Source organism: Bombina bombina, chromosome 1 (genome assembly GCF_027579735.1).
Source record: "Bombina bombina isolate aBomBom1 chromosome 1, aBomBom1.pri, whole genome shotgun sequence".
In the NCBI taxonomy this organism is placed as follows: Eukaryota; Metazoa; Chordata; class Amphibia; order Anura; family Bombinatoridae; genus Bombina; species Bombina bombina.
In genome coordinates this window covers 77,134,128-77,278,306 of record NC_069499.1, presented here as the reverse complement: position 1 = coordinate 77,278,306, position 144,179 = coordinate 77,134,128, and positions in this window count along the sequence as shown.

Sequence of the window (144,179 nt, the reverse complement as noted above, 5' to 3'; positions counted from 1 at the left end):
CTTTAAGCAATGGTGTGAGATGCAATTATACATGGATTTTTTCTGGATCTTTTTGTTCCTAGAATTGTTTCTACACCTATTGGACTCACATTTATTAGTGGTGTAAACACAAGCTTAGTTATTTGCATTATTTTTGTAAGCACAAATTCTTATAGTAAACCAAGATATACCTGTAAGTGGTAATTGACTAACTGAAATAAGGGGAAGGGCCAAATGGTTACAGTATCGGGATAGGTGAAATCACTATTGATGTTATGGGGATTTACTCTGAATTTATGTAATAGGCTCTATTGTGTTTTTTTTTTTTTTTCAAAGGGTGTTGGAATACGTAGAATTTAAGCAATGGTGTTGTGATGCTCATTACATGGAATTCTTCTGAAACTGCTTGTTCCTAAAACTGTTTTTATAACTATCGGACTAATAATTGTTAGTGCTATAAACATAAGTTTAGATATTTGCACATGGGACAGGTTAAATTAGTTCTGATAATGCACTGGGTTTTACACAGAATTTATCTACAGGGTTTGTTTTGTTTTTTCTCAAGGTGTGGGATTTTGTAGAATTTAAGCAATGGGGTTGAGATGCAATTACATATGAATTTTCTTTGGAACTTCTTTTCCTAGAATCGTTTTCACACCTATTGGACTCACAATTATTAGTGGGGTAAACACAAGATTAGTTATTTGTACTATTCTGTAAGCACAAACACTTATGGTGACCCAAAATATAAGTGGTAATTTACTAACTGAAATAAGGGGAAGGGTCAAATGGATGCATTGATGGGACAGGTGAAATTAGTACTAATAATGTGTTGGGATTCACTCAGAATTTATTTACTGGGGAGGTTTTTTTTTTTTCTTGTTTGGGATTTACACAGAATCAATGTATTTGTCTTCTCTTAAGTGCCTGCTATCTATCTGGCACCAAGCTAAGCATAGTTGAACTACACCTTCCTATGGTATAGAGATTTAAGGGATAGAAGGTAATATGTATAGTTAAATTAAAGAACCTAGAATGTTGCTTGTACTTAATGGTGATCAGTGTAAACTGGATTAGGCATAAAAGGTCTATATATAAATATAATCAATGAAGGTAAAAACTCCCAAGAGGTGTGTTAATAGGTAAAAGTAATAATGATACTGGGCTGCACTACAGAACACTGTGTATATATAGAGAATTTAGTGAATTTGTATGGATTTGTTTCTGTAACTGTTTGTTACATAACTGGTACCATTTTTGCAAATATAATGTATTTATACTATAATGAAGGATTTAATTTATGCACAGTAACAATGTCTGAAGGAAGGTGTTGGGAATATAAAATATGAATGGGTTATTAAATTAGATATATAGATTCAAGAGTAGTGAAGCAATGTATTTTACATAAATCATTTATATGTGATCTTACACTTACTCTTTGTAATGTGAAAATTTGGAGAACAAGGTCAGGCTATCTTCTCTTCAGAACATGTAAATATAAGTAAACTCAGTATTAGTGAGAGTTGTGCAAAATCTACGCTTAAAATTTCTTTTCTTTTTTTCTTTTTTTCCTTCCTTGGAAGGGATGCCAATATTGAAAGTAAGATAGATAAATCAATGAAAGATGAAAATGAAGAATCTTAATAATAAAGAGGTGCATACTAGGGCAATAAGGATTTGTGAGTGTTGTCATTGGAGTGTGAATGGGGTCTGGATGATTTTCTTTTTTTTCATTTTTCTTCCTTTCTCCTCTCATCTCTCTCCGTCTTCTATCCTCCCACATCCTCCCTCAGTTTTTATGGTTAGTCCAAAGATAATTAATAATGGTTAAAATAATTTCCTGGAATGTGAGTTTAATTCAATCCCTGATTAAGCGTAAGGCGATCCGCAATTTTTTGAGTAAGAAAAAAGCAGATATTATAAGACTGCAAGAAACCCACCTCTCTGAAGTAGAACACTTAAAAATTAAATCAAATTGGTTGGGGGACGTTATCAGCGCTTCATATATAAAGCAGCAAGAGGGGTAGCGTTTATAATGAATAAAAAATTAGATTACGAAATAAAAAAGAAAATAATTGACAAGGAAGGGAGGCTTGTTTTTATATATATATTACGATAAATAAGGTTGAATACGTAATTGGGAATATATATGGGCCGAATAGAGGTTAATAATTTTATTTTAGTGTTTGTGATGCGGGAGGGCATCGGTTTAGGGGTTAATAGGTAGTTTATGATTGCTAGTGTACTTTTTAACACTTTAGTTATGAGTTTTATGCTACGGCATTGTAGTGTAAAACTCATAACTACTGACTTTACAATGCATTACGAATCTTGCGGGATAGGCTGTACCGCTCACTTTTTGGCCTAAAAAAAAAAAGCTTGTAATACCGGCGCTATGGAAGTCCCATTGAAAATAGACTATACACAAATTGCGTAAGTTGATTTGTGGTAAGGCCAAAAAAGTGTGCGGGACAGCTGTACCTACAAGACTCGTAATAGCAGCGGTAGTAAAAAAGCAGCGTTATGAGGCTTAACGCTGCTTTTTTATTCATAACGCAAGACTCATAATCTAGCCATTAGTTAGCAAGGAAGGGGGTAAGTCTGCTGCTGAGAGGTAGGTTTGGATGTCTTATTAAACATGGTACCTACCCTATGTGTACCCCAGCAATATCTGACACGTTTCACCATTACTGAATGTATCTGTTTGTAACAATGTTTTTTAGCAATGCTATAAATTGTTTAGCACTAAAGGGAATCTCTGTGTGCAACAATGTATAACCTTGTTACAAATATAGTTAAAAACACTGCTGCCATAGAGACATGTACACACTCCTAAACCAACCTAGGGAATCTCTTCAACAAAAGATACCAAAAGAACAAAGTAAATTTGATCACTGAAGAGAACTGGAAAGTTAATTAAAATTGCACACTCCATCTGAATCATGAAAACAGCCACTATGAATAAACATTAAGGGGCCTACTTATCAAGCCGTCAACTGTGCTGCATTCGCCGGCACCAATACGCTCGCCTGACATTGCCTAAGTTCGCTGCCGCGGACCTGAAAACGTTCTCCATATTTAACAAAAAAGCTGACAAAAAGCCGCGCACCAAGTACGGGGCGATGAGCAGCGGACTGTTGTTAACTAACAGTCATCGGTCTTGCTGCTCTTCGGCTATTTCCCAGCTTTATTTGTATACTGTCACTAAACACCCACACTATACTAAACCGATTAACCCCTATCCCGCCGCTCCTGGACCCCGCCACAACTAAATAAAGTTATTAACCCCTAAACCGCCGCTCCCGGAGCCCACCGCCACTCTAATGAATTTATTAACCCCTATTCCTCCACTCCCGGAGCCCACCGCCACCTACATTATACTTATTAACCCCTAATCTGCCGCCCCCTACACCACTGCCACCTACATAAAGTTATTAACCCCTATCCTGCCGCTCCCGGAGCCCACCACAAATAAATAAATGTATTAACCCCAAAAACCGCCAGCCCCCCACATTGCCATAAACTAAATTAACCTATTAACCCCTAAACCTAACAACCCGCTAACTTTATATTAAATATTAACTCATCAATATCTTATAATAAATTTAAACTAACCTTTAGATTTAAATTAAACTATATTAAACTATTAATTAACCTATTCTAACTATTATAATAAAATTACATTAAACTATATTAAATTAATAATTAACCTACCCTAACTATTATAATAAAATTACATTAAACTATATTAAATTAATAATTAATCCAACCTAACTTTTTAACTAGAATTACATTAAACTATGTTAAAAGAAAAATTAATCTAACCTAACTTTTATACTAAAATTACATAAAACTACAAATTAAATTAAATATATTATATATTTAAACACCTAACCCTACTCAAATAATTTAAATCTACACTAAAAAATTACAAAGCTACAAAAAACTAACTAAGTTACAAAAAATAACAAACACTAAATTACAAAAAAGAAAAAAGAAATTATCAAAGCTTTAAACTAATTACACCTAATCTAAGGGCCCTATGAAAATAAAAAAGCCCCCCCAAATAAAAAAACCCTAGCCTACAATAAACTACAAATAGCCCTTAAAAGGGCCTTTTGCGGGGCATTGCCCCAAAGTAATCAGCTCTTTTACCTGTAAAAAAAAAAATACAAATACCCCCAATAGTAAAACCCACCACCCACACAACCAATCCCCCAAATAAAAGCCAAATCTAAAAAAAACTAAGCTCTCTTAAAAGGGCATTTAGCTCTATTGCAGCCCAAGACCTAATCTAAAACTAAAATCCACCCAATAAACCCTTAAAAAAACCTAACACTAACCCCAGAAGATTTACTTACAGTTTTGAAGATCCGACATCCATCCTCCAAGAAGCCGGGAGAAGTCCTCAAGGAAGCGGCCGAAGTCTTCATCCAAGCCCGCAGAAGTCTTCACCCAGACAGCATCTTCTATCTTCATCCATCCGGCGCGGAGCATCCTCTTCTTTCCAATGACTACCGACGAATGAAGGTTCCTTTAAATGATGTCATCCAAGATGGCATCCCTTAGATTCCGATTGGCTGATAGAATTCTATCAGCCAATCGGAATTAAGGTTGAAAAAATCCTATTGGCTGTTGAAATCAGCCAATAGGATTGAGCTTTCATCCTATTGGCTGATCCCTATCAGCCAATAGAATGCGAGCTCAATCCTATTGGCTGATTGGATCAGCCAATAGGAATGAACTTCAATCCTATTGGCTGATATTTTTTCTACCTTAATTCCGATTGACTGATCTATCAGCCAATCGTAATCTAAGGGACGCCATCTTGGATGACGTCATTTAAAGGAACCTTCATTTGTTGGTAGTCGTCATCAGAAGTGGATGCTCCGCGTCGGATGTCTTGAAGATGTCTTGACGATGGAGCCGCTCCACAACGGATGGATGGGTGAAGACTTCTGCGGGCTTGGAGGAAGACTTCGGCCGCTTCGTTGAGGACTTCTCCCGGCTTCTTGGAGGATGGACGTCGGATCTTCAAAACTGTAAGTAAATCTTCAGGGGTTAGTGTTAGGATTTTTTAAGGGTTTATTGGGTGGGTTTTAGTTTTAGATTAGGTCTTGGGCTGCAATAGAGCTAAATGCCCTTTTATGGGCAATGCCCATCCAAATGCCCTTTTCAGAGCAATGGGGAGCTTAGGTTTTTTTAGATTAGCTTTTTATTTGGGGGGTTGGTTGTGTGGGTGGTAGGTTTTACTGTTGGGGGGGTATTTGCATTTTTTTTACAGGTAAAAGAGCTGATTACTTTGGGGCAATGCACCGCAAAAGGCCCTTTGTAGTTTATTGTAGGTTAGGTTTTTTTTATTTGGGGGGGCTTTTTTTTATTTTCATAGGGCCCTTAGATTAGGTGTAATTAGTTTAAAGCTTTGATAATTTCTTTTTTATTTTTTGTAACTTAGCGTTTATTTTTTTGTGTAACTTAGTGTTAGTTTTTTGTAACTTTGTAATTTTTTAGTGTAGATTTAAATTATTTGAGTAGGGTTAGGTGTTTAAAAATATAATATATTTAATTTAATTTGTAGTTTTATGTAATTTTAGTATAACAGTTAGGGTAGATTAAATTAATTAGTTTAATATAGTTTAATATAATTTTAGTATAACAGTTAGGGTAGATTAAATTAATTAGTTTAATATAGTTTAATGTAATTTTAGTATAACAGTTAGGGTAGATTAATTAATAGTTTAATATAGTTTAATTTAAATCTAAAGTTAAGTTTAAATGTATTATAAGATAGGGATGAGTTAATTTTTAATGTAAGGTTAGCGGGTTGTTAGGTTTAGGGGTTAATAGTTTAATTTAGTTTATGGTGATGTGGGAGGCTGACGGTTTAGGGGTTAATAGGTTTAGTAAGTGGTGGTGATGTGGGAGGCCAGGGGTTTAGGGGTTAATAACTTTATTTAGTTGCGGTGTCCTCCGGGAGGAGCTGGATAGGGGTTAATAACTTTATGTAGGTGGCGGCAGTGTTGGGCGGCAGATTAACGGTTAATAAGTATAATGTAGGTGGCGGCAGTGTAGGGGGTGGCAGATTAGGGGTTAATAGCATAATGTAGGTGGCGGCGGTGTAGGGGGCACAAGCATCCTTTCATTATGATTAAACCCTATTATCTAAACTTGAATCTGCCTGTCCACTCTTTAAAGATCAGATTATTGGTGGAAATGTTTCATTAGCATGTCATTACACACAGTGCCCTAGCATATGGGTTATCTCAGCACTATCTTTTAAGGACAAACATCTACATACTTACATGTCTTTTATGTTATTGATCAGAGAATTATGTGCACATAGTTTGTTGCTTTATTAGATTATCTGATCATTTTTCATTTCCTTATAAATACTAACATTGGTTTGGAGCAATATTTTTATATTTAATACAAAATATGCCAACATTTTATGTAACACTAACATATGACAAACAGTATTTGATACAGTACAGAAACCTGTTTACTTACTGATTAAGAAGACAATGACTAAGGTTTATGACATAGGTTTTCATTAAAACGACACAAAAGGAATATTTAAAATGCAAATCTACTTTTCTAATCTATAGCTATACAGAATGCCACACTATTTCAGATCTGGTCCAAAATAAGACTATTTTGTCTTTGTTTATTGTACACTTATATATAAGTTGCCAGATAACTATGGGCTAGATTAGAAGGGGACCGCTAATTTATCTTGCGCCCATTAACATGCCCATACGGGCACGTGATAAATAACCAGCCATTATAAGTGGCTGGTTATTGGTACCACAAGCTCGCGGTATCAATAAGCGCTCAGAAAAATAACCAAAGATCAGATCTCTGATAAATTTTCAAAATAACCCTCAATTGACCCTAAAATAAAGAATATTCTTTTTTTATATTAAAAAAAAAATGTAAAAAGCATTTATGAGGGTTTAAAGTTGTCGGGAGTGGGGTATTAGAAAAAAAACGGTGCTCAAAAGTGCCTTTACATAGCGGTTTCTATCTACACATATTAACACATAAATATATATGTATATATTCATATATATATATATATATATATTTACAATCTGCTGTCCATCGCTGCACGTCTTACCTTCTCTCTGCGCTAGGTTTTCTTTGGAGCCAATGGAAGTACGCTCTCATGAGCGCATTGTTTACGTCCTGTAAATATTTACCATCTGTTTGCTGGCGATGTAAGCAGTGCCAGACACCAATGCAGAAAAAAACACTACTATAATTACTAATACATAAGGCATAACTTATTGGTCAAATGAAATATTTCATTTTTTTTATGTCTCTAAGCACAAACAGGAGTTACATTACAAAAAATGTAAAAAATTAATACATCTAGAAAAAAAGGCTTGAAATAAAAAAACTAAAAAAAAAAAATGTGAAAGAAACCCACTTCAAGATAAAAACACCTTAATTTCCAATCACCATAGTCCCGGATTCCAAAAATAAGACTGATTGTTTTTTAAACGCGGCTTCAAAATTCTCTTTTTTTATATAAATGAAATAATGACACAGTTGAAAATAACACTCCTGTTTTTTTTCCAGTAAAGCCCTATCAGTGATAACTTTAAACAGAAGCATTTTGCATACATAGGTATGTTGTAATCAAGCTTGTAGCTGTATTTGAAACACACCACTTTGCATTTCAAATATTCCTTTTGTGTCTTTTAATGAAAACCTATGTCATAAACCTATGTCATTGTCTTCTTAATCAGTAAGTAAACAGGTTTCTGTTTAGTATCATATACTCTTTGTCATATGTTAGTGCTACATAAAATGTTGGCATATTATGAATAAAAAATGTATTAAATATAAAAATATAGCTCAGGACCAGTGTTAGTACCCCTTTAAGGTTTATAAGGAGATTAAAAATGATTAGAAAATATGGCCTAGTTTCAATTGAAGTGGTAAAGTGTGGAACCTGGTGGTAACTTAAAAAATCTCCATAGACTTTAATAGAGATAAATGTTTTTGATCACAACTTTCCATAATTTATCACCTCAATGGAAACTAGGCCTATGTGCACATAATTCTCTGATCAATAACATAAAAGCCATGAAAGGCCTAGTTTTCATTGAGGTGGTAAAGTGTGGAAACTGGTGGTAACATAAAAATTCTCCATAAACTTTAATGGAGATAAATGTTTTTACCACCAGTTTCCAGACTTTACCACCTGGGTGGAAACTAGGCCTAAGAGCTAGATTTATCAAAGCTGAGGCGTACAGGGGCACGTATACGCGCCCCTGTACGCCTCAGCTCGTCTGTGGCGGGGTGAAATTGCACACGAGCGCAATCCCGCCCCCTGCCCGCGCACAGCTAATCACGCGCGGGCAGGAGCTGTCAATCTCCTCAGTCGGACTCGACCGCGGAGATTGAATTTCGCCACCTTAGAGGTGGCTAAGAGCTTAGGGAAGCAGCAGTCTGGTGACCGCTGCTTGATAAATTACGGCGAGCAAGTTCTTGTGAGAACTTGCAGCCGTAGGGGCTTGATAAATTGAGCCCTAAGTATGTAGATGTTTGTCCTTAAAAGATAAGGCTGAGATAACCCATATGCTATGGCATTGTGTATAATGACATCCTAATGAAACATTTCCACAAATAATCTGATCTGTAAAGAGTGGACAGGCAGATTAGACGTTAGATAATAGGGTTTAATCATAATGAAAGGATGGATGTAAACTTAAAAGGAATAAAGTATCATTAATTATGTTCAGATAGAGATACGAGTGAGTGAATATGCCAATATGCTTTTTCTTCATTTTGTGCATATATTTTTTGGCAAATAACAAAATATGGAGCCAATTGTCCTTAGAAATATTAAAATGACATAAAAGTTCCAATTGAAAATGTTCTGTGTTAGATCATTAAACTATTTCTTGGATATCGCTGTATAATGTGTTTAACACCTGCAAGGGGTTAAAGACATACTTAAAAGTCACCTAAAGTGCAATAATGCACCACTGGGATCTAGCTGAACACATTAGATGAGCCAGTGACATGAAGCATATGTGTGTAGCTACCAATCACCAGCTAGCTCCCGGCAGTGCACTACTGCTTCTACCTATGCTTTTCAACAAATGATACAAAGAGAACAAACTACATTTTATAATAAAAGTAAATCTCTTAAAATTGCATTATTCTATCTGAACCATGAAAGTTTACTGTTTACTTCTATATCACTTTAACTATCCGTTAACTACTAACTAAGGCCTAGTTTTTATTGCGGTAGTAAAGTTTGGAAACTGGTGATAAAAACATTTATAAACCTGTTAGTCCTTTTCTAACATGTGTTTTTTTTATCTGGATGTTTACAATAAAGTAATTCATTTTATCTACCATACGGACTTGAACTCCTTCTTCTATTTAAAAACATTTATAGTCGTATGCAAAAGTTTAGGCACCCCTGACAATTTCCATGATTTTCATTTATAAATAAGTGGGTGTTTGGATCAGCAATTTCATTTTGATCTATCAAATAACTGAAGGACACAGTAATATTTCAGTAGTGAAATGAGGTGCTTGGATTAACAGAAAATGTGCAATATGCATCAAAACGAAATTAGACAAGTGCATAAATGTAGGCACCCTTATCATTTTGTTGATTTGAATACCTGTAACTACCTAGCACTGATTAATTGTAACACACAATTGGTTTGGTGAGCCCATTAAGCCTTGAACTTCATAGAAAGGTGCATCCAATCATGAGAAAAGGTATTTAAGATGGCCAATTGCAAGTTGTTGTTCTCTTTGACTCTCCTCTGAAGAGTGGCAACATGGGAGCCTCAAAACAACTCTCAAATGACCTGAAAACAAAGATTGTTCAACATTATGGTTTAGGGGAAGGCTACAAAAAGCTATTGCAGAGATTTAAGCTGTCAGTGCCCACTGAGAGGAACATAGTGAGGAAATGGAAGACCACAGGCACAGTTCTTGTTAAGGCCAGAAGTAAAATATCGGAGAGGCAAAGGCAAAGGATGGTGAGAACGGTAAAAAAAACAGCCCACAGACCACCTCCAAAGACCTACAACATCATCTTGCTGCAGATGGTGTCACTGTGCATCGTTCAACAATTTAGCGCACTTTGCACAAGGAGAAGCTGTATGGGAGAGGGATGTGGAAGAAGCCTTTTCTGCACACACGCCACAGAGTCGCTTGAGATATGCAAACGTACATTTGCACAAGCCAGCTTCATTTTGGAAGAAGGTGCTGTGGACTGATGAAACAAAGATTGAGTTATTTAGTCATAACAAGGGGCGTTATGCATGGCAGCAAAAGAACACAGCGTTCCAAGAAAAACACTTGCTACCCACAGTAAAATTTGGTGGATGTTCCATCATGCTGTGGGGCTGTGTGGCCAGTGCAGGTACTGGGAATCTTGTTAAAGTTGAGGGTCGTATGGATTCCACTCAATATCAGCAGATACTGAAGAATAATGTTGAGGGAATGAGTCACAAAGTTGAAGTTATGCCGGGGCTGGATATTTAAACAAAACAAAGACCCAAAACACTGCTCAAAATCTACCCTGGAATTTATGCAGAGGAACAAGTACAATGTTCTGGGATGGCCATCCCAGTCCCCAGACCTGAATATCATTGATAATCTGTGGGGTGATTTGAAGCGGGCTGTCCATGCTCGACAACCATCAAACCTAACTGAACTGGAGATGTTTTGCAAGGAGGAATGGTCCACAATACCTTCATCCAGAATCCAGACACTCATTAAAGGCTCTAGGAAGCGTCTAGAGGCTGTTTTTCTGCTAAAGGAGGCTCTACTAAATATTGATGTGATATTTCTGTTGGGGTGCCCAAATTTATGCACCTGTCTAATTTTGTTTGGATGCAAAATGCACATTTTCTGTTAATCCAATAAACCTCATTTCACTACTGAAATATTACTGTGTCCTTCAGTTATTTGATAGATCAAAATGAAATTACTGATCCAAACACCCAATTATTTATAAATGAAAATCATGGAAATTGTCAGGGGTGCCTAAACTTTTGCATACGACTATATCTCTATTAAAGGGACAGTTTACCCAAAAATGTTCTCCCCTTTAATTTGATTTGTTCCCAATGATCCACTGTACCTGCTGGAGTGTATTAAATTGTTTACAAGTATTTCCTTTACCATTATATTGGCATTTGAAATAGTTTATTTAGCCTGTGGTATTCCCACCTCTCCTGAAAGTTTTTGGCCTTGAGGCCAAGCTGTGTTAACACAGCCAGCAGAAGAAATTATACTCCCAGTGGGATATAGCAGAGATAAGGTAATAAAATGTTACTTTTCCATTGTTCTCTCCAAGTATTGGGGATTGGTTTATGGACAGATATAAGATAAATAAGCAGGTATATGTACACTATGTGATAAAGTAATGAGATCTAAATATATCTACAAGCTCAACTCATTTTATTAGGTTGTGGCTTCAAAACACAAAATTAGCTAATTCGTATACACAAATAAGCCTTAAAAAAGCAAATCTGATACATTTTATACTTTGCATCTGATAAAAAAAAGTTATTGAAAACACATTAGGGTAAAAACAATTGTATAGTATACTGTCCCTAGTCTAGTCAAAATGTAACTTTCTTGATTCAGATAGGCCAGGGCATTCAATTTTAAACAACATCACTTTGATCATCAAATTTGCTTCTGTTTTCTTGGTATTTTTTGTTTAAAGCTAAACCTAGGTAGGCTCATTTGCTAATTTCTAAGCCCTTGAAGGCCGCCTTTTATCTTGGTGCATTTTGACAGTTTTTACAGTTAGACACTGCTAGTTCATGTGTGTCAATTAGATAACATTGTGCTCACTCCCGTGGAGTTATTTATAAGTCAGCCCTGATTGGCTAAAATGCAAGTCTGTCAAAAGAACTGAAATAAGGGGGCAATCTGCAGAGGCTTAGATACAAGGTAATCACAGAGGTAAAAAGTGTATTAATATAACTGAGTTGGTTATGCAGAACTGGGGACTGGGTAATAAAGGGATTATCTATCTTTATAAACAAAAACAATTCTGGAGTAGACTGTCCCTTTAAAGTCAATGGAGGATTTTAATGTTACCACCAGTTTCCAAACTTTACCTTCTCAATGGAAACTATGCCTTAATCAGTGCTCCCTATCTGTTTAATCTCACTATGCTGTAAAGATAGGGACCCATAATTAGAGATACTGAGTTGTACAACAAAAAAAATCTCCCCTTACTATTGACACATAAGCTCAGGTTAATCTTATCAAACTACCAAGTGAAGATACGTAACACTATGCTGCATGTTAATGCTTCAGTTATTACAAATGTCTTTTTTTGTTAACACTCATTAAAGTGCAGCCGCACAAATCTGCTTATCTAGAATGTCACAGTTCATGTATTGTATTTGTTAGAATGGGGCAGAGATTTCTCAAGGGCTTTCCCACGTTCCCTGCAAGAAGATCCTACAATGCTTTAACAGACAAAAGAGTTCATTAGTACTTTCAACTTTTGATTTACAATATTAAAGGGACATTCCAATGTTAAAATGATATGGTCTTATCTGTTAGAACACAACCTATAGTGTGATAATTATCAGGCCAACAGCAGCATTTGAGCCCGTTTCTACACGTGATCACAATCAGCCATGTTCATTGTTTATCTGAAATATACATTGTTTCAGTGAAAAATGGCCCAGACCTGTTTTATTGATCACAATCCAAATTCTCAATACTTAAAGGGACATTAAGCCCAATTTTGTTCTTTCATGATTCAGATAGAGAATACCATTTTAAACAACTTTCTAATTTACTTCAATTATCTAATTTGCTTCATTTTCTTTTCTTTCTGAAAAGCATATCTAGATAGGCTCAGTAGCTTCTGATTGGTGACTGTACATAGATGCCTCATGTGATTGGCTCACCTGTGTGCATTGCTATTTCTTTAACTAAGGATATCTAAAGAATGAAGCAAATTAGATAACGGAAGTAAATTGAAATGTTTAAAATTGAATTCTATGTCTGAATTATGAAAGACATTTTTTAAGGGGATTTTTATGGGGTAATTTTTTACTTCAAACATCACAACTTAAAGGGACATTGTACACTAGATTTTTCTTTGCATTAATATTTTGTAGATGATCCATCTATTTAGCACATCTGGGAGTGTTTTTGTAACAATGTAAAGTTTCGCTTATTTTTTAATAAAATTGTGACGATTTTCAGACTACTAACCAAGCCCCACAGTGTCAGATGTAGACATGTGTTTACAGACTGCTGCTGGCTCCTGTTTGTGTAATCTGTCTATTCATATGCAGGGAAGAGGGGGAGTCATCAACAGTGCTAAATTGCCCAGCGTACTGTGTTTACCTAGTACCTCCATCCTGTGGTCCCCGCTGTCAGTTAAGATAGCAGACTGCAGCTGGGAGCAGAAGGCATCTGCCTTCATATAGTAAGGGAGCATTGATCATGCTCCCTTACTATATGAAGCCAGATCGCCAATCGGTACAGAGAGTGACAATGTTTTGTGCCAAGTGGAAGCGGTGAGAAGGAAAGAGGGAGGTGGGTGGTTGGCCCAGCAAGGAGGGGAGTGGGATTGGTGGGGTTCCCTACACTACAGTAACTATGGATGTAAGGGGAAAGGGGGGAGGTGCGACACTACATTACAGAAAATAAAGTTAGAGATCTTGGAGGGGGAGGAGTGTAACCTGTACTACAGAAAAAAAAGAATAAATAAATATAAAATATAAGAATATGACAGGAGAGTAGTGTGAGGGGAGGGTTATAGAGCTGTTTGGGGGGATCAGGGAGGTAGGTGAATGAGGAGGTATCCCTACACTACAGAAATATTAAAAAATAAATAAACAAATAATATCCCTAAAGTGTATACTGGCAGGCTGTCTGCCAGTACCTCAGAGGGTTGTGACCAGTAGGGGGAAGAGGGAAGAGAGCTGTTTGGGAGGGATAAGGTAGGGATCAGGGTATGGGAGGTACCAGGTGGGAAAGTAATCTCTACACTATAGCTACAATTAAACTTACAAGTTAACTGCTTAACCTCTTCACTGCCAGGAATATCAGTGAGTGTGCGCAGCTGCAATTAGCAGCCTTCTAACTGCCCAAAACTAATGGCAAAGCCATGTATGTCTCCTGTTTCTGAACAAAGGGAATGCCAGAGAAGCTCTTACAACCAATTTTCTTAGGACTGCAGTAATTGTGGGTAAGAAATTTCAGTGAGAAACCCAAAGTTTGTGAAAAAGTTAACAATTATTTTTATATAATCGTATTTGGCTGCCAAATATTTGCATCAACATAACAAAAATTGGCCTAGCTCAATACCTTGGGTTGTCTATGAAAAATATACACTGCTCAAAAAAATAAAGGGAACACTTAAACAACACAATGTATCTCCAAGTCAATCACACTTCTGTGAAATCAAACTGTCCACTTAGGAAGCAACACTGAGTGACAATCAATTTCACATGCTGTTGTGCAAATGGGATAGACAACAGGTGGAAATTATAGGCAATTAGCAAGACACCCCCAATAAAGGAGTGGTTCTGCAGGTGGTGACCACAGACCACTTCTCAGTTCCTATGCTTTCTGGCTGATGTTATGGTCACTTTTGAATGCTGGTGGTGCTTGCACTCTAGTGGTAGCATGAGACGGAGTCTACAACCCACACAAGTGGCTCAGGTAGTGCAGCTCATCCAGGATGGCACATCAGTGCGAGCTGTGGCAAGAAGGATTGCTGTGTCTGTCAGCGTAGTGTCCAGAGCATGGAGGCGCTACCAGGAGACAGGCCAGTACATCAGGAGACGTGGAGGAGGCCGTAGGAGGGCAACAACCCAGCAGCAGGACCGCTACCTCCGCCTTTGTGCAAGGAGGAACAGGAGGAGCACTGCCAGAGCCCTGCAAAATGACCTCCAGCAGGCCACAAATGTGCATGTGTCTGCTCAAACGGTCAGAAACAGACTCCATGAGGGTGGTATGAGGACCCAACGTCAACAGGTGGGGGTTGTGCTTACAGTCCAACACCGTGCAGGACGTTTGACATTTGCCAGAGAACACCAAGATTGGCAAATTCGCCACTGGTGCCCTGTGCTCTTCACAGATGAAAGCAGGGGCACACTGAGCACATTTGACAGACGTGACAGTCTGGAGACGCCGTGGAGAACGTTCTGCTGCCTGCAACATCCTCCAGCATGGCCAGTTTGGCAGTGGGTCAGTAATGGTGTGGGGTGGCATTTCTTTGAGGGGCCGAACAGCCCTCCATGTGCTCGCCAGAGGTAGCCTGACTGCCATTAGGTATCAAGATGAGATCCTCAGACCCCTTGTGAGACCATATGCTGGTGCGGTTGGCCCTGGGTTCCTCCTAATGCAAGACAATGCTAGACCTCATGTGGCTGGAGTGTGTCAGCAGTTCCTGCAAGATGAAGGCATTGATGCTATGGACTGGCCCTCCCGTTCCCCAGACCTGAATCCAATTGAGCACATCTGGGACATCATGTCTCGCTCCATCCACCAACTTCACTTTGCACCACAGACTGTCCAGGAGTTGGTGGATGCTTTAGTCCAGGTCTGGGAGGAGATCCCTCAGGAGACCATCCGCCACCTCATCAGGAGCATGCACAGGCGTTGTAGGGAGGTCATACAGGCACGTGGAGGCCACACACACTACTGAGCCTCATTTTGACTTGTTTTAAGGACATTACATCAAAGTTGGATCTGCCTGTAGTGTGTTTTTCCACTTTAATTTTGAGTGTGACTCCAAATCCAGACCTCCATGGGTTGAAAATTTTGATTTCCATTTTTTAATTTTTGTGTGATTTTGTTGTCAGCACATTCAACTATGTAAAGAACAAAGTATTTAATTAGAATATTTTATTCATTCAGATCTAGGATGTGTTATTTTAGTGTTCCCTTTATTTTTTTGAGCAGTGTATATAGTTTTCATAAGTAAATAAAAAAAACAAAGGCTCTGTTTCTGTTTAAACTGAGTGATAGAAAAATGGTAAAAATTGTCAAGTACTTTTTCCAGAAGTTTTTCTCTGAAATTCCTGGTAGCGAAGTGGAAAATGAGGCCATTTTTTTTACTTATCAAATAAAACAACTTAAAGGGACAGTCAACACCAGATTTTTTGTTGTTTAAAAAAGAAAGATAATCCCTTTATTACCCATTCCCCAGTTTTGCATAACCAACACTGTAATATAAATACACTTTTTACTGCTGTGATTACCTTGTATCTAAGCCTCTGCAAACTGCCCCCTTATTTTAGTTCTCACTCCAGGGTAACTTCACGTGCATGAGCTTAATGTTATCTATATGAAACACATGAACTAACACTCTCTCTAGTGGTCAAAATGCATTTAGATTAGAGGCAGTCTTCAAGGTCTAAGAAATTAGCATATGAACCTCCTAGAATTAGCTTTCTACTAAGAATACCAAGAGAACAAAGCAAAATTGGTGATAAAAGTAAATTGGAAAGTTGTTTAAAATTGCATTCCCTATTTAAATCATGAAAGTTGTTTTTGGACTTGACTGTCCCTTTAAAGGACTTGAACCAAGAGCAACACTTCAAATTATTACCAGGTACCCCAAAAAAAGGCAAAGCACACAGAAGTTACCCTCAACATTTTGGATGACATTAAAATGCAATGTCACCAAACAGATACAAACCCTACCTGCTCAATCAATCTAGGTTAAAACATTAATAATAATCACTTTTTCTCTAAAATAAATAAAACTATGCACTAATGAGTAGCTCCAGCATTTCTTTGTGCAGTGGTGGTCTAATATGCATTTTGTATGTATGGTTTGAGTATTTCTTTTGTAGAACCCTCTGCTTTATTATCAGCTGGATGTTTGTCGAAGGGAGCAGCATTCAGAAAACAGCCAGTTGCTGTATACTATATACAAGGAGCAATTCACTGGAGTGTCAGTCAGCTGGAGACTGAGAGTACCAGCCTGCACTTATTGCACCATTGTATTTGGTGCTATCACATAGTGTGAGTGCTTCTCTTCTTTGAATTTCACATATGTGAACTGTACAAGTTTACGCAATATGGCGCCCATTTGTTCTTTGTGTTTTCTGTAATGAAAATAGCTAAATCAATAACCCAACAAAAAGACATGGCCACTATATAGTGCCCCTGTTTAAGACATACACACATATCTATATGGTTCTGGAGCACAACAGTTTAATTACACACATTTCACCTATTAGCATCATCACTACTCACTATTAAAAGGCAATCGCTAAATCCCTGGAAACTGCCCCTTAGTGCCTAGCTGCTGCATTCCAGCTCCCAGTCACAACATGGCTGGTGGTGAGTCCTGTGACAGAACTGACAGAACTGACGGACCTGCAATGCTTACGCTCCTAAGTATGAGTTTAACTATAGGTTCAATGCCTTTTCTGGGGTTAAGCAGAGATAGCTATGGAAGAGCATTTAATTTTTTTTATTAGAATGTCCAATTTAAAGTAATTTTTAAAGTATCTAAAAGAGGACATTTTCGGTTTCTTGACAGTTTAAACAAAATAAAAAACAAAACAACAAAAAAAAAAAACACTTTCCATGCTCTGTTCAACAGTCAGATTGGGGGAGTTGTCCTTCTAAGCCATTGACTGAAATATATTTCCAGTAAATTTAGTTACCTCCAATGGGAATGTCAGCACAAACTCACTGTCTTTTGAAGTGCATTTGAAACATAAGTAATGGAAAAAGAAACATTGGTTGATTCATTTTTGGTATGCAGGTGTAAAAATTAGAAATTTAGTCATGCCTACAGCCTAAATGGCAGAACAATTTTACATGAATTTGGAAACAAGATATTTAAACGTGGCTTCTGTTGCTATTTTTAAGCAGGGGAATCCAGTATTTCCAGGGATATTTAGTTTGTGTCAAATAAATTATTTGTGGCAGTAGAATTTTAGTGCATAGCTATAGGTTTCATTCACCTATAATCACTTTTTGTATTTTTGTTTTTTTGGATTGTTTAAAAAAAAATAAAAAAATGCATATATGACAAATGACAGACCTAGCAATATTAAAAAAAATCAGCCTAGTTTGCTGATATGACCCATCAAAATGAATGTAATATTATAGGTAACCTAAACACATTTTCTTTAGATAATGAATACTTCTTGGGTTGAAATTGATAATAATAAGAATTATAAAAGAAATAAAAATGTCATAATTAACAGATCAACAACTTGGATAAATCATAAAGAAAATTTAAATGCAAATACATCTATTAAGTAATTGCACCTTTTTAGTAGTGGTAAATAATCCAAAACAAAGGTTATTTTCACAATTGCTCTCAGCTTTTGACTGGACCAAATTTAAAGTGAATGTCAACTTTCATGAATCAGTGCCCGTTTTTTTAAAAAAACTATTAAAAACAGGGGCACTTTCATTCATGAAAGTTTAAATTGCACCGGATTTTACAAATAATTACCTTCTCCTGAAACACCGGATCACCGATCGTCCCGCCTGCTTCTTCCTGCTGTACTAACACAGCAATGACGAAACCTGCTTCCTCCAATCACAGCGTGGCCTCACCAGATGAACGCTCCTAGGGGGAGCCGTGATTGGAGAGAGCCGATTTCGTCATTGCTGACGAAGTACAGAGGAGCTGCAGGCGTGGGATCGGCGATCCGGTGTTTCAGGAGAAGAAGGTAAGCATTTGTAAAATCCGGTGCAATGTAAACTTTCATGAATGAAAGTGCCCCTGTTTTTAATAGTTTTTTAAAAAAATGGGCACTGATTCATGAAAGTTGACATTCACTTTAAGTCTGCTTTTAAATTTATATAATCTCATTTAGAAATGTAATTGTGGCAATAAATATGAACTTTTAGTTGAACCTATTTAACATGCATTATTGGTGCTATAAAAACAGGGTACATTTGTTACTCGGTTCTTTAAAAAAAAAAAGTTTGAATAATAAAATAAACACATGAAACCATGACAACATGTTATATTGCAATAACACTCGCATTCCCACATTGTTGAGAGCATTTTCAAAAGTGCTTGGCTTAGGGGAAACTAATTTGATATGATGACAGGTTTATTGACACAGAGCTTAATTTGCTCCAATCCAAACAAACATGGATATCAGCACCACATAGTAATGTATAGGTATTGGCATTCCTCAGATAGCTGGCTTATGACATCATTACCAAAGTACATCAAATCTAAGAGAATATAATACGTTTAAACTGTTCACCTATTTAGCTGTCAGATACATTACAAACAAAGCCTAGCTCTGCTATAAATATGCCACTGTGACAAGGAGAGAAAATAACAAATAAATAATTACAGTGAGTTAAATGAATTGCAGGAAGTACCACCCATCTATCTATCTATCTATCTATCTATCTATCTATCTATCTATCTATCTATCTATCATCTATTTATCTATCTATCTATCTATCATCTATCTATCTATCTATCTATCTATCTATATGTCTGTCTGTCTATTGATCGATCTATCTGTCTATCTATCTATCTATCTATCTATCTATCTCTGTCTGTCTATCTCTCTATCTATCTATCTATCTATCTATCTATCTATCTATCTATCTATCTATCTATCTATCTCTCTGTCTGTCTATCTCTCTGTCTGTCTGTCTGTCTTATCTATCTATCTATCTATCTATCTATCTATTTTTCTATCTATCTATGAATTGCAGGAAGTACCACACATCTATCTGTCTGTCTGTCTATCTGTCTGTCTGCCTGTCTATTGATCGATCTAACTATCTATCTATCTGTCTGTCTGACTATCTATCTCTGTCTGTCTGTATGTCTGTCTGTCTTTCTTATCTATCTATCTATCTATCTATCTATCTATCTATGAATTGCAGGAAGTACCACACATCTATCTATCTATCTATCTATCTATCTATCTATCTATCTGTCTGTCTGTCTGTTTATTGATCGATCAATCTATCCAGCTATCTGTCTGTCTTTCTATCTATCTATCTCTGTATGCCTGTCTGTCTATCTATCTCTCTGTCTATCTATCTCTCTGTCTGTCTTTCTCTCTGTCTGTCTTTCTTATCTATCTATCTATCTATCTATCTATCTATCTATCTATGAATTGCAGGAAGTACCACACACCTATCCATCTATCTATCTATCTATCTATCTATCTATCTATCTATCATCTATCTATCTATCTATCTATCTATCTATCTATCTATCTATCTATCTGTCTGTCTGTCTATTGATCGATCAATCTATCCATCTATCTGTCTGTCTTTCTATCTATCTCTGTATGCCTGTCTGTCTATCTATCTATCTCTCTGTCTATCTATCTCTCTGTCTGTCTTTCTCTCTGTCTTTCTTTCTTTTTTATCTATCTATCTATCTATCTATCTATCTATCTATCTATCTATCTATGAATTGCAGGAAGTACCACACATCTATTTATCTATCTATCTGTCTGTCTGTCTATGTATGCATCTATCTATCTATCTATCTATCTATCTATCTATCTATCTACCTGTCTGTCTGTCTGCCAGCCTGCCTGCCTGTTTATCTCTCTCTCTCTCTGTTTGTCTGCCTGTCTGTCTGTCTGTCTATCTCTCTCTCTCTCTCTGTCTGTCTGTCCGTCCCTCTCTCTGTCTCTCTGTCTATTATCTATCTATCTATCTATCTATCTATCAATCTATCTATCTATCTATCTATTACAAACAAAGCCTAACTCTGCTATAAATATGCCACTGTGAGAAGGAGAGAAAATAACAAATACATAATTACAGTGAGTTAAATGAATTGCAGGAAATACCACCCACCTATCTATCTATCTATCTATCTATCTATCTATCCATCTATCATCTATCTACCAATCTATTTATATATCTATCTATCTATCTATCTATCTATCTATACACTACTTTGCAAAAGTTTTAGGAAGGTGTGAAAAAAATACTGTAAAGTAAGAATGCTTTCAAAAATAAAAAATGTTATTAGTATTTTTTTTTATCAATTAACAAAATGTACAGTGAGTGAATGGAAGACAATCTACATCAAATTAATATTTGGCGTGACCACACTCTTTACTTTGAAAACAGAATAATTTCTTCTTGTACACAGATTTGTAAGGAACTCAGCAGGTAAATTGTTCCAAACACGGAGAACTAACCAAAGTACATCTGTGGATTTAGGCAGCTTTTTCTGTTTCTACATGTAATCCCAGACAGACTCATTGATGCTGAGATCAGCTTTGGCTATATTTTTTTGGGTCATTGATATGCTGCAGAATAAAGTATGAGCCAATCAGATGCCTTCCTAATGGTATTGCACAATGGATAAATATCTGCCTGTACTTCTCAGTATTGAGGAGACCATTAATTCTGACTGCCTTCTACTACAGACAAATATTTAAAATTTTGACTCAATAATTCAGAGCACCTGCTGACATTTTTCTGCACCCCAGTTCCTGTGTTTCCATGCATACTTGAGTCTCTGGGCCTTGTTTCCACATCATATGTATGGCTTTTTGTCTGAAAGTCTTCCATGAAGACCACTTCTGACCAGACTTCTCCAGACAGTAGATGGGTGTACCAGGGTCCTACTGGTTTCTGCCAATTTTGAGCTGATGGCACAGCTGGACATCTTCTATTTGTGAAGGTAAGTGAGCATGATTTGTCAGTCATCTGCTGTGCTGAGTTTATTTTGCCTGCCACTACATCTAAGGTTCTCAATGTTACCCAATTCTTTGTGTTTCTTCAGAAGAGCTTGGACAGCTCATCTGGAAACCCCTGTCTGGCTTAAAATTTCAGCCTGGGAAAGGCCTTGCAGATTCAATATAACTACCTTATGACTTGTTGTTGTGCTCAGTCTTGCCATGGTGTATGACTTTTACCATTAATCTTCATCTCCCCTTGTTAGCATAGTTTGGCTTATGCCTCCTACACAGCTGTTTCTGTTTCAGTTAGTAATTGTTTTGTTTCTCTTGTTAAGTGTATCCAGTCCACGGATCATCCATTACTTGTGGGATATTCTCCTTCCCAACAGGAAGTTGCAAGAGGATCACCCACAGCAGAGCTGCTATTTAGCTCCTCCCCTAACTGCCATATCCAGTCATTCTCTTGCAAGTCTCAACAAAGATGGACGTAGTAAGAGGAGAGTGGTGTATTATAGTTAGTTTCTTAACTTCAATCAAAAGTTTGTTATTTTTAAATGGTACCGGAGTGTACTGTTTTATCAAAGGCAGCATTAGAAGAAGAATCTGCCTGTGATTTCTATGATCTTAGCAGAAGTAACTAAGATCCATTGCCGTTCTCACATATTCTGAGGAGTGAGGTAACTTCACAGAGGGAATGGCGTGCAGGTTTTCCTGCAATAAGGTATGTGCAGTAAACATATTTCTAGGGATGGAACTTGCTAGAAAAATGCTGCTGATACCGGATTAATGTAAGTTAAGCCTAAATGCAGTGATTTAATAGCGACTGGTATCAGGCTTATTAACAGAGATACATACTCTTATAAAAGTGTAATATAAAACGTTTGCTGGCATGTTTAATCGTTTTTATATATGCTTTGGTGATAAAACTTATTGGGGCCTAGTTTTTTTCCACATGGCTGGCTTTATTTTTGCCTAGAAACAGAGGCTTTCCACTGTTATAGTATAAAAGTTACAGTTGGTGCACTTAAAATTACAAACTGTGACATTCAGCTTCCCTCAGCAGTCCCCTGCATGCTATAGGACATCTCTGAAGGGCTCAAAAGGCTTCAAAAGTAGGAGCTGTGGCAGTTGTTATGACTGTTTAAAAAACATATTTTTCATTTTGTTAATCTGTTTTTTGTATTAAGGGGTTAATCATTCATTTGCAAGTGGGTGCAATGCTCTGCTAACTTGTTACATACACTGTAAAAACTTTGTTAGTGTAACTGCCTTTTTTCACTGTTATTTCAAATTTTGCCAAAATTTGTTTCTCTTAAAGGCACAGTAACGTTTTTTATATTGCTTGTTAACTTTGTTTAAAGTGTTTTCCAAGCTTGCTAGTCTCATTGCTAGTCTGTACAAACATGTCTGACACAGAGGAAACTACTTGTTCATTATGTTTAAAAGCCATTGTGGAGCCCCATAGGAGAATGTGTACTAAATGTATTGATTTCACCTTAAACAGTAAAAATCAATCTTTATCTATAAAAGAATTGTCACCAGAGGGGTCTGTCGAGGGGGAAGTTATGCCGACTAACTCTCCCCACGTGTCGGACCCTTCGCCTCCCGCTCGAGGGACGCACGCTAATATGGCGCCAAGTACATCAGGGATGCCCATAGCGATTACTTTGCAGGACATGGCTGCAATCATGAATAATACCCTGTCACAGGTATTAGCCAGATTGCCTGAATTGAGAGGCAAGCGCGATAGCTCTGGGGTTAGACGAGATACAGAGCGCGTAGATGCTGTAAGAGCCATGTCTGATACTGCGTCACAATATGCAGAACCTGAGGACGGAGAGCTTCAGTCTGTGGGTGACGTCTCTGAATCGGGGAGACCTGATTCAGAGATTTCTAATTTTAAATTTAAGCTTGAGAACCTCCGTGTGTTACTTGGGGAGGTATTAGCTGCTCTGAATGACTGTGACACAATTGCAGTGCCAGAGAAATTTTGTAGGCTGGATAAATACTATGCAGTGCCGGTGAGTACTGATGTTTTTCCAATACCTAAAAGGCTTACAGAAATTATTAGTAAGGAGTGGGATAGACCCGGTGTGCCCTTTTCCCCACCTCCTATATTTAGAAAAATGTTTACAATAGATGCCACTACACAGGACTTATGGCAGACAGTCCCTAAGGTGGAGGGAGCAGTTTCTACTTTAGCAAAGCGTACCACTATCCCGGTTGAGGACAGTTGTGCTTTTTCAGATCCAATGGATAAAAAAATTAGAGGGTTACCTTAAGAAAATGTTTATTCAACAAGGTTTTTATTTTACAGCCCCTTGCATGCATTGCGCCTGTCACTGCTGCGGCGGCATTCTGGTTTGAGGCCCTGGAAGAGGCCATCCATACAGCTCCATTGACTGAAATTATTGACAAGCTTAGAACACTTAAGCTAGCTAACTAATTTGTTTCTGATGCCATTGTTCATTTGACTAAACTAACGGCTAAGAATTCCGGATTCGCCATCCAGGCGCGTAGGGCGCTATGGCTTAATTCCTGGTCAGCTGATGTGACTTCAAAGTCTAAATTACTTAACATTCCTTTCAAGGGGCAGACCTTATTCGGGCCTGGTTTGAAAGAAATTATTGCTGACATTACTGGAGGTAAGGGTCATACCCTTCCTCAGGACAGGGCCAAATCAAGGGCCAAACAGTCTAATTTTCGTGCCTTTCGAAATTTCAAGGCAGGTGCAGGATCAGCTCCCTCTACTTCAAAACAAGAGGGAATTTTTCCTCAATCTAAGCAGGCCTGGAAACCTACCCAGTCCTGGAACAAGGGCAAGCAGGCCGAAAGCCTGCTGCTGCCTCCAAGACAGCATGAAGGAGCGGCCCCCTATCCAACAACGGATCTAGTAGGGGGCAGACTCTCTCTCTTCGCCCAGGCGTGGGCAAGAGATGTTCAGGATCCCTGGGCGTTGGAGATCATATCTCAGGGATATCTTCTGGACTTCAAAGCTTCTCCCCCACAAGGGAGATTTCACCTTTCAAGATTATCTGCAAACCAGATAAAGAAAGAGGCATTCCTAAGCTGCGTGCAAGACCTCCTTGTAATGGGAGTGATCCATCCAGTTCCGCGGACGGAACAAGGACAGGGGTTTTATTCAAATCTGTTTGTGGTTCCCAAAAAAGAGGGAACCTTCAGACCAATTTTGGATCTAAAGATCCTAAACAAATTCCTCAGACTTCCATCATTCAAGATGGAAACTATTCAAACCATTTTACCCATGATCCAAGAGGGTCAGTACATGACCACAGTGGACTTAAAGGATGCCTACCTTCACATTCCGATCCACAAGAATCATCATCGGTTCCTGAGGTTTGCCTTTCTAGACAGGCATTACCAGTTTGTAGCTCTTCCATTCGGGTTGGCTACAGCCCCAAGAATTTTTACAAAGGTTCTGGGCTCACTTCTGGCGGTTCTAAGACCGCAAGGCATAGCGGTGGCTCCTTACCTAGACGACATCCTGATACAGGCGTCAAGCTTTCAAATTGCCAAGTCTCATACAGAGATAGTTCTGGCATTTCTGAGGTCGCATGGGTGGAAAGTGAACGAAGAAAAGAGTTCTCTATCTCCTCTCACAAGGGTTTCCTTCCTAGGGACTCTGATAGATTCTATAGAAATGAAAATTTACCTGACAGAGTCCAGGTTATCAAAACTTCTAAATGCTTGCCGTGTTCTTCACTCCATTCCGCGCCCCAGGGTGGCTCAGTGCATGGAAGTAATCGGCTTAATGGTAGCGGCGATGGACATAGTGCCATGTGCGCGCCTGCATCTCAGACCGCTGCAATTATGCATGCTCAGTCAGTGGAATGGGGATTACACAGATTTGTCCCCTCTACTAAATCTGTATCAGGAAACCAGAGATACTCTTCTCTGGTGGTTATCTCGGGTCCATCTGTCCAAAGGTATGACCTTTCGCAGGCCATATTGGACCATTGTAACAACAGACGCCAGCCTTCTAGGTTGGGGTGCAGTCTGGAACTCCCTGAAGGCTCAGGGTTCATGGACTCAGGAGGAGAAACTCCTCCCAATAAATATTCTGGAGTTAAGAGCAATATTCAATGCTCTTCTAGCTTGGCCTCAGTTAGCAACACTGAGGTTCATCAGATTTCAGTCGGACAACATCACGACTGTGGCTTACATCATCCATCAAGGGGGGACCAGGAGTTCCCTAGCGATGTCAGAAGTCTCCAAGATAATTCGCTGGGCAGAGACTCACTCTTGCCACCTATCAGCGATTCATATCCCAGGGGTAGAGAACTGGGAGGCGGATTTTCTAAGTCATCAGACTTTTCATCCGGGGAAGTGGGAACTCCATCCAGAGGTGTTTGCTCAATTGGTTCTCCGTTGGGGCAAATCAGAACTGGATCTCATGGCGTCTCGCCAGAACGCCAAGCTTCCTTGTTACGGATCCAGGTCCAGGGACCCAGAAGCGGCACTGATAGATGCTCTAGCAGCGCCTTGGTTCTTCAACCTGGCCTATGTGTTTCCACCGTTTCCTCTGCTCCCTCGTCTGATTGCCAAAATCAAACAGGAGTGAGCATCAGTGATATTGATAGCGCCTGCGTGGCCACGCAGAACCTGGTATGCAGACCTAGTGGACATGTCATCCTTTCCACCAGGGACTCTGCCTCTGAGACAAGACCTTCTAATACAAGGTCCTTTCAATCATCCGAATCTACTTTCTCTGAGACTGACTGCATGGCTATTGAACGCTTGATCCTATCAAAGCGTGGCTTCTCCGAGTCAGTAATTGATACCTTAATACAGGCACGAAAGCCTGTCACCAGCAAAATGTACTACAAGATTTGGCGTAAATATCTTCATTGGTGTGAATCCAAGAATTACTCATGGAGTAGGGTTAGGATTCCTAGGATATTGTCCTTCCTCCAAGAGGGTTTGGACAAAGGACTATCAGCTAGTTCTTTAAAGGGACAGATTTCTGCTCTGTCTATTCTTTTACACAAGCGTCTGGCAGAAGTTCCAGACGTTCAGGCATTTTGTCAGGCTTCAGTTAGAATTAAGCCTGTGTTTAAACCTGTTGCTCCCCCATGGAGATTAAACTTGGTTCTTAAAGTTCTTCAAGGGGTTCCGTTTGAACCCCTTCATTCTATTGATATCAAACTTCTATCATGGAAAGTTCTTTTTCTGATGGCTATTTCCTCGGCTCGAAGAGTCTCGGAGTAATTTGCCTTACATTGTGATTCTCCTTATCTGATCTTTCATTCAGATAAAGTAGTTCTGCGTACAAAACCTGGGTTTTTACCTAAGGTGGTTTCAATCAAGAGATTGTTGTTCCATCATTATGCCCTAATCCTTCTTCAAAGAAGGAACGTCTTTTGCATAATCTAGACGTAGTCCGTGCATTGAAGTTTTACTTGCAGGCTACTAAAGATTTTCGCCAAACATCTCACCTGTTTGTTATTTACTCTAGACAGAGGAGAGGTCAAAAGGCCTCGGCAACCTCTCTTTCTTTTTGGCTTCGGAGTATAATCCGTTTAGCATATGAGACTGCTGGACAGCAGCCCCCTGAAAGAATTACAGCTCATTCTACTAGAGCTGTGGCTTCCACCTGGGCCTTTAAAAATGAGGCCTCTGTTGAACAGATTTGCAAGGCTGCGACTTGGTCTTCGCTTCATACCTTTTCAAAATTTTACAAATTTGATACTTTTGCTTCTTCGGAGGCTGTTTTTGGGAGAAAGGTTCTACAGGCAGTGGTTCCTTCCGTTTAAGTTCCTGCCTTGTCCCTCCCATCATCCGTGTACTTAAGCTTTGGTATTGGTATCCCACAAGTAATGGATGATCCGTGGACTGGATACACTTAACAAGAGAAAACATAATTTATGCTTACCTGATAAATTTATTTCTCTTGTAGTGTATCCAGTCCACGGCCCGCCCTGTCCTTTTAAGGCAGGTCTAAATTTTAATTAAACTTCAGTCACCACTGCACCCTATGGTTTCTCCTTTCTCGGCTTGTTTCGGTCGAATGACTGGATATGGCAGTTAGGGGAGGAGCTAAATAGCAGCTCTGCTGTGGGTGATCCTCTTGCAACTTCCTGTTGGGAAGGAGAATATCCCACAAGTAATGGATGATCCGTGGACTGGATACACTACAAGAGAAATAAATTTATCAGGTAAGCATAAATTATGTTTTTTTTAACCTACATATTACTTTGATGATTATTAGCACCTGTTTGGTATAATTGTTTAATCATAAACTTGACTATATGTCTACAAAATGCCTGACTTTCAGAGGCATAACTAGAAACCACAGGGCCCAGGTGCAAGAATCTATATATTACATTTACACATTTTCTCTACTATTGCAGAAAGTAATCTCTAATTTACTTTTTTATACAATTTGCTTATCCTTTGTTGAAAAGCACCTATGTAGGCCCAGGAGCTGCAATGCACATATATGCCTCTTGTCATTGGCTCACTTGATGTGTTTAGCTAGCTCCAGTTCCAATAATAAGTTAAAGAATGAGAAGACAGCGTAACCCTGCTACATTCTGCATATCTATTGCTTGATCAGTGAAGGGACTCAATTATATCTGTAGTAGATATATTAGTTGTACTTTTTTTAGTAGAAGAAAATTTGCTGCATATGATTTATAGCTCTGCCTCTGAATAATCTTATTAGTGATACATTGTAATTCTGAATTATAGATGATATATCTTTGAATATATACAGAACAGCTACATATATATATATATATATATATTTTTTTTTTCACACAATCACTAGAGTCTTATTTGTCACTCTGAAAAGTAATCAGCTGCCTATAGACACCCTCACTCAGTGGGGTACTCTTCCTGGTTTTCAGGTTTATAATACACTGCTTATTTACTAACCACTGCTTTTGAGACTTTCCACTGCCTTCAATAAGTGCATGTGTGTAATTTACTACGTTGTTGGCTTTAGAATGGATGCGAGCATGCCTGCAGCCAGTGGCGTATTTAAGTTTTGTGCTGCCCTAGGCACTCAAAATTCTGCTGCCCCTCCCCCCCTAGATTTTATGCTGTTTTTCGGCCACAATATTTTTTGGTCAGGGTATTGCAACTTTTTTATAGGAAATGTTCACCAGGGCTTAGCTTAAAATATATATATATATATATATATATATATATATATATATATATATATATATATATATATATATACAGGGAGTGCAGAATTATTAGGCAAATTAGTATTTTGACCACATCATCCTCTTTATGCATGTTGTCTTACTCCAAGCTGTATAGGCTCGAAAGCCTACTACCAATTAAGCATATTAGGTGATGTGCATCTCTGTAATGAGAAGGGGTGTGGTCTAATGACATCAACACCCTATATCAGATGTGCATAATTATTAGGCAACTTCCTTTCCTTTGGCAAAATGGGTCAAAAGAAGGACTTGACAGGCTCAGAAAAGTCAAAAATAGTGAGATATCTTGCAGAGGGATGCAGCACTCTTAAAATTGCAAAGCTTCTGAAGCGTGATCATCGAACAATCAAGCGTTTCATTCAAAATAGTCAACAGGGTCGCAAGAAGCGTGTGGAAAAACCAAGGCGCAAAATAACTGCCCATGAACTGAGAAAAGTCAAGCGTGCAGCTGCCAAGATGCCACTTGCCACCAGTTTGGCCATATTTCAGAGCTGCAACATCACTGGAGTGCCCAAAAGCACAAGGTGTGCAATACTCAGAGACATGGCCAAGGTAAGAAAGGCTGAAAGACGACCACCACTGAACAAGACACACAAGCTGAAACATCAAGACTGGGCCAAGAAATATCTCAAGACTGATTTTTCTAAGGTTTTATGGACTGATGAAATGAGAGTGAGTCTTGATGGGCCAAAGATGAGCTTGTGGGGCCTTTTCGGGTTGAGGATGGAGTCAAGCTCAACTCCCAGTCCTACTGCCAGTTTCTGGAAGACACCTTCTTCAAGCAGTGGTACAGGAAGAAGTCTGCATCCTTCAAGAAAAACATGATTTTCATGCAGGACAATGCTCCATCACACGCGTCCAAGTACTCCACAGCGTGGCTGGCAACAAAGGGTATAAAAGAAGAAAATCTAATGACATGGCCTCCTTGTTCACCTGATCTGAACCCCATTGAGAACCTGTGGTCCATCATCAAATGTGAGATTTACAAGGAGGGAAAACAGTACACCTCTCTGAACAGTGTCTGGGAGGCTGTGGTTGCTGCTGCACGCAATGTTGATGGTGAACAGATCAAAACACTGACAGAATCCATGGATGGCAGGCTTTTGAGTGTCCTTGCAAAGAAAGGTGGCTATATTGGTCACTGATTTGTTTTTGTTTTGATTTTGAATGTCAGAAAACAGAATTTATGTTTACCTGATAAATTACTTTCTCCAACGGTGTGTCCGGTCCACGGCGTCATCCTTACTTGTGGGATATTCTCTTCCCCAACAGGAAATGGCAAAGAGCCCAGCAAAGCTGGTCACATGATCCCTCCTAGGCTCCGCCTTCCCCAGTCATTCGACCGACGTAAAGGAGGAATATTTGCATAGGAGAAACCATATGATACCGTGGTGACTGTAGTTAAAGAAAATAAATTATCAGACCTGATTAAAAAACCAGGGCGGGCCGTGGACCCGACACACCCTTGGAGAAAGTAATTTATAAGGTAAACATAAATTCTGTTTTCTCCAACATAGGTGTGTCCGGTCCACGGCGTCATCCTTACTTGTGGGAACCAATACCAAAGCTTTAGGACACGGATGAAGGGAGGGAGCAAATCAGGTCACCTAGATGGAAGGCACCACGGCTTGCAAAACCTTTCTCCCAAAAATAGCCTCAGAAGAAGCAAAAGTATCAAACTTGTAAAATTTAGTAAAAGTGTGCAGTGAAGACCAAGTCGCTGCCTTACATATCTGATCAACAGAAGCCTCGTTCTTGAAGGCCCATGTGGAAGCCACAGCCCTAGTGGAATGAGCTGTGATTCTTTCAGGAGGCTGCCGTCCGGCAGTCTCATAAGCCAATCTGATGATGCTTTTAATCCAAAAAGAGAGAGAGGTAGAAGTTGCTTTTTGACCTCTCCTTTTACCAGAATAAACAACAAACAAGGAAGATGTTTGTCTAAAATCCTTTGTAGCATCTAAATAGAATTTTAGAGCACGAACAACATCCAAATTGTGCAACAAACGTTCCTTCTTTGAAACTGGATTCGGACACAAAGAAGGCACGACTATCTCCTGGTTAATGTTTTTGTTAGAAACAACTTTCGGAAGAAAACCAGGTTTAGTACGTAAAACCACCTTATCTGCATGGAACACCAGATAAGGAGGAGAACACTGCAGAGCAGATAATTCTGAAAGAACTAAATTGAGACTCCAAGGAGGAGTCAAAGGTTTGTAAACAGGCTTGATTCTAACCAGAGCCTGAACAAAGGCTTGAACATCTGGCACAGCTGCCAGCTTTTTGTGAAGTAACACAGACAAGGCAGAAATCTGTCCCTTCAAGGAACTTGCAGATAATCCTTTCTCCAAACCTTCTTGAAGAAAGGATAGAATCTTAGGAATTTTTACCTTGTCCCAAGGGAATCCTTTAGATTCACACCAACAGATATATTTTTTCCATATTTTGTGGTAAATTTTTCTAGTTACAGGCTTTCTGGCCTGAACAAGAGTATCAATGACAGAATCTGAGAACCCTCGCTTTGATAAGATCAAGCGTTCAATCTCCAAGCAGTCAGTTGGAGTGAGACCAGATTCGGATGTTCGAACGGACCTTGAACAAGAAGGTCTCGTCTCAAAGGTAGCTTCCATGGTGGAGCCGATGACATATTCACCAGGTCTGCATACCAAGTCCTGCGTGGCCACGCAGGAGCTATCAAGATCACCGATGCCCTCTCCTGATTGATCCTGGCTACCAGCCTGGGGATGAGAGGAAACGGCGGGAATACATAAGCTAGTTTGAAGGTCCAAGGTGCTACTAGTGCATCTACTAGAGTCGCCTTGGGATCCCTGGATCTGGACCCGTAGCAAGGAACCTTGAAGTTCTGACGAGAGGCCATCAGATCCATGTCTGGAATGCCCCACAATTGAGTAATTTGGGCAAAGATTTCCGGATGGAGTTCCCACTCCCCCGGATGAAATGTCTGACGACTCAGAAAATCCGCTTCCCAATTTTCCACTCCTGGGATGTGGATTGCCGACAAGTGGCAGGAGTGAGTCTCCGCCCATTGAATGATTTTGGTCACTTCTTCCATCGCCAGGGAACTCCTTGTTCCCCCCTGATGGTTGATGTACGCAACAGTCGTCATGTTGTCTTATTGAAACCGTATGAACTTGGCCTTTGCTAGCTGAGGCCAAGCCTTGAGAGCATTGAATATCGCTCTCAGTTCCAGAATATTTATCGGGAGAAGAGATTCTTCCCGAGACCAAAGACCCTGAGCTTTCAGGGGTCCCCAGACCGCGCCCCAGCCCACCAGACTGGCGTCGGTCGTGACCATGACCCACTCTGGTCTGCGGAAGCTCATCCCCTGTGACAGGTTGTCCAGGGACAGCCACCAACGGAGTGAATCTCTGGTCCTCTGATCTACTTGTATCATCGGAGACAAGTCTGTATAGTCCCCATTCCACTGACTGAGCATGCACAGTTGTAATGGTCTTAGATGAATTCGCGCAAAAGGAACTATGTCCATTGCCGCTACCATCAAACCTATTACTTCCATGCACTGCGCTATGGAAGGAAGAGGAACAGAATGAAGTATTTGACAAGAGTTTAGAAGTTTTGATTTTCTGGCCTCTGTCAGAAAAATCCTCATTTCTAAGGAGTCTATTATTGTTCCCAAGAAGGGAACCCTTGTTGACGGAGATAGAGAACTTTTTTCTACGTTCACTTTCCACCCGTGAGATCTGAGAAAGGCCAGGACAATGTCCGTGTGAACCTTTGCTTGAGGAAGGGACGACGCTTGAATCAGAATGTCGTCCAAGTAAGGTACTACTGCAATGCCCCTTGGTCTTAGCACCGCTAGAAGGGACCCTAGTACCTGTGTGAAAATCCTTGGAGCAGTGGCTAATCCGAACGGAAGTGCCACAAACTGGTAATGCTTGTCCAGGAATGCGAACCTTAGGAACCGATGATGTTCCTTGTGGATAGGAATATGTAGATACGCATCCTTTAAATCCACCGTGGTCATGAATTGACCTTCCTGGATGGAAGGAAGAATTGTTCGAATGGTTTCCATTTTGAACGATGGAACCTTGAGAAACTTGTTTAGGATCTTGAGATCTAAGATTGGTCTGAATACAATTGAGACCTGTGGAACCTCCCCCTTGGGGGAAGCCCCTTGAATTCCAGAAGATAACCTTGGGAGACTATTTCTAGTGCCCAAGGATCCAGAACATCTCTTGCCCAAGCCTGAGCGAAGAGAGAGAGTCTGCCCCCCACCAGATCCGGTCCCGGATCGGGGGCCAACATCTCATGCTGTCTTGGTAGCAGTGGCAGGTTTCTTGGCCTGCTTTCCTTTGTTCCAGCCTTCCATTGGTCTCCAGGCTGGCTTGGCTTGAGAAGTATTACCCTCTTGCTTAGAGGACGTAGCACTTGGGGCTGGTCCGTTTCTGCGAAAGGGACGAAAATTAGGTTTATTTTTGGCCTTGAAAGACCTATCCTGAGGAAGGGCGTGGCCCTTGCCCCCAGTGATATCAGAGATAATCTCTTTCAAGTCAGGGCCAAACAGCGTTTTCCCCTTGAAAGGAATGTTAAGCAATTTGTTCTTGGAAGACGCATCCGCTGACCAAGATTTTAACCAAAGCGCTCTGCGCGCCACAATAGCAAAACCAGAATTTTTCGCCGCTAACCTAGCCAATTGCAAAGTGGCGTCTAGGGTGAAAGAATTAGCCAATTTGAGAGCATGAATTCTGTCCATAATCTCCTCATAAGAAGAAGAATTATTATTGAGCGCCTTTTCTAGCTCATCGAACCAGAAACACGCTGCTGTAGTGACAGGAACAATGCATGAAATTGGTTGTAGAAGGTAACCTTGCTGAACAAACATCTTTTTAAGCAAACCTTCTAATTTTTTATCCATAGGATCTTTGAAAGCACAACTATCTTCTATGGGTATAGTGGTGCGTTTGCTTAGAGTAGAAACCGCCCCCTCGACCTTGGGGACTGTCTGCCATAAGTCCTTTCTGGGGTCGACCATAGGAAACAATTTTTTAAATATGGGGGGAGGGACGAAAGGTATACCGGGCCTTTCCCATTCTTTATTTACAATGTCCGCCACCCGCTTGGGTATAGGAAAAGCTTCGGGGGGCCCCGGGACCTCTAGGAACTTGTCCATTTTACATAGTTTCTCTGGAATGACCAAATTCTCACAATCATCCAGAGTGGATAACACCTCCTTAAGCAGAGCGCGGAGATGTTCCAATTTAAATTTAAATGTAATCACATCAGGTTCAGCTTGTTGAGAAATTTTCCCTGAATCTGAAATTTCTCCCTCAGACAAAACTTCCCTGGCCCCCTCAGACTGGTGTAGGGGCCCTTCAGAACCAATATCATCAGCGTCCTCATGCTCTTCAGTATTTTCTAAAACAGAGCAGTCGCGCTTTCGCTGATAAGTGGGCATTTTGGCTAAAATGTTTTTGATAGAATTATCCATTACAGCCGTTAATTGTTGCATAGTAAGGAGTATTGGCGCGCTAGATGTACTAGGGGCCTCCTGTGTGGGCAAGACTGGTGTAGACGAAGGAGGGGATGATGCAGTACCATGCTTACTCCCCTCACTTGAGGAATCATCTTGGGCATCATTTTCTCTAAATTTTGTGTCACATAAATCACATCTATTTAAATGAGAAGGAACCTTGGCTTCCCCACATTCAGAACACAGTCTATCTGGTAGTTCAGACATGTTAAACAGGCAAAAACTTGATAACAAAGTACAAAAAACGTTTTAAAATAAACCGTTACTGTCACTTTAAATTTTAAACTGAACACACTTTATTACTGCAATTGCGAAAAAGTATGAAGGAATTGTTCAAAATTCACCAAAATTTCACCACAGTGTCTTAAAGCCTTAAAAGTATTGCACACCAAATTTGGAAGCTTTAACCCTTAAAATAACGGAACCGGAGCCGTTTTAACCCCTTTACAGTCCCTGGTATCTGCTTTGCTGAGACCCAACCAAGCCCAAAGGGGAATACGATACCAAATGACGCCTTCAGAAAGTCTTTTCTATGTATCAGAGCTCCTCACACATGCATCTGCATGTCATGCTTCTCAAAAACAAGTGCGCAATAGAGGCGCGAAAATGAGACTCTGCCTATGATTAGGGAAAGCCCCTAGAGAATAAGGTGTCCAATACAGTGCCTGCCGGTTATTTTACATAATTCCCAAGATTAAAATAATTCCTCAAGGCTATGGAGTATAAAATATGTTTATATATAAATCGATTTAGCCCAGAAAATGTCTACAGTCTTAAAAAGCCCTTGTGAAGCCCTTTTTTTCTTTCTGTAATAAAAATGGCTTACCGGATCCCATAGGGAAAATGACAGCTTCCAGCATTACATCGTCTTGTTAGAATGTGTCATACCTCAAGCAGCAAAAGTCTGCTCACTGTTCCCCCAACTGAAGTTAATTCCTCTCAACAGTCCTGTGTGGAAACAGCCATCGATTTTAGTAACGGTTGCTAAAATCATTTTCCTCTTACAAACAGAAATCTTCATCTCTTTTCTGTTTCAGAGTAAATAGTACATACCAGCACTATTTTAAAATAACAAACTCTTGATTGAATAATAAAAACTACAGTTAAACACTAAAAAACTCTAAGCCATCTCCGTGGAGATGTTGCCTGTACAACGGCAAAGAGAATGACTGGGGAAGGCGGAGCCTAGGAGGGATCATGTGACCAGCTTTGCTGGGCTCTTTGCCATTTCCTGTTGGGGAAGAGAATATCCCACAAGTAAGGATGACGCCGTGGACCGGACACACCTATGTTGGAGAAATGTATATTTGTGAATGTTGAGATGTTATATTGGTTTCACTGGTAAAAATAAATAATTGAAATGGGTATATATTTGTTTTTTGTTAAGTTGCCTAATAATTATGCACAGTAATAGTCACCTGCACACACAGATATCCCCCTAAAATAGCTATAACTAAAAACAAACTAAAAACTACTTCCAAAACTATTCAGCTTTGATATTAATGAGTTTTTTGGGTTCATTGAGAACATGGTTGTTGTTCAATAATAAAATTAATCCTCAAAAATACAACTTGCCTAATAATTCTGCACTCCCTGTATATATATTAAGCTATGTATGTATACAAATGAGATTTTCCATACACCTTAAGTACATGAGATTGTAAATACAAGGCAGATCTAGAAATGCTTTAAAACAAACAAAAAAAACAGAACGTTGCTGGCCAATATACTGTGTTTTACATTTCACACTCACAGCAGTTTTGTTTTTAATCTGTTTTTTTGTGTGTGTTTGTTTTATTTATTAATAGGAGGACCATTCAGAACTAGAATAAGTGTTGAAAATGGACAGAACAGGGGTATTCTAGTACAATAATGCAATTCACAATTATTATATAAACATGGTTTTTACGTGCATAAAAACAAATATAATTGTTTGAATTTAAATACACAAACACCAGCATCTAATATTTATTTGAATAAGATTAGTAAAATCTGGAGACGATAAATAAAAAGGTCTTGTGATCAACTGACCCTTATTTAAATTGCTAGAGCATCTGAACACTGAAATCCTGCAGTTTCTGAAGGGTTAAAGGAAAGAAGATAGAATTGGATTTAGCAAGGAGTTATCCCAGCACTCGGCTGGCTTTCAGGTGTCTGACTCTCATTCTGTGTATTGGCATGCGCTGAATTTACTTTCTTGGCAGGAGGCCCTCTGAAAACCATTACAAAGAAAGACAGACAAAAAGGATCAAAATGAAATCTAGAAACCTATTCTTCTCTCATAGCAAACAGATTTCTGATGATTGGCTATTTATGGTTAAGAGTCAAAGTCGAGTATTTGAATAGGTCAAGATCTTCAGTAAAGTGAGAATGAGAGTCACAGAAAGACACTACTGCATTAAAAAAAAAAAAGTAGTGGGAAGAGGAGTAGACCTTATATGCTAATATATATTTTTATTGTTTCCCTACAAAAGTGCAGAAAATTGGAAATAAAGCAAAATATTGTTAGATTTTATTAAAAATGTAAATGCATTAACACAATTATACTGCGGTCTACAAAACTGCACTGCAAATTTGTTAGGACAGTAAATAAAAATAAACATTGTAGAAACTAAGAAATAGCAGATCACCTGTATATACGAATAATAGTGCGAGCACACACACATAATTAAAGTTATGCACTGGCTGGCAATTACAAGCAGGCAGAGGCTGGATAAGAAGAGGAATGCCGGGAGGGGAATTTAAAAAAAAAAAAACAACTGCACGGCAGGCTCCTTCAGTGCTGATTACTGTACTGCATTCAGAACTAAACAACCCCAGGCTGGATTGCTAAAGTACATGCCATGGCCACGTTATGTTGCCTACCTTCAATTAAGACAAGTTCTTCATTCCGTTCCACTTCATAGCTGACTCACGGTCCCAGACAGAGCACTCGCCGGTCATACCTCCAGCCCTCCACAGTACTGCACATTTGAGCGTGCACCTGCCCCGCCCCCCAGAAAAGTTCCTGGGCCAAAAAAACACCTTTTTTTTTAATATAAAATAATATGCCTTGCCTTGTCAAAATTTAAAAAAAAAGCCAGGCCCCACATATTCAGTGCAGCAGTGGCCAAGTGCCACCCCCCAAATCTGCCGCATAAGGCACCGGCCTTGTTGGCCTATGCGTTAATACTCCCCTGCCTGCAGCCTATCCAGATAATTGATTTTTGATGTAAAATATCTTTCATGGCCATCACTAAAGATATGTTACATGAAAATACATAACAAAAATGTGTTATTGTAACAGTGTTTTGTTTTCCAGATTACTGCAGGTGTTGCCAGGTTTTAGTTTTGTGCTGTGATTCCACAATTAGTCACATGTGTTGCTTAGTTCAGTCTTTTAAAGTGTCACTGTCTCACACACTGTTCTATGCATATATCTGGGCTCTGGGTTTAATTATAATTTCTGCTGACCTCAGTGTATGACCTCCTGCTTCCCCTTAACATGGTTTGGATCATAACTCTTCCTATGCCTGAATACCTGTGTATGACCATGATGTTTTGACCTGATTTTGGTTATTTCTTTATCCTCACTTGCACTGCACTGAGGACTGGGATTTCACCATTGCATGGCACCTCTGATAAGCTGAAATACTGAGGTGTAATGGACACTAACAGGAACTTGTGCTTCTCTATACACTGAGCCATTATGCCACCCTGTGTGACTCACAGGTAGACTTTAAACATATTGTTTTGCTTTTTTATTGTTATTGTTTCATAAAATAAATATATACAATTTGTCAACAACCTGGAGTCTTATCGATCAGCTGTAAGTGCCTGGAACAGCTGCATATGAGCCCTAAATCATATTGCTTCATAAAAAGTGCATATCTTTGGTTTATAGCATACATATGTGGACTCTGTAATTATTTACTAAAAATCAGATGGATTCTCCATCCCAGATATACATATATTAAGATACACAAAACAATGTGATGGTGCACAAAAGAATATATTATAAATACTGGGGAAATAAATCCCAAAATGAATTGCTTGCAGATTCAAATGATGGTTCCCCAAAAAAAGAAAGCTGCAAATAGTAAATTCCTGCAATGCACTATGGCGTAAGGAATAAATGATTAATGTTCTCACATACTCCAGAGCTTATCATCAATCTCTAGATATAAAGGATCTATAATGGATCTTGGGAACATAGAAGTGGAACTTGAATAGATCATATTAAAACAATTTTATTGATAAAAAGTGATATCACCAGTAGGGCCGGTGCTAGAATTTTTTTACGCCCAGGCGAGGATATATTTTGCCCCCCCCCAGCAATTACCTAACATTCAATTGCTAGTCTTTGACAAACTGTTACAGAGATGAGCTTATAAAACCTAGAATGTGTGTGTGTGTCAGTGTGTATGTAGTGTATGTAGTAGTGCATGTATGTGTGTGTATGAATGCTTGTATGTGTGTTTCTGTGTGTATGTGCATTTTTCTGTCTGTCTATCTGTGCATGTGTGTGAATATGTATGTGTATATGTGTTTGTATGTATATGTGTGTGTGTGTGTGTGTGTGTGTGGTAGCACTCTATAACAAAACAGTGGTAGTTCTGTATAACAAATCAAACAGTGATAGCACTGCACAAAAAATCAAACAGTTGTACATCTGCATAACAAATGAAACAGTGGTAGCGTCGGAATAACAAATGAAACAGTGGTAGCTCTGCATAAAACATTAACTAGTGGTAGCTCTGCATAACAAATCAAACAGCAGTAGCTCTGCATAACAAATCAACCAATTGGTTGCTCTGCATAGCAAATCAACCAGTGGTTGCTATGCATAACATATCAAGCAGTAGTTGCTCTGTATAGCAAATCAAACAGTGGTAGCTCTGTATAAAAAATCAAACAGTGGTAGCTCTGTATAACAAATCAAACAATGGTAGCTCTACATAACAAATGAACCAGTTGTACCCCTGCATAACAAATGAAACAGTGGTAGCTCTGCATAACAAATCAAACAGTGGTAACTCTGCATAACAAATGAGCTAGTGGTAGCTCTGCATAACAAATGAGCTAGTGGTAGCTCTGCAAAACAATTCAAACAACAGTAGCTCTGCATAACAAATCAAACAGCAGTAGCTCTGCATAACAAAACAACCAGTGGTTGCTCTGCATAACAAATCACCAGTGATTGCTTTACATAACATATCAAGACAACAAAAAAACAATTTATATAATTGTGCTTAAACCACAATATAAGAAAAAATTAAATACAAAGACAAATGTGATGGTGCACAAAAAAGGATAAAATTCCCAGTGGTAACTCTGCATAACAAATGAGCTAGTGGTAGCTCTGCATAACAAATTACACAGTGGTAGCTCTGCATAACAAATGAGCTAGTGGTAGCTCTGCATAACAAATTACACAGTGGTAGCTCTGCAAAACAATTCAAACAACAGTAGCTCTGCATAACAAATCAAACAGCAGTAGCTCTGCATAACAAAACAACCAGTGGTTTCTCTGCATAACAAATCACCAGTGATTGCTTTACATAACATATCAAGACAACAAAAAAACAATTTATATAATCGTGCTTAAACCACAATATAAGAAAAAATTAAATACAAAAACAAATGTGATGGTGCACAAAAAAGGATAAAATTCCCAGGTTATCACAGTGGTTATGATCAGCAGGTGAACCTCTGAGAAAAAAAAGAAGAAACACATATAGTGAAGTTCTGTGGTTATGTTAAATTTACAGCAGAACCTAGAAAAGGTACTCACATTGTCTAGAGGATCCTTGAAAAAGCCAAGCTGTAATTGGTGAAACATACATTGGAGTAGTAACGTCACAAAAGGAGCGGTGCCTTGTTCCTTACCGGACTAACAGAGCATTCATTGGACATTGTGAAACACACAGTCTTTTTCTTGTAGTAGTCTATGATTTGGACAGTCTCATTGTATATGCCTTGTGACTTGTTTTTAATAAATTTGTTATACTTTTTAACCATTTCTGATTTATCCTTTAGAGCTGGAACATCCTTATTTGCCTTGCCTCCTATTAGGAGCTTCTTGTGCCTATATATCTAGAGCTTGACTTTGAAGCTCTAGACAATGTGATTACCTTTTCTAGGTTCTACTGTAAATTTCACATAACCACAGAACTTCACTATATGTGTTTTCTTCTTTTTTTCACCTGAGGTTCACCTGCTGAGCATAACCACCATGATAACCTGGGACTTTTATCTTTTTTTGTGCATCATAACATATCAAGAAGTGGTTGCTCTGTATAGCAAATCAAACAGTGGTAGCACTGCATAACAAATCAAACAGCAGTAGCTCTGCATAACAAAGCAAACAGTGGTAGCTCTGCATAACAAATCAAACAGCAGTAGCTCTGCATAACAAATCAAGCAGTGGTTGCTCTGCATAACAAATCAAGCAGTAGTTGCTCTGCATAACAAATCAGCCAGTGGTAACTCTGCATAACAAATCAGCCAGTGGTTGCTCTGCATAACAAATCAAACAGTGGTAGCACTCCATAGCAAATCAGCTAGTGGTTGCTCTGCATAACAAATCAAACTGTGGTAGCTCTGTAAAACAAATCAAACAGTGGTAGCTCTGCATAACAAATCAGCCAGTGGTTGCTCTGCATAACAAAACAAACAGTGGTAGCTCTGTATAGCAAATCAAACAATGGATTGGTACTGCTGCATAACAAATCAAACAGTGGTAGCTCTGTATAACAACTCAAACAGTGATAGCTCTGCATAACAAATCAGCCAGTGGGTGCTCTGCATAAAAGCTCAAAAGTGGTAGCTCTGCATAACAAATCAAATAGTGGTAGCTCTGCATAACAAATAAGCCAGTGGTTGCTTTGCATAACAAATCAAAATGTTGTTGCGCTGTATAACAAATCAAACAGTGGTAGATCTGTATAGTAAATCAAACAGTGGTAGCTCTGCATAACATATCAGCCAGTGGTTGCTCTGCATAACAAATCAAACAGTGGTAGATCTGTATAGTAAATCAAACAGTGGTAGCTCTGCATAGCAAATCACATGGTAGCTCTACATAACAAATCAGCCAGTGGTTGCTCTGCATAACAAATCAAAGAGTGGTAGATTTGTATAGCAAATCAAACAGTGGTAGCTCTGCATAACAAAACAACCAGTGGTTGTTCTGCATAACAAATCCGCCCGTGGTTGCTCTGCATAACAAATCAAACAGTGGTATTTCTGCATAACAAATCAGCTAGTGGCTGCTCTGCATAACAAATCAAACAGGGGTAGCTCTCCATAACAAAACAGCCAGTGGCTGCTCTGCATAACAAATCAGACAGTGGTAGCTCTGTACAGTAAATCAAACAGTACAGCAAATCAAACAGTGGATTGGTACTACTGCATAACAAATCAAACAGTGGTAGCTGTGCATAACAAATCAAACAGTGGTTGCTCTGCATAACAATTCAAACAGTGGTAGTGCTATGTAACAAATCAGAATATATATATATATATATAAAATATTTTTTTTATATATATAAAAATATTTTTTTATATAGGAGACATTTTGCCACTCCTAGGGAAAGCCATTCTTTTTTTGATATTTTTTCTCCCTGTGAGGGTTTTCATGTTTTTGGTGGCAAACTTCTGATCATCAGGACCAGAGAGAGAGAGGCAGACAGACACAGACAGACAGATAGATAGATATAGATAAATAGATAAATAGATAAATAGACAGACAGACAAACAAATAGATAGACAGATATGACAGACAGACAAACAGAGTATTAATGGAATATTGGTGGAATACTGCTGTGAATTCTAAGAAATCTAAGAAATAAGAAAGAATGAACAATTCATATATTATTTTTACAGCTGCTTTGGAAAATGTACTTTTGATATAAGTTAAAGCAACAAATTAGGATATTGTAGCCAACTATTTGTGAATTTGAAACCAAGGTCTGCCTTAATTGTGAATGGCAGGTCTACAGAATGGTTTCAATTGGCGCGGGGTACCCGACAAGGGTGCCCACTCTCTCCACTACTTTTTAATCTGTGCATTGAACCCTTGGCTATAGTATTACGCAATTCCATTAAGGGGCTTAGACTTGGAGAGACAGACATCCAAATCTCCCTATATGCAGACGATTTGCTTGTATTTCTTTCTAATACTAAGGAGAATGTACCTATATTATTGAGTTTGCTGGAGGGATATGGATCATTCTCAGGTTATGCAATAAATGCTAATATATCATAGATTATGTGGTTAAACAGGACCAGAGAATCTCTGGGGGCATTGCCCTTTAAGGAGGTTAAAATGGTAAAATATCTCGGTATTAATGTCACAAACTGTCCGGAAGAGTGGTATTGAGTCAATATCGATGGCGTAATTAAGAAAATTTTAGAGGATATATCTAGATGGACATCATTTACATTAACACTAGCTGCCAAAATAAATCTCATAAAAATGATCGCACTCCCTAAACTTCTGTACATAATGCAGAACATCCCACTTTTCTTACGAAAAGGAGATATAAATATGCTAAATTCTGCATTTAGGAGATTTTTATGGGGAAAAGCCAAGCATAAGTTATCGCTAAAAAGACTATATCAACCAAAGGAAAAGGCAGGCTTTGCCCTCCCTTCAATCTATAATTATAATCTGGCTTGTTTGATGAAGATAGTATCAGATTGGCTATTAGATAAGGGTCAGCTAGCGCTTCAGGATGTTGAAAATACCCTTTTTAAACCTTATACCTTAAAAGCCCTAATACATATGAGGCAAAAAGATTGGCCTCCTTTACTTAAAGAGATGAACACTTTTAAAAACCCTATCATAGCCTGGCAAAAATTATGCCTGGCTGTGGGTGCCAATTTCCAGTGTTCTAGATATTTACCAATACAAAATAATCCACTCTTCCCCGCAGGCTCTGATACCGAAATTTTTAAGAGGTGGAAGGCAGAGGGTCTAGTCTATTTTGTACAATGTATTGATGAAGATAGACAAGTTATACATTCATTTGGCTCTCTAAAAGAAAAATATAATCTCCCTAACCGTGACATGTTTGGTTACTTCCAAATTAGGCATTTTCTTAACAATACAACACTTGAAGATTTCTATATAAACTGGGAAACTTTAATTAAAGCTCTGTCCCGCCGTCAGATAGGCAAAGCTTCCATATCACAATGGTATAGCCTATTATTGGTTAAAGAAGGTTCATATGGTATGGAACGGCTCTGCGAAAGATGGTCATTAGACATCCCGCAAATAGAGCTCAAGACAATCCAAGAAAGTGTTGATAGGGCTTGGTCAGCGACTCCTCTGTTATCTGGGCGTGAATCTCACCTCAGATTAATTAATAGGACTTACATCACCCCAGAGAAGCTAGGGAAGTGGAATAATACACAAAGGTATGAATGTGCACGTTGTCACTACCCAAATGCCAATTTGATTCACTGTATCTGGGCATGTCCCAAAGTCAAACAGTTCTGGGCAAAAGTGTCATTTTGGCTCTCAAAAATATTAAAGCTCAAAATCTCTCTGAATGTGGAGGAAATTATCTTTTTAAGGGAATATGCCGGAAGGGAGGAAAACATAAAATTTATTAATTTTGTAATCTTATCTGCTAGAAACATCATTTTTTTCCTCTTGGAAATCTAACAGAAGCCCTATGCTCACCTCCCTTCTGAACATGCTAGACTCCAAATTAATATACGAACAATATGAGACGCAGATATCTTCGGAAAAAGAAATTGACAACTTTTTCAGGAAATGGGGAGAATATATTCTCTCCAATACACTGGAAGTTCAAAGAAGTCTCATTGCACCCTTTAAGCATTCTGAATGGATTCAGAATGCTGTATTGAGAGGGGAAATTAGCAGTGGTGTAATTACTTAATCTCTGATGGTCCCGTTCTCTCGGGGAGCGGGGGGAAGAGAATTTTTTTTTCTTTTTTTCTTTTTTTTTCTTCTTTTTTCTCCTTTTCCCAGTCTTGTTTTTGTAAGCTTTGTTCTGAGTTAATATATGTAAAAAAAAAAAAAAGAGAAAATGTTCCGAGGTACAGGTCTCTTAATATTATTTACAATTTCTATTCCAAAAAGTATTACTGGATAAGGCTGATGAATTCGGTAAAAGTATTTTGTACAGTTTTTGTTTTATAAGTGGTTGTTTGTATTATCTATCAAGAAGTGTGTATGCCAATCAATTTATTACTTTATAGATGTATATGTGAAACTTGTTCCTCAATAAAATAAAAATTAAAAAAAAAAAAATGTACTGCAATATTAAACAAAAGTCTAATTACAAGTTAAAAAAAAACAAACTATTTGTGAATTTAATCCAAAGCATACAAATATATGCTTGATTGTGTCATAAAAATAATTTAATTAGACCTGTTGCTGCTCCATCTTCTGCCGGCACTGCTGCCTGCTGGCTCATGCTCCTCCCTCTTCCCTGCTAGACAAGTTCCTACTGTTCCTTATGCACATTGGAACCCATAAGAACCCCCGCTAATGTCTCTGAATTTGCAATATGTTTGGCTCAAAAAATAAGTCTCCTAGGAGAACGCTGTGACGAAGGGCAGAAGCTTACCTTCTGAGCCAAAGCAACTCATTTTGGAACTTATTTACCCAGTTCTTATAATATATTCTTTTGTGCACCAGCACATTGTTTTGTGTAATTTTTAAATTTGTTTGTGATTTAGACAAGTTTATATATTGTTTGTTTGATATATTAAGATACCTTGGACTCTTATTGGAGCATCCTGTTTTGTATTTCACCTATTGTGGTGGCAGTTCACTTGACTTTCTTCCCATTTTCTTTTACACATTATTGTTTTGTATTGTGATTTTTTTTAATCTTACTGTTTATTTACCAAGTGCAAAACGCGTCAGTTAAAAACCTAGGTTTCAAGCAGCTCTTTGTAACCTCTACCAATGCTTTGATTTGAGAGAATTCAACAATTGTAATCCAACCCAAAAGAATACTCCCAGGAAATGATTTTTCACAGTGATTTTGGACTTTATATTTCAAGACACACAACTTCTTGAAAAACCAAATGACCACTTAAAGGTTTCATAACATGGTTTACAGAGTAATCTTTGCAAGGTTAAAGGGACATTTTTCTTTCATAACTCAACAACTTTCCAATTTACTTTTGTTATCAAAATAATTTTGTTTTCATGTCATTCTTTGTTAAAGACCATACCTAGGTAGGTAGAGTGCATTTTTCAAAAAACAGAATTTATGTTTACCTGATAAATTTCTTTCTCCAACGGTGTGTCCGGTCCACGGCGTCATCCTTACTTGTGGGATATTCTCTTCCCCAACAGGAAATGGCAAAGAGCCCAGCAAAGCTGGTCACATGATCCCTCCTAGGCTCCGCCTTCCCCAGTCATTCGACCGACGTAAAGGAGGAATATTTGCATAGGAGAAACCATATGATACCGTGGTGACTGTAGTTAAAGAAAATAAATTATCAGACCTGATTAAAAAACCAGGGCGGGCCGTGGGCCGGACACACCGTTGGAGAAAGTAATTTATCAGGTAAACATAAATTCTGTTTTCTCCAACATAGGTGTGTCCGGTCCACGGCGTCATCCTTACTTGTGGGAACCAATACCAAAGCTTTAGGACACGGATGAAGGGAGGGAGCAAATCAGGTCACCTAAATGGAAGGCACCACGGCTTGCAAAACCTTTCTCCCAAAAATAGCCTCAGAAGAAGCAAAAGTATCAAACTTGTAAAATTTGGTAAAAGTGTGCAGTGAAGACCAAGTCGCTGCCCTACATATCTGATCAACAGAAGCCTCGTTCTTGAAAGCCCATGTGGAAGCCACAGCCCTAGTGGAATGAGCTGTGATTCTTTCGGGAGGCTGCCGTCCGGCAGTCTCGTAAGCCAATCTGATGATGCTTTTAATCCAAAAAGAGAGAGAGGTAGAAGTTGCTTTTTGACCTCTCCTTTTACCTGAATAAACAACAAACAAGGAAGATGTTTGTCTAAAATCCTTTGTAGCATCTAAATAGAATTTTAGAGCGCGAACAACATCCAAATTGTGCAACAAACGTTCCTTCTTTGAAACTGGTTTTGGACACAGAGAAGGTACGATAATCTCCTGGTTAATGTTTTTGTTAGAAACAACTTTTGGAAGAAAACCAGGTTTAGTACGTAAAACCACCTTATCTGCATGGAACACCAGATAAGGAGGAGAACACTGCAGAGCAGATAATTCTGAGACTCTTCTAGCAGAAGAAATCGCAACTAAAAACAAAACTTTCCAAGATAATAACTTAATATCAACGGAATGTAAGGGTTCAAACGGAACCCCCTGAAGAACTGAAAGAACTAAATTGAGACTCCAAGGAGGAGTCAAAGGTTTGTAAACAGGCTTGATTCTAACCAGAGCCTGAACAAAGGCTTGAACATCTGGCACAGCTGCCAGCTTTTTGTGAAGTAATACCGACAAGGCAGAAATCTGTCCCTTCAGGGAACTTGCAGATAATCCTTTTTCCAATCCTTCTTGAAGGAAGGATAGAATCCTAGGAATCTTAACCTTGTCCCAAGGGAATCCTTTAGATTCACACCAACAGATATATTTTTTCCAAATTTTGTGGTAAATCTTTCTAGTCACAGGCTTTCTGGCCTGAACAAGAGTATCGATCACAGAATCTGAGAATCCTCGCTTCGATAAAATCAAGCGTTCAATCTCCAAGCAGTCAGCTGGAGTGAAACCAGATTCGGATGTTCGAACGGACCCTGAACAAGAAGGTCTCGTCTCAAAGGTAGCTTCCAAGGTGGAGCCGATGACATATTCACCAGATCTGCATACCAAGTCCTGCGTGGCCACGCAGGAGCTATCAAGATCACCGACGCCCTCTCCTGCTTGATCCTGGCTATCAGCCTGGGGATGAGAGGAAATGGCGGGAACACATAAGCTAGTTTGAAGGTCCAAGGTGCTACTAGTGCATCCACTAGAGCCGCCTTGGGATCCCTGGATCTGGCCCCGTAGCAAGGAACTTTGAAGTTCTGACGAGAGGCCATCAGATCCATGTCTGGAATGCCCCACAGGTGAGTGACTTGGGCAAAGATTTCCGGATGGAGTTCCCACTCCCCCGGATGCAATGTCTGACGACTCAGAAAATCCGCTTCCCAATTTTCCACTCCTGGGATGTGGATAGCAGACAGGTGGCAGGAGTGAGACTCCGCCCAAAGAATAATTTTGGTTACTTCTTCCATCGCTAGGGAACTCCTTGTTCCCCCCTGATGGTTGATGTACGCAACAGTCGTCATGTTGTCTGATTGAAACCGTATGAACCTGGTCCTCGCAAGCTGAGGCCAGGCCTGGAGCGCATTGAATATCGCTCTCAGTTCCAGAATATTTATCGGTAGAAGAGATTCTTCCCGAGACCAAAGACCCTGAGCTTTCAGGGATCCCCAGACCGCGCCCCAGCCTATCAGACTGGCGTCGGTCGTGACAATGACCCACTCTGGTCTGTGGAACATCATCCCTTGAGACAGATTGTCCAGGGACAGCCACCAACGGAGTGAGTCTCTGGTCCTCTGATTTACTTGTATCTTCGGAGACAAGTCTGTATAGTCCCCATTCCACTGACTGAGCATGCACAGTTGTAATGGTCTTAGATGAATGCGCGCAAAAGGAACTATGTCCATCGCCGCCACCATCAACCCGATCACTTCCATGCACTGAGCTATGGAAGGAAGAGGAACGGAATGAAGTATCCGACAAGAGTCCAGAAGCTTTGTTTTTCTGGCCTCTGTTAGAAAGATCCTCATTTCTAAGGAGTCTATAATTGTTCCCAAGAAGGGAACCCTTGTTGACGGGGATAGAGAACTCTTTTCCACGTTCACTTTCCAGCCGTGAGATCTGAGAAAGGCCAGGACAATGTCCGTGTGAGCCTTTGCTAGAGGAAGGGACGACGCTTGAATCAGAATGTCGTCCAGGTAAGGTACTACTGCAATGCCCCTTGGTCTTAGCACCGCTAGAAGGGACCCTAGTACCTTTGTGAAAATCCTTGGAGCAGTGGCTAATCCGAAAGGAAGCGCCACGAACTGGTAATGTTTGTCCAGGAATGCAAACCTTAGGAACCGATGATGTTCCTTGTGGATAGGAATATGTAGATACGCATCCTTTAAATCCACCGTGGTCATAAATTGACCTTCCTGGATGGAAGGAAGGATAGTTCGAATGGTTTCCATCTTGAACGATGGGACCTTGAGAAATTTGTTTAAGATCTTGAGATCTAGGATTGGTCTGAACGTTCCCTCTTTTTTGGGAACTATGAACAGATTGGAGTAGAACCCCATCCCTAGTTCTCTTAATGGAACAGGATGAATCACTCCCATTTTTAACAGGTCTTCTACACAATGTAAGAACGCCTGTCTTTTTATGTGGTCTGAAGACAACTGCGACTTGTGGAACCTCCCCCTTGGGGGAAGTCCCTTGAATTCCAGAAGATAACCCTGGGAGACTATTTCTAGCGCCCAAGGATCCAGAACATCTCTTGCCCAAGCCTGAGCGAAGAGAGAGAGTCTGCCCCCCACCAGATCCGGTCCCGGATCGGGGGCCAATATTTCATGCTGTCTTGGTAACAGTGGCAGGTTTCTTGGCCTGCTTTCCCTTGTTCCAGCCTTGCATTGGTCTCCAAGCCGGCTTGGCCTGAGAAGTATTACCCTCTTGCTTAGAGGACGTAACACCTTGGGCTGGTCCTTTTTTACGAAAGGGACGAAAATTAGGTCTATTTTTTGCCTTGAAGGGCCGATCCTGAGGAAGGGCGTGGCCCTTACCCCCAGTGATATCAGAGATAATCTCTTTCAAGTCAGGACCAAACAGCGTTTTCCCCTTGAAAGGAATGTTTAGTAGCTTGTTCTTGGAAGACGCATCAGCCGACCAAGATTTCAACCAAAGCGCTCTGCGCGCCACAATAGCAAACCCAGAGTTCTTAGCCGCTAACTTAGCCAATTGCAAAGAGGCGTCTAGAGTGAAAGAATTAGCCAATTTGAGAGCATTGATTCTGTCCATAATCTCCTCATAAGGAGGAGAGTCACTATCGAGCACCTTAAGCAGTTCATCAAACCAGAAATATGCGGCTGTAGTGACAGGGACAATGCATGAAATGGGTTGTAGAAGGTAACCCTGCTGAACAAACATCTTTTTAAGCAAACCTTCTAATTTTTTATCCATAGGATCTTTGAAAGCACAACTATCCTCTATGGGAATAGTGGTGCGTTTGTTTAAAGTAGAAACCGCTCCCTCGACCTTGGGGACTGACTGCCATAAGTCCTTTCTGGGGTCGACCATAGGAAACAATTTTTTAAATATGGGGGGAGGGACGAAAGGAATACCGGGCCTTTCCCATTCTTTATTAACAATGTCCGCCACCCGCTTGGGTATAGGAAAAGCTTCTGGGAGCCCCGGCACCTCTAGGAACTTGTCCATTTTACATAGTTTCTCTGGGATGACTAAATTTTCACAATCATCCAGAGTGGATAATACCTCCTTAAGCAAAATGCGGAGATGTTCCAATTTAAATTTAAATGTAATCACATCAGATTCAGCCTGCTGAGAAATGTTCCCTAAATCAGTAATTTCTCCCTCAGACAAAACCTCCCTGGCCCCCTCAGATTGGGTTAGGGGCCCTTCAGAGATATTAATATCAGCGTCGTCATGCTCTTCAGTAACTAAAACAGAGCAGCCACGCTTACGCTGACAAGGGTTCATTTTGGCTAAAATGTTTTTGACAGAATTATCCATTACAGCCGTTAATTGTTGCATAGTAAGGAGAATTGGCGCGCTAGATGTACTAGGGGCCTCCTGAGTGGGCAAGACTCGTGTAGACGAAGGAGGGAATGATGCAGTACCATGCTTACTCCCCTCACTTGAGGAATCATCTTGGGCATCATTGTCATTATCACATAAATCACATTTATTTAAATGAATAGGAATTCTGGCTTCCCCACATTCAGAACACAGTCTATCTGGTAGTTCAGACATGTTAAACAGGCATAAACTTGATCAGAAAGTACAAAAAACGTTTTAAAATAAAACCGTTACTGTCACTTTAAATTTTAAACTGAACACACTTTATTACTGCAATTGCGAAAAAACATGAAGGAATTGTTCAAAATTCACCAAATTTTCACCACAGCGTCTTAAAGCCTTGAAAATATTGCACACCAATTTTGGAAGCTTTAACCCTTAAAATAACGGAACCGGAGCCGTTTTAAGCTTTAAACCCCTTTACAGTCCCTGGTATCTGCTTTGCTGAGACCCAACCAAACCCAAAGGGGAATACGATACCAAATGACGCCTTCAGAAGTCTTTTATAAGTATCAGAGCTCCTCTCACATGCGACTGCATGCCATGCCTCTCAAAAACAAGTGCGCAACACCGGCGCGAAAATGAGACTCTGCCTATGCTTTGGGAAAGCCCCTAAAGAATAAGGTGTCTAAAACAGTGCCTGCCGATATTATTAAATCAAAATACCCAGAATAAATGATTCCTCAAGGCTAAATAAGTGTTAATATCAATCAATTTAGCCCAAAAAAAGTCTACAGTTTAAATAAGCCCTTGTGAAGCCCCTATTTACAATCGTAATAAACATGGCTTACCGGATCCCATAGGGAAAATGACAGCTTCCAGCATTACATCGTCTTGTTAGAATGTGTCATACCTCAAGCAGCAAGAGACTGCAAACTGTTCCCCCAACTGAAGATAATTGCTCTCAACAGTCCTGTGTGGAACAGCCATGGATTTTAGTTACGGTTGCTAAAATCATTTTCCTCATACAAACAGAATTCTTCATCTCTTTTCTGTTTCTGAGTAAATAGTACGTACCAGCACTATTTGAAAATAACAAACTCTTGATTGAATAATGAAAAACTACAGTTAAACACTAAAAAACTCTAAGCCATCTCCGTGGAGATGTTGCCTGTACAACGGCAAAGAGAATGACTGGGGTAGGCGGAGCCTAGGAGGGATCATGTGACCAGCTTTGCTGGGCTCTTTGCCATTTCCTGTTGGGGAAGAGAATATCCCACAAGTAAGGATGACGCCGTGGACCGGACACACCTATGTTGGAGAAATGTTATATTTTTTGAGCACTAGATAACAGCAGGTTTGCATGATGAATGACTTTAAAGCATTCCTGCAAAACTGTTGTCATATAGTCCACCAGACACGTGCACACTATCTACCTAGGTTTGACCTTCAAGAAAGGATAGCAATAGAGCAAAGGGCTCAATCACAATCCTTTAGAAAAACAAGTGATGACTTATTGAGGCCTATCTATCAAGCTGTGAATGGAGCTTGATGCCCCGTGTTTCTGGTGAGTCTTCAGACTCACCAGAAACACAAGTTATGGAGCAGCGGTCACAAAGACCGCTGCTCCATAAGCCTGTCCGCCTGCTCTGATGAGGCGGACAGGAATCGCCAGAATTCAACCCAATCGAGTATGATCGGGTTGATTGACACCCCCCTGCGAGTCTGCAGGGGGTGGCATTGAACCAGCAGCTCTTGTGAGCTGCTGGTGCAATGCTGAATACGGAGAGCATATTGCTCTCCACATTCAGCGATGTCTGTCGGACCTGATCCGCACTGTCGGATCAGGTCCGACAGACATTTCATAAATAGGCCCCAATGTCATTTCTTCAGTGCGCCCCATAGAAGTCTATGGGGAGAAGGCGTTAGCGCAAGTCCTGAAATTAGCGCCCCTTTTGCTTTCAACTTGTAATATGCACGCTAATGTGGGCACACTCATTTTTTACTTTGAGTTCTGTTAGCGCTCGAATGAAAAAAAGATTTGCACGTTACTGGTAATCTGGCCCATTATGGGAATTTTATATTAATTTTGTTTCACTTTAAATTGGTTAAGCTCATTTATGTCCATTTAACAGTTCAGTTGCCAGGGAGACATAACAACCTTCTTCATCAAAGAAGTTTAAATAACCCATAACTGATTCAAGCTCTGAGTCAGCCATTCATAGGTTTTGCATCACTTTCTTCCCCCAGTACTCAGGAACACTATTTTTCTTGTAATGAATCAAAATCATTGACAAGAGCCTAAAAATAAACTTTCATTGCAGGATCACACTCGCTGCACGGCATGGGAGGCAGGTTGCCTAGCGATAACATCTTTTTAAATAAAGAACAAAAAAATTGAACTCAGAACTAAATAAGCAGTCAGTGTGACATTTCGAGATATTCTTGTCACAATACTGAAAACGTTCAATAGGTTGTACTTTGGCTATGCAAGATGAACCCTAGTATCTCTGACATATGTCTTTTTTGTAATTTGTATGTTGGAAAGTTGTACACGAATCTGAATATGAGTAAAAAATTCTTCATGCCTCAGATTCAAAGCTGCACATTATTAGACGTGATACATACTGTTCACCAGCAGCTAACATGTCACATTTCAAAACTATGACATATATATTTAAATCATACAGATTTATTATCTCTCATAGCTGAAAATCAAACACTCTATTCAGATCTTGTTCAGAATATTTTATTTACTACATTGCAGTTGATGCATTATTAATAGGCAAGACATTTATTGAGAAGAATCTAGAAAGGAAAACTTGGCACATTTCTGTAAGAGAGAGATAGAGAGAGAATGTTAAAAAAAAATTAAATGTAAAAATAATTCTAATTGCGGAAGCTTTTAAATAAATGATATTTTAATCTATATTTATCTATCTATCATCTATCTATCTTCTAAGATAAATAAATAATAATATATATCACCTCATCCACATACATCAGATCAGACCACTTAGATGTCACAAATGTTGCACCAAAAGTTCTAACATTAAAAATCATATATGGCTGCTAACTCCTCGTAGAATATCAAATGCACATCAGTTCACTTCAGAATGCACCAGAAGCATTCTTTGCAGTACAGTTTCATTTAGCGCTGCGGAATCTGTTGGCGCTCTAAAATACCTGATAGAAATAAATTGTAAAAATGATCATTACTTTTAGTGTCAGTTCCAGTAATAACGTTTTGGAGGGGGAAGTGCTTACTTAGTTAGGATCAGGGGTCAAGTCCTACAAAAAAATATGTGGGAACTCACCAAGACTTCCACCCCCTCACAATTAATATTGTTTTATACACACACACACACAAACACACACACACTGTATTTATATATATTTAATATATACAATCTGTTTAATGAAAGCAAATTAAACCCAATGAAGTGCTGAATGGTTGCCTTTGGTCTAAAGATGGACACCCATGGTTACATTTTTACATGGCAGGGGTGAAATGTTTATTTGTAATTTAGGATTCAACTGATACTGAATACTGAGAAGCCAGACACACACTTTTTAGAATACATGAAGGGTGATTTTATATAGATGATGTTGAATAATCCAAAAAGCAAAGAGCCTTAGTAAAATTTTAGGAGATGTTACTCCCTGGCTATCAGGATATGTAAGGCTCTGTAATGTAAATATCCGATATCATGATCTTGATAAGGTTTGTCTGTGTACTCACTCTGCAGTAAGAAACAATGATAATATGATTTCAAGCAAGATTATGGTCACAAGGTGTGTGAATGTCATTTTCTTTTACCATTAATAAGTATACCAAGTGAATGTGAAGCAAGTAACACTGGCAAAGGAAGCTGGAGGCATGAGGGCACAGTAACATTGAAAGCAAAGCAGGTCACCTTTTACTTTGGGATGAAACTGGTAAGGTTGAATCTGAAGCAAATACATTATCTTGTACAGGTCAGCATTCTGTAGAGAACCTGGTCTGCTGGCCATAAATTGATAGACATACAAATCCAACATAGATAAACAGACTGCACATACTATTGGAGTATAAAATAAAGCAATTGGGCTTATCCTACTACAAAAATTTACACAAACACCATTAATCGCAAGGACTATTTTACTCTGTGTGTACACATGTATTTACTTTGCAAACCTAAGCCCAGCTTTCTCAGAGAGAACTAAAATGAATTTCAATCAGAAATAAAGCAGGAAGCTGAAAGGACATAACTCTTCCCTGCTTGATAAACACAATTGTTTTTTAAAACAACTTTAAAATAACTAAACTAGACAACATGAACGCCTGTTTAATATTAAGATCCAGGGTGTCCATACTGTTTTTAACTCACATGGTGCATAGCCAGCTTAGCTTCAGTTCCTCACACCCTCTTTCCTCCCCCCCATCTTCTTTTCCAGGGTGGGCTGAGACCTTTGTGTCAGGCAGCAACTCCTGACTTCTCCTCTGTCACAAAGTCTCACCCACTTAAGGTGCAATAGTGCTATTTCTGCTGAGGGGAGCTAAATACCTCCAAAGCAAGCCACACAGAAATGTAAGCACCATGTGTTCCACACAGTGCGGGCCGATTACACAACAGGACCTCTGACAGGTTTATATTTAGTGTATTGTAGGAAATGTTACTATAGGATTTTACTATGCCTCTAACCAGACTGTGCTCCAGCCTCTCCCACCAGCAGCAGTGTTTACTGAAGCATTTCTGTTCTCTTTCCAGAGGGAACTTAGTTCCACCTGCAAAAATAGTGTAGGAAATCTGTTCCCTTGCATTCCCACTGGACTTGACTCCTGGTCAGGAAGGCATGTAGGCAGATTTGTGGGTGCACTTTGGGTATTCAGTAGGTTGGAACTCTGAGGGTTGGGTCAGAATTGAGAGTTCTGGGAAGAAGTTCAGTGGTCAAGGGGCAGGGTACATAGAGGAGTGGCTGTGAGATTTATGGGTGTGAGTAGTAAAATTCATGTTGGATATTACTTGAGCACTAAGCTGATGGTGCTTATATAGAGGACTTTTTCATGTAGTTCTGTGTTGTACTATTAATATTAATCATTTACTTCAGGTCTTAAAAAGCGCTAAATTCTGCAGTGGCATTTTGGATTGCTCTCAGGCGCAACACTCAACTCACCACTTGTAATACGAGTATAATACGTACTCTAATTGGGCTCCCTTTGCTATCCATTAAAAGCTATAGGGTGTGCTAAAAAAAGTTGGTTAATATATTTAACCATCCACATGTAATATCAGACTATGAGTTATTCTCTGCTCAAGGTTGCACAAAAGATAATGCACCTTGTGCTATCATATACGCTCCACTTATTTAATTTGGCCTATAGTGTATTATGAGTCTAGAGAGCAGGTATATTGCCAGGAAACCCCTGAAGTACTAGCCAGCAGTTACACTACTGATAGCATGTGTATCGCTAGTAAATCCACAGAGAGGGAAGATGACTATCCAGCAATCCTACATACTCTCTCTTTTACCTCTTATTCTCAGTGCCCTTAATCTCTCTCATTAAACCCTCTCCCTCTATCATTGCCCGCTCCTTTATTTTTCACCTATCGTCAATCTTTTTATGCAGAAACATATATCCGAATGAAAATATCTGAATTAAATAGCAAATTAATTGAAAGAAGAACAAGCGTGTGACCAAAAGGTTTGTTTATTAATTTCTTTTGGCATTAAAAAGGGCAGGAAACTGAGGAAAGGGGGATGGAGATGATATAGTTTGGCTAAGAAGCTACTTCATTTGCAATGATGTTAGGGTCTGACCATTCATGTGGCCACGTCTTCTATCCACACGTGCCTTAGTATTACAAATTGATTTTAGAGACAGCCAGCCAGACACTAAATATTTCGTCATCCAGACTGGTCCAATCAAGCCTCAACCTAGCATGGGGAGGTGGGAAACTATGGCAAGCGAAGCTCTTCACTTTGACTTGAACTTTTGAAAAGTGCCACCAGTGTTTGTCCCAGTGCCACAGTCAGTTCCACTACTGCCAGTTCTACCACTGTTCTGATTTCCTATATCATTTATGGCAGCAGCCGGTTGGGTATATCTGATTCTTAAAGATTGTCTTACAGCAGAAGGACAGACACTGCTGGAGCAGTAGATGATATTATTGTACTAAGAAGTCAGGGAGAAGAGGGAATTATTGAGTAAGATTCTACAGTTAATGAAGAAAAGTCCGGAGCCGCAGCAATAAACTTTAGAATGTTTATTTAACAATAAAACAGGTCTGGTAACAGATAAATACTGACATGCCCTTCAGTTATGACAAGCTTACGCGTTTCGGCATTATCGCCGTATTCATAGCTCTCAAAATTCCTTACAACTGTGAGGCCTAATAAAGGAATTAAAACCACCGGATTGGCTGTTGGGCATTAATTGTTTAACTCTTTCATGTCCCATAGATTTCAGGATTCCCTGTTAACATAAACAGTTACCATTTTAAATTACCTGTAGGTCAAATAAAGTACTTAACTACAATAGAGGAAAAGTATAGGGTGAAACCCCCTAGTACTAAACGTATATATGTATGCTATACATTACCACACTAATGCTAACTATATATCTAATTACATCAAAAGATTATTGAACTTACTTTGAACCTTAATACTCACTGAGTGCTTGCTTTTTATTCTAAATAGAATGAATAATTCATTTATTAAATATGTATATTCTATTAGAAAATATGTTCTATTTAAAGACATACCAGGCAAAAGTTACTCACAGATATCCCCGAATTTCTATGCTGAAGCATATAGAATACTATCTTGTTGGTATAAAACTTTATGAGAAAATATTATATCCATATTTCTCAAATTTCTCAAATAATTATAGAGCTAAAAGATTCTTAAAGCAAAACAGTTGGGTGCTTGTTATCTAAACTTAGTTTACTCAGATAATGTATAATAAACCATCAACAATAATAGGTTATAGGTGTTCTGTGAGTGTATTTCATAAAGGATATGATATCCTCGCCTGTTGCTCGCTTACTGCCAGTGGTTTATGAGGTCATAGGCTGAATTAAGCCCAGTAGGATGTCTTGTTTTCAGTTGGAAAATCCAAAAGATTTCTCTTCGTGCAAGTGCTGTCTTCCTATCCCCCCTCTTCAACCAGCCTTTACACTTTCTATTATGGTCCATCTAAAGCTTGAATTATTTTTATTGTGGACCAATTTGAAATGCTGGACGAGTGGGGTTGTCAGGGTACCAGCCTTGATATCGGAGAGATGTTCTCTAATACGTGCTCTAGTCTCCCTAGTGGTCATCCCTATGTACTGCAACCTACAGGTCACACAACTTGCCAGGTAGACTGTGAATGTATTTCTACAATTCAAGCACTCTCTGTGGTCGTAGTGTTTTTGAGTAGCACTACTTGTGAAGCCTTCACCTGTCTGCAAATGTTCACATGCTTTGCATGTGATGTTACTACACCTGTAGACTCCTTTGAATCTGAGCCAAGAGCTTGTCTCCTCTCTTGGTACCTCTTTGAGTTGTGTGGGGGCCAAAATATTTCCCACAGAGACCCCTCTTCTAAAAGAGCATCTACATCCCTTGTCAACAATTGCTGATAAAGTTTCATCAGCCGCTAACATTTTAAAGTGTTTTCTCACTATTTGGCAAATGTCGTTATACTGTGTGCTGTAGTCAGTAACAAAGTATATGTCTCCACTTGTTTTGGTCCTTGGTTCTCTTTTTTCCAATAGTATCTCTCTATTGGAGACCAAGACTTCTTTTCTGACTCTGTTGATGACATGTGGTTTATAACCTCTCTTTAGAAGTCGTTCAGACAATTGTTCTGCATGTTTTTCATATTGGTTATTATTACTACAGTTCCGTTTCAATCTGGTGAACTGGCCTTTAGCCACAGATCTAAACACCTGTTTGGGATGACTGCTCCTGGCATGGAGGAGCGTATTGCCCGAAATAGGCTTCCTATACACCTCAGTTTCAACACCGACATTGGGGATCCCAATCAAAGTGAGATCTAGGAAATTGATTCTTGTCCTATTGAGTTCAAAAGTGAACTATAGACCAATGTCATTGTTGTTAAGCCTTTCCACAAATGCCTTTGCATCTTGTTCAGTGCCCCTCCACACCAGGAGCAGATCATCTATGTATCGTTTGAAGAACTGTATATTGTCCCTTTGTGGGTTTTCATCTCCATAGATGCGGGACAGCTCCCACCAACCCATAAAAAGGTTGGCGAAAGAGGGCGCGAATTTCACGCCCATTGCTGTCCCGCACCTCTGGAGATAAAACACCCCCCCAAAAGAAAAATAGTTATGTGTTAACAGGTATCGCACGACCCTTAATACATACTGTATCAGGTCTTCTGAAAAACGTGTATCTCTTTGCAGGAAAAATTCTATAGCCATCAAACCCTTATCGTGCTGAATAGACGTGTAAAGTGCTTTCACATCTATAGTTAGCCACATATCCTCATCTACCCAATTCAGAGTTTTCATCAATTTTAAAACATGGGTAGTATCCTGTAGAAAACTTGGGAGGTTGCCTACCAACGGTTGTAGTACACTATCCACCCATTGTGAGAGTCTTTCAAGGAGTGATCCTATCCCACTAACAATGGGCCTCCCTGTGACTCCCTCCAGGGATTTGTGAACCTTAGGTAGATGGTTAAAAATGGGTAAGATTGGGTTGTCCACCAGGAGGAAGTCACAGGTGGGCCCATCCAGAATACCCAATTCACTGCCATCATCAATGATCTGTGTGAGTTCTATTTTGAACCTGCTCGTAGGATCACATCCTAAGACCATGTAATGGCGTGAATCTTGAAGCTGTCTTGTCGCTTCTGTCACAAATTGTTCCCTTGACATTACCACAACCGAGACCCCCTTGTCTGCACCCCTAATAACCAGACCCTCATTGGTCTGTAAACTCTTTAGGGCTTCTCTTTCCTTAAAACTTAGGTTATATTGTTTATTAAGGGGAGCTTGGTGTAGCAATGTCAGGTCCTTTTCTATTCTTTCCTGGAAAACCTCGAGTATATTACCCCTATGGTGAATTGGATAAAATTTGGAGGCTTCCTTGAATTTGGGTAATTGGTATGCCTCCCTGTGATCGTCAATTGCTCCTTCAGATAGGAGTGACTCCATGCTTACTAGATCACAATTTTCGTTGAAGGTAAATTCATTTCTAGTGCTCTGATTAGCCAAATTCCCAGTGATTCTCACATTTTCTACACTATCCTCAGTGTTATGGAAATACTTTTTTACTGTCAAACCTCTGATCAATTTATTCACGTCAACCAGTGTGTTGAATAAATTGAATTTTTGTGACGGCACGAATCCTAGGCCTAAACCTAAAACCCTTTCTTCCATGTCTGATAGTGTATAGTTAGATAAATTGATCACACTCATATCATTACTCACTGGTACTTGCTCCCTAGTTTGCCTCGTCTTGTTGACCTGCGGTTTTGTTTCCCTTGGTCTCCTTGGTCCCCTCTGCCTCTCCCCCCCTCCCTCCGGTTTCTTGGGGGGAAGGCGAAAAACCTGTTCTAAGTCCTGTCTGTCACTCTGGTCTATTCTCCCTACTCCTGCAGTGGGTATACCCACATCTAGAATGTACTTAGATCCTCCCTGATGTTTCTTTAAAATTGAAGGTATAGTTGGATTGGAATCTTTCGGTCTTGCCACTGGTTGGGCAACCACAGAAGGTATATCCTGATTTCCAATCACATTATCCTCACCTCCCGATGCTGAGCTATCGTCGTAAGACTCAGCTTCGCTTTCCGAAAATTGGACTCTCTTTTCCCTATTGCTCCCATTGTCTTCCTCATTTTGATTTGAACTATCCATGCCTCTATTCCACTTGTTATTGGAGGGGCCTCTGCCCCTTCCTCTACCTCGTGATCTATTGTATGCCCTACGTCCCTCTGATCTGTCCTTCCTGTTCCATACAAATACTCTATTATTATCATAGTCTGATTGATCCCTTAGGTATTTGTTATGTTTACTATTAATGAGTAATACTTTGGTCTCCAAAAGTGTTTTTTGTAATATTCCATCAAATTTTGGATATTCAATTGCACTTCTCCTGAGGTTTAGCTCTATTTGTAAGGTCTCGATCTGTTGACTTATCATGTTGAGGGACTTAGTTTTGAAATTAACTAAATGCAGCATCAAGCGTAGTGAGCATTCCGATAAAATTATATTCCATTCGTTAATAAAGTCCCGACCCTCCGTTTGGAAGGTAGGGAATTTATTAACCCTCAGTCCCCTTGGTATAATTTTTAACTCATAGTATTTGTTGAGGGTCATTATATCCCATCTTAATTTACTCTCTTTGAGAAGTAAAAACTCAATTTCTTCAAAAAGTTTTGCCAAAGTAAATTTAGACCTATCTGTACAAAACACCTCTTCCAACTCAAGGGTATTGTCATCTCTTTCCTGAAATGTCTTTAAAGAGAAAAACTCCCTACCTTCACTTGTGACTGCAACCTCCATTTTTAGTTTTGTATTTAAATAGATCCTTTCAACTGAGTCTTGGGGAATATTCTAAACCCATAGAGAGAAAGCCAATATTCTATTATACTTCCAATTAATGTACTTATTTTAAAACAGTAGGTCAGTAATGGATTTGATTAGAGACTGTAATCTACACAATTGCTTGTGTAAAGGTTGACCTATAGCATTAAAGCAGTGCAAAAAACTGCTGTTGTGGTTATGACTGATGAAGCTTAAGTTAATATGTGTTATATAGTGTGTATACATGGATCATGAGACTCATAGTGTGGGTAGGACATGTAACAATTTCAGTTATTTCCAAACAACCCGTACATTGCCATATTATTTAACAATTCTCAATTAATTTAAATTTAAATCAACTCAGTATACTGTACTATTTTTCAGTATACTATGGTGTTATTCAACAATTCCCACCACAACACTCATGATATACAATGTAATTTATGATTCTAAGCATTAATTACCACCTAATCTCCCTTCATAAACCTGCGGTCTACTGTAAAGAGAATATGAAGAGGAGAAATAAGAGAAAAAAAGAGAGAGCAGTGCACTAGTAATAATTGCTGATCATAACATATGTCAATTCATACAATCCATGTAATATGGAAGAGAGTCCCAAAACTGTAAGGAACAAAAACAATAGTTCATGCATAGACAATAACGTATGTTAGATCATGCAGTCCAGGCAATAAGATGGAAAATCCCAGTGATATATGTAACAACAGCAACAGTTCTTCTGTTGATAGCAACGGTTCATTTAGTTTGATTTATAAGTCCATCAATATCGATATTAAATTATGAGGACAGATGTTATTCCTTAAGATAGAGAGTCCAATTGCCACAATACATCCGACTCTTTAAATATATAATGGGATTCAGTTATGCAGTATATCCAAAAATAAAAAGTAAAAAGGGAGAAATAGTTGCTTCCAATATAGACATCCACGTTCAATTAATGATGTTATTTGTACTTTTCCAATGTAGTCAGTCCTAAATACTTAGACCCTTATGTAAGTATGGTGCTCGATGTGTTTCTTTGTAATACGAGCACCGTCCCAGATTATGCCCTGCAACTGCCCACAGTTACCAAATGATAAGAGAAAGTGATGCCGTACACTTATATGAGAAATTCAAGTTGTCCCCCCTTCCGGGGAACAAAAATCTTAAACAGTGGTAACTTGTGTGGATTGTGCAAGAAATGATGATGACAGCAGTACTTACCCCCAATCTTCACGGCTTACCAACCTGGCAATGGTGAACGTGATCAAGTATTGGTGCCCTGTGTGTTACTGGATTACCCCAGTGGCCGTGGGTCTATGCGCTTTAGCTTGGAGCCTCCTCGCTCGACAAGCCCGCTTCCCCGCACGCTGCCTGTTCCACACTCCTGACGGCACTCGGATATGACGTCACTACCAGGTGCCGACTTACGTTAGGGGGTAAGGGGATTCCCGGTCCTTCGATATAGGTCTCACTGACCTCCTCTCGATCACCTCATTCAATCCTGGCAGGTAAATCCACAGGGTCTGGGATACAAATTAGGCTGCAAGTCCAGAGAACGGCTCAATTGCAAATAATGAAGAAAAGTCCGGAGCCGCAGCAATAAACTTTAGAATGTTTATTTAACAATAAAAAAGGTCTGGTAACAGATAAACATGCCCTTCAGTTATGACAAGCTTACACGTTTCGGCATTATCGCCGTATTCATAGCTCTCAAAATTCCTTACAACTGTGAGGCCTAATAAAGGAATTAAAACCACCGGATTGGCTGTTGGGCATTAATTGTTTAACTCTTTCATGTCCCATAGATTTCAGGATTCCCTGTTAACATAAACAGTTACCATTTTAAATTACCTGTAGGTCAAATAAAGTACTTAACTACAATAGAGGAAAAGTATAGGGTGAAACCACCTAGTACTAAACGTATATATGTATGCTATACATTACCACACTAATGCTAACTATATATCTAACTACATCAAAAGATTATTGAACTTACTTTGAACCTTAATACTCACTGAGTGCTTGCTTTTTATTCTAAATAGAATGAATAATTCATTTATTAAATATGTATATTCTATTAGAAAATATGTTCTATTTAAAGACATACCAGGCAAAAGTTACTCACAGATATCCCCGAATTTCTATGCTGAAGCATATAGAATACTATCTTGTTGGTATAAAACTTTATGAGAAAATATTATATCCATATTTCTCAAATTTCTCAAATAATTATAGAGCTAGTGCGGGAGAGGTGCGGGACAGCAATGGGCGCGAAATTTGCGCCCTCTTTCGCCAACCTTTTTATGGGTTGGTGGGAGCTGTCCCGCATCTATGGAGATGAAAACCCACAAAGGGACAATATACAGTTCTTCAAACGATACATAGATGATCTGCTCCTGGTGTGGAGGGGCACTGAACAAGATGCAAAGGCATTTGTGGAAAGGCTTAACAACAATGACATTGGTCTAGAGTTCACTTTTGAACTCAATAGGACAAGAATCAATTTCCTAGATCTCACTTTGATTGGGATCCCCAATGTCGGTGTTGAAACTGAGGTGTATAGGAAGCCTATTTCGGGCAATACGCTCCTCCATGCCAGGAGCAGTCATCCCAAACAGGTGTTTAGATCTGTGGCTAAAGGCCAGTTCACCAGATTGAAACGGAACTGTAGTAATAATGACCAATATGAAAAACATGCAGAACAATTGTCTGAACGACTTCTAAAGAGAGGTTATAAACCACATGTCATCAACAGAGTCAGAAAAGAAGTCTTGGTCTCCAATAGAGAGATACTATTGGAAAAAAGAGAACCAAGGACCAAAACAAGTGGAGACATATACTTTGTTACTGACTACAGCACACAGTATAACGACATTTGCCAAATAGTGAGAAAACACTTTAAAATGTTAGCGGCTGATGAAACTTTATCAGCAATTGTAGACAAGGGATGTAGATGCTCTTTTAGAAGAGGGGTCTCTGTGGGAAATATTTTGGCCCCCACACAACTCAAAGAGGTACCAAGAGAGGAGACAAGCTCTTGGCTCAGATTCAAAGGAGTCTACAGGTGTAGTAACATCACATGCAAAGCATGTGAACATTTGCAGACAGGTGAAGGCTTCACAAGTAGTGCTACTCAAAAACACTACGACCACAGAGAGTGCTTGAATTGTAGAAATACATTCACAGTCTACCTGGCAAGTTGTGTGACCTGTAGGTTGCAGTACATAGGGATGACCACTAGGGAGACTAGAGCACGTATTAGAGAACATCTCTCCGATATCAAGGCTGGTACCCTGACAACCCCACTCGTCCAGCATTTCAAATTGGTCCACAATAAAAATAATTCAAGCTTTAGATGGACCATAATAGAAAGTGTAAAGGCTGGTCGAAGAGGGGGGGATAGGAAGACAGCACTTGCACGAAGAGAAATCTTTTGGATTTTCCAACTGAAAACAAGACATCCTACTGGGCTTAATTCAGCCTATGACCTCATAAACCACTGGCAGTAAGCGAGCAACAGGCGAGGATATCATATCCTTTATGAAATACACTCACAGAACACCTATAACCTATTATTGTTGATGGTTTATTATACATTTTCTAAGTAAACTAAGTTTAGATAACAAGCACCCAACTGTTTTGCTTTAAGAATCTTTTAGCTCTATAATTATTTGAGAAATTTGAGAAATATGGATATAATATTTTCTCATAAAGTTTTATACCAACAAGATAGTATTCTATATGCTTCAGCATAGAAATTCGGGAATATCTGTGAGTAACTTTTGCCTGGTATGTCTTTAAATAGAACATATTTTCTAATAGAATATACATATTTAATAAATGAATTATTCATTCTATTTAGAATAAAAAGCAAGCACTCAGTGAGTATTAAGGTTCAAAGTAAGTTCAATAATCTTTTGATGTAATTAGATATATAGTTAGCATTAGTGTGGTAATGTATAGCATACATATATACGTTTAGTACTAGGGGGTTTCACCCTATACTTTTCCTCTATTGTAGTTAAGTACTTTATTTGACCTACAGGTAATTTAAAATGGTAACTGTTTATGTTAACAGGGAATCCTGAAATCTATGGGACATGAAAGAGTTAAACAATTAATGCCCAACAGCCAATCCGGTGGTTTTAATTCCTTTATTAGGCCTCACAGTTGTAAGGAATTTTGAGAGCTATGAATACGGCGATAATGCCGAAACACGTAAGCTTGTCATAACTGAAGGGCATGTCAGTATTTATCTGTTACCAGACCTGTTTTATTGTTAAATAAACATTCTAAAGTTTATTGCTGCGGCTCCGGACTTTTCTTCATTATTTGCAATTGAGCCGTTCTCTGGACTTGCAGCCTAATTTGTATCCCAGACCCTGTGGATTTACCTGCCAGGATTGAATGAGGTGATCGAGAGGAGGTCAGTGAGACCTATATCGAAGGACCGGGAATCCCCTTACCCCCTAACGTAAGTCGGCACCTGGTAGTGATGTCATATCCGAGTGCCGTCAGGAGTGTGGAACAGGCGGCGTGCGGGGAAGCGGGCTTGTCGAGCGAGGAGGCTCCAAGCTAAAGCGCATGGACCCACGGCCACTGGGGTAATCCAGTAACACACAGGGCACCAATACTTGATCACGTTCACCATTGCCAGGTTGGTAAGCCGTGAAGATTGGGGGTAAGTACTGCTGTCATCATCATTTCTTGCACAATCCACACAAGTTACCACTGTTTAAGATTTTTGTTCCCCGGAAGGGGGGACAACCTGAATTTCTCATATAAGATTCTACAGTCTCTGGTTGGGCAATAAGGATATTATTCTGACTGCCAGCATGGTCGCTATAGACTTTACTCTAGAACAGGAAAAACTTGATTAGAAACTTGAGGAGATAGTGGAGGAGGAGAGTCCACTACAAACGCTGGGCACAGCGAGATGCAGCGTATGTTCCTCCCCAGATTTATACCAGTAGTCTCCCCTTGCATTCTCTCCATTTCTATTGCCACTATCTCAAGTTGTAGAGCAGCCAAATACCAGAACAGCATCACCCACTACCCATCTTGCCTCCTCTACTACTGGTGCAATCACTGTCAGTAATAGTAGCAATAGTAGTTGCACTGCCAACACAAGCAGTTCCACCAACAGCAGTAGGAGAGCAAAATGTTTTCCTGTTAGGCCAGAGACAGAAAGTAGTGCCACAGCTAAAACTCTCCCCTAACCACTGTACAAAGTGAACAAGTGTTTTCAGTAACTGGCAATATACTGTACCCAGTGCTCTAAAATTGCACCACAACTCAGGGAGCAAATTTCTGAAATTCAACCTAGGTTACCCTGTCCTGAGTTTTGATTGACCTTGAAATGTTTTGTAATATTGCTGCTGCTCCTCGTAGGCTACTCTGCTGCTGTAGCGAAATAAAATATATTTAAAATCCACCTCCAATACCAGTGCTATCTGCTGCTACCCTCCTAGACACCATTGATACTGCTGCAGTATATGTAAAATGTATTTAAAACCCACCTCCAATACCAGTGTTACCTGCTGTTACCCTCCTAGACACCATTGTGACTGCTGCAGTATATGTAAAATATATTTAAAATCCACCTCCAATACCAGTGCTATCTGCTGCTACCCTCCTAGACACCATTGTGACTGCTGCAGTATATGTAAAATGTATTTAAAACCCACCTCCAATACATCCAGAACAAAAATGCAGCACCCGGAAAAAATCCAGCAGACTCAGCAGATTCTCTCGGTGTTGAAAAGTGATGTTTAATCAGTACCCAAAATTTAACAGAGTACAAAAACAGAACCTGCTGCTACCCTCCTAGACACCATTGTTACTGCTGCAGTATATGTAAAATGTATTTAAAAGCCACCTCCAATACCAGTGTTACCTGCTGCTACCCTCCTAGACACCATTGTTACTACTGCAGTATATGTAAAAGTGTATTTCAGTACCTCTACTGCTGCTCCTGCATCTCCTGCTCTGTAGTTTTCAAACCATGCCATATCCTTAGGGAACAGCTAGTTGCTGTGTGCTGAAACATCTCTTTGATCTCCTTCCTTAGAGGTGTTGTTATAGTTTGTCCTTTATACAATCTGAAGGTCTCTGTCATGCAAAATGTATGATGTCTCCTACCAGCTTTGAAGGGGTTAATGCAGTTACTCGTAACTACAGAGCTAGCCAAATGTTTTAACTTTGATCATCAGTTTCACCACAAGATAGCTTAGATTTAAAGTAAAAATGTTGGACTCTGTGTCTCTGAATTTCATACTGGCCAATTACTTTTTATGGTAAAGCACATAGTAAGGGGCAGACTTGAAATGTGAGGAGCAAATCCAGCAAGTACCTTCCGTTCCTTCAGGATATGCTAAGCTTTGTCTACTAGCATACATTTTATTACTTTTAATATTTAAAAAAAAAAAAAAAAAAACATTCTCGGTGGCTTATTGCAAACACATACACATATACACATACACATACACATACATAGAGACACATACATACACACATAAACACACATACACACATATACAGACACATACACACACATACACACACACGTAGACACATATACGCACACATATACAAACATAGTTACACACATATACACACACATACACACACACATACACACACACACAGACACACACACATATATATGCGCACAAACACACATTTACACAAACACACACAGTGCATATACAGTAATTGAAACTTTTTTATTGCAGTTGAAAACTTTGGATATTACTGAGTGGCTCTTGCCTTGCCTTGCTCTAGGATAACCTAAGCACTCATTTCTACATTAGCAAACATCTTTTTTTTCCTTCACTTTAATAAGCGTAATTTGTATTTTGAAACAAACTTGCTAGCCTACATTTGCAAGATTAAACTGCAAGACCTGCAGGCAAAATACACTTAGATATCTGCTAAATCAATTCCAAGAAAACTTTATATAAACTCAAGAAACGTCCTTATTCAGCCCGCTCGCCAATACTACATGACTCATTTCCCTATAGAAAAACCTTCAGATTAAGATATTATGTTTACGATTTCAACGTTGTTTTAGTAAATCAATGTGTACCATAAATACAAGATTTAGAGTTTGTATTGAATACATTTTTTATGCTTAATTTAAGGATGAATTGTATGGCATAATGTAAAATCATATTTTCCTGTGCTTTTTAACACCTTTTTGCATGAGTATTGTTTAAATTATTTTTTTTGCATACCATTATTCAGTGCAATATTGATATTTTTAGTTTATTGAGTACTATCTATGTATATATCTCACCATCACATACAGAGACAGTGGTTGCGATCTAAAGGTCTCTGGGCTGGCTCGCCATTTCTTTTATTTCCCTGGTGGAATGATCTAAAGCCACTTTTTACACTGCAAAACAGGGTGTCTCGCTAAGTGGCATATACTGCATTTTCGGATGAAAAGTGCACAATAAAATTAGTATTTTAAACATCATACAAATTAAATAATTGAAGATTCACACAAAAATAAGAAAAAACACTTCTGAAATTGTGAGGTTTAGATCATCTGGCCCTAAGTGAGTATCTGAACTTTTCCTTTTACTGAATCCTATAAAAGGCCTAACAGATCTGAAGAGCATCTCATCCTCACAAGCTAAAGGGAGGAAAGCATAATTTTGTCACTATATAAATCCTTAGTAAGACCTTACCTTGAGTATGGAGTGCAGTTCTGGGGAACAATCTCAAAAAAATACATTATAGACTTAGAAAACGTTCAGAGAAGGCCACAAAACTAATAAGGGAAATGGAACATTGACTTCCGGTAAGCGTTGAAACACGCGGACGCTGTGCACTGACTCTCCCGTGGTGGAGAGACTGCACGCCACGATTCAGCCCTTGTCTCGAATTCCTTGAGCTGGGCACGCCAGCAACTATAATCCAACTTGCTCCCGAATCCCTCCACTGGTCCTGCGAAGGTAGGCGGCGGAGTGTGTCATCTAAGGGGGATCAGCAGTGGAATTACATCGCTGGGCTGTGGAGAGCCCATACTGTCCAGCAGCTTTACAGAGTAATCCATCTTCTCTGGCTTCCCGCTAACCACAGGTGCTTCCCCCAGCTGAGTGAAGTAAGCAAGTGGAAATTCCACGCCGAAGTCCTCATTTACTCAACTTATGCTGCTAGTGTTCGGCCACAGCCGGGATCTGGCTGTGTTCTTCTGCTCTTCTATTCCACAGACTGATTTGGGTGAGATTGACTTTTTGTTCCCTGTCTATTTATAAAAACTTGGCATATGTTTATAAGAGGCTATCTGGTTATCGAGTCTGGCGGGGGGATGGTTTGAACATTTTAAGCTGCAGTATTCCCTTTTACTTAAGATAAGGGCTCTTTCGGCATAGCTCAGTCCATATACCCCAGTGAAGAAACCAGCATCCTAGTACTCTGGCACTGTCTACTATTTCTGCCTCTACACCGGCTCTTACCTAAGTGGGATCTGAATAATATCAGAAATTGTTAAGTCTAGGAAGAAGGTAGGGTCACGAGAGCTAAGAAAGAGGAAAAAAAAAAAAAAAAAGGAGAATTAAAGGAAAGGACCATGTCTTAACCTGCATGTGATTTTTTTTTCTCTAAAAACCTGCAACCTCTTCAACTTTGGAGGTCTGTCTCTGAACCTTCTTGCTATGGGTACCTTTCAGAGGAACTTTTAAAGGTGGAAGACAAGACAAAGAGAAGAAGGGAGGAAGGGCAGGGGAGGAAGGCATGAGAGAGGGAAAAGGAATATATAAAGTTACAAAGGGGAAAAGGACGGAAGGGAAAGCATTCATATGCCTGCACTATAAAGCTTATTTTTTTCCCTATCCCCACTATTTTCACTGGTCCCTGAAGTGTGGAGCCTGATCTCTCCCCCTATCCTCTGGACTACCCTCTAGGACCATCTAATGTATACCTATCAAGCGGCAACCACTTGCATCTTGAGCACACACTCTTATTGTTTTTTTTTTTGTTTTTTTTTGTTTTTTTACTACTCAGCAAACATCTTGAATATTTGCAGAAGTTTTGGTTTTGTATTTCGTTGTCCTATTTGCTCTGACCTATACTAGTTAGGCAGTTTTGCCTGTCTGATCTTTTTAGGTTAAGTTTCCAGTTTTTTTTCACTTGTCTAATTTTGTGAATCTTCTTTCCTTCATAACGGGATTGAAGACCAACCTATAAGGGTCTTTATGGGTGTGGCCCTGGTGGGTGACTAATTAAGTGTCGCCATTGCTCAACTCTTTAAATTATAGATTGCTGTTATAATTTTAACTGGAGATACTGTCAGTGTCCATAGGGGTCTGCAAGTGTTTTTTTAAAGATGTTCTATCCATTTTTCTTTCTTTAAGAAGGTGGCCATTTTTTTTTTTTTTTTTTAGGTTTCTTATTGTTTATTAACTACTGCCAACAATTGTGTTGTTTTGCTAGCGCACTGGGGGGGATTGTTTACCCCCGTTTTCAAAAAAAAGGGGAAAGAATTTATATATACGTATTTTATAAAAAGTTCTCTTTATGTTTCTCTTAACCTCACTAGCGATTCACAGCGTCTTTCCTTTGGCTCAAGTCTTCCTAGGTCAATCTATCTCAGCCTGTCCGTACTCACAATTAATTTCACGAGATAAATTTGGATTTTTCCTGTTTTTTTTTTCTTTTTCACTTTACTGTCACCTCACTTTTTTTTCTCTCCTTCTCACCTGACATTTACTTTATTATCACCTTTTCTAACATTATTACTTAATTCACTATTAATTTCACGATATTATGGATATTTTTGGCACTTTGTTAGATTCAACTCTTCACTTATTTCACTTTTTCTGATGGAGAAATTGATTACAAACACTAAACCTAAATCACCTTCAATGGCTGCCAGGAACAGGGAAAGAAAAGCTAAGCAGGCTCAAGAGCCTTCTCAAGATAATACAGATGATGGCCCTTCATTTCCATACAAAGAGGACCAACATGACTTTATTAAAAAAAATTCAGAGTTAATTCTACCTCAATTTGAGCAAGTGAGGAAAGATCTGGCCTCCCTTTCGATCGATGTAAAGCAGTACGCAAATAGGCTCTCTGAGGCAGAGTCTCGTATCTCTGATCTCGAGGACCAGTTTCTCAACTTTGAATCGCTCCAAGGGGAGGACAATAAAGAACTCAAAAATTCAAGGGACAAACTTTCTGAACTTGAGGATAGATCTAGATGAAATAACATACGAATAATAGGTCTACCTGAAACACAAGAGTTTGATGACCTCATTTATTTTGTTACTATTTCTCTGCCAAAATTGCTAGACTTTCCTTCAGGTGACCCCCACTAGTAGTCGAAAGGGCCCACAGGATTCGGTCCCTTACAACTAGAAGAGACACCAGACAGGGCCCAAGACTGGTCATAGTGAAATTGCTTAGTTTTCAGGATAAAATCAAGACTATGAGCAATTTTAAAAGAAAAGAGATCTGCCTGTGACAGACAATAAAACGATCCTCATTTTTCATGATTTCTCTGCTGAAACCCAAAGTAAGAGAAAGGAACTGCAACCATTTTGTAAATATTTTATTGATAAAGGTATGCAAGCCTTTATAATTTACCCAGCTAAACTTAAATTGAACACAAAAGAGGGATGGAAGATTTTTTCTTCTATGAAAGAAGCCCAGGATTTTTCTAAACAACCATAATGATCCTATGGCTATATGTGGGTTTGTTTGTGGGTTTTTTTTGTTTTGTTTTTCTTTCCCCCTCTTCTCTTCTCTTTTCCCCCTGTTACCCTCCTCTCCTCGACATACTTGCTATGCTCAAGATGTTAATATTTCCCTTCTAATTTTTTAATGCATGGTTTTAATATGACTTCTTGGAATGTTGGGGGTATTTCTTCCCCCATGAAAAGAAAAGCTATCATTAAACATCTTAGAGAATTAAAAACCGATATTGCCTTTATACAGGAAACTAAGCTAAAATTAGCTGAAGTCAATAAATTGAAATGTAACTGGATAGGTGAGGTCACTGCAGCTGACAATATTGGCAGGAAGCGAGGGGTTGCAATTCTCCTAAACAAAAATCTGTCTTATGAATTGATTCATGTCGACAGAGACAGTAATGGCAGATTTGTTATTCTACAATTAAGTATATCAGGTATTCCATATGTATTCTGCAATATATATGGTCCTAACAACTACGATCCAGATTTTTGGAACTTAATTAAGATTAAGCTATTAAGATTCATAGACCATAACTTAATTGTAGCTGGTGACCTGAACTTGGTTGCAAAAATGTAGATAGATAGGAGCAAAATATATCTAAATGGATATCACAAATACAAGAAAGAAACTTTACTTTTTAAGTCTATTAGAGATACTCTTAAAATCAAAGATATATGGCGGAACCTTCACCCTGACACTAAAGCATATACCTGTGAATCTCGCACATATAAAGGGTTCTGCCGTTTAGACATGTTTTTGGTCTCGGAGAAAATGCTTTCCATGAAATTGATAGCGGATATAAAAGATTTTATTATCTTAGACCATGCCCCAGTTACCCTCTCCATAGGTAAAGCAGCTGATAAAAACCAGCTAACAGTTTTTTCCCCCTAAATTTATGATAAATAATGAGAAATTTGTTTGCTGGTTGAAAGAGAAATGGCGAGAGTACTCCATAAATAATCAAAGTTATATTGATAAATCCAAAATCTTCTGGGAAGCCACAAAGGTGGCATTAAAAGGTGAAATTAAAGCATTTATGATTAATTTTAAGAGGAATCTGATAGCTAGGAAGAACCAGCTATTTAATCAAGTTGCGAATGCATACAATGCCTATTAAACCTCTCCTGCTATGAGTAATTGGCTTAAATATGCAGCAGCTCGTAAAGAAAGGGATCTTTTTTTAATTCAAATGTCCTGTAGGGAAGAGTTAAGGAAACAGAGCTTTTTCTTCAAGTTCGGAAATAGATCTGGCAAGAATCTTGCTAACATGGCCAAAGCATATAAGAAATCCAATTGCATAGATTTTATCAAGATTGGCGCTGCATATTCAAGACTTATCTAATGAATTTTATAAATATTATCAGAAAGTATACAATAAGGATAGAGTTGATACTCAAAACAAAGCATACTTTTGGCATAAAATCTGCACTCCTCGAATAACTTTGCAGGAATGTTTAGAGCTTAACGAACCCATTACTGAGTCTGAGATACTGATGGCTATTAAGACTTTATCTTCAAATAAAGCAGCAGGCCCAGACCAAATTCCGAATGAATTCTATAAAATTCTATAAAATCTTAGCCCCCGAGATTACTCATACTTTACTTCATTTATTTAATGATTACTACTCTCAGGGAAAGACACCATCTCATTATTTCAATGAGAAATTACCTCCCTAATTCTGAAAAAACATAAAGATCCTTTCAATTTAAGTGCCTATCTGCCAATATCACTGTTGAACTCAGACTACAAGATTTTGGCCAGTATCCTTGCAAAGAGGCTCCAAGTAGTGTTACCCAATCTTATTCATTCCAATCAAACGGGTTTCATGTTGGGGCGCAATTCTTCCTTAAATATTCGCAAGACCCTCTTAATTTTGGATTATTTCTGGGCTAAAGCTAAAGATAAAAAATTTTCCCCACAGTTAGATGCTGCCATTCTTGTGCTAGACGCCGAAAAAGCATTTGATCGGGTAGACTGGGACCATTTGTTTACTTCTTTAGCTAATTTTGGATTTCAGGGCAATTTCCTTAATTATATCCAAAATATCTACAATCATCCCACTTCCGCTTAGTTAACTGTCTTATTTCCAGAGATGTAAAGCTCTTTAGAGGCACAAGACAGGGTTGTCCGCTCTCTCCCCTTCTGTTCAACATTGCAATTGAACCACTTGCCATTTTCCTTAGACAAAAGCTCGAAGGGATTCAGTTAGCTAACACTAATTTAAACATTGCACTGTATGCTGATGACCTCTTAATTTATCTAAGTAACACGAAGAAGAATATCCCTGATCTCTTGCAGATTATAAACTTATTTAGCTCCTTTTCTGGGTATAAAATAAATATACAAAAATCTCAAATATCCATTCTTTTAGTACACCACTATTTCAGGAGACAGAGAAATGTCTTTCCTATTTAGGCATCAATATTAGTAAATCTCCAAGAGATTGGTATAGGCTAAATATACCAGAAACTATCCAAGAGATTGTTACACTTGCTCAGAATTGGTCTAACCTCCCGCTTTCACTTTTGGGTAAGATTAATCTATTTAAAATGATAGCGTTTTCTAAATTATTGTATAAACTACAACACCTCCCCATCTTCATATCACAGTGACCTTAAAAATATTAATTCTGCATTGAGGATTTTTCTTTGGGGTAAAAAGAAAAAGCCAAGATTAGCCGTAAAAAAACTTTACCAACTTAAAAAATTTGGTGGTCTTGCACTACCTAATATCAAATATTACAAATGGGTCTCTATAGTTAAATTTGCTGCAGAATGGCTGACTGGCTCGCAACACTTTTACACCAAGAGATTTAGAATCTAACATAGCTCACCCTTTTTCTCTAATCAATTTACTACACTCGGACAGTAAAATGCTTCCGGCTTTTGTAAGAGATTTGATGTGTATAAATAATTTAATAGTGGCCTGGCATAAATACTTGAAACAATTGGGGATTAATAAAAAAATTTCCAGGTACTTATCTTTCAGAGCCAACCCTAGGTTTCCAGAAGGTATTTCTTCCAATGTCTTTCTAAGATGGGAGTATAAAGGTTTAACCTCCCCCCGTCAGTTGATCAATAATGAGACTGGATCATTGAAATCCTATCAGGACCTAAAAGTAGAAATTTACTTAGAGAATCGTGACTTTTTTGCCTTCTTACAAGCCAGACATTATTTATGGAGTCTCTTTTCCTCAGATAGAAGTTTGGATGAGGACTGGCATTCCTTATACTTATGTATAAATATATTTAAGCGGGGCAACCACCATATTTCATTTTGGTATAAGACTCTGTTAAAAAAAGAAAGGGAAGAGAACATTCAAATGCTAGCAGGTAAGTGGCAAGATCTCCCGTATTTAAATATAGATAATAACACGATTAGTTCAAGTCTTTCTAAGGCGTCATTCACCTCCCCGTCAATAATTTGGAGTGAGTCTCATCTCAAAATCTTGCACAAAGCCTATTTGACTCTGCGAGTTCTGGCAAGTTGGAACGTGGAAAGTGTCAATTGCCCTAAATGTCGCCTATCTAGAGCCGACATTGTCCATTATTTCTGGTCCTGCCCCAAAGTTAACTCTTTCTGGCTGAAAGTAGCTTTTTGGTTGTCCTGTAGACTGACTCACAAGTTGGAGTTTGACATCTTTAAGGTTATTTTTCTTGCTGATAATATACCTATTAGCATTAATCATAATCTTATTAATACAGTAATTTTCTTAGTAAGACAATAAATCCTAAAAAATTGGAAATCCCACAAACCACTTAGACTTAGAGAATTAATTGATAAAATTTATCATCACATTACTCTGGAACAAAATTTAGTTGATACCCAATCTGATGCAAGTGTCCAAAGATTTATTTCAAAATGGAAAGATATAATTAAAGCGTCTCCTCACAATATTCAAAAAAATATACTCTATCCCTTTAGAAACCTATCCCTTTAGACCTATCCTGTTTTTTTTTCTCCCCTACCTCTTTCTGTTTAATTATATATATATATATATATATATATATATATATATATTTTTTTTTTTTTCTCTTCCCTACTGCTTTCTGTTTAATTATTTTTGTTTAATTTGATATTTATTTATTTATTTTTTTGTCTCTCATGTAGGAATTATGTCCTAGATAGATGTTGCAGTAAAATCATTTGATTTAAGCGCCTCAGTTTACTTTATTTGCATGGCTAAAACTCCTTAATTGAGGTTTCTGTTTCGTGAGGCAAGAAATCCTCATGATTATTTTCTTTTCTTGTTTTTGCTTGTTTAGAACAAAATTTACGATGCTTAGTACATGTATGTGTTCAAAATGCATTATGTTAAATTTACAGCCAGATTAGGGCCTAGATTTGGAGTTCGGCGTTAGCCGTGAAAACCAGCGTTAGAGGCTCCTAACGCGGGTTTCTTACGTACTCCGGTATTTAGAGTTCAGTTACCGACACTCAAAAAAAACCTAACGCTCACATTTCTACCGACACCTCTGACCCAGTAGTAAACATATACCGACAAAAAAAACATCCACGAATCAAATAAAAAATATTACACAAACTACACTTACAGTCATACAAACACTACACTATGTTTATTTTTCATATTTAATAATTTTTCAGCAAAATACAAAGGATTAAAGTTGCGAGATCTCGGGTGTTTGAAAAAAAACAACACAAATCCATTTTCCCATTTTACATTGACACACGGGAAAAGACCCTCATATACCTACATCTAACTAATAACATTATCACAAATATACACTCATCGATGCATACAAACAATATACACCACATGACATACACAAAATATTTATTTATTACAAAAAGAACACGATTTAGTTACTTTTTCACAAAAGCTCATGACGTCACTCACTTTACGATGAAACCCAGTCTTAGAAAAAAAAAATGACCAATTTTCAGAGCCTCCATTGACTTCTATTGGGAAGACGTGCTCGTGCACGCGAAACCCTCATTTCCCTAACGCACGCAAATAGCGTAGACAGAAAAACTCCAAATACCAGCGCTAGAAAAGACATGATTTCATGCGTTAGACCCAGCTATGATAAATAGATCAAGAAATGACTATTTCCCTATGGTGGATTTATGGATTTTACTGTTTGAATATTCACAACACCATTACATTCTTTCAGGCTTTTATATTACATCAACTACAATTCAACATCACTAGTAACAACATTTTTGTTTTAAAAATATTACATTTAAACGGACACAAAAATAATGTCAACTTTTCAGGATTCACAAACACTACACAATGGGAAACAATTCTCATTTACCTTTATTATTGCATTTCAGTTATTCAACTCATATGCTTGCAGCAACAGCATATCTACATAGGCTTAACACATGATCGCTCATGGATGCACATACATTACTTTTAACATTCACTCATACATGTGCATTCAAATGATGGGGGAAAAACACATTACATTCTCTAGAGGAATCACAAAACACAACATATGGATTTTACTGTACTTTTAACATCATGATTCGATCACCAGAAACCATTAGGAATTACGTACAACAAGAACATCAGTACACCAGATTACAGATGTCACTTTATGGGAAGGAACAACAATGCCAGACCGCTATATAGAAGTCAGCATATGTGGGACACAATCACAATATATACGTACATGTACATAACACGCATCACCCATCACGCAACCACAAAGCACACATTTAGATTTTATTCAGCACACAATAACAATGTAGTCAAATACAACAACACAATGAGGATTTATGAACTACATAGGCAGGGTAATAATATCATGACGTCATTAGAAGATTCAACCATACACATCACAGATTCACCACTGTACCGCCCCTTTCGGAACTTTAACACTCAATACTACAATACAACATATACGTAAACAACAGTTTGGAACAGCATTATTAAGGCGATTTCAATGGGACAATTAATAAATATTGTCAGATCGCAAATCACTTATATATATATAATACTACAGATGACAGCCGGAAGTTCTTCAGTATTAGTGCCATTTGAATGGGACGCATACAATATTGACATCTCGGCAATCACTTATATATACAATACTACAGATGACAGCCGGAAGTTATTCAGTATTAGTGCGATTTGAAAGGGACGCATACAATATTGACATCTCGGCAATCACTTATATATACAATACTACAGATGGCAGACGGAATTTATTCAGTATTAGTGCGATTTGAAAGGGACGCATACAATATTGACATCTCGGCAATCACTTATATATACAATACTACAGATGGCAGACGGGAAGTTCGGAATTATTATTGCGATTTTAAAGGGACGCATACAATATTTACAGCTCGGCAATCACTTATATATACAGTACTACAGATGACAGCCGGAAGTTATTCAGTATTAGTGCGATTTTAAAGGGACGCATACAATATTGACAGCTCGGCAATCACTTATATATACAATACTACAGATGGCAGACGGGAAGTTCGGAATTATTATTGCGATTTTAAAGGTACGCATACAATATTTACAGCTCGGCAATCACTTATATATACAATACTAAAGATGACAGCCGGAAGTTATTCAGTATTAGTGCGATTTTAAAGGGACGCATACAATATTTACAGCTCGGCAATCACTTATATATACAATACTACAGATGGCAGACGGGAAGTTCGGAATTATTATTGCGATTTTAAAGGGACGCATACAATATTGACTGCTCGGCAATCACTTATATATACAATATTACAGATGGCAGCTGTTACTTTATCGTTTACAAACAATATTGCAGCAACATTGATCGATCACATTCGATGCACATTATACACAACTATGCACTTTCATTCATGTTAGCCTGGACGTGTGCTTGTTACTATAAGATCGCGTTTAAGAAATATTGATTACGCATATGATCAAACATTACAAACATGCACTGTATGTGTGATATTTGACACTTTCACATTGAGAATCATTGTTTGAAACTAACATTTCAACAAACAACAAATAAACGCCCACTGTGAAAGCATTCGCGCCGCTCACATACAAACAAGTGAATACAATCAGCAATCATTACAAACTCACTACCATTGGACTAATTGTACTATAAATCCCCCAAACAACATGTCCAATGCATCACTTGTGATCCACATCAGATCAAGTGCTTACCTTGTTACGCTGTTTTGAAAGATGGATGACGATGACATGGTAGACGCTGCTGGTGCTGCTATTGGCGAACTAGCTGTTGGTCGAATCAGGCAGCCTCGGCGGCTCAGACTGAGACGAAGGGGTCATCTGGTTCAAGGTCCTCGTGTCTACAGGGTGAGACCCACCTTGGAAAACATGAGTGACTTTGAGGTTTTTGATAAGTATCGGCTCGATCGCGAACAGCTCATTGGCCTTTACGATCTTCTTAAACCTCATTTGGAGCCACGTATAAGAATAAGGACTGCTGTTCCCGCCATGAGTAGGATGCTAAGCTGTCTATACGTCCTGGCCTCCGGGAGTTTTCAATCCGGACAACTGTACATGCATGGCCTGGCTCAAGGTACATTCTCTGGGGTGTTTGATAACTTTCTGGACGCCATGGTACGTATCAGTAAGCAATACATAGGATTCCCACAGAATGATGGTGATTGGAGGCGCCTGAAGCGGGAATTCTTTGATATTGCTGAAATGCCCAATGTCTTGGGAGCCATAGATTGTACCCACATTGCGCTGCGTGCTCCAATTGATGACTCGCCCTTCAGAAATCGCAAACATTTTCATAGCCTTAACGTGCAGTATGTTTGTGACGCACAGATGAGGATTATGCATGTGTGTGCGAATTTTGGAGGAGCTTGTCATGATGCCCGCATCCTCTCTCTGTCGTCCCTGTGGAGACAGTTTGAGGAAAGACAAATGCCCCCTGGTTATCTCGTTGGTGAGTATTTGTGCACAACATGGTTAATTATTGTGACAATTGCCACTGTAGTTTTAAAATGTTAGCGTAATGTTCAGCTATAGGATGCAATTTAACCATATATTTTCCCCCCGCTAATGTCTACTTTTAGTTCAATGCAGATATGTAGCATGTCTTACCTTAAATGCTCAGAGAATGTAATGTAACCATGTAGTTAGCATTTTACACAAGGCTTGATTTAGGAGAAATACGCATATGTAGCATGTCTTAGCTGAAATGGGAAGATATTAGCTAATGCAATTTAACCATGTCATTGTCTCTTTCCGCAAATGTCTTTTAGTTCAATGCAGATATGTAGCATGTCTTACCTTAAATGCTCAGAGAATGTAATGTAACCATGTAGTTAGCATTTTACACAAGGCTTGATTTAGGAGAAATACGCATATGTAGCATGTCTTAGCTGAAATGGGAAGATATTAGCTAATGCAATTTAACCATGTCATTGTCTCTTTCTGCAAATGTCTTTTAGTTCAATGCAGATATGTAGCATGTCTTACCTTAAATGCTCAGATAGAGAATGTAATGTAACCATGTAGTTAGCATTTTACACAAGGCTTGATTTAGGAGAAATACGCATATGTAGCATGTCTTAGCTGAAATGGGAAGATATTAGCTAATGCAATTTAACCATGTCATTGTCTCTTTCCGCAAATGTCTTTTAGTTCAATGCAGATATGTAGCATGTCTTACCTTAAATGCTCAGATAGAGAATGTAATGTAACCATGTAGTTAGCATTTTACACAAGGCTTGATTTAGGAGAAATACGCATATGTAGCATGTCTTAGCTGAAATGGGAAGATAGAGAATAATATTGAACTAGATATTTTTAAGTTAAAATAAACATTTGTTAATGGATTATCGTGTACAAAACTTTTTATTGTACTACAAATACTATTTTGAGGATTCGGTTGGAATTATGTTCTGTTCATAATTTATAGGTGATTCTGGGTACATGAGCCGGCCTTGGCTCATTACCCCCTTGCGTAGCCCGACTGATGTGTCTGAGGAGCGCTACAATAGGGCTCATAAGAGAACCAGGGCGGTGGTTGAACGGATGTTCGGGCTCCTGAAGATGAGGTTCAGGTGCCTGGACAGGTCGGGAGGAGCCCTCCAGTACAACCCAAAGAAGGTGGCTAAGATCGTTGTAGCCTGTAGCGTCCTGCATAATATTGCACAGCGGGCTGGGATGCTGCAGGCCGTCCGGCCGGACAGAAACCTCCTCAGAGATGAGGAGGATGATCCTGTTCTAGAGGGGCCATTCCGGGACGAGGGCCTCAATGTCAGAGCAGACATCATCAACCGCAACTTTAGACGGTAAAGAATAGAAATTAGACTGGAGTATTATCAATAGATGTGAACTGTAGGGAAATGACAAGTAGAGAATTGTGCAAACATGTTAGGATTGTTCATCAAATGCTAAAAATGTGTTTCATTTATTAATATAGGTGATGCTCTGGCCATTGGGTCCTGTAGCGAGTCTTTGCCACCTGGTTTTTAAAGAGGACATCAGCTGGTAAGTATAAATGTCTGGACTGTTGCTGGCATGAATTGTACACAAATACATCATATGGCATACATTTTCTAAACTAGTATTTAGTTTACACATTACTTAAAATGTAAATACTCAGAAAGGGATCCTCTAGCATAACTATCCTCTATCATGACTATGGTTCAATGTCACACATTAGAGGTTTGTTCTGCTCAATATGACTCATCTTCACACTTGATAGAACATAACACAAGATGCTACACAGTAAGCTAGTGACAGAAATTTCTTATGAAATGGGTGGTGGGAGAGGGCTAGAGAAATGATTCACACACTTGTAGTAATTTTGAATAAACCTTTTATGCCATTAGGGAGCTGACTTAATCTAAAGACTGAAAGGGAAGAATTATAAGCCTGACAGTGAAGATTGCCCAGACTAACAGTGGAAAAAGCCAAGATTGAAATTGAAGTATACCAATGGGATCATGTCTGGCATTATCTTTCAAATCTGCTGACCTTTCAAAAGCATACAAAGACATGTTCACATGGTAAGTGCCAACTATTTAATAGAATAAGGCTGTTGAAGCATCCTATTGGAGACACTTAGATGATTTTCTAATTTTTAGATGGTATTTCACAGTCCTCTATTTTTGAAATGATGAATAAGACACCTATTGAAGATCAACTGTTTAGCCCTGAATTGACTTTCAAAGACCATGCATTATCCAGGTTGGTGTACCAATGCATGCTAGTTAAGAATCACAGGAAGAATGTTGAATATTAGTAGCTTCCATACATTAGTCATATTTAGTTCTTAATTAGATATTTAGGGATCACAATCAGACACTTAGATGAATTTCTAATTTTTAGATGGGATTTCAGTCCTCTATTTTTGAAATGATGAATAAGACACCTATTGAAGATCAACTGTTTAGCCCTGAATTGACTTTCAAAGACCATGCATTATCCAGGTTGGTGTACCAATGCATGCTAGTTAATAATCACAGGAAGAATGTTGATTATTGGTAGCTTACATAAATTAGTCATACATATTTCATCATTAGATATTTAAGGATCACAATCATAAAAAGGAATACATATTATAGTTGATATAGAGGTATTTGAATGGACATGAAATATTACATTTATGTTCAACATATATATTATTGAAATTTGATATAAATTTTTATGTATAATTCGAAAATCATATATATTTTTTTAAAATATAATTAATAAATATCTTTAAAAAATGTTGAACAAAGTTAGAGCATAGACACAAGATGATTGTAAATGTATTTTATGATTCTTTGACTACGTGTGTATTAACTTTTGTAAAAAAAATTTTTACATTTCAGATTGGCATCTGATGACTTCCAGGAATATATTTTTATTTTTGGTTCAGAAACTATTAAATTTTAAAATGGTAATAATATAAAGTTTAGTATTAAATACACTATTTGGAACAGATAATAATAAATATCCATATAATCTGTCAATAAAAATCAATTTGACTCCCATGACTGGTAGTTGTCTATTTGACAAGCACATGCATAAGATCAAATAATGCTTTAATTGTTGAAAATCCACTGATTCAGAGAATATTACATTAAACTATCTTTTTTAACATTCATTGGGGAGTGAGATCCATCGATGCTTTTCTTTTGAAATTATTAGATGTTAAAATAATTTCGGATATGTAGTCAATTTCACAAAAATTAATTTTTTTCACTTTTAAGAAGGGGAAGTGTTTCAATTACATTAAAGTGACAGTGTTGTTGAATGTAAAATTAATTTTATAAGATCTTGTATCTTCCTTAGGTATCTCAAAACATTATTTGCAAAATTTATTAAAATTTTACATTTATAAATGGTAGGTCATTTAACTTTATATTTTTCACAAGCTAGTTATTGGATGGCAGGTTAATCGATTTGATTTTCTAGTGGAGTCATTTAACTATAGTTAATAATATTATGTAGTTTTTAAAATCTTACCTCTTGGGTTAGACATCACATATCTATATATAATTTTCATTCCCCTTTAGTTTATATTGACAATGTTAAATCAACATTACAAATGTTTTGGTCCTTAAAGGGACATTCACAAAGTATATTGTTTATTGATTTTTAAATTATTCATAAAATAATTTAAACATATTTAGAAAGTACTATAGAATTACATTCAGTCTTTAAATATACTTTGTAAAAAAAAAAATCAATGCACATATCTTAGTCAATTACATAAGGTATCTATGTGCAACCAACAATCAGCATCAAAATAGCCTATGTAGATATGTATTTAATAAAACATTTTTATATAATTACAATCTAATGATTGAATACCAAAACATATTAAGTTGTTCAAATATTATAATCTTATCCAAAATGCATACATAACATATAGCTTAATGTCCCTCTAAGCTGAAGACTCCGAAATACCTCCTTTACAATATATATTTCAGTCAGTGTGTAAAACAATCCAGAAGTTAATCTAAATTTTATTGACTCATATGTTATACTAATTTATCAAAAGGAAGGTGCCTAGGTTTCTGATATTTCAAGCATTATTGTGAAATGTTTATTTAAAGGGACATGAACTAAAAATATACTTAAAGGGAGACAGTTAAAAAATTAATGATTTATACATTCTGAATGAGTATTCTATTTTAAGCAAATTTAAAAATTGTTTCATATTATGAATGCTCCTTGTGATGTTGCTATCATTACTTTAAAAATAAGGCATTAAATAGATAATTTATTAGCTTCAGTACTCTGGACTGAACTTGGTTTTTTGTGGTGGATTAATTTATCCAACAATCATCAAGGACAACCCAGGTTTTTGAAAAAATTGTCCGTAATCTCAAATATCATTATTGATTTGCAAAGAAAGATAACAAGATAATTGTTAACATTTGAGAATCGGATTAAATTATAACGTTGATTAACATTTCATGCTCAATCTGAATCACCAACGCTAAATTTGTTTGGACATTGTCCCTTTAAGAGATTTAAAGAGTGTATTTACTTCTCTTCCTATCTTGACATACTTTGCTTGAAAAGCATATCGAGATAGGCTCAGTAGATGAAGATTGGTGGATGCACAGAGATGCCTTATGTGATTGTCTCAACCATGTGCATTTAAATTTCTTCTGTTGAGGATATCTAAATACTAAGATAAATTGATTTACATTTTAAAGTCTAAACAATCTTCTATCTCTACAGATCATTTGATACAATTGTTTGTTTGTAATGTCTATTTAAAAATAAAGACGCCATTGCACAATAACATATATGAGCACTTCAGACAAATACAAGCTCGAGGTTTATTTACTAATAACAAACAAACCTGTAGTTTAACATTTATAAACAGATTATCCAAGTGAATGACCTTATAACCTGAATTTGAACATTCAGAAATATTGCGTGTGAAACGCATCTTGAAACACCAGATTAGCATCTTTAAACATTAGAGTCTAATGTCACGCAATAGCACACAATCAATGTGCATTATGAAATACATTTAATAGAGCAATATCAATACTTCACAATAAGTCAATAAATGGATTTTATGAACAATAAAGACATACAATATTAAATATGTATTTGTATTAAAGAAACAGACCGTTATTAAACCGAGAAATGTCTACAACATTAATAATGTGACAGTATTAGATGTTAAATAAAATTTAATCATTAATATTTAACGGATCACGGATATTAAATCTGCGTCACACATATCCGCATGACAGGCCCATGAGTTACAAATAAGTCTACATGAAAAATGAAGTTACAGCACCACCATGAGGTATGTGTAAGGAAGTTACTAAGATATGAAACATTAAGGAACGGCCAATCAGAGTTCATCACACAAACACAACTTGAGTCAGGATGGTCTCACAGACATTCTAACAATATTTCAAACTTTTATCCAATCAGATGTACAGATAACTTGTCCCATGGTGCATCTCATGTTTACTTCACCACATAAAAGTCCATTACACGTTGCCATCTTTGTCAGTTCTCTAATGCCTGCAGGCAGTATATCTGATTTTGTTTTAAAAAAAAATCGACAACCCAGCAGGCATGTCAGCTCCCAGGTTCACCAAGGAGGAGAGCGCTGCACTGGTCCACGCCGTCAAGGACTTTTATCCCCAGCTGTTTGGGAACAAGAGGAGGTTGACAGATGCGCCTGTTAAGAAGGCCCTCTGGGAGTCTATCACCAATGCGGTTAGATTGGTGTGTGACGTCCAGAGGACCCAGGATCAAATCATGAGGAGATTCGGAGATATGAGGTTGCGGTTAACCAAAAAAGTCAACCTCATAAGGGACTGGGTACAAGCCCATAAAAGAGGTGGCAAAAGAGAGGCCCCGCGGAAACTGTACCTACTCCCTTATGAGGTGACTTTATGCGAGCTCCTCAATCTCCGGGTCCCCAAAAGATTCAGATCCTCGCCATCCTCTGCCTCCTCTTCTTCCCTCCCAGCTGCGGGATCTGAAAGTCCTGACGCGGGGGCCAGGGCAGCTGCTTCTCCGTCCGGTGGCCTGGGAGGAGATGGAGAATCTGAACCAGGTAATTATCCAACTTCATATAATATCTTATTTTTTTTTTTTTAAGCAATAAATGTGTATATAGTCAGATACTAAACCTATACAGATCTCACAACATACACTACATATGATGTTTAGATATCTGATTTTAGATTAGTGACACATGAAATAGGAATGATGTGTCTTGCACTCTACAGAATATGCGTCACAGAGCGAAAATGGAATTGCGCATACACGTTAACATGGCTTTGCTGTAAGTGGCATTGCTTTATACATGTTGGGCAAATGACGGATGCGTAATTCCGCTTTGAATAATTGCGCAATGATCGCGAAAATGGAATTGCGCATACACGTTAACATGGCTTTGCTGAAAGTGGCATTGCTTTATACATGTTGGTCAAATGACGGATGCGTAATTCCGATTTGAATCATTGCGCTATGATCGCGAAAATGGAATTGCGCATACACGTTAACATGGCTTTGCTGAAAGTGGCATTGCTTTATACATGTTGGTCAAATGACGGATGCGTAATTCCGATTTGAATCATTGCGCAATGATTGCGAAAATGGAATTGCGCATACACGTTAACATGGCTTTGCTGTAAGTGGCATTGCTTTATACATGTTGGTCAAATGACGGATGCGTAATTCCGATTTGAATCATTGCACAATGATCGCGAAAATGGAATTGCGCATACACGTTAACATGGCTTTGCTGTAAGTGGCATTGCTTTATACATGTTGGTCAAATGACGGATGCGTAATTCCGATTTGAATCATTGCGCAATGATCGCGAAAATGGAATTGAGCATACACGTTAACATGGCTTTGCTGAAAGTGGCATTGCTTTATACATGTTGGTCAAATGACGGATGCGTAATTCCGATTTGAATCATTGCGCAATGGTCGCGAAAATGGAATTGCGCATACACGTTAACATGGCTTTGCTGTAAGTGGCATTGCTTTATACATGTTGGTCAAAATGAAATGTGAATTATTATATATGTGAAGAATACAGTATTCTTATTTTCAATATTATACATAATAAAAAAAGAATCCAAATAAATTATAACATATGCACATCAATTGATGAGAATGAAATAACACCAAAAAATAATTAAAGCTACAGTAAACAACACAACTGATTGAAAATAAGAGTACAGGATATATTTATCATGAATTGAATTGAGGAAACAATTAACTCCTGGGACTACCAAAGGATTAATAGTTTAAAATTGATTTGCTAATAATGTAAAGATTTTAAACATGGCATGATTTGTATTAATGATATGCAATCCTCATTTAATATATTACAGATATGGATGTTGCTGCTGGATCCTTAAGGCAGGGCTTGTCACAGTATGGTATGTCTCATTTTAATTGACATTTGTCTTAGAAACATGGACAGAACATTACATACTAAATCCACATTGTTCAATATTTATATGTAATGTCCCTTTAATAGATGAAAATTAAATAATTCTTCGGATATCCTTAAATAACATATTAGATTTGAATTGCATGCTCAATCCCATTCATTACATCAACATATGGAGTAGAGAATTCATTAACACCAACATTGTCAAATCAATATAATTTTATATTAAAGGGATACTGATCTACAATTATTAATGTTGTCATTCAGATAGAGTATGCAATATTAATAAACATTTAAATATAATACTATCATCATGTGAACTATTCTATTGCTAAATGTATTTTAAAATCAAGAATGTACGTTTATCTGCATCTCAATTTTGGTTGAACAACCTGGGTTTTTATTGATGATTGGTGGATACCTTCAACAAACAATATTTATTGAATACAATATTGCTTATCTGCCTTTAAGATTAAAATGTAGCAACATTCAAATTATAATAGGAGTCAATGTTAAATCATTTTGAACAGTTTGAACAGAGAAATCAATTATTTAAATTAATCATGTCAGTGTCCCTTTAATAAACAATAGATTCATTAATCTTTACATTCTTTGGATTAAACAATATTGATATATAATTCACATATTCACTGTTGGAGTTACTTTATAGATATCAGCATACTCTAACAGCACCATGATTACATATTTGTAATAATCAATTTGGTTTTGTATTGTGATAAATATGTGTTGTGCCTAAACAAGATTACTGTATATTGCACAAATGGCTCGATGTGCCACATGTGTTTGTTTAGATTTGTCAACAGCTGCTCTTCAAAATGTGGTTTGTGTGCATTCTTTTAAGAACATTGATCAATGGGTATATTTAGATATGCAATAGCATCGTATGAGATGAGTTTGATGTCTAATATAGTCTGAAATTAAACATATGTTCAATACATCATTTTTAACAGAATCCCCTTGATTCAATCAAGCATTTTCTGGTTTAATGACTGCTCTTTTCTTCACATTTTCAAGTTGATTAATCTTAAAATTCGATACAGATGTGATTTAGTGATATCCCAAATGTGTTTCCTAATATATATCTATATCATTCATAGAGAGAGTTGGTGTGGTGAGCCCACAGGAATCCAGCAGTGACATAGAGCCGCCTTTGCGGTCTCCTGGTAAGTCCATTGACTCATTTATATGTCATTGAAGGTGTATTGGTAATCAATATTATGAGCATGATTCTGATGAAGCATAACATTTGAAAAAAACATATAATTTTCTCTTCTGATTATATATTAATTTTCTTTTAATATTGAAAGATTAATAATTAAAACTTTATTAGTCTACACATTTGTTATTCAGAAGATGTATAGCATATGTTTGTTTCCATGTTCTTTTTTGACAACAGTCATCAAGTGATACACACATGAGAAATCTTAAATGTTCTATGTACTATGCTTTTATGATTTGTAAATTAATACAAACAATACATCGAAAATATGAATCATTGAGAATAACAAATCTAATGTAATTTGTATGCTCCATCAAAATGATGTAAATCATAACTTTGGGTGTGTATATCTTTAATGCAACATTGATGTGTGTCTTTGAACAACAGTAACATATGTTATAATATCTGTTCTTAACGTGTACACAACATGTTATGTTTTACAGAGATTGATTTAACATATGTGACGGAGGAGGAAGAGGCTGCCTTGGAGTCTAATGGTATGTGAAATATATCTATCATGTTTCCAACATGTTGCTTTATTTGAAATCATTTCATTGAAGACATTCAAAGTCTACAGCTTTTGCACTTTAAAAAGGAATATTATTTGTCTGTTCAAATACACTACTGCCCCCTTTCTATATCAGGCAGCATGAAATTTTTTTTTTAAAAAAAATGTATAATTCATGCCATCATTATGTCACATGCATATTCCAGGCCAAAACACAATAATAATGTTATAATTGTACAGACAGTAATTGATATTCATCTGAGTGCCTATATGCATACCATATCCTCATTTCAGAATTGTTTACAAATTCAAACACACTTCTAAGTATATTGAAAACATAATCAATTTGAAATGCGTTGATTTGATTTCATGATGTATGAGATGTTAATATATATTTATTAAATTTTCAGATGGATCCACCACTTCTGGTCATCTGGTTTCTGCCCCTGCCCAGTCCCCTGACCAGTCACAGACCCCTCCCCATGCCCAGACCCCTGCCCAGACCCCTGACCATGCCCAGACCCCTGCCCAGACCCAGACCCCTGCCCATGCCCAGACCACTGCCCATGCCCAGACTCCTGCCCATGCCCAGACCCCTGCCGGCCCTTCCCATTTATCATTTCCTGCCCCTCCCAAAAAACACCCATACAACCCCCTTCGCCGCTCTCCCCGTATTATGGCCCGTACAGCTGCCCAGACCCCAACTCCCCACTCCCCAGCTGTACGGCCTACCCCGGAGCATCAGCTCATCCCTCCCCAAGCCAATCCCATCCCTCCCCCCTGTCTCAACCTTCATTGTCCTGAGTGTCGGATTGTCCTTCCCAGGCACAGCTGTAAGTATCATTCAAAATCAACATTATAAGATACTTAAAGGTACACTGAAGGAAAATATTTTCTATTGTGATTCAAATAGAGCATGCAATGTTAATCAAATTTATAATTTACTACTCTTATGAATTATTCTTCATTCTCTTGATATCTTTATTGAAACAAAGAAATGCCTATAATTATTTTAAAAAAATAAAATAATTGTGGACATCATTTCTTTATTGTTGGATGAATGTATCCATCAACCAGCAGGGACAAACAAAGTTGATAAACAAATATGGCCTGCCCTAAAAAGCGACATTCTTGCATTCAAAATCTAGCTATAGAATTCAAACATTTAAAGAATATGTGTAATTTTTAAATATTTGTAATGTCATGCTCTATCTGAATCAGTCAATTAAATATTTAGGTTCAGTGTCCCTTTAATTGGATATCACTACATATACCAATCACCACTACTTGGATCCAACAATTAATGTACAAATGTTTATACATTATCTCTTGTCTAACCCAGTGGGAATATAATTTCTTCAGGTTGCTATGTTTACACAGCTTGTCCTCAATGCCAAAATGTTTAAGGATTGGTGTGCCTACCACAGTATAATTAAAATATTTAAATTGCTAATGTAAGTACAATGTAAATCCTTTAACAAGATTTGATACACTCAAGCTGTATAAGTGGATCATCTAAAACCAATTAAAGGGGACAACATGATTGAGTAAACTGTCCCTTTAATGATTTCGGTCTGTCTGAATAACATAATTCATGTGTAAAGAATAAATTTAAACTAATTGATGTAAAGAATGATTTGTCTTTATGATGACAATGTATCTTTTCTATTTTTTTCGTCTGTTGTGTAATTATCATTAATATTTAATTTATTCTTTATTTTAGGCTGTGACTCAGCATGGCTCATGCTAGAAGGTATAGCAAGAGTAGAGCAGGCCGTGTTGAGGAACGCAGCTGTCCTGAGAGGGATGAACGACACCATGCAGGTCCAGCTCCGGGTTCAGGACTTGACTCTGCGTGAAATTATGCGATTAAGTTCAAGGCCTGAATCTGGAGCTGGACATGCACAGGACGATGAAGAGGATGACCAGTAAGTGGAGGATCTGGAGATGCTCCAAGGTGGCAGATAAGAATCCTCCGTCCACATGTTGATGTTTTTTTTTATTGTTGCCATTTGGCCTTTTTAAAAGTTTATTGTTGTGCCTGTTGCACTCTTTTACCTTGTCATATGTCTCCAATGGGGCTATGGTGGCCCTTGGCAACTCTCTTCATGGACTGTGATGCACTCTTTTACCTTGTCATATGTCTCCAATGGGGCTATGGTGGCCCTTGGCAACTCTCTTCATGGACTGTGATGCACTGTGTTACCTTGTCATATGTCTCCAATGGGGCTATGGTGGCCCTTGGCAACTCTCTTCATGGACTGTGATGCACTGTGTTACTTTGTCATATGTCTCCAATGGGGCTATGGTGGCCCTTGGCAACTCTCTTCATGGACTGTGATGCACTGTGTTACCTTGTCATATGTCTCCAATGGGGCTATGGTGGCCCTTGGCAACTCTCTTCATGGACTGTGATGCACTGTGTTACCTTGTCATATGTCTCCAATGGGGCTATGGTGGCCCTTGGCAACTCTCTTCATGGACTGTGATGCACTGTGTTACCTTGTCATATGTCTCCAATGGGGCTATGGTGGCCCTTGGCAACTCTCTTCATGGACTGTGATGCACTGTGTTACCTTGTCATATGTCTCCAATGGGGCTATGGTGGCCCTTGGCAACTCTCTTCATGGACTGTGATGCACTCTTTTACCTTGTCATATGTCTCCAATGGGGCTATGGTGGCCCTTGGCAACTCTCTTCATGGACTGTGATGCACTGTGTTACCTTGTCATATGTCTCCAATGGGGCTATGGTGGCCCTTGGCAACTCTCTTCATGGACTGTGATGCACTGTGTTACCTTGTCATATGTCTCCAATGGGGCTATGGTGTCCCTTGGCAACTCTCTTCATGGACTGTGATGCACTGTGTTACCTTGTCATATGTCTCCAATGGGGCTATGGTGGCCCTTGGCAACTCTCTTCATGGACTGTGATGCACTGTGTTACCTTGTCATATGTCTCCAATGGGGCTATGGTGGCCCTTGGTAACTCTCTTCATGGACTGTGATGCACTGTGTTACCTTGTCATATGTCTCCAATGGGGCTATGGTGGCCCTTGGTAACTCTCTTCATGGACTGTGATGCACTGTGTTACCTTGTCATATGTCTCCAATGGGGCTATGGTGGCCCTTGGCAACTCTCTTCATGGACTGTGATGCACTGTGTTACCTTGTCATATGTCTCCAATGGGGCTATGGTGGCCCTTGGCAACTCTCTTCATGGACTGTGATGCACTGTGTTACCTTGTCATATGTCTCCAATGGGGCTATGGTGGCCCTTGGTAACTCTCTTCATGGACTGTGATGCACTGTGTTACCTTGTCATATGTCTCCAATGGGGCTATGGTGGCCCTTGGTAACTCTCTTCATGGACTGTGATGCACTCTGTTACCTTGTCATATGTCTCCAATGGGGCTATGGTGGCCCTTGGTAACTCTCTTCATGGACTGTGATGCACTCTGTTACCTTGTCATATGGCTCAAATATTCCTTATTTTTACAAGATTATTTCTAAACGTTGTTGATGTTTTCTTACATACTAATAAAAGACATGTAATTGCACGATTCTTTGTCCTCATTCTTCATGTTATTTTTTTTAAGCTCTAGTTTATCTTGTTGATCCTTAAAGGGACCTACCAAAAATATTTTTATATTAAAAATCATATATGTAAGACAATTGTAAATGACTTTAAGATTAACATCTCCAATGTAATCTTATTATTTGTCTTTATATATTTTTCTCTTAGCTTTATCATTGCATGATTATGATTAGCATAGTAATTTTTTTATATATGTATATATAGATTGTTATTTGTGTATATATGTATATTTCAATTTTCACATCCATGTGTGTATTTAGAAACTCTGCATGAATTGATGCACCTTTAACAAATGATCTGAGGATTGATACAATGATATAATCCCTGTAAAGTGTTCATTTTATTGAAATAGTATTGTCTATGTGTATCCGCTTTTTAAAAACAAAATAATGTCCCTTTAAGGGATGGTGAGCACAATTGTTAATGAATGTATTTCCATTTCTAAAGCGTTTTTGTCCTTTTTACATGAACAAGGACATATAATCTTATTAATAAACAATCTTATTGTAATGTTGACAGCACATGTATTTCATTTTCTATTCTATCTTATTTTAAAAGTGTAACCAAATAAATCTCTGTGTGTAATGCAAATATTTTAGATGATGAATATTTTTTTAAAAATATGTTAACAAAATAATTATACTCCCATATATGGCTATAGGTAGGCTGACCATATTTAAACTTGAATAAATGACACGTTTAATCAATCCATGTATCATTATTGTTATTCCAAAACAATCAAAACATATCTTAAAACATCAATGGCATATGTATTTCTCATGTGTATCTTTTAAATGTTAAAGATATACACCATAGCTATAGTTCAAGGGACAGTCAAGTCCGAAAAGATGATTCATGATTTGGTGACATTCCTAGATAGCAATCTAGACACATACTAGTTCCTAAAATATAAATACGTTTTTTAGTGATATGCCAAGCTGTCAACTGAGTCCTTGTATTGGCTGCGGTTTTTCAGCTATCTCGGATGCGCCATGTTGCTCAAAACGTCACCTGCCAGGCTGTCCAATGATTCCTTGTATTGACTGACGTTCTTACGTGATCAAGAATGTTCCTTTTATTGGAGGGCGTTTTTACGCGATCAAGGATGCGCCTTTTTTTTGGGGCGTTCTTACGTGATCAAGAATGTTCCTTTTATTGGATGGCGTTTTTACGCGATCAAGGATGCGCCTTTTTTTTGGGGCGTTCTTACGTGATCAAGAATGTGCCTTTTATTGGATGGCGTTCTTACGTGATCAAGGAAGCGCCATGTTAAGACGTCACATGCAAAGGTAAAAAAACGTATGATTGGATTACGTAGTCCCGCAATATTTTTTTGTGCACGTTAAACACGTTTGTGACTGTAGCCAATTTTAAAAACCTTGAGAATATGTATTATTTGCATCATGTTACATTGTTGACCCGTAGCTGATAAAGACCACCACATTCTCTTTTGCTGGATGTCTGGTTGAATAAACGAACGAAAGCAAAATGTTTTCATGCATATGATATTTCGAGGCAAGTGCAAATCTCTATAGTCCATGTTGTTTAATATGTTTGTCAACAATATGTTCCTTTTTCTGAAAAATGACTGTTGTTTTTAATGTTAAAGATATCTAATTAATAAATATGCGCTATTGTGTTAGAATAAAGTAATCAATATGCATTTAGCTTTATCATATGCTAAATATATGATGCCGACTTCTTCTAAATGTAATTTCGTTGTAAATTTTATTAAAGGTTCATTAGACACTCACATTATAAATCAAAATTTTTTATTTTGTCTCTAGTTAGATAGTCCATTGTTTAACAAATACACGTTTCATTTTGCTTCTGTTCAAAGAAAATGTAATTAATTATCAGACTCCTCGCCAAGCCACTAAGTTTCATGTGAGTACCATCTCCAGATTTCTCCTATTTGTGTAAAGGGTCTTTTCATATGTTAATGATGGGGTATTGTCTTGTTTTACGGTTGCAATGGGGGTTCATCTATATTTTCAATAGAGCTAACCCGATTTTCTTTGAAAGTGTTTGAAGCTTTGTAATATTGATATCAGTATATGTTAATCTTGTTGTTTGTAGTAGTGTCTATTACATACAGTTCTGTTAAAAATATAGTATACTGTCCCTTTAATGCAAATGTTGATTTTTGTATCATGTATGAGTTCCACATTGTTTAATCTTCAAATATATTATTGTTAGCATATTTTCACCCCCCACTTCTAAAAGGACTTTAAACCATATTCATTGTTCAAACAAATGTCTTTTTAAAAAAAAATTAACACAATAATGTCTCTTTAAGAAAATATACTTTATTTAACACGTCAATATAAATCTGATTTCAATATTTAATTTTTGACCAAGTACATGTAGATATACCAACAAGCTTCAAATATGTGTTAGCATATGTAATTTTGGTAAAGGGACAGTTTAGAAAACAAATAATGTTTTGCATTATTATAAAAGTCAATTTTGTAATATCAATGATATCAAAGGTTTCTCACCAATTAATCATTTGTCTTTGTTTATTTAAATTTGCTAGCTAAACCTATGAGGTTCGTGTGCTCATTTCTTCGAGCTTGAAGAGTGCATGTAATCATTATACAATTTGACCACTAGAGGGCATTTGGATAGCATTTGTATATGTAAAACCTTGTGCTCATACAGCATATTATTTACCATGTATTGATCATTGATATCTAAAAGGTTGTTATGTCAGAACAACAAATAAGTGGTCATTTTTCCTAGGCATAGATACAAGGTTAAGCACATAAGTCACACGTATTTCTCCATGTTTTGTTGTTTCCAACTTGATAATGCGTAATACAGTGTTTTCTTTGTAATCAATAATTTTCTGACTGTCCCTTTAAGCTGTGTTATTGGCATTCAAACAGTAATATGCCATCATGGATAATTGTAATGGTAATTTTGTTTGCGATTCGGGAAACAGTTTGGACATCACATCACAGAAACCAATCAATATCATGAACAAGGATAGGTATGTGATGATGTGGTTTTCACACACTTATAACCCACACTCTGCAAACAATCTTCCTCCATGGACCCGGTCCCATAGAAGTAGATTATATACAGAGTGTGGTCCACAAGTGTATGAAAACCACATCATCACATACCTATCCATTACACATTAAATAAAAAAAAATTAAAGATGAAAATAAATACTTACTTCCTCTTCCTTCCCCTCTTCCCACGGGGCTGAGGCTCTGGGAGGGGCAACTGCCGACTCCGAAGAGTTCTCCTTGGAGATGTTGTGGGAAGAGTGGAAGGAAGAGTACTGGGACGACCAAGGTGAGGAGGAGAAGATGGCTGAGGAGGAGAAGATGGCTGAGGAGGAGAAGATGGCTGAGGAGGAGAAGATGGCTGAGGAGGAGAAGCTGGCTGAAGAGGAGGAGATGGCTGAAGAGGATGAGATGGCTGAAGAGGAATAGATGGCCCGGCAGGAGTAGATGGCCCGGCAGGAGTAGATGGCCCGGCAGGAGTAGATGGCCCGGCAGGAGGAGATGGGCCGGCAGCAGGAGGCCCAGCAGCAGGAGGCCCAGCAGCAAGAGGCCCAGGAGCAAGAGGCCCAGCAGCAGGAGGCGGACCAGGAGGTAGACCAGCATGCGCCTCCCGGAAAAAATTGAACATCTCTTGGTGCAGATTAAAGATTCTGTTTTGGCCTTGTTCGATTCTATTGAGTATGTTTATTATTTGAACTTATAGAGACGTCTCTAGTACAAATCAATAAAATTTAAAAACAGAAATAAATCAATAAAAGATAAGATAAAAAGCAAGTAGTACTATTAGAGAATATTCGTATGCTACTTTTTGGTCACTCAGAAATATCACATATAATGTGACTAGGCAGTTTGCCAAACTTTCCGTGAGTATTTTTAAAGTTCATAAAATTTCTTACATACTTTCATTTAAAATTCGTTTACCAACTGGATAAAAACTTTTGAAAGAAGATGGAGCTTAAAGCAAAGCTGTGCATAAAAAATGTTTGTATAGAGTTGTATCTTTCTGTCAAAATATACCAGACCTTTGTATTAGTTTCAAAGCAAATTTTCAGGGATAATTATCATGTCCATATATATGAACCAAGAGAGATGTCCCATAAACTTATTTTGCTAATAGTTTGAGATTGCAGTTTGCGACTCCCATACAAATTGTACCTTATCGTATACGTGAGCTATAGCAGGGTATCCTGTGCATCCTGCAGCTCGGTTCCTCCGATAGTGTCCTCGTGTTGCTGGCGTCTGACGTCACATCCAATGTGTGGGGGCCCGCCTTGCGTCCGCCAATCAATGCTTAGCCAGTTTCAGGATACCTTTTTGCATCCGATACAAGGTGTACAATTTTCTTCTTATTTCTGATACTTGCTTGTACCGGTCAGTATCAGAAATAAGAAGAAAATTGTACACCTTGTATCGGATGCAAAAAGGTATCCTGAAACTGGCTAAGCATTGATTGGCGGACGCAAGGCGGGCCCCCACACATTGGATGTGACGTCAGACGCCAGCAACACGAGGACACTATCGGAGGAACCGAGCTGCAGGATGCACAGGATACCCTGCTATAGCTCACGTATACGATAAGGTACAATTTGTATGGGAGTCGCAAACTGCAATCTCAAACTATTAGCAAAATAAGTTTATGGGACATCTCTCTTGGTTCATATATATGGACATGATAATTATCCCTGAAAATTTGCTTTGAAACTAATACAAAGGTCTGGTATATTTTGACAGAAAGATACAACTCTATACAAACATTTTTTATGCACAGCTTTGCTTTAAGCTCCATCTTCTTTCAAAAGTTTTTATCCAGTTGGTAAACGAATTTTAAATGAAAGTATGTAAGAAATTTTATGAACTTTAAAAATACTCACGGAAAGTTTGGCAAACTGCCTAGTCACATTATATGTGATATTTCTGAGTGACCAAAAAGTAGCATACGAATATTCTCTAATAGTACTACTTGCTTTTTATCTTATCTTTTATTGATTTATTTCTGTTTTTAAATTTTATTGATTTGTACTAGAGACGTCTCTATAAGTTCTTTAATCATATTGTAACCTAATAAACTGTATTTTACACATAAATTAACTGTATGTTTTTTACACATTTTTTGATACTTTAAACTCTTATCACATATATACACTTAATAAATCCACATAGTATCTTTAGCTATTAGCGCCCTTACTAAACCTCTTTTCTCTACACATTACTTTTAGATTGAAGGATCTAAAAACACTGTAAGGAGTTTGATACTTTATTCCACCAGCGCACTATTTACCCACACTTTTGCACTGTATGTTTATTATTTGGTTTTGTCCTTCAATTATTTGATTTTGTCCATCAAGAATTCGAGTGCGGCCTTCGATATTTTGTATCCGGGAGTTACGCATCTGGTCTATGTAGTCCAGTAGAACCCGCACCTCCGCTATTTCCTCTTGTTGTGCTTGGCGGGGTACGCGTGCACGGCGGGGTGCCCGTGCACGGTGGGGTGCGGGTCCTTGAGGGTCCTCTGGTTCTGCGTGCTCCTCCTCTGCTTCCGGGGCCTCTTCATCAGCTTCCGTGCGCTCTTCGTCACGGGGGACCTCTTCCCTCCGAAGTGGAAATTCCTCCCCACCACTCTCATCCCGGGGAGATAGATGAGGCTGTGTTTCTTGTGCTGCCTCCTCCCCAGACTCTGTATATTAAAAAAAAACAAAAAAAAAAATGTATATATTAGCATATTTGCAAATCAAGCTTTAAATGACTTAGCTTACGATACAATTACAAATGCAGAATCATTAATCCACTTTGAAATCTAACAAACAATCAATACGATTTCCGCTTTTTCAAAACCGTGTTTGTGATATCTCTGGTCAATCTGAATGTTTTCGCGTTTGTTTTCAGTCTGTTTAAATGCACAACTAACCTATAGCCTAGATACTGATGTAACCGCAAAGTAATTGAATGCGTGTAAACAACGTTATAGCATTAATCTGATCCTTAAAGGGACATGAAACCCAATGTTTTATCTTTCATGATTTAGAAGCATACATTTATTATCAACTTTCTAATGTACTTTTCTTATCTAATTAGCTTCATTCTCTGGATATTCTTTGCTGAAAAGCATATCTAAATATGCTTATAAGATGCTGATTGTTAGCTGAATATAGCTGCCTCCTGTGATTGTTTCACCGTGTGCATGGCTATTTCTTAATTAAAATATATCTCAAGAATGATTCAAATTAGGTAATATAAGTACATTTGAATGTTTTGTCAAATTGTATTCGCTACCTCAATCATGAAAGTAAAGGTTTGCGTATAGTGTCCCTTGAAATACATTCGTAAGTGAAATTATTGTTCAATGAGCTTACCGTCAGATGAGAGTGGCAGGTTCCCGGTATCAATTCCTCCGATACCGACTATTTCCACCTCGGAGATGCTGGGCCGCAACATTTCCTCCCATCGGCAGTACTCTATTTCCAGGGCAGGTCCGCCACCGGTTCCTGCGGCATGTCGGGCCTCCAGACTTAACTTTTTCTTGAGATCCATCTTACAGTCCCGGTAGCGATGTTTTATCGAATCAAGATCTCTGTTCCGGCCACCCACTGCATTGACTGCATTTCTTATCTCATTCCAGAGCCTCCTCTTGTCAGTCGGGGTAGTCTTCTGGTGCTGCAGCCTCCTATACCTGGCCATATAGGCCTCTATGAGGGCCTCCTTCTCCTCCATCGAAAACCTCGCCTCCCTAGTCGCCTTGGCCTTCCCCTGTGACGATGCCCTCTGTTTCCCGGACTGTGAAGCCCTACTCTGTCCGCCACTGGGCCCAGCCACTTGTTCATCTTGAACCAAGTGGCTGGGTCCACCCACCGCTTCCACCCCCGCTTCCTGCCCCCCTTCCTGCCCCCCTTCCTGCCCTGTTCCTCTCCCCCTCCCTCTCCTCCCCCCTCTACCTCTCCCCTGCCTGGCCTCCATCTGTTCCCTAAACTAAACCACAAATAATAAAAAAAAAAAGTGAGTGTGATGAAATGAAAGGGGGTCAAAATAAAGAACTAAAAAGACAAAAAAAGTGCTGAAAGTGTGAGAGGGATGTAAAAAAACAAAGAGGGTAAGGAGTATTTAAATAAACCAAAAGAAGAAGAAGACTAAAAGGAGGATATGTAAACTAAATGTAACTAGGGGATGGGTATGGGATGGGTATAGGGTATGGGATAAGAGTAAATGGGATGAAAGGGAATGGGACTACAGGGAATGGGGTATGGAGTGTAGTATGAGGGGGTAGGGGGTATGGAGTGTATGTAGTGTTATTGATAAGTGTATGTATGTATTGAATGTGTTTGCGTGTAAATGTGTTACGTGTACAGAAAAATCACTCGCTCGCTAACTCACACTACTACTAATTCTCACTAACACACTACTACTAATTCTCACTAACAAACACTCCCACTAACTCTCACTAACTACCAGTAACTTACGCTCCCACTAACAACTCTCACTAACAACTCTCACTAACTCACTCACGCTCCCACTAACAGACTCTCTCCCACTCCCTCTAACTCCCACTAACTCACTCACGATAACACTAACAACTGACTCTCTCACGCTAACACTAACTCACTCACAATAATGCACCAACTCTCTAATATTAAACCTCCAATCTCCAAAGACCCAACAGCAACACAGTCAAAGAAGCCCTGCTTGTGTGGTGCTTATATACCCTGTGTAAATGTTTAATGATGTACCAATTTCCGTTGTAAATAGTGTTCAGGTGTGCTTTATTAGCAATTAATATTAGTGCAATGTGTATTAGGTGTGTGAATTTGCGCATGCTCATTTGGAGTTAGTATTTGTGGAATGTGTAGAATGTGATGATGTCATAGTGGTCGTTTTCTCTAACATTGTCCAATAGTATTCTTTTTAAATGTGAATTTGCGATGGTGTGTTATTAGTGAAGTGTTGTATATGTATGTTTGTCCTAATATATAGTGATATTGAATGCGATTATTTTTCTAGTGTATGTATATATTTTTTATTCCTTGTTGTTATTTTGCGATTTTCCGCATCTTAAAGTATATGCGTATTCCCCGTATTAAATTTTATTTAAAATCCCCCCGTTTGTGAATGTGTAATGCTTGTGTGCTTTGTTGATTGATTGTTGTTGTGACATTTGCAGCGTGTTATTGTTGTGCATGATGTGGTATGCGTCATATGACCGAGCTGTGCGTATTCTCGCGAGATCGAGTGTTAGGTGAAAAAAGCTATTTTTTTCCTTTCCCATTGATCTCTATGGGAGACTGTCTAACGCGGGCAGTATTACGCGTGTGACATACACGCGTTAGGAGCATCGTTAGATGGTCTTTTTTGAACTCTAAATACCGGAGTCAAACAATGCCGTGCGTTAGACATAAAACACGCGTGGCGTTAGCAACCCATCTACCGCCGAACTCCAAATCTAGCCGTAGGTTTGTAAAATTGCTCTGGGTATTTAAAAAAAGAAAATGGAGGTTTTTACTCTTATATTCCCAATCATTTAGGCTATTCTACTAACTTAGAATTACCTTTAGCTCTGGTCTTTACGTTTATTTTGAGTTGTTAAAATATATATAATTAGTTATATCTTATATAATGTTAATGATTGGCTTGCTATATCACATGCAAAGATTGTTGCCTTTTTGTAACTCATCCCTATGGGCTGAGGATAATTATGTTGTTTATTTTGTATTGTTTTTCACATTTTTTATTTAACGCAATAAAAATAAAAAAAGGAAAAAATAAATAAATAAATATGGGAAATGGAGAATTTAAGCTATGAGAAGAGGTTAGCTGAACTGGGTCTGTTTTTTTCTAGAAAAAAAGGTGCTTGAGAGGTGACATGATTACTTTATATAAATATATAGAAGGCCCATATACAGAGATGGCAGAACCTCTGTTTATTCCAAGAAAATTGTTTGTGACAAGTGGTCACAGTTTAAGGCCGGAGGAAAGGTAATTGTGTCTCCAGCAATGTAAACTTTTTTTTCACTGTAAGAGTAAATAAATTGTGGAACTCATTGCCTAAGGAGGTAGTAAATGCCAATACCTTAGATCCATTTAAAAATGGGTTAGATACATTTCTGTCTAGAAACAGAATTCAGGGATATGATTGTTTGTGTTAAATTATGCTCCTTTTTAATGGGATTAATTTAAGCTCAACTGGAACATTTATTGTAAGTATATCAAGCTTTGTATAGGTTGAACTTGATGGAATTCTGTCATTCTTCAACCGCATCTATTATGTTTCTATTATACTATATAAGCTTTAAAGAATCTGGGCCAGTATCAGTTGGAGACTGTAAGTTAAAAAAGGAGTTAAGTTATTCCGATTAGGCTTTTAATCAAAGATTAGATTTTATAGGTAAATGTTCTTTATTGCAACCTTACAGGGAAATAGAGACAAGCATTAAAATACTCAAAACACAATATCCATGTAAACATTGGACTTTTAATATTTTGCTAAGGAAATAGTAGGTCACATATGCTAGTTTCCCTGGAAACCAGCATCAGTACGGTATAGGTAGCAAGTTTACAGCAAGTTTACACAATAACCTTTGCTTGCTGGAGAATTGTGACTCATACTTTAGGAACTTATTTTTTTATATTAAGATGAAAAAATGTCTGTGAAAAAAATAAGATGGAGAGAGATGCTGAGAAAAGAGAGTAATTTCTGTGTTTCATGAGTAAAATAAATTATGTGAGTTTATGTTGATAGAAGTATTTGTTTCATAGGCGTCTCTAGGGAGGGTCAGAGGAGCATTGACTGCTTCTTCATAATGGATTCCCCTTGTGTGTCCCCGATCATGATCATCCCTCTCACTATAGCAATGTTTTCCTACAATCTATTTATCTATCTATCATCTATCTCTATCTATATATTTATCACTCTGTCTGTCAATCAGTTTATCAGTGTTGTGTGTAATTAATAAATTCATATAATTTTGATTAATATAAAGTGACATGAAAGTAAAAAAGAAACTTTTATTGTTTAGACAGGGCATGCCCTTTTACCACATTTTTCAATTAAAATGTAATATCAGATTTACTTTGGTCACTTGGTATCCATTGTTGAAAAGCATACCTAAGTAGACTCAAGAGTGGTGCTACAGGGCGCCAGCTAGTGATTGGAAGCTACACACATTTGCCTCTCGTCATTAGCTCACCAGATGTGTTCAGCTAGCTCCCAGTCAGAGGCAGAACTACCAATGGTGTAGCAGGTGCATTGGTACCAGGGCCCAAGTTTCAACCAAAAACGAGAGTCTATGAACTGGTCGTGTTTAAACAACAACAGCCTACCCCACTAGTTGCACAAAACTAACTAAAAAGTTAGTGTAATACGTTTAAAATATATATATACAGGCAGTGCAGAATTATTAGGCAAATGAGTATTTTGACCACATCATCCTCTTTATGCATGTTGTCTTACTCCAAGCTGTATAGGCTCGAAAGCCTACTACCAATTAAGCATATTAGGTGATGTGCATCTCTGTAATGAGAAGGGGTGTGGTCTAATGACATCAACACCCTATATCAGGTGTGCATAATTATTAGGCAACTTCCTTTCCTTTGGCAAAATGGGTCAAAAGAAGGACTTGACAGGCTCAGAAAAGTCAAAAATAGTGCGATATCTTGCAGAGGGATGCAGCACTCTTAAAATTGCAAAGCTTCTGAAGCGTGATCATCGAACAATCAATCGTTTCATTCAAAATAGTCAACAGGGTCGCAAGAAGCGTGTGGAAAAACCAAGGCGCAAAATAACTGCCCATGAACTGAGAAAAGTCAAGCGTGCAGCTGCCAAGATGCCACTTGCCACCAGTTTGGCCATATTTCAGAGCTGCAACATCACTGGAGTGCCCAAAAGAACAAGGTCTGCAATACTCAGAGACATGGCCAAGGTAAGAAAGGCTGAAAGACGACCACCACTGAACAAGACACACAAGCTGAAACGTCAAGACTGCGCCAAGAAATATCTCAAGACTGATTTTTCTAAGGTTTTATGGACTGATGAAATGAGAGTGAGTCTTGATGGGCCAGATGGATGGGCCCGTGGCTGGATTGGTAAAGGGCAGAGAGCTCCAGTTCGACTCAGACGCCAGCAAGGTGGAGGTGGAGTACTGGTTTGGGCTGGTATCATCAAAGATGAGCTTGTGGGGCCTTTTCGGGTTGAGGATGGAGTCAAGCTCAACTCCCAGTCCTACTGCCAGTTTCTGGAAGACACCTTCTTCAAGCAGTGGTACAGGAAGAAGTCTGCATCCTTCAAGAAAAACATGATTTTCATGCAGGACAATGCTCCATCACACGCGTCCAAGTACTCCACAGCGTGGCTGGCAAGAAAGGGTATAAAAGAAGAAAATCTAATGACATGGCCTCCTTGTTCACCTGATCTGAACCCCATTGAGAACCTGTGGTCCATCATCAAATGTGAGATTTACAAGGAGGGAAAACAGTACACCTCTCTGAACAGTGTCTGGGAGGCTGTGGTTGCTGCTGCACGCAATGTTGATGGTGAACAGATCAAAACACTGACAGAATCCATGGATGGCAGGCTTTTGAGTGTCCTTGCAAAGAAAGGTGGCTATATTGGTCACTGATTTGTTTTTGTTTTGTTTTTGAATGTCAGAAATGTATATTTGTGAATGTTGAGATGTTATATTGGTTTCACTGGTAAAAATAAATAATTGAAATGGGTATATATTTGTTTTTTGTTAAGTTGCCTAATAATTATGCACAGTAATAGTCACCTGCACACACAGATATCCCCCTAAAATAGCTAAAACTAAAAACAAACTAAAAACTACTTCCAAAAATATTCAGCTTTGATATTAATGAGTTTTTTGGGTTCATTGAGAACATGGTTGTTGTTCAATAATAAAATGAATCCTCAAAAATACAACTTGCCTAATAATTCTGCACTCCCTGTATATATAGACATAAATATATCGGCAAAACTTGGAAAAACTCAGACAAGCCTCCAGACGCTTTTAGTAAAAGGTTAGTGTACTTTATTGGAAGCAAAGCTTAAAACAAATAAAGTAAAAGCAATGCTCTCAGCTGGATAAGCGTTTTACGCGTTTCGGCATACCATAACCTTACTCATAGACATGTTAGCTAAGACCCCAGCCAGAGCATAAATAGCCCTAGGCTTATTAGCTAATCACAGCCAGCTGAGAGATTCTTAAAGTGACCGTTTTTAGTACAATTTATCCTACCTACAACATCCACAGAGTTACTCTAACTCCTGGAGCCAAACTAAACGATACTGCTTAAATACTGCACATTGTCACAAAAGTCATACAGTAATTAATACATATATATGTATATATAGAGACCTCATATACAAGACAAGGTGTAATAAGGATTTGATACATATAATTCGAACAATGGGGAAATTAATCTAAGCATTTGTAAAAGAACATATTAACATACTTATTTGGATTGGTACATACAATTAAAAAAATGGGGAAATGTATCTAAGCAGTCCCAAAAAAGGACATATTAACATACTTTATTGGATATCCCAAATCCCATAAATGTTTGGGTTGAAAAAACACCCTAAAATGGGTTTTCAGCCTATTGATATATGTCTCTAAATAATCTAGTTATCACCTTAGAATGAAATTCTTATTCAGGTAAATAGATCCAAATCCCAAAGTAAGGAGGGTGGATTCTGTGTCATAAGTTTGCTACCTAAAATCACTGTCTTTGCCAAAAGTTGATGATATCTCCATCAATATTTAGACCCCTAGGTCTTCTTGTTTTTAGCTGGAAGATCCAGAAGGCTTCCTGGTATAGAACTCTACTTGCCCTATTGCCTCCTCTCTGTGAGGGTCTAATCCATTCAATAACCTGCCATCTAAAGCTGGTGACATTTTGGTTGTGTACATGGATAAAGTGTTGTGCTAGATCAGAGCACTCATTATTGTGCTCAATATTGTTTAGGTGCTCTCTAATACATGATCTAGCTTCTCTTGTTGAGCACCCAATGTATTGTTTCTCACAGAGGGTGCACTCCATCAAGTACACAACATGTGTAGTTCTACAATTTGTAAGATCCAATAAGTTGTAAACTCTCTGTGTTACTTTGGATTGGAAAGTATGCGCTGTTCTAGTGTAACTACATGCTATACATTTACTATAATGGCACTTATAGTGACCTTTGGTTGTTAACCAACTATTATTCTGTCTCTTATCCAATTTTAACATGCTTGGGGAGAGAGTATTACCCACAGTGCATCCTCTTTTAGCTACACACTTGCAGCCATTGGAAATGTAATTTTTCAGACTGTCCTTAGCAGTGAGAATCGGCAGGTGTTTTCCAATTATATCACATAACTGTGAGCTATATGTTGTAACAAATACTGGTTTGGAAGTACCAAACTCTATACTAGCTCTCTCTTTCTTAGTGCCCTGTAATATATCCCTCCTTGTCAGCCTACTGACTTCTAGATATGCTCTGTTGATTACCTTGTTTTTGTAGCCTCTCTCTTTAAATTGCGCTTTTAACACTTCACTTTCCCTCTGAAGGTCAGAATCATTAGAGCAATTCCGTTTTACGCGGATAAATTGCCATTTTGCAATGCCAAATCCAGTATGGGGTGGGTGATTGCTACGTGCATGAAGAACCGCATTAAAGGTAATGGGTTTCCTATAGAGGACCGTATCAATTCTCCTATTGGTCACATTACCTATAAGTGTTACATCAAGATACATTTGGCCCCATAGCGGTCCCACGTCTCTGCAGAAAGAATTCCCCGCCAAACTCAAAAAAATTATGTGTTAAGAGGAGGTCTAGTACCCTCAAAAGGTATTCCTTTAGACCACTGTCATAGTTGCTGTATGTGTTTAGTGCAAATTTAATGGCGTCTAGACCAAAGTTGTGTGGGATGGCTGAGTATTACCCAACAACATCAACCATCAGCCAATAGCAGCAATTTTCCCAATCTACTTGATCCAGTGTGTTTAATAAATGCTTTGTGTATTTGATATAAGAAGGAAGTAGGTAGACTAGGGGCTGCAGGAGGGTCTCAGCCTAATTTGAGAGATTTTAAAAAAGAGAGCCTATACCCAATACGATAGGTCTTCCACGCACACCCTCCAGGGATTTGTGTACCTTGGGGAGGTAGTGGAAGATCGGGGTAATAGGCCTAGTGACAAATAGATAATTTCTTGTCTCTTCATCTATGATACCCTCCTGCAGTCCATCGTCCAAAAGGTCCCATAATTGTATCTTGAACCTTTCCACCGGGTTACCCCTTAGTTTTTGGTAAACATTCACATCATAAAGCTGTCTTCTAGCCTCTGCAATATAGTCTGTTTTATTCAAAATAACTATACTGCCTCCTTTGTCAGAGTTTTTAAATGTGATATCTTCTCTGTTTTTAAGTTTAACCAAAGCTTGTTGCTGGGATGGACTCAAATTGGGAAAACTTTTTTTATGACTTCTTGCTAGTTCTATAAGATCTTCTTCTATTCTATGATGAAAGGCTTCAAGAAAAGGCCCCCTCTCTCTAGTGAGATAAAAGGTGGAACAGGGTTTAAATCCAACATGGGCCATTTTGGTTAGGGTGTCACTAGTAGAGGTATTGGATTCAGCAAGGAGGTCATGTAACGTTAGATAATCGCAGGTATCTGAAAAGCCTACTAAATCAAAGGGTTTGAAAATATCATCAGAGGATACATGTGCATTCTCTGCCTGTGTATTGTTAGCTAGAGGCTTATTCCAATAAAAAATTTTCAAAGTAAGATCTCTTACTAGTCTATTTACATCAACAATAGTTTTAAAGAGATCAAAATCATTAGTAGAAACAAATCCTAATCCTAAACTCAGTACTTGTTGCATGCCACTCTTGCTCTTCTGTACCCCTGTCTGCCTCTTGCGCCTCTTCCTATACCTACTCCTTCTCTTTCTTTTAAGTCCATCTGAAAAACCTGTTGGTCATTATTTTTAATACAGGATTTATTAGGCTGGCCCAGTGGCATTGTGTCCCCTTCACTATCACTCAGAAATTCAGTTCTCCTCTGTTCTACAGTAAATTTAGAACTGCTTGCTTCAGCTAATTTCTATGTATTTCTAGTTATTATAGGGTCTATCCTTGTTCCGCTGCTGGTCTTAAGCCTGACTACTAGGATTTCATCTTCAGATGATCCACTAGATTCCTGTCTAGCTGCTGTATCAGCCCTATCCTCATCTGAAAGATCAGTGTCACTAAATGTCACTCTTTTCTCATGGGTGTATAAAGTATAAGTATAAACCTTATAAGCAAGAAAATCAGAATTATACCCCCATGAATTTTTTTAGTTTAAAATTATCCAATTCATTTCTGAATTTCTTTACAGTCTCTTGTTATAGTTTGTCCAGATCATTAAATTTGGGATGATCAGTAAATTGGTTGAGCTGGACCTGTATTTTAACTATTTCATCTCTTGTCTTGGTAAGCTGGTCAGTTTTAAATCTCACAATAAGTTCCATTAGTTTCTTGGAGCAGTGGCTTAGAGTGTTATTGCATTCTTGTATAAAGTCAGGGTCATCCGCCTGGAAAGTTGGGAACTTGTTAAGTCTTAGTCCACGTTGTAACAAATCCATTTCCAGGTACTTTTCCAGGGCTCTTTTGTCCCACCAGACTTTATACTCCTTAAGGAGTGTTTTTTCCATCCATAAAAATATATATAAATATATCCTCTGACTCAATAGGTCTTACAAAATATTTACAAATAACAACTGGCATTAGTAAGTGTATTATTACATAACTACAATAACATTTCAGCAACAGATTTTTAGCAGCAAATTTTTTTGTATTTCATAAAAAAGTAAGCTAAAAAAAAGTAGTTAATCTATAAAAATGTATATGAAAACTATATAAAATATTTAAAATGTTATTATCGGTGAATCAAAAAACTGAGAAGTGAGAACATAGAGAACTAGTATATTGTCTTTTACTAGGAAATAACTTAATTTAGTAGATTTTAATAGTTTCTTTTTGTTATATATATAGGCTATATTAATTTATATAATTTTAAAATTAAAATATTTAAAAAAAAATTAGTTCTCCCATTAGATTAGTAAATTAAGGTCTAATTCACTATTTAGACCTGCAGGTGAAAGTGTTCCAAAGTTATAAATTAATTCAGGCTCTTGTCTCAAAAGCTTCTCCTCCATATTACCCCTTCTTCCATCCTGTAACAGTTTTTTTATACCCCAAAATTTCATAGTTTCAACTTTACCCTGATGTTTTTCATTAAAATGTTTATAGAGGGCAGTATCATTTCTGTTATGTTCTATCCCTAATATATGCTTCCTGATACGGTCTTTTAACTTTCTGCTCGTTTGACCAAAATATCTCAAATTGCATTCACATTGTATATCACGTTTGTGTCTGTACATCTGATTATCCCATTTATTTTAAAATCTTTGCCTGTTTGTTCTGATTTGATACTTTTTAGTTTACTGCTGTATTTACATGACTTACAAAAGTGTCAAGGATAAAAACCTTCTATTATATCTCCTTTAAGATCTTTAATTCCTTTATTTAGCATCATTTTATTCTTCTTTTTGTACTCACTGGGAGCTAGTATGTTTTTAATTTTTTTTGCTTTTTTGTAAATACATTTTGGACTTCTTCCTAGTGTATGTCCTATTTGTGGGTCTTTGAGTAGGAGATGCCAATGTTTATTGACTATTCTTTTAAATAATTTATGCTGGGATAAATAGGTAGATATCATTGGTACTTCTAAACTTTATTTGTTTTTACTCTTATAATCTGATCTAGGTTTTTTCTTCAGCAAAGTTTTTCTATCCACATTTTTAATTTCTTCTGTTAATTTCTCTATTTGTTCCCCATTGTAACCTTTCTGTTTGAATTTTTCAATCAAGAATTTTGACTGTTGTTCATTTTCTAAAGTATCTGTACAATTTTTTCGTACTCTCAATAACTGACCTTTGGGTATGTTCTTTTTCCAGGTCTCGTGGTGACAACTTTTTGAGTCTATGTAGTTATTTGAGTCAACTTTCTTAAAGAAAGGTCTTGTTTTAATTTGTTCATCTATAATTTCAATTTCTATATCTAGAAAGCTAATTTTTGGACAGTAGGACTCATGTGTAAAACGTAATCTATAAACATATTTAACAACTTCATATCACCCATCCAAATAAAGAATGTATCATCTATAGAGCACAATATTTGCAACCCATATGGATTGTGCCAAAAAATGGCTTTCAAATTTCCCCATGAAAAAGTTGGCATAACTGGGTGCAAACCTTGTGCCCATAGCCGTCTCCTTGATTTGCAAAAAATAATTTTCTTCAAATTTAAAATAGTTCTTTTTTAGGATAAATTCTATACATTCCAGCAGGAATTTTCCTTTTGTCTCTGTTATATTATCGTCAGATTTTAAATAAGATTTGATCGCCTTTATACCTAAATTGTGGTCTATGTAAGTGTATAAAGAGCTGACGTCACAGGTGACTAAAATAAAATTCCTTTTCCATTTCAGAGTTTCTATGATATTCAGAAAGTGTGTTGAATCAGACAAGTATGATGGAAGTTCTTTTACATAGTCTTGTAAAAAGAAATCTATATACTGAGATAAGTTAGATGTTATAGATTCGATACCAGATATTATTGGTCGCCCAGGTGGGGTTTTTAATTTTTTATGCACCTTTGGGAGGAAGTTAAAAATCGGTGTTCTAAAGTTTTCAACCATCAAAAAAGCATCTCCCAATAATCTGTAGGCTTCCTCAAGGTAGTATGCATTATTCATAATTACTACCCCTCCACCCTTTTCAGCTTGCTTAATCACTATATCTGTTCTCGTTTGCAAATTTTTAAGAATTTCTTTCTCTTTCAAGGTTAGATTCCAATTTATATTTTTATAATTTGTTAAATGGATTTTTTTCTAGATCTTGTTTAACTAGTTTTTCAAATGACCCTTTACGTGGGTTGGAAAAAAGGTTGACTTTTGTTTAAAATATTTATGAATATATTCCCTAGATGTATTTTTTCCATTTGGAATCTGACTATTTAGGCTATTTTGAACTACCAAATTTAAAAAAAAAATACTTTTTTAAGGTCAATTTCCTAACAAATTGATTGATATTAATTAAATGTTCAAACTTGTTGAATTTTGTTGATTGAGCAAAGGATAATCCTTTAAGTATTTTTTCCTGTTCTGAAGTAAAGGGTATATCACTGATATTAAAGGGACAGTTTACTAAAAAAAATTCTCCCCTTTAATTTGTTCCCAATGATCCACTTTACCTGCTGGAGTGTATTAAATTGTTTACAAGTAGCTCCTTTACCCTTATATTGGCATTTGAAATAGTTGATTTAGCATATGGTATCCCCACCTATTCTAAAAGTTTGTGGCCGCAGGTCCAAGCTATAGATAAGCTTTGTAAACACAGCCAGCAGAAGAAATTACACACCCAGTGGAGTATAGAAGAGATAAGGTAATACAATGATGATTTTCCATTGTTCTCTCCAAGTATTGGTGATTGGTTTATGGACAGATATAAGATAAAGAAGCAGGTATATGTACACAATGTGATAAAGTAATGAGATCAGATTATACCCACAAGCTCAACCCATTTTATTAGGTTGTGGCTTCAAAACACAAAATCAGAGCTTTAATATACACAAATAAACCTTAAAAAGCTAATGTTCATACATTTTTTTACTCTGAGTTGGTAAAAAAAGCAATTGTAAACACATTAAGGGAAAAACTATTTTTCAGTATACTGTCCCTTTAAGAATTCCCTTGATCTGTGTCTCTTCTGTTTGGTTATTTATAACTAGTCCTAAAGCCCGTTGACACGGGCCGTGTTATGTTATTTTCTCTCTCTCTCTCTCTCTCTCTCTCTCTCTCTCTCTCTCTCTCCTGAGCTGCTGCCGGGTCCTCGCGCGCCTCTTACAGCTGAGCTGCTGCCGGGTCCTCGCGCGCCTCTTACAGCTGAGCTGCTGCCGGGTCCTCGCGCGCCTCTTACAGCTGAGCTGCTGCTGGGTCCTCGCGGCAAGAGTTTGTCTGAACTGCGCATGACGGCTTCAGACAAACTCTTGTCTTTTATTATATAGGATTGGTTTTCCCGTTCCTCTGCCTCTGTTCCAAGTGTTGAGAGGGGCCCATAGCAGCCATGTGCAGAATGTATACACTCCTAATGCAGGGGAGTCTTTTATCTATCTATCTATCTATCTATCTATCTGTCTATCATCCATCTATCTATTAATCTATCTATCTATCTATCTATCTATCTATCTATCTATAATCTATCAATCTATAATCTATCTATCTATCTATCTATCTATCTATCTATCTATCTATCTATCTGTCTGTTTATCACCCATCTATCTATCATCTATCTATCTGTCTGTCTGTTTATCACCCATCTATCTATCATCTATCTATCTGTCTGCCTGTCTTTCTGTCTGTTTATCATCTATCTATCTATCTATCTATCTCTCTGTCCTTCAAAATCATTATACCGGGCTGCATGTATAATATTACTATTGCTTACTACTGAGTTACCTTTAGCCTCAGGGCTCTCTGTTGATTAGATCTGCAACTGCTCCCAGTACTAGACTGCTGCAATGGACATATTAGTGCATTTTCTTTTTGCAAATTTGTGTCCCTTTAAGTGGTGAGAATTTGCTGTCCCATAAAAGTGAGATCTCAAATCACATATCCATCATTCGCATGTTTAAAAGTCTAAATACTTCTGCAACACAAAGTGTTCAAGGAAATTTACATTTTTTTCTCAGGTATATTGCCTAAAAAGTATCATTTTCATGTAAACTTGGACCTTAATGCTTTACACTTTGTTTCAAAGACGCCATCTAGTGAGGAACTATAGAAAAGATCGACATTTTTAGGCTTCATTGCATTATACTGGGGTTATTTTAAATGTTCTTTGCAAATATTGTAACATATGAAATCATATTTTGAAGAAATCTGACCTAAACTGACCAGAAGGGCAGTTTTATTACATACTCAATACATGATTCCACAGCAGCTAAGCATTATGGGTAAACTGATAGGCATCCTGTATTTAACCAACTGGCTGTTCTGTGTTAAAGCTGACTGGGTCTGATCTAAATCTGTTGTGGGCATGTTATAGGGACCTAGAACTGATATATAATTGCTTGTGAGCTCCATTATGAGTTATTAATTACATGAGTTACTAACTGTCAGGAGCTTCAAGGTCATGGGTCTTAGCATAAGCCTCATTTTGGCATAAACTAACAGGGGCTGCAAACAAAAGAGTCTGATCATGACATCAGCTGCACCCACTGGTTCATCTGCTATATGCACAAAATAAACCATACTTAGCAGTTAAATTGTGAATTTACTGTCCCTTTAACAGTTACTCTTCTTTTTTATTTTTTTCCCTGCCTAACTTAAGGTAATGTTAGCTGCCACCTAGCAACAAATTCAGGGAAGTGCATCTCCCCATCATTATTTGCAGATACGTTAAAATGTGATGGCTCAGTCATTTGTAGAATACCTTGCCCCAAACCTGCTAAGAAATAAATATTAACAAACCATCTATATGACCCCTCTCTACGTGTTTCTCTCTCCTATCAGAAATACCCCCAAAAAAATCTATTCTCACATCCTTTTCCCCATCAGTCACTCCTCTCCTACAGGATCCCCTCTCAATTGCAAATAACTCCCCCTAAAATATAAGCCACCCTGATTAAATCTTTATTGCCAATTGCTGAGCTGTGTTATCTATGCAACCATAGAATGTTTACTATTCATACATTTTACAGCTGCCCTAATAGAAAAACAGAATATTGATGATGCCTAAAGAAAACTCTACAAGTGGTGCGCTAACAGTTGTTTATGAGCGATATTAGGTTTATCACAGCTGTTTGTGTGCGTTAGCAGTAGCATGCGTATTACAAGTTGAAAGTAAACGCGATCGCTTGAGCGAAATTGTAGTTAACGCACTTCGGGTTAGCGTGACCTCAGAGCTCTGGTTAACTCTTACACTTGAATAAAAAGTTGCACAAAACACCTCAAACTGACATGTAAAAGTATAGTTATACTCATAATAACACCATCTAATAAAAATTATAAAAAAGGAGTTCCGGTGGGCGGGCGCTGAGAGTGGAAGCAGGGGAAAGGAGCTCCGGACCCTTGGCCCCTACTTTGAGCTAAAACCACTCGAAAAGGCCCATAATTAGCCGAATTCCTTGGCAGGGAATAAATACCCCTGTCCGGAGCACTACGGTAAGGAGTCTAACACCCGACTCCCCCGCCGAGGAGCGTAACCAGGGAGAGAGACAGAGGAGAGCGGCTGCAATAAGGGCGGCTGAAAGATAGCACTCAATAACAGCCCCGGAATTGTACCGGAGGGCTTCTTCAGGATCAAGAGTCCCATGCGAGGTGCCCCAAGCAGAAGGAAGGAGGAGGGACCGGGTGAGGGGGTGAGTTGGAGCTTTGGCGGTAAAACGCCATCTTGACATAGCTGAGGGGAAGGTGAAGTGACGCACACAATATTACATGGTGCTAGCCCCTGCAGAGACATACACCATAGGAAGTCTCAGAAGCTAAACGCTAGACACAAAATATTTACAAAAAAAAAAGAGAAAGGCCCCAGATTGTAACAGGATTTGAGAATTATAAACGCTATTGCTGCATCTCAAGGGACAGGCCAGGGTTCGTGCTGTGTTGGGACTTTATTACTTTATCACTGCAGCAAACAGCCTCACCCACTGGTGTTAACCAACAAGGAGGTAATCAACACAATCCCAAATAAAAACACAGACAAAGGATTATAAGCAAACTCATCTGCCACATGTTAAGCATAATAGTCAATTGCTAATTTGCTAAGCAATATAACAGGGGAGGTGGAAGACAGGACCTGCAGAGAAATATCACAGAAGAAGGCAGGAAAGTCCTAAATAGATATTCTGCATATACCACAGCTGAGGGATTACAGGATCAAGACTAACTCTCTGTTCACTTTTTTCTCTGTGGAAGCTGAGTATACACAGACGCAACATACAGGCTGCGCTAGACAAAATCACATACGCAGTTGAGAGCGATATCTCGCCAGACTCCATCGAGAGGGCCACCCTCGAGGACATCACTGACATTCTCATTCATTTATCTGCTATAAAAGGCTGTGATAGTGCACCCCACCACAATGCAGGGCTAATCTGAATGGGCTCACCCCCCCCCCCCCCCGCTCACCCTTCCTTTTTGTTCACTGAATATTGCAAGATCCTCTAAAAGACCTGAGACACCCAGACCTGTTTCCAGCGGTCCATTATCCTTATAAACTACATTAACACCATATATGTGTACAGTTGAAGCAACAACTGTGGAACTCTCAACGCTGTATGCAAAAGTATTACGACTCATACTCCAAGAAAACGGACACAATGACAAACAGGCTAAAGAACGCTGATAAAAGAAAGCACCAGGTGGAGAGTCAACAAGCTCAAGGACCTGCGGAAGATGCTGGACCCAATAGTCTCATGGATGCCCACCCAATTGTCTCCCAAATCTCAGCGTTGTTCCTACCCAAGATAGACCAACTCCAAACAGGTATGGACTCTCTTACGGCCGAAGTTAAATCTTTTAATGGCAGGTTGACACGGGTGGAACAGCAGATGGCAGAAGGGGAGACCCGTCACAGAGAAACTGAATCCCATGTTAATACCTTACAACAACAGAACGAACGGCTGTGGGCAAAGATTGATGACCTGGAAAATAGGTCGCGACGGAACAACCTGAGGATAGTGGGCATCCCTGAGTCAATCCCGGGCTCTCAACTGGTGGAGTTTGCAGAAAACACCTTGCCGGGACTCCTTAATATCTCCAAAGACTACCTCCCTTGCACAGTGGAAAGAGCGCATAGAGTGGGAGACCAGAGCAAACACAAGGAAAAAAACCAACCACCACGCCAAGTCATGGTGAAATATCTCAACTTCAAGGACAAAATCTCCATTCTACAAGCTTATAGGAAAGCTCCCACTCTCGAATACAATGGAAAAAGACTATACCTCTTCCAAGATTACTCTGCGGCAGTAGCTGCCAGGAGGCGAGAATTTTCACCATACTGCAAGCAACTGTTAGAACAGGGCAGAACAGCAGCCTTATTGTTCCCAGCAAGATTGAGACTACAAACCTCGAGAGGACCACTGTTCTTTGACTCGCCTAACTTGCTCAAGCTTCACCTGCAAAAAGAGGGGGAGAGAGGGCAAGAGGCAAATGAAGATGACTCTGATGCTTAGGACTGGGTTCAGTGCCTGGTCGGTAGAAAATAAACATTAACAGATAAGCAACATTATTGCAATGAAGAAATGTATCCTTGCAAAGTGAGGGGGGGGGACCCTCTTTATTGTTGGACAGGAACGTTAGTCCATTGTTGAACTGTTGGGATTGTTAAGAGGGGAGGTTATTGTTCTTTTGGTTCTAACTGTATGCACTGTTTACTGCATTTGTGTCACTTAATTTTGTGTACTAACTATCTGTATTAGGAAAGGAGCTGACCTGGCCTGCCTCTGGGTGCCACCTTGGAGGGGAGGGTAGGAATATCGATAATAGGCAAAGTAACGGTGAGTACCACATCTTTACGTATACTCTGAAATTCATCTGCACCACTATACAAGCATAAGGTCCACCCACGAAGATAAAACACCATAAATAAGTATACACGAACACATATAAAATGAGACTGACCACATGGAATGTAGGTGGGATTACATCCCCAATTAAGAGAAAGGCTATACTCAGACATTTGAATACCTCAAAGACAGACATAGCAATACTTGAAGAAACTCACCTCTCGCAGAAAGAACATCAAAAACTCAGACAGGGCTGGGTGGGGGAAGTGCTACACACAACCTACGAAAAAAAAAGGGCCAGAGGAGTGGCGATCCTCTTCCGCAAAGGTCTAAATTACACTATCTCGCAATCTCTAGTTGATACAGAAGGCAGATTTGTGATGGTAAATATGACAATAGGGGAACTTCGTATGATTATCTGTGGGGTGTATGGTCCACATACCGAAAAGATAACATTTCTCACACAGTTACAGACTAAGCTCATACAGTTTGCAGACCTCCCAATGGTAGTGGGGGGGGACTTCAATATTGCCCCACACACGCCAGCAGATAGGTTCCGAAACCCAAACTACACATCACAACACCGAATAGAATACAAAGGATCTAAGAGGGAAACACGTATCTTACTTAACTTCAAAGGTTCCTTGTCACTGTCAGACGTCTGGAGAGATAGAAATCCAGAAGCGCGAGACTACACTTGCCTACACCCAGCAAAAACTACCCTATCACGTATAGACTATTTTCTGATCACCAACTCCTTTTGCTCCTGTATAACAGATACTAAAATTGATCCTATAACAATCTCAGATCATGCACCAGTCTCCTTACAAATAGACACTGATATTTCACACAAACGAGGACATAGATGGAAATTCCCGACACATCTGTACCATGACCTTAACTTGCGCAGGCACCTAATAGGAGAATGGTTGGTGTATAAGGACCTCAATGCCGAACATGTGAATAATACTTCACTTTTCTGGGAAACGGCAAAAGCAGTCCTGAGGGGGGTGGTGACAGCATATGCAGCCAAAGTCAGGAAAAAATGTAGAGCAAGAGGGGAACTCCTTCTGCGGCAATTACTTAATGCCAGAAACAAATACTTGCGTAATCCCACCACACAGAACAGACTCAAATATAGAAAGACCAAAGACCTTAGAGACACCTACCTCATCCAAACCACGATCTCCGCTCAAAACCGCTCACAGGCCAAATTTTATAGATATGGAAACCGCACTGGGAAACTATTAGCAAGACTCACTAAATTAGATAGGAAACCTAACAACATCTTAGCCATTAAGGACAAAGACAACATACTCACCCAAGACTCAGAAATACAACAAGCATTCACCTCATATTACTCAAACTTATATGACTCACAAGACATTGACCCAGGAAAGAAAGAACAATTCTGGAGAGACTTGGTACTGCCACAGTTAAGCGAAGACCACATACAAAAACTCAATGCCCCAATCCAAACATTAGAAATCACCAAGGCTATCGACTCACTCCCTCTAGAGAAAACCCCAGGGCCAGATGGCCTGCCAGGGGAATTCTATAAAATGCTCAGTACAGAAACTGCAGACACCCTCGCCCTACTATTTAATGCAATTCTAGAAGGGAAAGCAAATTTATCCAACAGATTTGCAGAGGCAAACATTACGGTCCTTCCCAAACCTGACAGAGACCCACTGTTAACGGCATCCTACAGGCCAATCTCCCTATTAAACTCTGACTACAAATTATTCACAAAAATATTGGCCAATAGATTAGCAGAAGTCCTTCCCCTACTAATTCATGAAGATCAAACTGGGTTTGTAAAAGGGAGGTCAGCAGTAAAAAACATGAGAAAATTACAACTGGTATTAACACACTTCTGGGAGCAGGAGGGAGGAAACAGGCAGAAGAGTGCGGGAGAGGCATGTTTGATCCTAGTAGACGCAGAAAAAGCTTTCGATAAGATACTATGGGACCATTTATTTACCACCCTTAAAAAATTCGGACTGAAGGGATCCTACATGAGAGCTATTGAGACAATTTACAGTACCCCCCAAGCGGCGATTTTGATAAATGGGTCACCTTCAAAAGTATTTCCCCTTAGAAGGGGAACAAGGCAGGGGTGCCCGCTCTCACCACTTCTGTTTGACCTTGCGCTAGAACCACTGGCGATTAAGATTAGGAAGGAAGCAGAGGGATTGACCATAGGCAGAGACACCATACACCTGTCGCTCTTTGCCGACGACATGGTGCTGTACACAGCAGACCCCAGAGAGAACATACCTAAATTATTGACAATGATAGCTGAGTTTAGCGACATATCAGGATACCGGATAAACAAGGACAAATCAGAGTTATTATGGCTACTAAATAGGGACCCTAGTACACCATTGGAAGATAACTTTAAAGTAATCACAAACACATTTAAATATCTAGGCATTAAACTAACAAAAGATCCCACTCAATGGTATACAATAAATTTCAAACCATTATTGCAGAACCTAAAACAAATGCTCCTGAATTGGACCCCATTGCCACTGACCCTGACAGGAAGGATAGGGCTGATAAAGATGACCCTGTTCCCCAAACTTCTCTACACACTACAAATGCTGCCAGAGCTACTTCATAAGCAAGATCTCAAGACACTAAATAGGGACATTTTAAATTTCATTTGGAGGGGGAAAAAACATAGAATCAGTTACCAAAAGCTAACATGCCAACCAGAGCAGGGGGGGCTAGGACTCCCCAACATAGAATATTACAACTGGGCAGCCCTTTCTAAATATGTGATGGATTGGCTAGTGGATGGGGGAAACTTTACTAACAAGTCACTGGAGACAGCATTTATTAAACCATGGTCGCTTAAAATGCTCCCACACATGAACAGGGCACAGGTTGATCCCATTCTCAGGGGGGCGGGCCTTTTCAGCAACCCAATAAAGGCTTGGTGGAAGTTGTGTGGGACTCTTGGAGTCTCACATAGCAGTACGGTTTACTTGCCCCTGGGGGGTAACCCAGACTTCCCCGCAGGATTCACCACTAAACCATTTAAACAATGGGAGAAATGGGGGGTAACAACCCTAAAACATGTCTTATCAGGTAACGGGTCCACAGTTAGACCATTTATAGAACTGCAGAAAGACTATGGCATACCAAACTCTCACCACTTCGCCTACCTACAGGTAAAACACTACGCGCAAAGTCTCCTGAAAGCCGGTAATATGATGGAAATAGACTGTGACATTTATAAACTCTTGAGGTTGACAAAGGGAGGGGTGACCTCCATCTCACATACCTACAATACGCTCCAATCAAAAGTACATAAAGCCAATATCGCACACTTACAAACTGCCTGGGGGAACTTGGTGGGACATGACATTACAGACAAATGTGTAGTGCAAAGCTTTGTGGAGGTGAGGGAGGCATCGCTCTCAAATGACATAAGAGAATCCCACACCAAACTAGTCCACAATGCATACATAACTCCCAAAATATTCCACAAGTGGAAGAGAGATACATCAGGGCTGTGCCCGAAATGTTCCAACCCTAACCCAAACATTACTCACATGATATGGAACTGCCCGAAGCTAACGAAATTCTGGGGCATGGTGCAGAGATGGGTGGAAACATGCACAGGGGAAAAAATTCACCTATCAAACGAGTCGGTGATATTTCTAAACCATCAAACAAAGATACCGAGACACACAAGATTCATAAACAATGTAATTCTACACACTAGAAAACTCATCTTGCAACACTGGATGTCACAGGCATCACCAAGCCTCACACAACTCAAAGAAACACTGAGAAAACAAATGATTTATGAGCAACTGGACACTCAGGGAGACATAACACGCAGAACAAAAAAATTCATAACCAAATGGGAACCCCTCATTACCACTTTAGACACAGCGCACCAAAAACAAATAATCTACCCATTCAAAGACACAGAATACATACTGAATGCACAACTGCACGGGAAATGGAACATATTTACCTAAAAGACCAGAACCAGCAACCATGACCTGAGGCGGTACAGGGACAGACACATAGAGGAACCTGGGTGGCACCCAGGGGGGGGGGGGGTCAGGAATAAGGTAAGCTCTGAGGAGGGAGGGAAACTGGTAGGATGGATACTAGAAGAATGAGATGGAACTAGACTAAGTATCCAGAAGGTATGATACTAACATGTTATCCTGCATATCAAGAACTGATTTGTGTTATAATCCACCTCAGTGAGTGGAGATAATAATTAGGTGGGGAGTGAGAAGAAGCCCTAAAGGGATGGAGAAAGGATCTCTAGGGGAAAAATATTGGAAAACTTAGATGCTAATGTATTGAATAGACATGTTATCATACTGTATTTAGCCGAATGACTCTGTAATTCTCCTTGTTTGTCTATGTACTTGGCATTGAAAAGTAAAATATTAAAAAAAAAAAAAATTATAAAAAAAAAATGAAGAAAAAAGATATAAAGGTTTAAAGATATGAGATCTCAGGTGTTAGAAAAAAAAGGCAGGCAAAGGGCTTTAACATAGACATAAATACATATACATCTCTAAAGATGTATATGTATATGTGTGTACATATATATTTATATGTGTATGTAGTTACAGATGTATACACACATATAAACAAATAAATACACATGTACACATATAAATACAATTTCCGTGATTTTCATTTATAAATAATTGGGTGTTTGGATCAGCAATTTTATTTTGATCTATCAAATAACTGAAGGACACAGTAATATTTCAGTAGTGAAATGAGGTTTATTGGATTAACAGAAATTGTGCAATATGCATCAAAACAAAATTAGACAGTTGCATAAATTTGGGCACCCTGGTCATTTTGTTGATTTAAATACCTGTAACTACCAATCACTGATTAATTGGAACACACAATTGGTTTAGTGAGTCCATTAAGCCTTGAACTTCATAGAGAGGTGCATCCAATCATGAGAAAATGTATTTAAGGTGGCCAATTGCAAGTTGTTCTCTTTGACTCTCCTTTGAAGAGTGGCAACATGGGGGCCTCAAAACAACTCTCAAATTACCAGAAATCAAAAATTGTTCAACATTATGGTTTAGGGGAATGCTACAAAAAGCTATTGCAGAGATTTAAGCTGTCAGTGTCCACTGTGAGGAACATAGTGAGGAAATGGAAGACCACAGGCACAGTTCTTGTTAAGTCCAGAAGTGGCAGGCCAAATAAGGAGAGGCAAAGGCAAAGGATGGTGAGAATGGTCAAAAGCAGCCCATAGACCACCTCCAAAGACCTACAACATCATCTTGCTGCAGATGGTGTCACTGTGCATCGTTCAACAATTCAGCGCACTTTGCACAAGGAGAAACTGTATGGGAGAGTGATGCAGAAGAAGTCTTTTCTGCACACGCCACAAACAGAGTCGCTTGAGGTATGCAAACGCACATTTGGACAAGCCAGCTTCATTTTGGAAGAAGGTGCTGTGGACTGATGAAACAAAGATTGAGTTATTTGGTCATAACAAGGGGGGTTATGGATGGCGGCAAAAGAACACAGCGTTCCAAGACAAACACTTGCTACCCACAGTAAAATTTGGTGGATGTTCCATCATGCTGTGAGGCTGTGTGGCCAGTGCCTGTACTGGGAATCTTGTTAAAGTTGATGGTCACATGGATTCCACTCAATATCAGCAGATATTTGAGAATAATGATGAGGAATCAGTCACAAAGTTGAAGTTACGCCGGGGCTGGATATTTCAACAAGACAACAACCCAAAACACTGTTCAAAATCTACTCTGGCATTTATGCAGAGGAACAAGTACAATGTTCTAGAATGGCTATCCCAGTCCCCAGACCTGAATATTATTAAAAAATCTGTGGGGTGATTTGGAGCGGGCTGTCCATGCTTGGCAACCATCAAACCTAACTGAACTGGAGATGTTTAGCAAGGAGGAAAGGTCCAAAATACCTTCATCCAGATTCCAGACACTCGTTACAGGCTATTGGAAGCGTCTAGAGGCTGTTATTTCTGCTAAAGGAGGCTCTACTAAATATTGATGCAATATTTCTGTTGGGGTGCCCAAATTTATGCACCTGTCTAATTTCGTTTTGATGCATATTGCACATTTTCTGTTAATCCAATAAACCTCATTTCACTACTGAAATATTACTGTGTCTTTCAGTTATTTGATAGATCAAAATGAAATTGCTGATCCAAACTTATAAATGAAAATCATGGAAATTGTCAGGAGTGCCTAAACTTTTGCATATAACTGCATATGTGCATTTGAGCCCTTTTCAGTTAAGTAGATAAAAACATGTAAAATCATATTTATGCAATATTCATATTTAACAAAGGTTTTAACTATGTATTTACTGTAAATATTTCACATTCCAATGTTTTGCACATAGCAGAATATGTTCTAAGTATTTATATATTGATATTCATATATATTTTATATATATATGTATCTTTACCTATATATAATCATGTATATATATACTGTATATATATATATATATATATATATATATAGATATATACTGTGTGTGTGTATATATATATATATATATATATATATGTATATATATATATATATACTGTATATATCTATATATATATATATATATATTCATATATATATATATATATATTCACTGACCACTTTACACCTTGATAGTACCAGGTTGGACCCCCTTTTGCCTTCAGAACTGCCTTAATTCTTTGTGGCATAGATTCAACAAGGTGTTGGAAACATTCCTCTGACATTTTGGTCCATATTGACATGATAGTATCACGCAATTGCTGCAGATTTGTAGGCTGCACATCCATGATGCGAATCTCCAGTTCAACCACATCCTGAAGGTGCTCTATTGTTGGATTGAAATCTGATGACTGTGGAGGCCATTGGAGTGCAGTGAACTCATTGTCATGTTCAAGAAACCAGTTTGAGAAGATTTGAGCTTTGTGACATGGTGCATTATCCTGCTGGAAGTAGCCATCAGAAGATGGGTACACTGTAGTCATAAAGGGATGGACATGGTCAGCAACAATACTCAGGCCGTGGCGTTTAAACAATGCTCAATTGGTCCTAAGGGGCTCAAAGTGTGCCAAGAAAATTTCCCCTGCACCATTACACCACCAGCCTGAACCGTTGATACAAGGCAGGATGGATCCATGCTTTCATGTTGTTTACACCAAATTCTGACCCTACCATCTTCAACAAGTCGTCTTCACCACATCTAGATGCCTAAATGCATTGAGTTGCTGCCATGTGTGATTGGCAGATTAGAAATTTGTGTTTCCAAGCAATTAAACAGGTGTACCTAATAAAGTGGCCCGGGGAGTGTATATGTATATATATATACATATATTGTACCAAAATGCCATCAGATATATGTATTTATCTATGTGAAGAACATTAGAATGTAAAATATTCATATTTTCATGTCAGGTTAGTACACTTGAGAATATGCAATCGGGTTTGCGCACGAGTAGGGTGTTAGGTTTTATTTAACTTTTTTCTCCATTGTTTTTTATGGGTGGAAAACGTGAACGTGCATGCAATATTCTAAGTTCAGCTTTTTAAGCTTGTTGGGTTAGCCCGCAAGCAAAAACAGTTTACTTTCAACTCATAAACGAGCGCAACCGGACGCACGCAAAAAGCTTACTTCTAGCTCAATTAACACTTTTATTGCTCCATTGACTTCTATAGGGAAATACGTTAATGCAAGTGCAATATTTTAAGTTCTTTTTGGGTTAGTGCGCAAGCAAACATTTTTTACTTTTAACATGCAATACGAGCGCTAACTGACATGCACAGAAAGCTTAAGGGACAGTAAAGTCAAAACTAAACCTTCATGATTCAGATAGGGCATGCAATTTTAAACAACTTTCCAATTTACTTTTATCATCAAATTGCTTTGTTCCCTTAGTGGTATTTTTGAAAAGCTAAAGCTAGCTAGGCTCAAACTGATTTCTAAACCGTTGAAAACCGCCTCCTAGCTCAGAGCATTTTGAAAGTTTTTCACAGTTAGACAGTGTTAGTTCATGTTTTTCATATAGATAACATTGTGCTCACTCCCGTGGAGTTATTCAGGAGCACATTTTCTTCTCTGGAATTTAAAGGGACATTGCACTCAAATTTTTTGTCCTCTCGAATTTACATCTAAAAGTCAATTAAATCTGCTGGAGTGCATTTAATTGCTTGCAAACAGCTTATTTGCCTTTATTTTGTCATTTGAAACAGTTTCTTTAGCCTGCACCACCTACACTGAAATATGAATAACAAATGCATTCTCTGTAGAAAAGCTATCGGCTAGATTACGAGTTGTGCGTTAGGCTGAAAAAGCAGCGTTAACAGGTCCTAACGCTGCTTTTTCCCTACCGCTGCTATTACGAGTCTTGCAGGTTTAGGGGCACCGCACACTTCTTTGGCCTTACCGCAAAACGACTTACGTAAACTTTGTAAAGTCTTTTTTCTATGGGACTTCCATAGCGCTGATATTACAAGTCTGTCCTGGGAGGCCAAAAAGTGAGCAGTACACCCTACCCCGTCAAGAGTCCTAATGCATTTAAAAGTTAGTAGTTAAGAGTTTTTTGGTACAATGCCGTAGCATAAAACTCATAACTAAAGTGCTAAAAAGTACACTAACACCCATAAACTACCTATTAACCCCTAAACCAAGGCCCTCCCGCATCGTAAACACTATAATAACATTTTTAACCCCTAATGTGCTGCTCCGGACATCGCTGCAACAATAATAAACATATCAACCCCTAAAACGCCACACTCCCGCCTCGCAAACACTAGTTAAATATTATTAACCCCTAATCTGCCTTCCCTAACATCGCGCCACCTACCTACATTTATTAACCCCTAATCTGCCGCCCCCAACGTCACCGCCACTATACTAAATGTATTAACCCCTAAACCTAAGTCTAACCCTAACCCTAACACCCCCTAACAAATAGAATTACAATAAATCTAAATAAAAATTAATATTATTACCTAAATAATTCCTATTTAAAACTAAATACTTACCTATAAAATAAACCCTAAGCTAGCTACAATATAACTAATAGTTACATTGTAGCTAGCTTAGGGTTTATTTTTATTTTACAGGCAAGTTTGTATTTATTTTAACTTGGTAGAATAGTTATTAAATAGTTATTAACTATTTAATAACTACCTAGTTAAAATAAATACAAAAGTACCTGTAAAATAAAACCTAACCTAAGTTACAATAACACCTAACCTAACCCTACAATTAAATAAATTAACTAAATTAAAAACAATTAAATAAATTAAATTAAATTAGCTAAAGTACAACCCCCCCCACTAAATTACAGAAAATAATAAACAAATTACAAGATATTTAAACTAATTACACCTAATCTAATAGCCCTATCAAAATAAAAAAAGCCCCCCCCAAAAAAAACAAAAAACCCTAGCCTACAATAAACTATCAATAGCCCTTAAAAGGGTCTTTTGCGGGGCATTGCCCCAAAGTAATCAGCTCTTTTACCTGTAAAAGAAAATACAAACAACCCCCCAACAGTAAAACCCACCACCCACGATGGGTGACTTCCGGTGGGAGGAGCGTGTGAGTAAGCACCCACGCTCTGTGCTCTGTGTATCGTGCAGAGAGACTGTCTCCATTACCCCAGCTCTTGGCTCCTGTTGGCGGTGTATTTTTAGGACTGCCTGGGAGAATTCAGCAGAGGAGCATATGCTGGAAGTTGCTTACTACTGACCGGGTCGGTTGGTACTGACCATAGCCATCCATTACTGGTGTAAGGCATACACAGAAAGTGGCCCCTGAAGCAAGCAATTATCCGCTGGTGTTTAGAAACCGGTACGAAGCGGTGCGGTCCCTGTACAAGCGCAGACGCTGAAGAGCCAAAGAAAAACACGATTGGTCAAGAAAAAGTCCCTTGTCTGCTCTCTTTAGGTGCTGGAGCGTGTGAGAGGTGTCCCGACCGGACCAGCATTGATATGAGGGCGTCGGATACAGACCCAGAGTAATGCTGGCAGGAGAGTGCGTTGCAAAAAGCTTTCTGGACCTGCACGAAAAAAACACAAGTATCTAGATAATTGCTTTATTTGGAGGATTTATGCTTATACAACAAGTGTGTTTTTTCTTGTATTCAATTGTTTGTGGGGCCGCGGTGTGTACGGTGCCAGATGCTGCAGGTATTTAACAGCTGCACCTGATATATGTTTGAAAACTGTGTGCTGGAAACAAGCTTGGGATTTTGTGAGAAAGCGGAGCTGCTTATTGGCCAGTATAGGTCACATTCTGAAATTGGCACTGTGTTTTGTATGGACTGCTTAACCTTCTAAAGACTGATCTCAACTGTATAAAACACACTAGAACTCTACTTCAGTAAAAATCTGAAGAATTGTATGCCTGAAAAAAAAAAATAACCTGAGTGTATTACTGCATTTCAAGATTCCCCACAGATTGCTTCTGGGGTGGCATTACAAGAAGCAGCTGGGTCAACGTGCTACCTAAGCCCCCTACACCTAAATCGCAGCACAGGCCGAACATAGAAGGAGTCCAATGCTATAACGTAGTTAGTTTTTGCTGCTGGTCTGATACTCCCATTCTAACATGCATTATAACCCTGGATATAAAATTTTCCTACCTTCATGACTTTCTTTGAAAAAGGGGGGTTGGACTGATCAGCTGTCTGGTTGAAGGCACTACCATTATATAAGGATGACCTTGAGTTTAAATAGTTTGTAGAAAGAGGATGATATACTTCTGTGTTGTATTTTTTTGGTAAAATCCTATTTACTGTGAAGGTGCTCTGAAACACTAATTTTCATAAATTGTACTTCTGTTTAAAAGTAAAGTGAAAGAATTCTAGCCACTGGGCAGGGTAGGTGATAGGACAAAAGGGTATAGTGGATTTAACAGTCAAGCATGTTTTCCAAAAAGGGCCTTATAACTTTATGATAAGTTAGAAAGAAGCCTCCAGATTACCACTAATGTACTGGTAGTATACAGTTAGGTAGATAATTTTTTCAAAGATATTTGTATTGGCATTTTGGGGTTTAGATAGATAGAGTCAGCCTCGTACTCACCCTTTTCTTTTTTTCTTGCACATAGTTCACGCCATTTTTTTTCCCCTTTGTTATTACACCCGTAAGGCATAGGGGCCTAGTTATCAAGCCGTCAACCTCAAATACGCTGGAATTCCGCAGCGTATTTGTGGCGAGGCTGATTCGCCTTAGTTATCAAAGGCTCGAGACCGGCAAAAGTAGAATTTTGTGACGTAAGCATCGATCCGCCGGACTCAGTCCGACACAGATCGATTCTTACGTCACTCCAGATGTTCCGCACACAAGTGCGGCACATTCTCACTACTTTTGCTAGCTATCAAAAAACTAGCAGGTACGCTCGGCACTTTTACGGCCCAGCGTACCTGGTTTTCAAAGCGCCAGCCTGGAGGCGGCGGATCCCATAGGAATCAATGGGAGTCTGACCATAGCGAAAGTACAAGTTCGCTGCTGACAGACATCCCATTGATTTCTATGGGAGCTGTCTACACCTAACACCCTAACATGTACCCCGAGTCTAAACACCACTAATCTGACCCCCCCTACACCGCCGCAACTAAATAAAGTTATTACCCCCTAAACCGCCGCTCCCGGAGCCCACCGCAAGCTACTCTATACATATTAACCCCTAAACCGCCGCTCCCGGAGCCCACCGCAACTATAATAAATGTATTAACCCCTAAACCGCCGCTCCCTGAACCCGCCGCAACCTATATTAAATGTATTAACCCCTATCCTGCCCCCCCTACACCGTCGCCACCTATAATAAATTTATTAACCCCTAATCTGCCCCCCTACACCGTCGCCACCTATAATAAATTTATTAACCCCTATCCTGCCCCCCACTACGCCGCCGCCACTGTAATAAATTTATTAACCCCTAAACCTAAGTCTAACCCTAACCCTAACGCCCCCCTAACTTAAATATTAATTAAATAAATCTAAATAAATTAACTCTTATTAACTAAATGAATCCTATTTAAAACTAAATACTTACCTTTAAAATAAACCCTAATATAGCTACAATATAAATAATAATTATATTCTAGCTATCTTAGGATTTATTTTTATTTTACAGGTAACTTTAAATTTATTTTAACCATGTACAATAACTATTAAATAGTTATTAACTATTTAATAGCTTACCTAGCTAAAATAAAGAGAAATGTACCTGTGAAAAAAATCCTAACCTAAGTTACAATTACACCTAACACTACACTATACTTTAATAAATTATTCCTATTTAAAAATAAATACTTACCTGTAAAATAAACCCTAAGATAGCTACAATGTAATTAATACTTATATTATAGCTATCTTAGGATTTATATTTATTTTACAGGTAACTTTGTATTTATTTTAGCTAGTTAGAATAGTTATTAAATAGTTATTAACTATTTAATAACTACCTAGCTAAAATTACCTGTAAAATAAATCCTAACTTAAGTTACAATTAAACCTAATACTACACTATCATTAAATTAACTAAATAAACTACCTACAAAGAACTACAATGAAATACAATTACATAAACTAACTAAAGTACAAAAAATAAAAAAAGCTAAGTTACAAAAAATAAAAAATTAAGTTACAAACATGTTAAAAATATTACAACAATTTTAAGCTACTTACACCTAATCTAAGCCCCCTAATAAAATAACAAACCCCCCCAAAATAAAAAAAATCCCTACCCTATTCTAAATTAAATAAATTTCAAAGCTCTTTTACCTTACCAGCCCTTAAAAGGGCCATTTGTGGGGGCATGCCCCAAAAAGTTCAGCTCTTTTGCCTGTAAAAGAAAAATACAACCCCCCCCAACATTAAAACCCACCACCCACATACCCCTAATCTAACCCAAACCCCCCTTACAAAAACCTAACACTAATCCCCTGAAGATCATCCTACCTTGAGTCGTCTTCACTCAGCCGAGCCACCGATGGAACTGAAGAGGACATCCGGAGCGGAAGAAGTTAATCCTCCAAGCGGCGCTGAAGAAATCTTCCATCCGATGAAGTCATCATCCAGGCGGCGCTGAAGAAGTCTTCGATCCGGCCGATGTCATCTTCAAAGAGGCGCTGAAGAGGTCTTCTATCCGGGCGAAGTCATCTTCCAAGCCGGGTCTTGAATCTTCCTTCCGCCGACGCGGAACCACCTTCTTCACCGACGGACTACGACGAATGACGGCTCCTTTAAGGGACGTCATCCAAGATGGCGTCCCCTCAATTCCGATTGGCTGATAGGATTCTATCAGCCAATCGGAATTAAGGTAGGAAAAATCTGATTGGCTGATGGAATCAGCCAATCAGATTGAGCTCGCATTCTATTGGCTGTTCCGATCAGCCAATAGAATGCGAGCTCAATCTGATTGGCTGATTGGATCAGCCAATCGGATTGAACTTGAATCTGATTGGCTGATTCCATCAGCCAATCAGATTTTCCTACCTTAATTCCGATTGGCTGATAGAATCCTATCAGCCAATCGGAATTGAGGGGACGCCATCTTGGATGACGTCCCTTAAAGGAGCCGTCATTCGTCGTAGTCCGTCGGTGAAGAAGGTGGTTCCGCGTCGGCGGAAGGAAGATTCAAGACCCGGCTTGGAAGATGACTTCGCCCGGATAGAAGACCTCTTCAGCGCCTCTTTGAAGATGACATCGGCCAGATCGAAGACTTCTTCAGCGCCGCCTGGATGATGACTTCATCGGATGGAAGATTTCTTCAGCGCCGCTTGGAGGATTAACTTCTTCCGCTCCGGATGTCCTCTTCAGTTCCATCGGTGGCTCGGCTGAGTGAAGACGACTCAAGGTAGGATGATCTTCAGGGGATTAGTGTTAGGTTTTTGTAAGGGGGGTTTGGGTTAGATTAAGGGTATGTGGGTGGTGGGTTTTAATGTTGGGGGGGGGGGTTGTATTTTTCTTTTACAGGCAAAAGAGCTGAACTTTTTGGGGCATGCCCCCACAAATGGCCCTTTTAAGGGCTGGTAAGGTAAAAGAGCTTTGAAATTTATTTAATTTAGAATAGGGTAGGGATTTTTTTTATTTTGGGGGGGTTTGTTATTTTATTAGGGGGCTTAGATTAGGTGTAAGTAGCTTAAAATTGTTGTAATATTTTTTTTTTAAATCAAAAGTTTTTATTGAGGTTTGTTCATATAACATTGAAATGCAAAATATGTTCTAACATGAACATAACATTTATAGGAATATACATACAATATAATAATTTTGAGCAAATTACGATATACATCCACTAAACATATTTAGCTAAAGAACCTCAGTTTTTTCATTCTTTTGTAAATACCCCCTATCTAATGCTACAGGCCACTCTGGGACCCATCTCTGATATTTTAGGACGCTGGAGGTAAATAGTATGATATATAGCCACTTATGGGCATGAATTATAAAACTAAAAAAATGTGAGGAAGCGGGTTAATACCGCCGAAGAAAATTCACTGCATTGGGTGAATGGTTAATATAGCCCCCCAGGAACTCACACTAACCCGGAGGGGGGGGGGGAGGGGGGTGATTTGAATATAGGCAGTGTAGATCTATTAACTGCTCTTGTGCTAAAATGACTCTATGTACACAAATATATAACTTATTGCCATACATACTCTACATCTAAGTACTAAGCATTAGCAGGGCCTTTCTATACTTATTACTTCATTTGTTCTGTACCCGTATATTATTCTTTTAAAAATGCTAATTGTGAAAACTTGAGTAGCTACACCCCCTAAAATACCCTCACTAACATGGTAATAGAAGAAATGAGTCACTCTCTTTGCTAGGGAAGGATACTTAATATATACATTCGAAGAGCAGTAAGCATATAGAAAATAACATTTTGCAAATAAAAGTATGCATGCATTACAGTTTTCCGCACAAATTAATAGCACACAGCTTTCGCATCACATAAAAATAATAAAAGAAAAATATCTAGATAGAATCCCATGAGTCAGAGGAGAGGTTGCGTTAGGAGGGCATAATTCTATTTTCACATAATGTTCTATAACACCTGTAAAAAATGCCAAATCCGCTGGCTCGGCCGCAACCAGCGGGGCAGGTTTAGATTAACATGCTGAACCCACCAAAAGAGACACTCAGTGGACATAGACATTACCATGTCCTAATATACAATTGGCGTGTCTATAGTGGTCTTTTCCAACTTGACAGAAATCAAAAATACATACGAGAGTTGCATCTGTGAGGTTAGGGAAGCCTAAGTAAAGCGCTTGAGAAATACATAAATTAAGGGGTGTCTAATCCCAAGCAGCTCAGGGAAACAAAATGGGGGAAAAACATAGCTACTCAAATATAACAGAGTAAGTGAAAAGTAAAGAACTACAATATAATATAATGGTGACATAAGTGACTCATATATAATATGAAGACCCAAAATTTCATCTAGTGCCCATCAGCTTGCCATGTTTCCCAGCTAACATGTAGTGAAGTACCTACTGAGGAGGTTATATGTTACATATTATTGTATTGTTAAGGGTAAACCACTAGATAATCTGTTCACATTTATGCCGTTTTGATTGCACCAACAAAGTCCCATAATAACAAAAAGGCTCCGTTACTGAACCACTTAAATAAAACAGGTGAACTTACTTGAACCTTGACAACTTTAATACAACATGCACTGCCTAACAGTAAAGTACATTTTGAGCCATGTGGCCCAAGAATAAAAATGGAACGGCTTCGTATTTACTGGAGTATGTCAATCAGTGATACATCCCCAGCAAGCTAGACGGAACAAAGTACATAGCAATAACAGGTCTCTTTTAATTGACCAATTCTCGACATCATGCGTTATATTGGGCTCTTAATAATAGCCTTTAGGGATCAAACTGCATAGGGCCTCCTGTGATGTGTGAGTCAGGCAGCTGTAAGGAAACCTCCCAGGGTCCCATAATGACCTCTCTGGAGCACATAGGCGTAGTAAGCATGACTTAGTTATCTTTAAGAGAGTGATCTCCAGCAAGACCTGTGAACAGAGATTGCGTTTCTGATAGAGCCTTGTGCTCTGGGCGATGACCACAACAGGTTTCCGGTGAGTGCTGTACCAGCTCTTAACGTAATAGGTAAGAGATAGCGCTATAGTTCCTCCCTTATTAAAGGTGCTTTTCAATTTCTTATGTACAATAGTGTATCCCAAACATAGTGTACCTTGCTCTCTCTCCTGCTCACCAGTCCAATGTGAAATAACCGCAGTAGCAACCGCGTGTAAAGAAGAGAGCTGTAAGGTGCTATTCTGCTCCACTGCATCCGTCTGTGTAGCCCTCTCGATACTGGAGCCCCTTGTCTTAGCTATACCCAGCTCCTCTGAGTCCCGGAACGGATCTTCTGTCCGTTGTGGCTGGTCTAGTTCAGGCTGATCAGTCACCTCCGTGACTTCCATTGGTTGCATCGTAATCTGTAGTGGGGCCACATTATTACCCAGCTCCGCGAGAAGGACACGCTGATGAGAGTCTAGGGAACACATTAGGTCTTGTATAGCAGCTAGTATATGCCTCTCCATTAGAGTACTGAAGAGGTATTAAGAGTAGATGCTATAAATCTGTCAGCCCGTGTGGTATGGTTATCTGCAAATATGGCGGCTTACTTCACGTCTTGGTCTCGGTGGGACAGAAGGCCGTTGTGTAGACACTGTATCACTTAATTTGTCCCTGTGCCTCAATTCGTGTAATCTATGGTCTGGAGTATGTTAAGAGCCAGTAATAGAGAAATAAAAGTTCTGAACGTGCCATTAATTGATAATTTAATGAGCAGATGTTAAGAGCTCTAAGATGGCACGTCTTTCTGCCTTGGCTGTTGGCTCCGCCCCCTGCTGTAATATTTTTAACATGTTTGTAACTTAATTTTTTATTTTTTGTAACTTAGCTTTTTTTATTTTTTGTACTTTAGTTAGTTTATGTAATTGTATTTCATTGTAGTTCTTTGTAGGTAGTTTATTTAGTTAATTTAATGATAGTGTAGTATTAGGTTTAATTGTAACTTAAGTTAGGATTTATTTTACAGGTAATTTTAGCTAGGTAGTTATTAAATAGTTAATAACTATTTAATAACTATTCTAACTAGCTAAAATAAATACAAAGTTACCTGTAAAATAAATATAAATCCTAAGATAGCTATAATATAAGTATTAATTTCATTGTAGCTATCTTAGGGTTTATTTTACAGGTAAGTATTTATTTTTAAATAGGAATAATTTATTAAAGTATAGTGTAGTGTTAGGTGTAATTGTAACTTAGGTTAGGATTTATTTCACAGGTACATTTCTCTTTATTTTAGCTAGGTAAGCTATTAAATAGTTAATAACTATTTAATAGTTATTGTACATGGTTAAAATAAATTGAAAGGTACCTGTAAAATAAAAATAAATCCTAAGATAGCTAGAATATAATTATTATTTATATTGTAGCTATATTAGGGTTTATTTTATAAGTAAGTATTTAGTTTTAAATAGGATTCATTTAGTTAATAAGAGTTAATTTATTTAGATTTATTTAATTAATATTTAAGTTAGGGGGGCGTTATGGTTAGGGTTAGACTTAGGTTTAGGGGTTAATCATTTTATTACAGTGGCGGCGGCGTAGTGGGGGGCAGGATAGGGGTTAATAAATTTATTATAGGTTGCGGCGGGTTCATGGAGCGGCGGTTTAGGGGTTAAACTATTTATTTAGTTGCGGAGAGGTGCGGGATCAGCAGGATAGGGGTTAATAATTTTATAATAGAGGGCGACGGTATAGGGGGGGCAGGATAGGGGTTACTAGGTATAATGTAGGTGGCAGCGGTGTCCGGGAGCGGCGGTTTAGGGGTTAATACATTTATAAGAGTTGCGGCAGGGTCTAGGAGCGGCGGTTTAGGGGTTAGTAACTTTATTTAGTTGCGGGGGCCTCCGGGGGCGCCGGTATAGGGGGTAGAACAGTGTAGTTTAGTGTGAGTGCTTAGTGACAGGCTAGCAATAAAGCTGGGAAAAAGCCGAAGGGCAGCGAGATCGGATGAGTGATAACTGTCACAGTCCGCTGCTCATCGCCCCCCGGCTTTTTGACAGCTTTATTTGATAACTTAGGCGAACGTATTCAAGGTCCGCGGCGGCGAAGGTAGGCGAGCTTAAGGGGAAGGAATTGGGCCGGCGAAGCCAGAAAAGTAGACGGCTTGATAACTACCCCCCTTAAGCCTCTTCCTTTTGTTTAATGAGCACTTATCCTAATAGGAATCACCATTTACACTCATTTGCATTCACTTTCCCCCGCACTCTAACTTACTTGCCTTGTCTACACAAAGGCAATTAATGGAAAAATATGTGACAAGTATTAAATCTAGATCCCCAGCAATGCCGGTCAAAAAAGATAAAAAGAGTGGTAGATCAAAACGAGACTCTTTGTCTGACTTACCGGTTGAACCATCCACTACATTGTGTACAAATGCAGATACACAAGTTACAAATAACCAATCAGCTGCCCTATTATTACCACAGTTTGAATTATTAAAAGAGGAACTTTTAGGCTTGACCTCAGAAATTAGGCAATTCTCCACAAGGCGTTCAGAAGTGGAGATGCGTGTATCTGAGTTAGAAGATACAGAGAATGGACAGCAGTCCACAAACAAAGCATTTACAGATTCTATTAAATCACTTCAAAGTAAAATTGAAGATTTAGAAGACAGATCACGCAGAAATAATGTGAGGGTGGTAGGCGTGTATCTGAGTTAGAAGATACAGAGAATGGACAGCAGTCCACAAACAAAGCATTTACAGATTCTATTAAATCACTTCAAAGTAAAATTGAAGATTTAGAAGACAGATCACGCAGAAATAATGTGAGGGTGGTAGGATTGCCAGAGGTTATAGAATATACTGATTTGGTACAATTTGCCTCCATTGCACTACGACAATTAGTGGGTCTAGAGGTACATGAGAAAGGTATTGCTGTAGAAAGAGCTCATAGGACTGGTTAAATTAGGACTGATCATGATAATTAAAAGCGTCCCAAGAATGATAATGATACGATATCTGAATTTTCAGGATAAAGTTCGGATTATGCGACATTACAGAAAGGCTAACCCACTGATTATTGAGGGCAGACAGATATTACTTTTCCAGGACTTCTCTGCTGACACAACTGCAAGTAGAAAGGAAATTGCCCCATATTGCTCTGGTCTTATTAAAGCAGGCCTACAGGCCAATTTGAGATATCCGGCAAAAATTGTTATAAATGAGAAGGGAGCGCAAGTACGACTTAACTCGCTTGATGATGCCAGGGCATAGTGCAGTGAAAAGAATATTACCATACAAACTTAAGGTGTTATTTTAGAGCGATTACTAGATGTTAGGCTATAATTTATGTTTATAGGGGCTGTTGCATCAATTAGCTATGAAAGTTGATGGCTACTGGATTGTTTTTTTATTATGTATGTCAAACAGCATTTTCTGTGTGTTTTTATTTTCCTTCCCCTTCCCTCGGGGGCAGCCCACTATTTTTTGCACGTATATTTGAAACGGGACAATTTATATAAGCGGGAAAACAGAATTTATGTTTACCTGATAAATTTCTTTCTCCAACGGTGTGTCCGGTCCACGGCGTCATCCTTACTTGTGGGATATTCTCTTCCCCAACAGGAAATGGCAAAGAGCCCAGCAAAGCTGGTCACATGATCCCTCCTAGGCTCCGCCTACCCCAGTCATTCGACCGACGTTAAGGAGGAATATTTGCATAGGAGAAACCATATGGTACCGTGGTGACTGTAGTTAAAGAAAATAAAATATCAGACCTGATTAAAAAAACCAGGGCGGGCCGTGGACCGGACACACCGTTGGAGAAAGAAATTTATCAGGTAAACATAAATTCTGTTTTCTCCAACATAGGTGTGTCCGGTCCACGGCGTCATCCTTACTTGTGGGAACCAATACCAAAGCTTTAGGACACGGATGAAGGGAGGGAGCAAATCAGGTCACCTAAATGGAAGGCACCACGGCTTGCAAAACCTTTCTCCCAAAAATAGCCTCAGAAGAAGCAAAAGTATCAAACTTGTAAAATTTGGTAAAAGTGTGCAGTGAAGACCAAGTCGCTGCCCTACATATCTGATCAACAGAAGCCTCGTTTTTGAAGGCCCATGTGGAAGCCACAGCCCTAGTGGAATGAGCTGTGATTCTTTCGGGAGGCTGCCGTCCGGCAGTCTCGTAAGCCAATCTGATGATGCTTTTAATCCAAAAAGAGAGAGAGGTAGAAGTTGCTTTTTGACCTCTCCTTTTACCTGAATAAACAACAAACAAGGAAGATGTTTGTCTAAAATCCTTTGTAGCATCTAAATAGAATTTTAGAGCGCGAACAACATCCAAATTGTGCAACAAACGTTCCTTCTTTGAAACTGGTTTTGGACACAGAGAAGGTACGATAATCTCCTGGTTAATGTTTTTGTTAGAAACAACTTTTGGAAGAAAACCAGGTTTAGTACGTAAAACCACCTTATCTGCATGGAACACCAGATAAGGAGGAGAACACTGCAGAGCAGATAATTCTGAGACTCTTCTAGCAGAAGAAATCGCAACTAAAAACAAAACTTTCCAAGATAATAACTTAATATCAACGGAATGTAAGGGTTCAAACGGAACCCCCTGAAGAACTGAAAGAACTAAATTGAGACTCCAAGGAGGAGTCAAAGGTTTGTAAACAGGCTTGATTCTAACCAGAGCCTGAACAAAGGCTTGAACATCTGGCACAGCTGCCAGCTTTTTGTGAAGTAATACCGACAAGGCAGAAATCTGTCCCTTCAGGGAACTTGCAGATAATCCTTTTTCCAATCCTTCTTGAAGGAAGGATAGAATCCTAGGAATCTTAACCTTGTCCCAAGGGAATCCTTTAGATTCACACCAACAGATATATTTTTTCCAAATTTTGTGGTAAATCTTTCTAGTCACAGGCTTTCTGGCCTGAACAAGAGTATCGATCACAGAATCTGAGAATCCTCGCTTCGATAAAATCAAGCGTTCAATCTCCAAGCAGTCAGCTGGAGTGAAACCAGATTCGGATGTTCGAACGGACCCTGAACAAGAAGGTCTCGTCTCAAAGGTAGCTTCCAAGGTGGAGCCGATGACATATTCACCAGATCTGCATACCAAGTCCTGCGTGGCCACGCAGGAGCTATCAAGATCACCGACGCCCTCTCCTACTTGATCCTGGCTATCAGCCTGGGGATGAGAGGAAATGGCGGGAACACATAAGCTAGTTTGAAGGTCCAAGGTGCTACTAGTGCATCCACTAGAGTCGCCTTGGGATCCCTGGATCTGGCCCCGTAGCAAGGAACTTTGAAGTTCTGACGAGAGGCCATCAGATCCATGTCTGGAATGCCCCACAGGTGAGTGACTTGGGCAAAGATTTCCGGATGGAGTTCCCACTCCCCCGGATGTAATGTCTGACGACTCAGAAAATCCGCTTCCCAATTTTCCACTCCTGGGATGTGGATAGCAGACAGGTGGCAGGAGTGAGACTCCGCCCAAAGAATAATTTTGGTTACTTCTTCCATCGCTAGGGAACTCCTTGTTCCCCCCTGATGGTTGATGTACGCAACAGTCGTCATGTTGTCTGATTGAAACCGTATGAACCTGGTCCTCGCAAGCTGGGGCCAGGCCTGGAGCGCATTGAATATCGCTCTCAGTTCCAGAATATTTATCGGTAGAAGAGATTCTTCCCGAGACCAAAGACCCTGAGCTTTCAGGGATCCCCAGACCGCGCCCCAGCCTATCAGACTGGCGTCGGTCGTGACAATGACCCACTCTGGTCTGTGGAACATCATCCCTTGAGACAGATTGTCCAGGGACAGCCACCAACGGAGTGAGTCTCTGGTCCTCTGATTTACTTGTATCTTCGGAGACAAGTCTGTATAGTCCCCATTCCACTGACTGAGCATGCACAGTTGTAATGGTCTTAGATGAATGCGCGCAAAAGGAACTATGTCCATCGCCGCCACCATCAACCCGATCACTTCCATGCACTGAGCTATGGAAGGAAGAGGAACGGAATGAAGTATCCGACAAGAGTCCAGAAGCTTTGTTCTTCTGGCCTCTGTTAGAAAGATCCTCATTTCTAAGGAGTCTATAATTGTTCCCAAGAAGGGAACCCTTGTTGACGGGAATAGAGAACTCTTTTCCACGTTCACTTTCCAGCCGTGAGATCTGAGAAAGGCCAGGACAATGTCCGTGTGAGCCTTTGCTTGAGGAAGGGACGACGCTTGAATCAGAATGTCGTCCAGGTAAGGTACTACTGCAATGCCCCTTGGTCTTAGCACCGCTAGAAGGGACCCTAGTACCTTTGTGAAAATCCTTGGAGCAGTGGCTAATCCGAAAGGAAGCGCCACGAACTGGTAATGTTTGTCCAGGAATGCAAACCTTAGGAACCGATGATGTTCCTTGTGGATAGGAATATGTAGATACGCATCCTTTAAATCCACCGTGGTCATAAATTGACCTTCCTGGATGGAAGGAAGGATAGTTCGAATGGTTTCCATCTTGAACGATGGGACCTTGAGAAATTTGTTTAAGATCTTGAGATCTAGGATTGGTCTGAACGTTCCCTCTTTTTTGGGAACTATAAACAGATTGGAGTAGAACCCCATCCCTTGTTCTCTTAATGGAACAGGATGAATCACTCCCATTTTTAACAGGTCTTCTACACAATGTAAGAACGCCTGTCTTTTTATGTGGTCTGAAGACAACTGCGACTTGTGGAACCTCCCCCTTGGGGGAAGTCCCTTGAATTCCAGAAGATAACCCTGGGAGACTATTTCTAGCGCCCAGGGATCCAGAACATCTCTTGCCCAAGCCTGAGCGAAGAGAGAGAGTCTGCCCCCCACCAGATCCGGTCCCGGATCGGGGGCCAATATTTCATGCTGTCTTGGTAACAGTGGCAGGTTTCTTGGCCTGCTTTCCCTTGTTCCAGCCTTGCTTTGGTCTCCAAGCTGGCTTGGCCTGAGAAGTATTACCCTCTTGCTTAGAGGACGTAACACCTTGGGCTGGTCCGTTTTTACGAAAGGGACGAAAATTAGGTCTATTTTTTGCCTTGAAGGGCCGATCCTGAGGAAGGGCGTGGCCCTTACCCCCAGTGATATCCGAGATAATCTCTTTCAAGTCAGGACCAAACAGCGTTTTCCCCTTGAAAGGAATGTTTAGTAGCTTGTTCTTGGAAGACGCATCAGCCGACCAAGATTTCAACCAAAGCGCTCTGCGCGCCACAATAGCAAACCCAGAGTTCTTAGCCGCTAACTTAGCCAATTGCAAAGAGGCGTCTAGAGTGAAAGAATTAGCCAATTTGAGAGCATTGATTCTGTCCATAATCTCCTCATAAGGAGGAGAGTCACTATCGAGCACCTTAAGCAGTTCATCAAACCAGAAATATGCGGCTGTAGTGACAGGGACAATGCATGAAATGGGTTGTAGAAGGTAACCCTGCTGAACAAACATCTTTTTAAGCAAACCTTCTAATTTTTTATCCATAGGATCTTTGAAAGCACAACTATCCTCTATGGGAATAGTGGTGCGTTTGTTTAAAGTAGAAACCGCTCCCTCGACCTTGGGGACTGACTGCCATAAGTCCTTTCTGGGGTCGACCATAGGAAACAATTTTTTAAATATGGGGGGAGGGACGAAAGGAATACCGGGCCTTTCCCATTCTTTATTAACAATGTCCGCCACCCGCTTGGGTATAGGAAAAGCTTCTGGGAGCCCCGGCACCTCTAGGAACTTGTCCATTTTACATAGTTTCTCTGGGATGACTAAATTTTCACAATCATCCAGAGTGGATAATACCTCCTTAAGCAAAATGCGGAGATGTTCCAATTTAAATTTAAATGTAATCACATCAGATTCAGCCTGCTGAGAAATGTTCCCTAAATCAGTAATTTCTCCCTCAGACAAAACCTCCCTGGCCCCCTCAGATTGGGTTAGGGGCCCTTCAGAGATATTAATATCAGCGTCGTCATGCTCTTCAGTAACTAAAACAGAGCAGCCACGCTTACGCTGACAAGGGTTCATTTTGGCTAAAATGTTTTTGACAGAATTATCCATTACAGCCGTTAATTGTTGCATAGTAAGGAGAATTGGCGCGCTAGATGTACTAGGGGCCTCCTGAGTGGGCAAGACTCGTGTAGACGAAGGAGGGAATGATGCAGTACCATGCTTACTCCCCTCACTTGAGGAATCATCTTGGGCATCATTGTCATTATCACATAAATCACATTTATTTAAATGAATAGGAATTCTGGCTTCCCCACATTCAGAACACAGTCTATCTGGTAGTTCAGACATGTTAAACAGGCATAAACTTGATCAGAAAGTACAAAAAACGTTTTAAAATAAAACCGTTACTGTCACTTTAAATTTTAAACTGAACACACTTTATTACTGCAATTGCGAAAAAACATGAAGGAATTGTTCAAAATTCACCAAATTTTCACCACAGCGTCTTAAAGCCTTGAAAATATTGCACACCAATTTTGGAAGCTTTAACCCTTAAAATAACGGAACCGGAGCCGTTTTAAGCTTTAAACCCCTTTACAGTCCCTGGTATCTGCTTTGCTGAGACCCAACCAAACCCAAAGGGGAATACGATACCAAATGACGCCTTCAGAAGTCTTTTATAAGTATCAGAGCTCCTCTCACATGCGACTGCATGCCATGCCTCTCAAAAACAAGTGCGCAACACCGGCGCGAAAATGAGACTCTGCCTATGCTTTGGGAAAGCCCCTAAAGAATAAGGTGTCTAAAACAGTGCCTGCCGATATTATTAAATCAAAATACCCAGAATAAATGATTCCTCAAGGCTAAATAAGTGTTAATATCAATCGATTTAGCCCAAAAAAAGTCTACAGTTTAAATAAGCCCTTGTGAAGCCCTTATTTACAATCGTAATAAACATGGCTTACCGGATCCCATAGGGAAAATGACAGCTTCCAGCATTACATCGTCTTGTTAGAATGTGTCATACCTCAAGCAGCAAGAGACTGCAAACTGTTCCCCCAACTGAAGTTAATTGCTCTCAACAGTCCTGTGTGGAACAGCCATGGATTTTAGTTACGGTTGCTAAAATCATTTTCCTCATACAAACAGAATTCTTCATCTCTTTTCTGTTTCTGAGTAAATAGTACGTACCAGCACTATTTGAAAATAACAAACTCTTGATTGAATAATGAAAAACTACAGTTAAACACTAAAAAACTCTAAGCCATCTCCGTGGAGATGTTGCCTGTACAACGGCAAAGAGAATGACTGGGGTAGGCGGAGCCTAGGAGGGATCATGTGACCAGCTTTGCTGGGCTCTTTGCCATTTCCTGTTGGGGAAGAGAATATCCCACAAGTAAGGATGACGCCGTGGACCGGACACACCTATGTTGGAGAAAGATGTGTAAAGATATAAATTTAGTCTCATGGAATGTTGAAGGTGTAACGTCCCCATCAAAACGTAAAGCTATTTTAAAGATCCTTAAAAAATTAAATCCAGATATAATTCTCTTACAAGAGCTGCACTTAAAGGAAGTAGAGATACCAAAGCATAAAGCGAATTGCATCACTGAAATAATTGCAACCCCCAGCACCAGTAGGAGGCGAGGAGTTGCAATATTATTCAATAAACAGTTAACATATAGTATAACCAGTAAAGAATTGGATATAGAAGGCCGATATCAGATAATTGGTATAGAGATAGCTAAGAGAGTATGGACAATCTGTAATGTTTACAGTAAAAATGAGTTTGATAAGAAATTCTGGGTTCACCTTAAACAAAAGTTAGTTCCACATCTAGATCAAAATCTAATTCTAGTAGGAGATTTTCATCTGGTGATGTACCCTGAAATTGATAGATTTCATCAAAGAAAAAGCGGCAAATATGAAAAAGAGGCGATTTTTTTTAGAGAATTCTGTAAAAATTTAAAATTAAGAAATGTCTGGAAAATTCAGCATCCGGATCAAAGAGAATATTCTTGTGAATCAAAATCTTATAAGAATTTCTCTAGGATTGATATGTTTTTATTGGAGGAAAATTTATTGAAAAAAGATATTGACTCAAAGATTTCTGACTTCACGCTATCAGATCATGCAATTATTTCCTTAAGAATTAAATTAAAAGTAAACGATGGGGCAAAAACAAATTCTTTTAGTTTTCCTGGTTATATGACCAACAGTATTGGTTTTTGTAACTGATTAATGGGGAGGTGGCGTGAATATCTCAATTTGAATGTTTCATACACTAACAAAATTGAGACCTGGGAAGCTGGGAAAGCAGTCTTGAGAGGTGAGATCAAGAATTATATGGTTTAATGGAAAAGAAAATATATTGCAAGAGAAACACGATTAGCTAATCAGGTGAAAAATACATACAGAAATGATATAACATAGAAACATAGATATTGACGGCAGATAAGAGCCATAGGCCCAGCAAGTCTGCCCGACCTTACCTAACAGTATAAACTTATCTAGTTCGTAGGATAGCCTTATGCTTGTCCCATGCATTTTTAAAGTCCCCCACAGTGTTTGTTGCTATAAATAGTGCTAATAATGTAACTTGGAATAAATATATACAAGCCAAAGAAGAGCGAATGACCTTTCTAAATAGAAAATGGGCCATGGAAGATATAAAAGATAGAAGTGATGCATCAGCCAATAGGATTTTTTCTACCTTAATTCCGATTGGCTGATTGGAATACATCACTTAAAGGAACAGTCATTCAGTGAGAAGACTTCGTTTAAAGAGGATGCTCCACGTCGGATGTCTTGAAGATGGAGCCGCTCCGTGTCGGATGGATGAAGATAGAAGATGCCGTCTGGATGAAGACTTCTGCCCGTCTGGAGGACCACTTCGCCCGGCTTAAATGAAGACTTCTCTCGGCTTCGTTGAGGACTTCAGGCCGGTTGGATGAAGACTTCTGCCGCTTCCTTGAGGATGGATGTCCGGTCTTCAGAACAGTAAGTCGATCTTAAGGGGGTTAGTGTTAGATTTTTTTAAGGGTGTTTTGGGTGGGTTTTATTTTTTAGATTAGGGTTTGGGCCGCAAAAGAGCTAACTGCCCTTTTAAGGGCAATGCCCATCCAAATGCCCTTTTCAGGGCAATGGGGAGCTTAGGTTTTTTTAGATAGTATTTTATTTGGGGGGTTGGTTGTGTGGTTGGTGGGTTTTACTGTTGGGGGGGTTGTTTGTATTTTTTTTTACAGGTAAAAGAGCTAACTACTTTGGGGCAATGCCCCGCAAAAGGCCCTTTTAAGGGCTATTGATAGTTTAGTTTAGGTTAGGGTTTTTTTTTTATTTGGGGGGGGCTTTTTTATTTTGATAGGGCTATTAGATTAGGTGTAATTAGTTTAAATATCTTGTAATTTGTTTATTATTTTCTGTAATTTAGAGTTTGTTTGTTTTTTGTACTTTAGCTAATTTAATTTAATTTATTTAATTGTTGTTAATTTAGTTAATTTATTTAATTATAGTGTAGTGTTAGGTGTTATTGTAACTTAGGTTAGGTTTTATTTTATAGGTACTTTTGTATTTATTTTAGCTATGTAATTATTAAATAGTTAATAACTATTTAATAACTATTCTACCTAGTTAAAATAAATACAAACTTGGCTGTAAAATAAAAAAAAACCCTAAGCTAGCTACAATGTAACTATTAGTTATATTGTAGCTAGCTTAGGGTTTATTTTATAGGTAAAAATTTAGTTTTAAATAGGAATTATTTAGTTAAAGGGACAGTCTACACCAAAAATGTTCTTATTTAAAAAGATAGATAATCCCTTTATTACCCATTCCCAGTTTTTGCATAACCAACACAGTTATATTAATATTATTTTTACCTCTGTGATTACCTTGTATCTAAGCCTTTGCAGACAGCCTCCTTATCTAAGTGCCTTTGACAGACATGCAGTGTAGTCAATCAGTGAAGACTCCTAAATAACTTCACAGGAGTGAGCACAATGTTATCTATATGACACATGTGAACTAGCACAGTCTAACTGTGAAAAACTTTCAAAATGCTCTGAGCTAAGAGGTGGTTTTCAACTGTTTAGAAATCAGTTTGAGCCTAGCTAGGTTTAGCTTTTCAAAAATACCACCAAGGGAACAAAGCAAATTTGATGATAAAAGTAAATAGGAAAGTTGTTTAAAATTGCATGCCCTATCTGAATCATGAAAGTTTAGTTTTGACTTTACTGTCCCTTTAATGAAAGGAATTTTTGTTAGATTTATTTTAATTATATTTAAGTTAGGGGGTGTTAGGGTTAGACTTAGGTTTAGGGGTTAATACATTTAGTATAGTGGTGGCGACATTGGGGGTGGCAGATTAGGGGTTAATAAATGTAGGTAGGTGGTGGCGATGTTAGGGACGTCAGATTAGGGGTTAATAATATTTAACTAATGTTTGCGAGGCGGGAGTGCGGCAGTTTAGGGGTTAATATGTTTATTATAGTGGCGGCGACATTGGGGCAGCAGATTAGGGGTTAATAAGTGTAGGTAGGTTGTGGTGACATTGGGGACGGCAGATTAGGGGTTAATAAATATAATG